Genomic DNA, 143,153 nt, shown 5'->3' with positions numbered 1-143,153 from the left:
AGGAAGGATGGCGCTGGCTGCCTTGTGGAGGAAAGGCCTGGGAGGCTGAGGGGAATGTGGGAGGCTCTGAGGTCCAGGCAGAGGGGACAGGGCTTGGGATGGTAGGTTTGGCAAAGATAAGAAGCAGGTGCTTACAAAAGGGAAGATGGCCCCGTGGCAGATAGGAAGCCAGCAATGATTGCTGTGGCCTCAAGGCTCAGTAAGATTCGCTCTTCTCTCATCTGGAAGTGTCTCCCTGCGAGCTTTTCCAGCACCCACCCGAGGACTCCAGTCCAACCTGTCTGAGTACCAGATGTGTGGCTTTCTTTCTTTTTTTTTTCTTTTAAAAATTAAAACGTATTTACTCCTCTATTTATGCGTGTATAATGAATGCGCACTTCAGGGCACACAGAGCTCAGAGGACGCTGCCCTCTCAGGAGCTCTTCCCTCTTCTTGCTCTGGACTGGGTTCAGGCATTTAAACTCAAGTCCTCGGGCATGCAAGGTCACCTTCCTCACCCCCTCCCCCAGCCATCTGGTAGGCCTAACTGACCGCCTTTCTGTCTTACTGATCCCCTACTTACTGACCCACCTGTAAAATGGAGGCGTTCCCAGCAAAGTGGGTTTGCAGGTAGCAAGCAGCACTGGAATTTTTCAGCACAGGCAGAGGCAGCCAGCCTTAGATTGGAGGGAGGCCCAGGGAGACAGCAGGGCCTTCATTGTTCTCTCCTCTCCCCTCCTAAAGGACAGCTTGGGGCTGTGGGGCTGTAGGATCCCCACTTGTCACAGAAGTGAGGAGCTGTCCCAAGCCTGGGGGGGGGTGGCCTATTTTCATCCATGAAGCCACGTAAGAGGAGGCAATTTTTTATTTTTTAAATTAAATTGAAAAAGGTTCTTTTTTTGGGGGGGGGAAATCTTTGAAATGTTCAGAGTGGTGGCTTTTTTTTTTTAATATAAAAGGCAGGAAAGATAAAGGAAGCTCTTGCAGTTCTTGGGTCACACTGGGACTGCGCGGTCCCAATGCCATTTGAAATGACTACCCTGAGCCTATATCCAGGGACGCGCTTTGTTGTGGGGAGAATCCCAGGCCTTGTTATAGGGGTCGCCCATGAGAGCCCTCTCTGGAGATCTCTTCCAAGGAACTCTGGGCAATTTGGATTCTCTGCTGTTTCGCTTGTCAAATCAGCGCCTTGATAAAGCTGGTCTCCGACGCCTCTCAGAGAACGCACGAGTACATTTTGATAAAGTTAAAAGCATTCTACAAACGTAAGGTTCTATTAGCAGTGGCCGCCATGCCTGGAGAGGGGAGGTGATTTTTCCCCAAGGTCACAGAAAAAGTGAATGGAGGAGCCAGAAAGAGAAGCCCAGGGCCCTTTGATCCTCAGGGTTCAGCCACTGAACCAGGGAGGGAACAGAGGCAGAAGCCAAAGATAGGGAAGCCCAATGATAAGGAGCCCTGGGGTGGGAAAGGGGCCTTCACCAGCTGAGAGTCAAGATTCTAACCCAATTAGGAATCCTTGCTGTGAAGCTGGACAACTGGAGACAACTGGCTTTTTATACAGAGATCTTTCACATAAGATTGTCAAAGTAGCTGGGTCGTAGATGGCTCAGTGGGTAAAGGCGCTTGCCGCCAAGCCTGACGACCTGAGTTCAGTTCCCAGAACATGGTGGAAAGAGGAAAGAGACTCCTGCGTGCTGACCTCTGACCTCCATAAACACACCATGGTGTCTGCTCTCTCTCTCTCTCTCTCTCTCTCTCTCTCTCTCTCTCTCTCTCTCTCACACACACACACACACACACACACACACACACACACACACACACACACACACAAACAAACACACAAATAAATGTAATCAAAGCTTTTAAGGGAGCATTGCAGGAACAACGACCTGTGCTTGGAGCCCTAGCGTGCACGGCATGGTCTCCCTCTTTCCTCTTTCAGAGGGAAGACACGATTTTTTTCTGAGTTTCTCACAACTTTCTGGCAGCTTGTTCCAGATGCCAGGAAGATGTTTCCGGAAGCGCCTCTGGAGCTGAAATCCGAGTGCATGATGGACCAGGTTAATTTTAGGGCCCGTGGCAATGTGTGGCATCTCCCTCCAGGATTGCTTGGATTAATGAGTTAATTTAGTCCAAGCTCCGAGCGTCTCATGCCTTTGGTGCTGAGGAGGGAGATGTGAACTGGAGGTGGGGAAGCTGATTCTGCACAGAACGTGTTTTGGGGTCCACAGGGACCTCAGGAGGAGGCCTGCGTGCTCAGCACTGCCATTAATTAATGATGCTAATAACGGTTCTATGGTCAATCCCAGCGCGGCGAGCTTGGGAAGCGGGGTCCACACGCCTAGAAGACCTACATTAACTGCTTCAAGGATGGGAGTGGGTGGGTGGGCGAGGCAGTCCTGGGGAGTGAGTGGGAGGGTGGGTGGGCGAGGCAGTCCTGGGGAATGGAGTGGTGCCCCTCTGAGCTGGCAAAGCAAGAGGACCAAACACAGATGGTTCAACTTGAACCTCAGCCATGGATAAGCTGTGTGACACGGGCTGGTTCCTTGGTCTGAGACTGATGCTAAATCACGATTGTCAATGTAACAGGATCTAGGATCACCATGGAAACATACCTCTGAGCACATCTGGGGGGGGGAGTTTTCTAGACTAGCTTTGCTGAGATGGAAATATCCCCTCCATACTCCCCAGGATGTGGTGAGCACCACTCCATGGTCCTGGGTTGAATAAAAAGAAAGTGAGCTGAGCTCCAGTCTTTACCCCTCTCTCTTTCTTTGCTCCTGACTGTGGATGCCATGTGGTGGCCGCCTCATGCTCCTGAAGCCTTTCCTTCCCCACCATGATGGACTGTGACTTCCAACTCTGAACCCAAAGAAACCCTTCCTCCCTTAGCTGTTTTTGTCTGGTACTCCGTAACAGTAACAGGAAAAGCAGCAGATGCATCAAGGCTTTCTCTCCTTCTCTGCAAACAATCCCAAAGCTCTCTCTCTGTCTCTCTGCCTCTGTCTCTCTCTGTGTGTTTGTTTCTCTGACTCTGTCTCTCTGTATCTGTCTCTCTCTGTCTCTGACTCTCTTGTCTCTGTTTCTCTATATCCATATCTCTCTGTCTCTGTCTTTCTGTCTTTGTCTCTGTCTTTTTCTCTCTGTGTTTCTCTGTATCTATCTCTGTCTCTCTGTATCATCTCTCGGTCTCTGTCTCTCTGTATCCATCTCTCTCTGTCTCTGTCTTACTGTGTCTGTCTCTGTCTCTATCTCTTTGTTTCTCTGTCTCTCTGTATCATCTCTGTCTCTCTCTGTATCTGTCTTTCTGTCTCTGTCTCTCTCTGAATCTCTCTCTCCCTCTCTTTAGGAGTCATGAACATGGACTGAGTGACCAGTGGTGCCTGGCCTGCTGTCCTTGCACTCTCGGGACATCTCTGACTCCTCCCTGTGCGTTGATACTGAGCGGGTGTTTCCTCACCTATGCTTTTCACTGAAGTGTAGCGCACTCACAGCAAAGTCAATTTGCCATTTTTGTTTCTAATCTTAAAATTTATTTCAATCCTCCCAGGACTGGAAACATGACAGAAAAAGAATGAAAAAATAATCTGAAAGGAATTCTAAAATGTTTTGCTTTGATTGTTTTAAAATAGTACTTCAGATGGTTTCGAAACAATTTAAGTCTCCCAGATTTCAGAAATGGAGTTCCCACCAGTCCAGCATCTCCTGTGATGCCTCCTACAAACAAAGGCAGGTCAAACTTGAAGCGGAAACTGACTGCATAGTGTGTGTGTGTGTGTGTGTGTGTGTGTGTGTGTGTGTGTGTGTGTGGTGTGTCCAAGGACAACCTTGTGGTGTGGCAAGTGGAACCGTCTCACTTTTTTTGAAACAGAATCTCTTGCTGAAACTATAGCTCGATGGTTAGGCTAGGCTGCCTGGCCAGCAAGCTCCAGGAATCTCTTTCCTCCTCCCTGGTGCTGGGGTTACACACATGTACAAGCATTTTGTTTTACATAGACTCTGGGCCCCAAACTCAGCTCCCTAAGTTTGTGTGGCAAACAGTTTACCAATTGAGTTGTCTCCCCAACTTTTGGTTCCATATTCTTAACTAGACCTCAAAACAGGTAGCTCAGTGGATCGTATCAGATGGGGACAACCCTGTAATCAGCACCCAGACTGAACAAAAAACCATCGTATGCACCCCACACTGCTCCTCCGAGTCCCCTCCCGGGTCCGTAGTAGAACTTGACCTCCAGTACCTGGGGTGACCCTGTGAACCTAAGTACTGTCTTCCCATTTCTGTTCCTCTCAGTTTCAGGTCAGCGTCATCCTGTATTGGCTGTCACTCCTCCCACCCCTTTGCTTGTAGACAGACAGCTTACACAGGATATAGGGACACAGGCCCTGTCCCATCCCCAGATGTCCTACATGGAGCTACTTCTTTTGGGCACCGTTAGGAGATTCCCTATGTTCCTCCTCCACCTCCCACGTCCATACGTGGGCACACAACCCTAAGGAGCCTGGACTGTGACTTTCAGGAAGGGGGTGGATTCAGGAGGATCAGCTGTCACCCCATCTTGGCTGTGGGACACTGGCCACAGAAAGGGATGCCAGGAAGGACCAGCGCCTCCCAGATTAATGTGGCCCCCTCAGGAGGAGAGCCTCACAGCACCGGAGAGAGACTGGAGAGTTCTAGGCCTGGCATATAAGAAGGAGAATCATTTGCTTTGGGGGTAACCAGAGTTCAGTGATTAAGTGAGCGATCTCAGACTCACCCCCGTCTGTGAGTTCAACCCCTGGGACCTCAGGGATGATCATTTGAAGACAGATTCTTTGAGAAGTCAACTTAGGTCTTTGGGGTGGCCCTGACCCAACAGATAGAACTTTAAGTAGGAATTAGAAACCGAGTGTAGTCACCTATAACCCCAGCACTGTGGGGGAAGGTGGAGAGGTCTGAGCTAGCCTGGGGTACTGTGATGCTTCATCTTGATGTTCAACTTGACTGGATTTAGAATCTCATGAGAATGAATGTGCCTCTGAGTGTTTCTGGGAAGATGTTTCCAAAAGGGTTGAACCAAAGTGGAAAGATCTTAAATGTGGATTCCCCATTCAATAGACTGGGGGTCACAGGACTGAAGAAAAAAAAAAAGGGAGGAAGAGAGGCGAGTACCCACATTCATCCCTCTGCCTCCTGACTGGATGTGTTGCCACCAGTCACCTGCCACTCCGGCTGCCATCCGTCCCCCGTAGTGATGGGCTGTGCCTCCCTCCAGCTGCTTTGGTTGGGTGCTTTGTCTCAGCCGTGGGAAAAGTGAAGCTGCCTCACAGTGAGTCCCTGCCCTCCAGGTCCAGGAATGCGTGTCTCAGTCTTTCTGTACGGCAATGCCAGATGTCCTACATCCCCGAGTTCCTTCCCTCCCGTGGAAGTGACAGGGACAGGGTGGCAGGTGCCCACTGGTGTGTTTTGTGGGATACAGAGCAAATGGTAAGGTGTGTGGGACATGAGCCCAGAGGTGCTAGGCGGGTGGCATTTGCTGAGGTCGTTGACAATCAATTGGGTTGGTGATGATTGACATGAAGGTGTGGTAAGATCAGAAGGCCCTGTCCCCTTCCTGTGCTCATTGTCACATCTTCTCACTATGTACAGATGTCCCATGATGCTTCATCAGTCAGCTGCTGCCATGTGACAAATCTCTGCAGCTCAGAAGCGTTCAAGAACGCTCCAGTCTCTGCTAGTCCGACTGGCTGTATTCACGGCTGAGGGGCTGCTTCATTTGCCCCTTGTCCTCTCTGGGTTGGAAAGTATTTACTGGACCTTGGTCTAAGTTAACCTTTTCACAAAAGAAAGACTCTCCCCACCCCAAAACACTCAGTAGTCACAGCTTGAGCCCACTGCCCTCAACAAATCTCCTTAGGACATCATCTCAAGCCAGTATCCTTCCTTAGGTTCTCAGCTGACAGCCCCACACAGGCAACCTGACTCATGTTCCCCACCTCTCATTGTCTCCCACTGCTGACAAGACCCCACCAGGACCTGAATGCATGTCTGATGTGGGGTTCCCCTCTGTATGCTATGAATGTGTTTTATTACCATTTGTTATTAAAGAAACTGTTTTGGCCAATGATTTAGCAGAGTAAACCCAGGCAGAAAATCCGAACAGAGATATAGAGAGAAAGTGGGCAGAGTCAAAGAGAGGCCACGTAGGAGAAAGATGCTAGCCGGACCCTTACCAGTAAGCCACAGCATCGTGCTAACACACAGATGAATAGAATTGGGTTAATTTAAGATGTAGGAGCTAGAAATGTGCCTAAGTTAATAGTCAAACAATATTGCAATTAGTATAGTAATATAGTTTCTGTGTTATTATTCTGGTCTGGGTGGCCCGGAAACCAAGGACCAGTCTCTGCCTACACATGTCTACTCTGCTCCTTCTTCCAACAAGTTATCCAGAGAGTATGGTTAAATGTAAGCAACAACAAAACTACTTGAGCCACGGTGCTGACCTGTGTCTTGGTGACCAAATTGCACTGAGCAACTTCTAAGCTGACCCATATCCCTGGAAGTCAGTACAGAAGGTGTTAGCGGGTACCACTATCACCTGGCTACCTCCTGAAACCCATGAAGAATATTCTGTGATGTCAGCGTTCATCCCCTGCATCAGCATCAGCTGATTCCCAGGGCTTGCAAAGCCACTCCCCATCCTATCAGAGCAGGATGCCCAGGTTGGCCACTCCCAAAGAACTTTCTGGGAGCCTTATCTACTTATTCACAGTCAGAGCCTTGAGACCATGGCCCCTTCCCGGGGTGTCTCTCAGACATGCTGGTTCAGGGGAAGGAGGAGAAAAGCTGCCCCAAGGCCCCTGGCACACACCTAGGCACAGTGCTGAGTGGGGAGAATCCACGTGCTCTGCCTGTCACAACTCCAACCCGCTGGCGCACTGCAGTGAAACCACCTTTGACTTAATATATGCTAATTAGATTTTAATGGGATTCAGATTTCCAACAGTAGTACAGCGTTAGCCATGGTAAGTTATAATCATATCTAATTGGTAATTCTAACATAACAAATTTCTTGGATAAATTATTCTTAGTTAATAGTCCCCCAGGAACCACACACACACACACACACACACACACACACACACACGCACACGCGAGCGCGCGCGCACACACGTACACATGCACATGCACGCACGTTCACACACACACACACATCTCTATTTTAGGGGAAATCAAGGGAAAAAGACAAGGTCAAATCAGGCTCACGCCACCGTTGAAGCCTGGTCTCCTTCAGGCCCATCAGTACCGTCCATGGATGCTCTAAGCTGGCAGAAGCCAGGACTGTATGCAAAAGGTGCTGGTCCTAGGGTGCACGTGACATACATTCAGACTGCTGCTTCTGAGGGAGGTGGCTGCAGCAAGGCCCATCCTTGGACCTTAGCACAAGACTAGCTCTCTGGGTTCATCCTGGTTATAGGGGTCCCCTCCCTGCAGAGCTGGAGCACCTCAGAAGAAGTCTAGATTCCAGAGAGCCCCTGCTGAGTTAGCACCTCTGTGCTGAGCTGGGCTCTATTCCCAGATGAAGGTTGGGGTGGTCCACTAGCCCCGGGCAAACCTGGGAGAACCCCTGAGAATGGCCTGAAGCCTGTCTCCCTGCAGAGAGATGGGTTGCAGTTGTACACCCACAGGTAATAGCGCTCTTTCCCCGCATGTCACTCTGTCCCACTGTGTTCTGCCATTGGCCACAGGCAAGTGTGACTCCCTGTCTGCCCCCTCTTTGCTGGCTAGCTTGGCTCCTGCAGAGGGTGGGTGGGTGGCATGGAGGTCTGTGAACATGACCTGAGGCTGAGAGCAGAAGTGGAAGGCGGTGGTGGGGCGGGAGGTGGTGTCTTCAAGCCCCTGGGATTCCTACCCAGCTCCCCACATGCTAGCTGCACTGTGCCCTGCAGGTCACCGCCTGTTCCATTTGCTAAGTGACAGAAATTGTTCCCATCTTCGGCTGCTGTGCTGTGGACAGGCAAAAACAACCTTGTAGACAATCTGGGTCTGTAAATGTAAGTTCACGGTATTTTTTTTCTTTTCCTTTTTTCTTTTGCAGTGCTGGGGGTGGACCCAGGGTCTCATCCACTGTGCAAGCAGTCTGTCATTGAGCTACATTCCTGCCCTCCCTCCCCCGTGTTCTCTTTTCTTCTCTATTCTTTCCCAATTCAAGGGCACAAAGCGACCTTAGGGGACAAGGGAGGAATCTTATCTCTGATCTGATTAGGGAATGGAGATTAACGGTGGCACCTCGGGCTTCGACAGGCATCGTTTATTAGGCCCTACTGCACTTTAGACATTTTCTTAAGTTTCAATAGTCACTCTCTTATCAGCTCCCATAGCAACCACAAGAGGAGGAGGATTGCTGTTCCCAGTACTTTGACAGACAAGCACAGAGACAGTGTAAATGGTCTGAGGTCACAGTTAGTCAGCAGCTGCATTGGGATTTGAACCTGGGGAAGCTGGATTTTAGAGCTCAGTTCTTTAGCCACTGTGTGGGGTTCTTTAGACACATCAGTTGGGGGATCGCCAGGACATGGAAGAACCCACAGCCTTGGGCCAGCACCCAGGGAGAAGGAGGAAAGGAGAGAACATTATTAGTGCTGTCCTGGGATTCTCCCCAGGGAGGCAGAATTTCCTGGAGTATCATCCCTAACCACAGATGATTCTCCACTGTCTGTGTGACTGTGGGCAGGTTGCATAACCTCTCTGAGCCTCTATTTCTATCTGTGAATGGAGAAAATGCCTTCTGTATGCAAGACTTCTCGGAAGATCAGGATGGATGGCACACATCTGTGGAGAGTTGCCCTGCACGTTCCCAAATCTGTCTCTACTTGTGTTCATGGAACTTTGTAAACCTGGAAATATTGCGGGAGGAAGAGGAGAGGAGGCACCCTCAGACTGAGGACTTCATGTCCTGACTGGTCATCTTTTGGCAGAATTGCCACGTGGAAGATTTGGGCTTTCCCAGGACTTTCCTTCCAAGAGTACCAGCTCCATTCACAAGGGGTCATGTCGCAGAAGCTCAACTCTTTCATCCCACTGCCTTGGATTTGGTGGGAATGGACATTCCAAACCCGTGACAGCCTCACTCTCTGCCCCAGGGCCAAGGGGATGCTGAGGGACACTAGCAGGTGCTATCTTGCCCCTTCAAAGCCCACAGTGGTCACCCACGGTCTATAAGCTTGTTTCTTCCTGGCAGAAACCACATGAGATTTTACTATGGTTTCAGATTCTGCTCAAGGCTCGGTGAGAGCAGCTGTGTATCCAGACTGCTGGATGGGTGGTCCAAGGATAACACTGCAGAATCTCAGAGCTGCTGGGACCAGAGTACAGGCTGTAGTACAGGCTGGGAACCCACACGGCACTTTCTGGACTCTTTCCCCATCTCCCACTGTGTTCCCTGTGTTCCATAGACCATCCAAGCCAGCTTCTTCATCCCAGGTCTGGTTTGAGGGTAGGCCAGACCAACACTCCCAGCCATGTAAGGCTTCAGTGTCTGGGCCTGCTAGAGTGGTGCAGGTAGACAGGAAGGTCCAATCCCAGAGCTGCCCCACATGTTCAGCTCTGTGTTCTTTAGCCAATGGCAAGCCTCTTTGAGCTGTCACTCACGAGTCTGAGATATGGGGCCATCGTCCATCTTCAGAGCTATAGAGATAGAGCGTGAACAGTCAGCGCTAATGAGTGCAAGTTGCTTTGAAATAAATGAGTTCCCGAGCTACAGGATGCTGCTGTGGTGTGGGGGTGTCTCTTAGCCCTGGTGATGGCTGCTCTTAATTGTCAACTTGACTACATCTGGACTTAACTAAAACCCAAGTGCCTGGGTACACCTTGAGGGAATTTTTTTCTTAATTGAATTATGTGAAGTGAGAAGACCCACTTTTAACCCAGATCTTTTGAGGTGGGAAGATTCACCTTTAATCTGAGCCGCATGTTTCGCTGGAAGCTTATATAAAGGACATGGAAGAAGGAAACTCTCTCTTCTCTCTCTCTCTCTCTCTCTCTCTCTCTCTCTCTCTCTCTCTCTCTCTCTGTGTGTGTGTGTGTGTGCCTGCTTGCTCTCACTGGCAAGTCCATTCCTTGACTGGAATTAGAGCCTGCTTCTTCTGGTATATTACTGATTCTGGTGTATACTGAAGACAACAGAGATATCCAGCCTCATGGACTGAACAATTGTTGAATTCTTGGATCTTCTGTTGGGAGACAGCCATTGTTGGACTAACTGGACCACAGCCCATAAGTCATTCTAGTAATATATATTATTCTATCAGTTCTGTTCCTCTGGAGAACCCTGACTAATAGATTTTGGTATTAGAAATGGTTCTAGAGCAACAGAAGTATAAGGATGGATATTTTAAGTGTTTGGAATAGGTTTTCCAATACACCAACACTTACAATTACTGAAGCCACTCCTAAGAGATTAGTGAAAGCTCATGGTGTAGACTATTGTACAAACCTAAGGACACAAATACATTTGATTATCCTGTAGACGGAAGTTTCTGTACTGCCTGTTCCTACAGTCATTCAGTCCCAAAAAAACACACAGAGGCTTATATTAAATATAAACTGTTTGGTAATTAGCTCAGGCTTATGATTACAATTTACATTAACCCATAAATAATTCTTGTATATGTTTAGCCATGTGACTTGGTACCTTTTCTCAGTAAGGCATTCTCATCTTGCTTCCTCTGCCGGCGACTGCGTCTCTGCCTTTCCTCTTCCCAGAATTCTCTTAGTCTGGTCGCTCCACCTATGTTTCCTGCCTGTCTATTGGCAAATCCACATTTTATTAAACCAATATGAGTGACAAATCTTTACAGTATCCAAGAGCACTCTCCCACAGCATTATCCTGATTCACCAATTATGAGAGGCAATGGGTTTGGTCATTCTGTATAGAAAAAAAATTTGACAATTTGTGGAAATAGAAGGAAAATGATGACGCTGGTTGGTCACTCCAGCACCTCTGGATAGATAAACTGACAAAGGAAAAGAAAGGGCCCCATGATAAAGTTAGCCAACTTTGAGCATCTCAGGATATGTCAAAGGACAGCAATGAACTCAGCTGACAGCTCCAGATATGCACAGTCTGAACTTTAGACTCCAGAGTTTTCTGAGTGTGCCCTGAAAGAGAATCTTCTCCCCAGCACCCACAGAGCTCAAGTTGCAGAAATGAAACCAAAGCCCTCATTATAAGGTTGGCTGAATTACAGCAAAAATTCAAGTCCCAACCTCAGAGAGTGTCAGTGAGGGCTTTAATTGAGAAAGAGTGGGGTTCTGTATCTTGGGATGGAGATGTGTGTGGGGGGGACCCTGTTGAGGCTGAGAACTCTGATTTCTCAGGTTCTCAAGGATTTAATCTCAGCTGAGGAAGTAGTCTTTCCACCCTCAGCGATGTACTCACACCCCACCTCTGGAAATACTGCCTTTGCCACCTTTGACTGGGGAAATTAATCCATCATTGTCTGCTAAACCAGCAGTGACTTTGTCTGAAGGAGATGCCAGCTGAGGTAATACTGATGTCCCCCAGGGCCCACCTGCAGTGGCCTCTAGACCTATAACCAGACACAAGGCGAAGCAGGTTCCTGGAGGGAAGATAGAAAGTGTAGTCCGTGAGGAGGAACACTACAACACTAAAGAGCTTAATGAGTTTGCTGATTCATTCAAGCAGAATTTGGGGGATTGTGCGTGGGAATGGAATTTAAGGCTATAAAATAATGATAGATGGGACATAAAACTGAACCAGGCAGAGTTTGTTGATCCGGTCCAACTGAGGAGAAATTCTAGGTTTAATATGAAATCTTGCTCGGTTACGAAAAAGGTCTCAATGGTTTGTGTGAATGGCTGGCTGAGCGTTTGTTGAGAACTGGCCTACTGAAAACGAGTTGGAGATGCCTGATAGCCCTTGGCTTAGTGTTGATGAGGGGATTTTAAGGCTCAGGGAAGTTGCAATGCTGGAGTGGGTACCCTGTGTAAAACCTAATCCTCCACCATGGGAAGGCCCAGAAGACATGCCCGTCACTAATCCTACAAGATGCAAAATGGTGAAAGGACACCGGCACATTTGAAGAGTCTTCTTGTTGCTCTTTTCCTTGTGCCAGACCGTAGGCTGGAGTTGCTGCTGCTCAGCTGGGTGAATTAAACACAATGGGTTTAATTAGGCCCTGAAATAGTAGGAGTCAGGTGGTAGCGCTTACTCTCTAAGTCAAGGTGATTGTAGTTAGCGTTAATAGGCAGCGTAGTTGAATCTTTGTCCATAATGGCCGAACCTATAATGGTCAGCCCAGGAAAAGTGAATTCTTTGGTGGCGTGACTCATGCGGACCTTTGGTACTGGCTAACGAATCATGGGGTTTCTGGGCACGAAACAGAGAAGAAGCCTACCGCATTTCTGTTTGATCTGTATCAACAGGAAAATTCTCAAGCCAATGAAAGAAAGATGGCACTGGATCATGGCAAAAGGGATCTTGGCCACAAACGTTAAGAGTTTTACTGTTGGCCTTTCTCCATTTCTTCCCCAGAGGGGCCTCCAAGGCCTTTTACAAGGGTAACTAACTGTACACTGAGGGAAAGGAAACTATCAGACTTTCAGGGGTCTGTTGGATACTGGTTCTGAATTGATGACGCTGATTCTGGGAGACCCCAAGAAACACTGTGGCCTTCCGGTTACAGTAGGGGCTTGTGGAGGCGGGCGATGGATTAATGGAGTTTTGGCTGGAGTCCGACTCACAGTAGGTCCAGTGGATCCCGGAACTCATCCCATGGCTGTTTTCCCAGTCCCAGAATGCAGAACCAAGACAGACACACTTAGAAGTTGGCAGAATTCTCAGACTGGTTCCCTGACCTGTGGAGTGGGGGCTGCTGTGGTTGGAGAGGCTAAATGAAACCCTTTAGAGTTGCCTCTGCCAGGAAACATAGTGAATCAAAAAACAGTTTCACATCCCTGGAGGAACTGCAGAAATTAGTGCCACCATCAAGAACTTGAAAGATGCAGGGGTTGCGGTTCCCCCCCCATCTCCCTTTGCTCTCCTAGATGGCCATTGCAGAAGACAGAGAGATAGCCTCATGGGGTGTTCTCTACAGTCGGTTGACTAAAGAGAAGTCTAGGGCCTGGTTTGCTGATGGTTCTGCATGTTAGGCAGGTAACACCCACAAGTGGACAGCTGTAACATTACAGCCCCTTTCTGGGACAACCCTGAAAGAAACCAGTTAAGGGAAATCCCAGTGGGCAGAACTTCAGGCAGTACAAAATGCTCATACATTTTGTCTGGAATGAGAAACGACCAGATGTCCAGCTGTTCACTGAATCATGGGTGGTAGCCAATGGTTTGGCTGGATAGTCAGGGACTTAGTAAGAGCATAATTGGAAAATTGGTGAGGAAGACATCTGAGAAAGTAGTACGTGGATAGTTCTCTCTAAGTGGTTGAAGGATGTAAAGACACTTGTGTTCCAAGTAAATATTCATCAAAAGCTGATTTCAGTTGAGGAGGAGTTCAATAACCAAGTGGATAGATTGGTCCATTCTCTGGACAGTAAGCCTCTTTCTCCAGACATCCCGGTCATTGCCCAATGGTTGCATGAACGAAGTGGCCACGGTGACAGAGATGGGGGTTATGCACGGGTTTGACACCATGGACTGCTACTCACCAAGGCTGACCTGGATACAGCTGCTGCCGAGTGTCAGATCTGCCAACAGTGGAGACCAACACTGAGCCCCAGATATGGCACCATTGCCCGGGGTGTCCAGCCAGTAACCTGGTTGCAGGTTGACTATATTTGACCGCTTCCTCTATGGAAAAGACTCTTTGTCCTTAGTAGAGTAGATCCTTATTCTGGTTATGGATTTGCCTTTCCTGTATGTAATGCTTCTGCCAAAGCCACCATCTGTGGACCTCTAGAATGCCTTATACACCATCATGGTATACTACATAGTATTGCTTCTCACCATTGAACTCACTTCACAGCAAGAGAATGCAACAATGGACCCACAATCATGGAATCCACCAGTCTTACCGTGTTCCTCACCATCCTGAAGCTCCTGGCCTGGTGGGATGCTGGAATGGTCTTTTAAAGACACAGTTACAATATTAACTAGATGGCAGCAGCTTGGAGGGCTGGGCCAGGGTTCTCCAGAAGGCGGCATATGCTCTGAATCAGAGTCCAGTATACTGTCTGGTTTCTCCCATCGCCAGGAGTCACAAGTCCAGGAATCAACTGATGGAAAGGGAATCGTTTCACTCACTATCACCCCCAGTGACCCACTAGGAACATTTTTGCTTCCTGTTTCTGAGACCTTAAGTTCTGCTGGCCTAGAAGTTTTTGTTCCAGAGAAGGGAGCACTCTTGTCAAGAACCACAGCAAACATTCCCTTGAACTTGAAGTTCAGACTTCGCCCTAGCCACTTTGGCTTCTGATGCCTTAAGCCAACAGGTTAAGAGAGGAATAAGTGTTAGAAGGGGTGATAAATCCAGATAACCATGGGGGAAATTGGATTGCTTCTCCACAATGGAGGTAAGAAGGGTGTCTGGGGTGCAGGAGATCCTTTAGGGTGTCTCTTGGTGCTACTGTGCCCTGTGATTGAAGTCAGTGGAAAACTGCAACGACCTAATCCAGGCAGGATGACAAAAGGCTCGGACCCTTCAGGAATGAAGGTTTGGGTCACTCCTCCATGAAGGAAACATGACCTGCTGAGGTGCTTGCAGAGGGGGGAGGAAATACAGAATGGGAAGTAGAGGAAGATAGTTCTAAATATCAGCTGAGGTCACGTGACCAGTTGCGGAAACAAGGATTATAGTTGACATGAGTGTGTCTGTCATATTTTATTAAGAATGTGTTTATACAGATGTTTGTGTTTTCTTTCTTTGATGTATTATGTAATTTAACAGCAGTTAAAGGAATATCAGTGGTTGGTTATATTTGAGATATTAAAAGAATATCTCCCAAGGGGCATTGCCACCTATTCTAAAATTTATAATGCATTTGCTGTTGAACAAGGGATAGTTATATATGTTAGGCATAATTATGACCTATTTAAATATATAATGGGGTTGCAATTGCATGTGTGATAGTTATATCATGTTAGGCATAATTATGACCTGGTTATTGTTTTCATTTGGGAAGGAGATAGCATAAGGAGATATGATGGTGTATCAGATCGACAGGGGTGGACTTGTGATGTCTCTTCCTGGTTGCCAACTTGGCTACATCTGGAATTAAGCAGCTCGGTGCAACACTCTGGGGAATTATTTTTTCTTAATTAAATTATCCAAAGTGGGAAGACCCACTTTTAATCCCGATATTTTGAGGTTGGAAGATCCACCTTTAATAGGGGCAACATGTTCTTCTGAAAGCCTGCTATGAAAGAAGGAAGAAGGCACATTGGAGACGGTCTCTCTCTCTCTCTCTCTCTCTCTCTCTCTCTCTCTCTCTCTGTCTTTCTCTCTCCCTGCTTGCTCTCACTGGCAAGTCCATTTCTTGACTTGCATTAGACCCAACTTCTATAGGACTCAGGAATATGCTGAAGACTGGTGGAGATATTTAGTCTCATGGACTAAACTACTGGATTCTTGAACCTTCCTTGGGTAGACAGCCATTGCTGGGTATATATATATTCATTCTCAGTTCGGTTCCTCTAGAGAAGCCTGACTAATATATCCCTCAAGACTGGCTTGTTGACTGGCTTGCTGTGTATACCTCTTCTGTCATCCTCCTTCGGTGAAGGCCAAGGTCACCCCACCCTCCATCAGTCCCCCCCCCCCCCCCCCCGCACTACCTCCTTCCTCATCCCCATAGCTGCTCAGTTCTTTGTCGTCAGCCCTTTCTCCTGTGCCCAGCTGTCTACCTGGGCAGGCGGCTTGCTTGCTCTCTCTGAGATTTCCCACCTCATCCCTCTGATGAGGTACCCATGGCTCCCTGTCGTTCAGTACAGATTACACTAGTTCATGTTTGCTGTGTCCTCACTGACTGCTGGGCACGGCAAGAAATGCTTTGGCCTCATGTCTTCTCTGAGATCTCTGAGGGCAGTGACAGGAACATGGGCACCCCACTTTCACAGAAGAGGAAACAGAGGCACAGGGAGGCGAAGAAAGGAGGTTGTGGGATGAGTAGCAGAGCTGGCGGTTACTGTGATTCACAGACAGGTGAGTCTGTGCCGTGATTGGGCTGCCTGCTCCTCTCACAGAAGGGCAAACCCTGAGGGCTTACAGGACTTTCCCTCAAGGCAGACTGGGAGAGCCCACTGGTTTCTAGAAAGACTTTCCACAAATGTCCTTTATCTGTGGTTCTGGGAACTTCAGGTCTGATGAACCAGAGGCAAGGGGTCAGGGAGCCTGGAGTGGAGATTGTGAGATCCAGGGCTGGGCCCCAGGGAGACAGCTGCAGACAGGGGCAGGGGCAGGGGAGGCTCAACCCACGATCAGGAACTCTGTGGACCCGGGGCTGGTTGACATTTAGGTTGAGCACTAAGCTTTGGCATTTGGAAAAGCCATGCGTGTATTTTACGTGTCCATTATCATCCACCCGTCACTTGGGGCTGTCATTCTGGAGAAGACGGAGAGAGCCATCCCTGAAACGACAGCCCGAGTGTTTTCTGGGACGCTCCACTCACCAGCTCACTCCTCCACTGGCCATGGGTGTCAGAACTGGGTTCCATCTTAGCTGGGCACGGGAGTGTTCTGTCCCTCCTGCCTGGGCTAGGCTCTCTCTCACTTTCTCTTCAGCATCTCCCTGTGTCTCTGCTTTTTATTTATTTATTTATTTATTTATTTATTTATTTATTTATTTATTTTTGCATTGCTGTGATAAAATACGCTGACAAAAGCAATTTAAGGGAAAGAGAGTTTATTTTAGCTCAAAATTCGGAGTTACAGACCATCACAGTGGAAGATGTCCCAGGGGCAGGAGCTCGGGGTTGCTGGTTATGCATGCTGCTCAAGTCTCTCCTTTTCATCCAGTCTGTGCTCTCCTATCTCTGGCACTCTCTGCCCCTCTATCTCTGTAGCTCTGTCCCTTGTCTCAGTTCTGTCTCCTGCTTTCTCCATTTCTCTTGGCACTTCCCTCAATGCTGATCGGTCTGTACTCTCTGTCCCCTGGAGCTCAGGTGGCACCTTTCTCCCAAACTCCTCATGCGTTCAAGAATCCAGCTCTCTCTGTAACTGACCCAGGACGGCCTGATTCACGATGCCCCAACAGCCCCTTGGTGACTGATATCCTCTCTCCATCTTTGCCTCTCCCACATCCCCACCCAGCCTGTTCCTCATTTTCCCCTCACTCTCTTGCCAGCCTTCACCCACCTCCCTTGCCCTTCAGGTTCCACCAGCAGGTCTGGGCTCAGGAAGCAGGTGTTCCCAGCACTGGCCTAAGCATCTTGCCTGAGTGGAAATGTCCAAGCCCAAGTTCGAGCTTTGTCATTTCCCACGGCATAGCCAAATCCCAAGGACCCTGGTTTTTGTTTCCTCTGTGCTATGTATACATAGACTCTTAACGAAACCCACAGATTTTTCTGGATCACGGGGTGTCCTATGTGGCTGTCTTGTGGAGTCCTTAGAGCCTTGTTCACTGCTCTGTGTCTCCCACAGACAAGGCAACTCAGAGTGGAGTTTGTAGCCAGGGTCACAGTCACCTTTAGAAGACTAGTAAAAGCCCTAGGTAGTATGAAAGAAGCCAGCGGCGCCTATGTGTAGGGGCCTTGGGGTGATGGAGCAGGTGACTCTGAATCGCAGTGGGCCTGTGGGTCCAGAGGCTGCTGTCCTGGGCTGAGGAGGGACAGCCGCCACAGGTGTGCAGCAGGCAGGCAGCCAGAAACTAAGTTCCAGGCTCCGGTCTGGAAGGGACAACAGAGGGATACAGGTCACGAATGTCCCCGAATTCTTGCTCCAGTGGGGAGGGGACCCCAGGTGCTGAGTATGGACAGCTGGCCTAGAAGCACCTCCCCCACTATGTGTGACTGTGGCAGCTGCACATACTCGTGGCACTTGTTCATGAGCCCAACTCAGAGATGAAGAGAAAAGGAAGCTTGGTTACCCTTCTCAGGTGTGACTTTAGAGATGCGTCTGCAGCCATCCCTACACCTGCTGGACACACTTGAAATCCCCCGAAGATCACGGGGGATCTGTGGTGACAGGAGCCCAGGGCAGGAGAGCAGCAGGGGCCTCAGGGAACTGTGGCTGGTGAATGGGGAAGGATGGGTTCACTGGGACCTGGTGTGGCAGCAGCTACGAGTCCAGCTGAACTCTCCGTGCTTCAAAGGGGACTCGGGCACAGAAAACAGGAATCTGAGGTTTTCCTCCCCTGCACATGTGGGTCACAGCTGAAGTATCTGGGCCAAAGTGAGGCCACGTCATGGAGGGGGAGGGCTGACTTCTGTTGCCCCTCTTATCCTTCAGGACAAAGCCACCCCCACAGGACTGCATCCCTGTAGGTGTCCCCTTCTCACTCTACTCTTCCCAGGGAGCAATGGCACAGAAGGTGGAGTGCAAATGGGGTGCAGCCTTTCTAGTGGGCCCAGCATTCTGAAGGATGGGGCTTCTTAATGGCAGAACCTACGCAACCTGGCTGGTTTCTTCTCTGGTCCAGCCCAGGCCCTGACTGGGGAGGCTTGGGGTTTGTGGGATAGATAAAGGCACCCATGGGGGACTGAACGCACAGTCTCAGCTGGAGCTGGGCCTTTTCTTCCCCTTTCCCACCCTAAACAGCAGCCTACCAGTCCTTGTACAAAGCCAAAGCGGATGGCAACCCCTGGTGCCTCGGCCCTGGAGCCTCCCAGCTAGCTCCCCCCCGCCCCCAAGTCCTCCACTGATGCTTCCCACGGTTCATCTGCTCACAACTGAGCTATTGATGCACTTCAGGGGTCAGTGGAGCCCAGCAACCCTGCTGCTAATAGGGCGAAGCAAGTCCAATTTCACGCCTACGTGGCCTTCCCTCTAAGGAGGCAAGGAGAGAGAATAAACCTACGTATTAAAATTTCTTTGGAAAACAGAAACCTCTGGAAGTAGGGGCCTTACATAGAATTGCTGGACAGTGGCAGTGGTGGTGGGGGACAGTCGGTTGGTTCATGTGAGTCGAATCAGGACTTCGAGGAAGAAGGAAGTAGGTGAAGGAGGCTGACGGTACCGTGTGGCGGTTGACTGCTCAGCTATCTTGGATGTTTGCACACAGATGGATGTCTGAGAGAATTGTCAACTTCACTACTGTTGTTGTCTGACTGGCCAGACTCGGGAAGGTAAATATCTACCACATCAATCATTGTTTCTAATGTATTTCAAACACCAATCGGTGGGCAGAAGAATTTGAGCTTAAATGAGGACAAAAAAAGGCACAAGGAAAGCCAAGACTCTGGAATGTCAAGTTCAGTGGCTGATTTGGGGGAGCTGCTAGTGCTGAGCCTCTTGCAGAGAACCCGGGTTCAGTTCCAAGCACCCACATGGCAGCTCACCAGGGTGTGTGACTCTGGCTCCAGGGCATCTGATGCTTTCTTCTGGCTTCCTTGGGCACCAGGCAGGCATGCAGAACACCCGGACACATAAAAGTAAATAAATCTAAATAAGTGAGTAAGTAAATGGCCGACTGTTGGGTTGAGGAGGTGGCTCAGTGGGTGAAAGGGCCAGCCACATAAGCATGAGGACCTGAGTTTGAAACCACTGAGCTCATGAAAAGCCGACCATGTAGTAAATGCCTGCAGTCTCTGAGATTACAGGCATAGCACACAGGAGAATCTCCCGAAGCTCTGGGCCAGCCAAGCAGGAAAACAAGAAAAAAGGTCTTGCCTTCAACAAGGTGGAAGTCAAAGACCCACATCTGACGTTCTTTCCTGACCTCTACAGGATCACTGTGGCATGGGTGAGCCTGCACACACGCATACGAGAGCACATGAACACACATGGACGCATATGTGCAAATATACATACACACGCACACACATGGAAAGTAAAATACAAAGGCAGATGGTCTTTTCTGAGATAGGGTCTCATGTAGCCGAGGCTAACCACAAATTTACTATGTAACTGAGGATAGCCTTGAACTCCTGGTCCTGCAGAGCCAGTCTCCTGAGTGCTGGGATCGTGGGCCTGCAACCACCAAGCCTAGCATAAACTTCAAGTCAGAACTAAGGGCTGCTGTAGCCTGCACAACTGCTCTTACCCCGCTCTCGACCCTATATCCATTGACTTCTCAGCTCCCATCAAAGGGGGCTCTAGTTTTATTTTGAATACAATAGAAATGTTGGTGTGTCAGTTTCCCTGGGGCCTCCCAAGACCCGTGTGCTTCAGCTCTCTTGTTCCTCCACCCTCACAGAGCTGACCCTTTTGGAGCCTGAGAGACCACCAGGCACAAAGCTGAGTCACCTTAGGCAAAGCCACTGGGGGCCAGCCCACCCCCAAAGAGCCCCCTGCTCTTAGGGTCCAAAGGCAGATCCAGCTCCGAGCCATCAGACCCAGTCCAGATCAGCAAGCCCTGCTCATGTGCTGGGGGCGGGGCATAGGCATCTTTGGGATTCATGATTCTGCTTGGGGCAGTGGCCTTGGAGCCATCTTCTTTCATCCAGGATGCTCGATAGAGCAAGGGTGTTAGTGTTCACTAGAGGTGGGAGAAGGTTACTCAACAGCCTTGGGCTGTTCATGAGCTCCGGATAGATCTTCAGGGTGTTTAGGGTGTGAGACTCAGGCTCACTGTAGCATGCCCATCCCATACCACTTCATCCCACCCTAACCCATGTCACCCTACCGCTTCTGATATGCCCCATCTTCCATCATCTTCGTGGTGCCTCTCAGGTCCTGGGGTGGGCTCAACCTCTTCTCTCCGTTGGCCATGGGATGTGCTTAGGCTCAACCAGGGTTCACAATGAGCCAGGCAGAGGCTTAGGTTTTCCTCACATTCTGATGATTCTGCCACGTTCTAATTAGGTCTGGTCCTAGGATGGCCCTATTGGGAGGTGGAGGGGCTGCCAACAAGTGGGATGTGTTCTCAGAGGGGATGTGGGACCTGGTTTCTTCCTTCTCCTCTCCGCCTGACCCCTGCATCCCAGTGGATTGCCTCTGCAGCTCCATAGCCCCTTGCCATGACGTATGATCTCATGATCTCATGAGAGACCCAAAGTCATGTGGCTACCAGGTTATAGGCTTGCATCTTCAGAACTGAGAGCCCGAAGAAACCTTTCCCCTTGATAGGTAAATTATCTCAGCTGCTTTGTTACAGTGATTGAAAGCTGACTGATACACATGGAAAGAGGATCAGATGTCAGGTAGATGCTGTGCCCTTAGCTCCAGCTCCAGGATAAACACACAAGGAATTTCATAACTCCATAGTGGAGACCAGAGGCCAGCCTGGAGTGTAGCCTGCAGCAGGGGTTATGCAGGCAGTGAGGGGAGGGTCTGCTGTCTGAAGCTAAGCTATCTAGTGAGCCTGGATGAGGACATCTGGACCACTGCTATCTATAAGTAAGTATCCATGCCAGCTGTTGTCTGTTACCAAGACGTGGGTTGACTTGTTAGGCAGCACTGTTGTGGCTACAGCTGACTGTTACATTTTCTACAGCCATTTCCCACACCTGGCTTTTTAAAAGCCTGAATAAGACAGGAGCTGCATGTCCACCCATCCTCAGAGGAGTGCAAACTTTCCATTTCCTTTGCCATTCTATCTCTATGCCTGTCCCAAGACTGGATGCCAGGGGGTACCCAGTAAGCTACTACTAGACTAAGGAAAGACAGAGCCACACACCAAGGTGGGGAAAATTGGTCCGTTTGTTTTAATTAAACCCAGTGAAGAAGCCAAGACATGGGCAAAGACTAAGAACAAGACTGGAAATAGTTTAGAAAAGAAATGAAAATCGATCGCAGAGATGCCGGGCCACTGGAGCGTCAGGAGGAGGCGGCATCTTCACGTGAGCTCCAGGACCACTGTCAGGGCAAGCACCAGGGTGAGCCGGACGCCAGCGAGGCCAGAAGCAGAACCTGTGAGAGGGCAGAGGTGGTGTCACGGCTGCAGCCTGCCTGCGTGTTACAGGGGGCCTATTGGTGTGAATATGGGGGGTTTCAACAGATGTTGAAAAATGGTTCCCAACAAAGATGCAGCATCGGGTGATCAAACCTCAGCTCTGCAGGCTGCCATGAGTCCAGTGCCCTGTTCCCCATGCAGGCCTGCTGGGCTGAGGCCATCAGGATGGCCCAGTGGGCACCAGGAAAGGGATGCTTCATTGAGAATTGTGAGATTCACTGTGTATGATTAGTGTCTGCACCCCATGGGTGGTTCTAGGTTGGGTGGCTGAAGGAACAGCCTGGGGCACCCTTCTATATTCTTAAGTGTCCCATGGAGTTGTCAGAGACCCACACCATGGTCAGCACCAAACACGGCTTCTTGGGGTCTGGGTAGCAATGAGAGGGGACACACTTGACCCCTGCTATCCCATTAGCTGTTTGGGGGTATAGTGCCTTCCTTGCTTAGGGCCTGCCTTTGCCTAACCTTGACCTGCCTGTCTGAGGTGATGGCTTCCTGAAGGAAAGGAGGGACCAGGGGAGACACGTTGGCTTTAGCAACAGATGCTTTGAAAAGCACTCTCTTTTAAGGGTGCAGTCTTGAGGGTGGAGACTTACCACGGGAGTCCTCTGTTCCTCTTGGGATATTTGGGTTTTCTGTCAGAAAGAAGCAGAGAGAAGCAGAATGGGTGGCGCTGAGTTCTGAGCGTGGAGGACCTTCCCCAGGTACCCGCTATGTGGCATTGCATGCACTGGGATGGTGCTCCCACTCCCTGGGATGGTGCTCCCCCTCAGTCTCTCCAGAGCTGACCATGTTACAGATGGGGAAATGAGGCCTGCTAAGTGGCAGAGCCGAGATGCGAACCTAAAGTCTCTCTGATGCTAAAGTTGTTGCAATTAGAATCAGTGAATGGAATTATCTCACTGAGGCAAATTTAAGGGGCTTTTGAGGATGACTTTGAGCCCAGCCCTATCCTTGGGTGGTCCTGTGGGGTCCCTACCAAACACGATGAGCCGAGTATGTGTATCGGTGGAGCCCAGTGGATTCTGAGCGGTGCAGCGATACATGGAGCCATTGAGCTCAGCAGGAACTCTCTCCAGCACCAGTTCCTTCCCGTCAAACTCAGCGCTGCCATCCAGGAGGCGGCTGCCCACTCTCGTCCATGTGAACATGGGTTCTGGGAAGACCTCATTCTGTGGGTCAGAGCAGGAAACAGTGGAGTCATCAGGGGCGCACGCTGCCAACACAGGAAGGCCAGAGGCTTTCCAGGCCCCGATTCTCATCCAATAGGCTTCAGGTAGCACCTTAGAACCCCGGGAACGAGGCTGGGGGTGTAGCTGAGGTGGTAGCATGCTTGCCTCGCACACACAAAGCCCTGGGTTCCATCCCCAGCATCTGATAAACTGTCATGCTGATAATCCTAGCACAGAAGAGGGGGCGGGAGGAGGGTTAGAAGATCAAGATCATCCTCAGCTTAATAGGGAAATTGAAAACAGCCTGTCCAATAGGAGACTAGGTGGGGAGGACTCTCAGGGGTTGGGGCTAGAGTAAACGTGAAGACTGAAGATTGATGCGAACTGCATTTGCTTGTGGGTATAGGAGAGTAAGCCAGGAATGCTGGTCCCCATTGGATGTCTCTACCCACCCTCCACTCCACTCAGCTATCCATAGAGAGGCTGACCTGAAATCCGTGGACTAGAATCCTCACTGTGTCCCCAACCCGGGCTCTGCTGGGCGTCATCACAATTTTGGGTCCTTTGGGAGCAACTGTATCAAGAGAAAGAGGGGTGGTGGGTGGGTGTGCTCAGCATGGAGAGTGGAGTGGGCCAGGAAGCAGAGCAAGTTTCAGAGGTTGGTGTTCTAGACACTGGCTGCTTCTCAGGAGCTCCAAGGAGGCTCACTCATCCCCCTCCCCAAACCGTCGTGGGTGCCTCTCTCCATATTTCCTACAGCCCTCTTTTGTGCCCCACCCCAACTGGGATCTGGGGATTCAGTGACACACAGGAACACATGGGTCCCTGAGTTTGTGGGTCTCACACGTCAGTGGGGGAGAAAGATAACGACATCCATCCATCATTGTCCCCTCTGTCCAGCTGAGTTCACGGAGGCCCAGGGAGTTCACTGTGATTTGCCAAAGGTCACCCAGTGAGGAAGAAGCAGGACCTCCAAGATCCTGATCCAGAATCCTACTGCCAGGGGATTTCCCAGAATCTCTGGGTGGGGGTGCGTGGACTGTGTGAAGCTGCCACCTCACTCCCTAGCCAGCCTTTGTTCTCCCTGCCTCTGGTCCTGTCGGGCCCAGTCCAGTCTTCCTCAGCGGCTTTGTATGTGCTGAGGAGACAGGATGCCCTGGGTACCCCTCGCCTGTGGGAGGGCGACTGGCTGGGCTTCTCTTCTTTTCGGGGGGGGGGGCGGGCCCATGCATAATAAAGAGGCTTGTCCGAGGTCCCTGCAGAGTCAATTACACATGTTTCCTGACTCCCCGCCCTCATTAATTCATTTGTTCACTCATTCAATAGTAATTACTGAGCTGGCCATATGTCAGGCTTTGGAGCAGGGCTAGGGACTAGTAAAGGGGACAATGATTAAAGTCAAGTGTCTGCAACTTATCCATTAGCGGGGGAGGTATTTAATTTGCAAACAGACTCAGCCAAACTATGACCTGTGGTGTGTGCAGGGTGCCAGTGGAGGTGGTACACAGCTCGTGTGTGTGTGTGTGTGTGTGTGTTTGTGTTGGTGGGGGGTGTGGTAGTCACAGTGTCTCAGAAAAATGAGGTGAACGAGGAAGGTTCCAAGCAGAGGAAGCATGGAGGACACGGTCATCCAGAGAGCTGGCGGGGCTGGGGACAGACTCCACAGAATTTCCAGGGCTGTCCCCACTTAGCTCACAATGGAAATCAGAGCAGCAGGCAGATGTGAGCAAGCTCCAGGCTCTGCCAATCTCGCTCTCGGAGAATAAGGCCAAGGAACCACTAATTAACCACAGGGAAGACATCTGAAGGACTGCCTGGGCAGAGGGAAGGGCCCGGCCTGCTGAGAGGGAGGGCAGCCTGGTGAGGGGAGGAGAGGATGCTTCCGCTGCTGCTGCTGCATCCACCTGCCAGTTGCATGGAAGCAGCTCTGGCCGGGGACACTGGAGAAGTTCTAGTCTATTCTGGCAGATGGCAGACTTGGGGGTGGAAAGGCTCCGCCTCTGAGCCATCCCCCAAAACTTCACCTCTGAGCTATCAGCCATCCCTCTATGACTTTTGTCCGACGTCTTTCGATTCAATACTTCATGTTTGGTTTCTTTTCACCTTCCAGCCTTTAGAGATTGTCCTGCAAGCCCAGGAAGGCACAGAGGCTAAGGAACATTCTTGCCTCCTCCAGTTTCTCTTGGGTGCTGTGGAGGAGGTAGGTTTGCAGATGGGAAACCCTGGGGATGGTATGACCCGGGGTGGTCTGCGTCACTGCCCGTGTCAACCAGCAGAGGGAGTGGAAGGGCTTGGAGCAGAAGGCAGGGCTTGGAGGTCAAGTGTTTCAGGAGAGGCTCAAGAGTCCAGGGCAACTAGGCAGCAGGTCACACAGCCTTCTAGGCTGCTCTGTGCTGTTTCTAGTGGCTCCTATGTGAAGTTGACCCTGAGGAGCACATAGGGTGGCCAGGAAGGGGTCTGCTACACTCTTGTCCCTTTGAGCTCCCCTGAACAGGGATGCTTGCGCATATCTTGGAGTTCCCGCTCACCCCTGTCAGGGCTTTCTGGGCGCCCCTTGCCAGCAGCTTGCACCATCCCATCCCACCACCACCAGGAAGTCCATTTGCAGCTCCTGACAAGAAATGCCTGGTCCCCTGCCTGCTTTGAGAGCATAACCCAGAGTTCCAAGCAGAGGTGTGTCAGCAGTTTTGGGGTTCGCTTCTCTCACCCCAGCTAGAGAACAGAATGAGAGCCCAGGCCCTCTCAGGCTGTGGTGTGGAGTGCCAGCTCTGTCTGTTCACCTATTCATCACCTGCCTAAGAGAAACTCTGAAAATGACAATGGGGAGAGGGATTAGGCCACAGAGTGAAATCCTGGCTCAAAGGAATGCAGAAATTCCCATTATACCCCCACCTGTGGGATCTTGCTGTCTGTGAGGATGGCGTGTGTGGACTCAAGAAAAGGCTCCTCTCAGACTTCCATGGAATTCCAGATTCCCATTAAGACAGTCACTTGTACATCTACCTAACCATGTTCCATCTACTCAGTTCTCCCTTCTGTGTATCCAACCATCCACCATCTACCATCTACCCAACCATCCACCATCTACCCAACCATTCACAAATGACACAACTATCCACAATCTACCCAAACATCCACCATGTACCCAACCATCCATCTATCTCCCCAAACATCTACCATCTACCCAACAGTCTACCAAACCATCTACCATCTACCCAAACCATCCACCATCTACCCAACCATCCATCATCTACCCAACCATCCACTTTGTACCCAACCATGTACAATCTACCCAACCATCCATCCATCTACCCAACCATCCACCATCTACCCAAACATCCACCATGTACCCAACCATCCATCTATCTCCCCAAACATCTACCATCTATCCAACAGTCTACCAAACCATCCACCATCTACCCAATCATCCACCATCTACCCAACCACCCCCCTTGTACCCAACCATCTACAATCTACCCAACCATCCATCCATCCATCCAACCATCTACCCAACTATCCCCCATAAACTCAATCATCTACATCTATCCAACCATTCACCATGTACCCAACCATCCACAATCTACTCAACCATCTACCATCTACCCAACCATCCCCCATCTACCTAATCATCTACATCTACCCAATTATCCATCATCTACCCAACTATCATTAATTCATCCATCCATCTATGTACACTTCATTCATTTATTCATCTATCCATCATATCTACCCATCTATGCATCCATCATCTACCCACTCAACCAACTACCCACCTTTCCACTTACTCATCCATTTATGCATCCATCCAACCTCTCTGTCCATTCATCTATCCATATAGCATATCCATCCATCTATCTATCCTTCCTCTCGTTCCTTCCTTCCTCTATGCCTATTCATAAATTCAGTCCAATCAATCCATCCAACCTTACAATCCATCCATTTACCCATCCACCTTCTCAATATATCCATCCACCCATCCATCCACCTATCTTCCTAATCCATCCATCCATCTATCCATCTACTCAACCATCCCTCCATATGCAATTGTTGGGTCTTGGGAGTAAGGTGTTTATCATGTTTGAATATGATATTTGGATTTGAATATTTGGATTTTCGAAGGATCAGTACCATTTTATACTCCATGAATGATGTAGGAGTGTTCTGATGGTTCTGCAGCCTTATCAGCATTTGGTATTGGCAATTTTTAAAAGTTTACCCAAATCCAGTAACACATGCTATCTCATTGAAGCTGTAGTCTCCATTTCCCTGATGAGTCAGTGTTTTAATATGTCTATAGGGGACTTTAAAAGCCAGATGTCATGGGCTGGGGATGAGGCTTAGTCAGTGGCCGAGCACATATCCGGCGCACGTTAGGCCCTGGGTTTGATCTCCATTACTGAAAACAAATCCTGGTTCTCTCATGTATCTACTGGTGCCTTTTGGTTTTATAAGATTTTCTCTTTTTATTGTTTCTAATATTGTTTTGAGACATGTCTTGTGTAGCCCAGACTGACCTCAAGCTACTCACATAGCTAAGGATGACCCTGAACTTCTGATCCTCCTGCCCCACCTCCTAAATGCCAGGATAACAGGCTGGCACCGCCTTGCCTGGCTTAGGTTTTTGTTTTACGCATCCTGGGTACCAATGTTTCACAGAGGACTGAGAGAATTTCCCCTTGTTCTGCATTCTTTTGGGGATGTTTTCTTATGAGCCAAAGATTTGAATTTTGATTCAGTCCCATCAAACAATTTTCAATTTTTCCTCTAGTGTTTTCATTTTTTACGATTGCTTTAAGGGATGTTGGCTACCTCGGCTCCATAAAACATTTTTCTCCATTTTGTTCCAGAAGTTTCATGGCACTGGCTTTTACACTGGAGTCTATCAATCATCCTCAGGTTAACCTGTGTGCGTGCCAGGCAGGGGCCAGGCCCGCCCCTCCCTTTCTCATGTTCTCTTGTTCCAGGGCCATGTGCTAGAGAACTCATCTTTACTGTCCGAACAGCCTCGGGGGTCTCCGTCAAAATCAATCGACTTTGCCCGCAGGTCTATTTCTGGGCTCTCTTCTCTGCATCAGCCTAGAGTCTACACCGGAGGGTCTGGGCAGCTCTTACCTAGGTTTTGAGCTGATTTATTTTTTTTTTTAACTAGATCAGTAGGGATGAAGAGTAGTATAAGGCAAACAACCAAAATCGAAACAAAACAAAAGCCAGAAGCAGAGAGACAGTTTGGAGGCTATGCTGCAGTCCAGGGGTGGGTGCACAGTGCTTGGGTGGGTGGTCACGAGAAAAGGACGAACAGGGCAGGTCTGGGAAGCATTCTGAAGCCTCGTGGCCTGGCGGGTGGTGACCCGGACATGAGGAGACCGTGGGAAAGTGAGTAGCCCTGACCAATGGGAAGAAAGTATTTTCATACTGAGATGGCTTGCAAGGCTGCTCACCAGAGAGTCACAAACCCAGGGAGAGAGCCTTGAAAGAGAAGCAGCCAACTGGAGGGACCAGGGAGACCCAAGCAGGCTTCCTGGAGGCATCCCTGGAAAGGGAATGCAGGTGAGAGGAAGGCCTACTGCAGAAGACAAGCCCAACCTGCTCGTCAAAATCCCTGCTGGGTGTTGTTTGGATTCTGTGCCCCAATTACCGCTTTGTTCACTTCATAGCCTTTCTTAGAGTACTGGGGCCTTCATTCTGCCAGGCCACACTCATGACTCATTGTTCCCTTGACCACAATCCTAGGTAGGTTACACTAAGGCAGTGATTAAGGAAGTGGACTCTGGGGGTGTAATAAAAAGCCCCAACTAACTCACCAAAGTCATGGAAAACCCAGGTCCATCAGCTAAAGGATAGGAGTAAGGACAGCGCCCTCAGTGGCCATCCAGGGTACTGCAGGGATTCAAGCTGGGCTCCTAGTATGGGGTTACACGGTGGTTGCGGACCTGTTTCAGGCCAGAAAACAGAGACCGAGGGCAGTCTAGGTACAAACAAAGGCTAGCCCAGGCTCTCCCATTCACCGCGGGAGTGAGTCCTGGATATCCTTTATGTCTAAGTCTTACCTAGCGTGACCTCCGCCTGCATGGGCATGGACAGCGCTGGGTGTTTGACCTCACAGCTGAAGAGGGCCTCATTGTCGATCTGCGGGTTGAGGGTCCAGGTGAGCAGGGCCCGCACCTCCACCGTGCCATCGCTGCCTGGGGTGCGGCTGTGGCGCAGGAAGTAGACGGGTTCTGCGCTGTGTACCCAACGGGGGAACTCGCGGCTCACTACTGTCTCTGGGATGTTTTCCGTGGTGGGCTGCACGAAAAGGCTGGGGTCCTGGGTGAGAGTGCGTGAGGGGCGCTCCGTGTAGGGACGTCCAGCCCGGTATTCCGTGTCTAGGAGGGACAGTGACTTTTGCATTTTGGTGTCGTCCACATCTCGATGCAGAAGACCGCGGAAGGGCCTGCTGTCCTGGAGGGGGCCGGAGCTGGCTGCCGGCAATTCTGACAGGGGTACTGCATCGATCAGCTCCCCATCCCGTTTGAAATAAACCTATAGTTGCAGGCAGGACAAGGGAAGGGATAATGAATTGATGGTTTCCTCTCCGAATGGACTCTCAGAAGAGCCTGGGCCTCCCATTCCTGTTCTTCATTCCGGTTCTTCTCCCTCACTCCTCCCCTGGAGAGCTAAGGCATGATGGGAATACACACAGGGCTGGAGAGAGATGGCTCAGCCTAATACCATTACTGACAAGCTGGGGGGGGGGAGCCTTTTAGCCTCAGTTTCCCCATTTGTAAAGAGAAATAAGACGATTGACTCCAGGGAACAATTGGGGCCTTAAATGAAGTCACATGGGGAGGTTGGTTTTAGATGCCACTTAGCTACCACCTGGGCTCCAGCATGGTCCATGGCTGCCCCGGGGGCATGAGGATGAGGAAGGAATGAGCGATGAGACAAGGAAAACAGGAAAAGGTGTGTGTGTGTGTGTGTGTGTTCTGCCTGCTCACACACTTTGGCAACTTAGAACTGCTATGCTGCTATGCAGAAAGCAGGTACCTGTGTGGGAGAGAGCTAGGTGTGGGGCGTGAGGCGAGGAAGCCGTAGTCTCCCTTTCTCTTCTAATAGGGAATTCAAGTTTTGAGAGGAGGCATTTAATTTAATTTGCTGTCTTCTTATTTTGGTACATGCACCCAGAGGCCTTCGGGGATTGGGTGTATTTTTTTAATAAATCATTATAAATAAATCAATAGGAGACAGGGAGAGAGAACAGGAGGCGCCATGTCACGATCAGGGACTCCAGGGACTCTGTGGGTGTGAGAGGAGAAGCCTGGGGATGGGTAGGTAGGGGAGGGGCTGGGGAGTAGGTAGGGGTGCTATGCGGGTGTGGAGGACCTGTCAGAGTTTAAAACCCCACTGAAAAATCTGCACACAATGGTCCACTTTGGGGGTTTGGTTTTTTTTTTTCCTTCCCCTTTCTTTGCTTTTCTTCTCGCTGTTTTTCTGAAAAGTGCTTCAAAAGTAGGTTTGTAATTTATATCAAAGAATTGCTTTCAAGTTCTGCTGCTCCAGACAGGAATGTCAGGGAATGAGGATCTCTCATTATAGACAGAGAGGGGGAGGAAAGAGAATGAGAAGGGAGGAGAGGCCAGGAAGAACAGAGCGAAAGAGGGGGCGTTTGTTACTGTCTGAAGTGATAGCCAGGTGGAGAGATGGGAAAGGGCTGCTCTCCCATAGCTCCAGGGCCAGGAAACCCTCCCCTCTGGTCCTCCTTTTTCTAGAGGAAAGACCAGCCTTCCTGATTTGGGGGAGACTGGAATCCTTGTGGGTTCTAATGGGGAGACTTGGGGAGACTCGTGAACTGTGACCTCAGCCTTCTGTGGCTCTGAGGCCACCTTTGTCATCTGCTTGCTTGGGACTGCAGCGTGACTCAAAACCTGCCCACTGAGCTCTGGCCACGATGCCTCCATGACTCACTAGTGATCTCATGGCTATAACTCTGTGTCTCGGCACCCTTGGCCCCTGACTTCCATGTCTTAAACCCCATCCCCAGTGCCATATACCCTTACCCCAGACCCCTATGTCTCTGCACCCCTGACCTCTGACCTCCATGTCTTATATCACTGACCTCTGTGTCCTGTACCCTCACCCCAGGCCCCCATGTCTCGGTACCCCTGATCCCTGCCCCCATCTGTACTCCTGCACCCTCCCCACGGAGCCTCTCTACACATAGCCACTCCCCTATCCTGCAGCTGGCTCTGGCATCTCAGGTTCTGAGAGGGGCTAGTCAGATCCTCAGGTCCTACCACTGGCCAGCACATGAGAAATGGTCATATTGGGAAGGAGGAGGTCACTTACCTCTCCATCTGGATTCTAACTGCAGGTCCTCATTGCTCCAGCCCTATCTGTTCCCCATCCCCACCCCATTAAATCCAAGGAACATGTGAATCTCACTGGGTAGAGGATTAGAGCGTTCTAAAATGCCCAGGGTAAAATTTCCTCCAAATGTAGCTCCAAGATTCTGGGCAGGGTGCACAGAGATGCCCCAGTGACCTTTGAGGGTTTCATGTCCTCACATTAGAAGTTGGCCACATGAGGTTTCTTTAAGTAAACTCCTCGGGCTTGTATCCAAACTAAGACGGGGAGGGGGAACCCTGCTTAGGATCAGTCCTGAGGATTGACTGGTGTGCCCACAAGCATGCTCAGATGAGGAGGAGTTCATGGGTGCTCACCCTTCTGCATGACTGAGAAAACCCCACTCTGTCTTTTCTCCTGCCCCCTTCTCTCTCTCTCCATTCCCCTTTCCTCTCTTCCTTTTGGGGGGCTTTCTAAACCCCATGGAGGTTTGGGAGGAGCGGTGAGTCAAGGTGAGAACATGAACTTGGAACCCATCTCTATGGAAAATCAGGGAGATTATGAAGAAGTTCCTTCCCCCCTCTGGACCCCATTCATTGTTCCCCATCCCCCTATGACACCATTCATTGTTTCCTATCCCCCTCAAAAATCTAGGGTACTCAGAGTGTACTGGGTGGTGGGCCCTCCTGGAAGATCCTTATTGTGAAGACCCAGAATTGCAGGATGGGGCAGAGGGTATGAGAGAGGTGCTGAGCAGACCGCTTCCTGTCTGTGGACAGAAGTGGTACCCGAAGAGGTCTCAGGGAGCAGGAGTCTTGGCCAACTGAGGACTTGGGCCCCAAGCACTTACCATGGGCGCTGGCTTCCCTCCTGACACGATGCAGACCAGAGTGAAGTTCTGGGCCTGGTACCGACTGAAGGGGGCAGGTGTGTCAGCAGCCACAACTTCGATGGAGGTGGGAGGAGCTTCCAAAGGGAAGAATAGGAGACTATGACTCAGCTGGGGGGACTCAGAAAGAGTCCTGCTAGGCACCACAAAAGGAAGGGGCTGCTGCGGGGCTGACGACAGCAAGCGTGGCGACTCTCGCTGGGGACACAGAGCAGGGCCCTGCTTCCTAGAACTTTAGGCCCAATGGAAGAAATACAGAGCACTCAAGAGGTCATGAAGATTGGCGTGGTAGGACGTATCCTAGAGATGGCATCCTAGTACAGCAGGGGACCTGCCCCAGTGAAGAGGTCCGGGGAGTCACTGCCAGAGAAACCACCCTGTCCTGTGATTCAAGGAAGCAACTGTTTGCAGGAAGACAGAATAAACACATGCAAAGGCCTAGTGGTGGACTGGAGTGGAGGGCCAGGTGAGTGACAGCTTGCTCATTGCCTGGAACCAGCTCCAACCTGTGCAGACGCCTATGGTATTTTCAGGAATTTGTGAACCAGCTGTTGAACTGTTACCAACTTGAAACAGGTCCCCGTGGGTATTATTTATATTTATTTATTTATTTAGATTTTCCGAGACAGGGTTTTTCTGTGTAACAGTCTTGGCTGTCCTGGAATTCACTCTGTGGACCAGGCTGGCCTCGAACTCACAGGGATCTGCCTGCCTCTGCCTCCCAAATGTTGGGATTGAAGGCGTGCGCCACCATTGCCCACTCCCTGTGGGTGTCTTTATACCATGACATCAGCAACTGCTGTAGATCAAGGCCTCCATCCCTTCTTCCTCTGCTTCCAATGCCAGGAAGCTGTGTGACCAGCTCACCCAGTTCTTTCTTTCCTCTCTTGGCTGAGAGTAGTGGTGAGCCACTGAAAGTTTTGAAAGCAGGGACACTGTAACAACTTCATTTTGAAGAAACGGAAAGCACAGGAAGGGTTTTGGCTGAACAGGACAATGGCGTAGCCTCCATTCATGGGCTGGGAATGAGCTAAGCAAGTGATTGAGAGTCACCCCAAGCTGGGGGGCTTCTCTCTCCCTTCCTGGAACCCGGCTGAGTGTGGCTAGCAGCCTCCTTCTCACCTGCTCCCCTTCTTCCCCTTGCCCACATCCCGGTCCACCACCCTTATGTCTTGGGTACATTCCCACACTGTGAGCCTCTGACCGCCACTTTGCTACTTGGGAACAGCGCTCAGTAGATGTGGTCCTGAGTCTGAACTTGAGCTAGGGGAACAGCAAGGCTCTATGCCGGGAATTCAGCCTTAAGATAGTTCTCCCTGTGATTTCCCGACCTCCTTGGCATCTACCAGAGGCATCATCTTTGAACTCTGCTTGGGGCCGGCTTTCCATTCTTGCTTCCCTGGCCTTGGGCCTGTGCACACTGATTAGTGGGGCAGGGGGCGGCATGCAGCATACAACGAGAGAGGCTGGAGACCTTGCCTTCCTGCAGGGGCTTTTCACCCCAGTTGAGTTTAATTAAGTTCAGCAAGCATTTCCTGACACCCGCCAGGTGTGGAGCTTGGTGCCAGGGGCCCATTGCCGGCATCCAGCCAGGAGGCAGACAGAGTGCAGAGAAGCCCATTGGTGGGTGAGGGTGGCAAGCATGGGGCCGCTCGGTTTCAGGGCCCAGTGAGACGGAGCCAGGTATGAGGCATCATTTCATTCAGGCAGCCACACATGCTGGGGGCAAGAGAAGGGAAGCGAGCGGGGAGCTTGCGAGAACAATAGATGGAGAATTGTAATTAAGTTGGAAGAGGCTCCAAACAGATGGTAAGTGGGGTAGGAATTCGGGGAACGGAAGCGCACACCAGAACACTTCAATTACCCAGAAGTTGCAAACTCCGCAGTGTAACTTTTACAGAACGGCACTGAAAACCCGCTCGTACAGCAAGAATCAGCGAGAGCCAGCTTCCGTGAGCCCACTCCTCAGCCTCACCGTTGGCCTGAGGGTTGGAGGTGGCGCTATTCCCCCTTCTACAGACGGGAAACCGTGAGATGTGTGAAGAGACCCCAGCTTATGTAGTCAGTGTGAGGTAGAGCCGAGATCTGAATGGCGGCAACCTGGCCCTGCAGCTTAGACTCTCTGATTGTTTTAGACAAGGTCTTCTTATGAAGCCTTGGCTGAGTGAGAACTGTCTATGTAGACCAGGTTAGCCTTGAATGCTTAGTGATCTACCTGCCTCTGCCTCTGTGTGCTGAGACTAAAACTGAACACCATCAATGCCTGACCCGGAGTCCAGATTCTCGGGCAGCTAACCCAGCCTTCAAAGGGGCTGGCGTCTGCAGTACCCCTTTGCCCAAATGCAAACCCCAGTTGCTGAGAGTTCTCATTCCCTGACTTTGCAGCATCTCCAGAAGCCTGGTGGTCCAGTTTTCTAGGGAGTTGCTTCTAGTTCTGTTGCCCCAAAGCCAAGGATTCTCCAGTCAGAGTTCAGTCTGAAATACTGTCCCCTGAGCTCACTGTCTGTGGTTCCTGCCACCTTTAGTGTCCCTCTGACATATCCTACCCCCTCTTCTTCTTGCACCTCCATCTGTACCTCCATTAGCCACCATCTCCATCTTCGGCCCCGTTTCCATCACCACCCCTACCTCCACCGTTATCATCACCTCCCAGCTTCGTTCTCATCTTTACCTACAAGCTGTGCTGGTTAAAGTTCACCCTCCAGAATGCTGCAGCACCAGAAAGGGAAGGTGACCCTCCAAAATCACCCCTTCCCCTGTGTCCCTGGATCAGCTAATTCTCTGTTGCTGAGGTAAAACGCCATGACCAAGACAACTGATAAAAGAAGGTATTAACCGAGCTTATGGTTCTAGAGGGTTTGAGTCCATGAAGGCGGAGCAAAGGTGTGGTGGCAGGAACAGTGGAGAGCTCACATCTCAAAGCCTAAGCTGGAGGCAGGGAGCACACTGGGAATAACAGGAGGCATTTGAAACCTCACAGTCCACCCCCAGTGACACACCTCCTCCAACAAAGCCACACCTCCTAATCCTTCCTGAACAGTTCCACTAACTAGGGACCAAGGATTCAAACATGGGTCAGTGATGGCCGGTCTCATTCACACCGCCACAGCCAACTTTGCTGAGGTCACACTGAGGAGACCATGCCTGACAGAACTGCTCAAGCAGTAAATGAGACGTGACTCTAGGGCCCCTGACACGCCCACCAGTCGTGTTAATGAGTGCTGCTGGCTCCACTTCATTTTTGCCAGGCTCGTGAAGGAATCTGGAGCCCCCTGCAGGCCGGCCAAGTGCTCTACCCCAGAAATACACACGCATCCCTGCCTCATTAGAAAGAAGGGTGTTATGATGGGCTGTGGATTCCAGACCAGAGCACTCGAGGCTGTGGGCTCCAGAGCACTCAAGATTCAGAGACCAGCCATAATACCTGTCAGCTGTGTGACCTTGGGCAGGTGACCTAAACTTTCTCCCTGTGTTTGCTTGCCTGCAAAATGGAGGGAGCCTTGTGGAGATTCAATAAATAGAACATGCAAAAATACGTAGGAAGTATCCTCAATAATAGCGATAACTGCCCTTGCTGGCAGCTACCCCCCCCCCCCGCTAGTTTTCTTTGTTTTAGGCTGGCATGGTCTCTGCTTGTATGTAGTTTAGCAAGGAGACCATGAAGTGCTTGATGTGTGCACGCTTGACCACAGCAGTCACCCAAACCCTGTAGCATTCAAGCACCCCAAATGGTGCGTGTTCAAGCTCCAAGTGCTGGAAGTGTAAAGAGCAAACCAAATTTCAAAGGCCTAAGCTTTAAAAAAAAAAACATTGCAAGGTGGTTGGGGAGAGGCACACACACTCACGCACACATACAGAGGCACACACACACTCATGCACACACACAGATGCACACACACTCATGCACACACTCACACAATATACTCATGCACATGCACAGATACACACACAGCAGTGCGCACACACACACTCATGAACACATACCCACACTCATGCACACGCAGATGTACACATAATCATGCACACACAATGGCAGACACACTCATGAACTCACACACATACATATACTCATGCACATACACAGTGGCACACAAACTCATGAACACACGCATACACTTATGCACATACACAAATGCACACACACTCCTATACATACAGATACATCTTGTTCTAGAGCCCTGCATCTGATCCATGCAGAGCATGGGAGCTGTGCTCCATCCCTTTCCCCCTCCCCCACCAGCATTTCTGAGCATGTGTGAACAGATAGTCGAGCTCATAAGACCACAACGGTTGTATGGATGATGACACATAGGAGCTGCCAGCATCAGTGGACACTTGCCCACCAGCATCTCCCAGGCACCGTGCCCTGGGAGAATGTCACTCTACATTATGCCCCCTGTCGCCCCTTGGAAGGCTGAGTGCAGCCAGAAAGCTGTCTCCACTCTGTCGCTGTGTCCCTTCTCCTTCCCTTCCCTTGACTAGGCCCAGCCCTCTGTCCTAGACAGACCCCTGCTTCCTAGGCTCATTGTCAGTGTCCTTTCACCCTTGATCTCCCTCAATAAATTTCCATCCCAACCTCCATCCTCACTTCTTTTCCTGTCTCCATGCATCTTCGTCCTCACCTCCATCTTAACTCCCTCTCTGCTTCCATCTGAATTTCCATCCACCCACAGGCCCAGCCTGGCCCCACCTCTGCCTTCAGTGCTGTCTCTGTCTGATCTTTGCCTCCATCCACATCTCTCTTTCCATCTCCACTTCTGCCTCCACCTCCATCCTCCTCCCTCCCCATCCCTCCTCCATCCCCTCTTTGACCTCCACCTCCACCTCTCTCTCCATCTTCGCCTCCATATCTTTTCAAGACAGAGTCTCATGTCATTGAAGCACTCCTTGAACTTGGTATGAAGTAGAGGATGACCTGATCCTCTTGCTCCTACCTCTTGAGTGCTGGTACTGGAAGTGAGCTCATGCCAGGTTTGTATGGTGCTGAGATCAAATTCAGGACTCCATGTATGCTAGGTAAGCACTCTAGCAACTGAGCTACAGTCCTAAGTCTCCACCCCCCCCTTTTTCTGAGACAGAGTCTCATTATGTAGCTGGCTTAAAATTACTATGCAGACCGGGCTGGCCTTGAACTCATAGAAATCCCTCTGCCTCTGCCTCCTGAATTTTGGGACTAAAGGTTTGTGCCACCATGCCCAGTTCCCATCTCTAGCTTTAGCTCAATTTCCACCTCTACCACGGTTCTCACCTTCTTCCTATCCCTGCCTTCTTTATCCTCCCACCCCATTCCCAGAATCCAACCCCACCTCCAGTTTCATTTCCTTCCCCGATAGGCCTCTATCAAGGTCAAAACCAAACAGCCTTTTATGTGTCCTGGGCCTGAGATCTAGTCCCCATTCATCTAAAGACAGCCAGCCACTGGAGAGCACAGCCGTAAAGTTCATGGGACCCCCTGGGTAAGAATAACCCGGTTCAATGACAGGCTTAGAGTGAGCAGTCTATGGGGGCACCTGGCCGTGTCCAGCTGTACCCAGGCGATGACTAATGGAGAAGAATCGTCAGTGGAGAGCCTGCTTCATGCTTCTTCCCACTCCTCTGCGACCTCCACTGGACAGTGGTGTCCAAAGCCCCCAGCAGCTCTTTGGGGGACATCTGTCAGAGGCACAGCCGTGTATAAGCAAACCCTCTGCATTTATGTGCCCTGCTCGGAAACTCCCCAGATTCCATGACCACACCCCACAACCACCCAGCCAGTGCGTTTTCTGGGTTATTTCTCACTCTGTCTTAAAAGGCATTAAGATGAAGGCTCTGCTTCTGGAACTTTCCTCGGTTAATTCTGTGTGCAGCTGTCAAGGCACAGCAGCTTCCAACCAGACACCGCCACACAGTCCCGCTAGCCTCCATCACCCCGTGCCATGGCCACGGAGGGAGGCAGGAGGCGAAGTTATTTTAGACTCAGCAATTCATATAGATGGAGTATGGTGATGCTCGGTGATCCATTTTATGAAATTAATCCTGAAATATGGCCTGTCTGTATCTCGCAAGCAGAAGTTTGTTTCGGGCTCTGTAACTCACTCCCGAGCTTGGGCAGCCGCTCGCTCAGCTCTGTAAATTATCTCTCGGTCTTTGCAAGGGGACACAGCGAAGAAACACCAGCAACACAGGCAGGGAACCTTCCCAAGGTGTGTTCACCTGTCTCCCCACCCCACCAGGTAACCTTCCTGGAATAGTATATTATTTGTATTTTGATAAATAAATCTTGCTTGAAGACCAGAAGCAAAGCAAAAGCCACTAGAGGTCAGGCAATGGTGACACACACCTTTAATCCCAGGATTTGGGAGACAGAGTCAGACGGATCTCTGTGAGTTCAAGTCTACCCTGGGCTATACAAGATCGATGCAGAAACAAATCCAGGGGTGGTGGCTCACACCTTTAATCCCAGTCCTAGGGAGTCACACGCCTTTAATCCCAGCACTAGAGGGAATATAAAATGGGAGGAGAGAGAGGCTTAGTCTGCTTAGTCTACACGCCCAGCCTTGGTAAAAGTAAGACTTCTCTAGTAGCTGACTGTTTTGCTTTTCTGGTTGAACCCCAATTTCTGTCTCTGGGTTTTTATTATTCGTTCTACATCCTCCCTGTCCTGAGGTACCCACTTTAACAAAAGCAGAGCAGAGCTCCATCCCCAGACTAGGTATCAATATCCTTGGAGCTTTGGACCAATCAGCTGCCACCCCCTCTAGCGTCAGCCTTCCTGTCTGTGCAATGGGTTGGTTCTGACACATCTGCCAACATCCCAGCTCCCAGGTTTTTTGAGGGAAGCAGAAAAAAAAATGGATGTTATCTTATGAGCATGTGGGATGCTGAGCTGGCAGAAGGGTTGTTTTAGCTCTTGTCTCCTCTTCCTGCAACCCTTACTCTTGCATCTCAGGAACACTATTGTCTTCAGGGAGGGACCCTCCGGCCTGCCCTCCAGGTACCACTCTTTGAAGGTGCTGAGCCTGCTCCAGTCCTGAGAATCATTTATCACAGGGAGGGCATCAATTAGATTTGGGGGAGGGGCGGGAAGAAGGAACAGACAAGTTCAAAATTATATTATTTGCAAAAAATCCATTCTTCCTCTCAGCATGCCTGCTCTATCGACTGCCTTCCTTTTCAATCAGCGCCCAGCCATTACGCTGTATTTCAAACACCAGAAAACTAGCCTCTAATATAAGTGTCCATGAATATAAATGTCCCGTGTGGTCCACCTTCATTTCTTTCTTTGATTTCTTTATCTTGTGTCTCTGTTCCTTTTCCACTCTCTCCGGTCTCTTTTTGCTTCACGATGTCACCCAGCACAGCAGTTCCTCCAGGAAGTCCTCCCAGCTGCAGCTTCTAGAGCAGCCCAGCACAGTCTCCCTACCTCACCTGGGTCTGGATACCTTCCCCTTCTGACTCCGTCTCATCTCGCAAGGCTGGCCTCAGGTGTGGCCTCCTCAGACAGCCCTCCAGACCTGACAAGGCCTTTACTCTGGATGCCCGGAGCTGGTCACCCTCAGGCTGCTTGTCACAGAAGCTCAAATCCCATTCTTGTTGGTGTCTGTCACTTCTATGAGCACAGAGGACACCAGCCAGGCTGTGACAGGGATCCATCCCAGAAGACTCTTGAGAGTGTCCTGGGCCAGTCCGTCTTCATCTCCAGCCTTCTCCATCACGTACCCACCCTGTTGCCAGGCTCCAAACACATTGAGCTTGCCCTGACCCGTTCTTCCCTCCTCCCCTCCTTCCTTTCCCAAGCACCCAGAGAGAAGGACTCTTGGCCTCCTTGCAAGTTGTCAGCATTCAGGCAAATACCTGGCCAGCCCGGGGTCCTAAGGCTGTTATGTCACAATGTAGTCTGTGTGCATGGGCTAGGACTCCTTTTAAAAGCGAGCTCTGACCGTTCCCCATTCTCTTTCGTGGTGCAGGATCACTCCAGAAATGTTTGTAACATGGGCGAATGGAGGAGGGGTCCAGGTGCCACACCCTCCAGTCCCTGCCCCATCTAAAAGGGTGGAAATCTACCCCCTACTCTTTCCTGGTGAAGGTTCCCAGTAGAAGTGGATCCTGCCAGTGGAGAAATAGGAGAGGGAGGGAAGGGCTCAAGTCTGCAGTTTAGGGAAAAATTAAATATCGAGCTGAATAGTCACAGTTCCGTGCAGGAACAAACACAGAGCAAGTCCCCACATGGAGCCATGATCAGTGACAGGAGAGAGAGACAGAGAGAGAGAGAGAGAGAGAGAGAGAGAGAGAGAGAGAGAGAGAGAGAGAGAGAGAGAGAGAGAGAAACTGTGCCTACATGGACCACAGATGCAGAGCTGAGCCCCCCCCCCCCCTTAGCTGTGGAATCCCTGGGCTGAGGCAATGGTCAGATGAGGGGGTTTTCGTCCCAGGTCATTGCCAGACCGGACACCCGCTATCCTGGGGTTCTTCTCACTCTGAGATGGGGACCCCTCTGGGCTTATGCAGGAGCCCAACCATGTCAATTGTCATCTGCTCTCCTGAGCCTGCTCTGTGGAGAGCTTCCGGCAGTGCCCACCTGCTTGCTCCCTGCCCACCAGCTGTGATAGGTGGCAGCCAGCTGAGCTGGAAGCTTTGGGCAAGTGCTCTGGAGAGCAGGGGCTACCCTGGGGGAAATAGTGAGGGAGCAAACTTGTACTCGTGAGGCCAGCGGGGGAGGGGAAGAAACCCTGCCCACACTTCAAGGGGAGTGGGGTGCTCCTGTCTGATCTGGACTGTCACTCCAGTGCTCTTTCGGGAGGGGGGTGTGTGTGCACGTGCGCATGCATGCATGCATGCTCTTGTGCCATGGCATGCAGGAGGATGTCAGAGGATAATATGTGGGAATTGGTTCTTCCACCTGTGTGTCTTGGGGATCAAACTCAGGCCACCAGGCTTGGCAGCAAGAACTTTTATCCACCGAGCCATCTCACCAGCTCTCCAGTGCTGTTTCTAGACTATGCCTTCAACCCACTGGTTCTCCAGATGTGTTCCCTTGGACCAGCAGTGACAGCGTCCTCTGGGAGTCAGTCATCACTGTAGTCCTTGGGCCCCTTCCACAACCAGCTGTGGGACTTTCCGTTCCTCCAGGTGCCTCTAAGGCAAGTTCCAATGCCCCAGCTGCCACCTTGGCCTGGGTAAGCTCCAGCGGCTTCACCCCTCAGATGGCCTGTGGACAGAGGGCTTGGTACATAGTAGATGCTCAGTAGACAGTGGGAGAGGAAAAGCAGGCTTGAGGGGATTGGAGAATGCCAGCCTGGTCTGCCAAGCATCTACATACAGGGCTAGGATCTCCCTCACCTTTTGCACTGAGTAGATTGTGCTTCCCCAGCCCACCTCCCCTCAGGGGTGCATCTGGCTCCCACACTGCCAGCTTCCCACCTCTCCAGCTCCAGACTCTCCTGTTCCTCAGACGGCTTAGGAAGACAGAACCCCAGCCTTCTGCTCTCTTTATAACTCTGGGCCTGAGGCACAGCAGCTCCAGCATCACATATCACTGGTAATTAAGGGTCCTGTCCCAGGGAGGGGAGTTTACCTTCTGCCAGAGACACTAAATCCTGCTCCCGGTGGTGTGGGGAATAAAGCATTGCGCTGACCTAACACTTGTCAGGGCTTAACGGTGCTCCTGCAGACATGCTCGGATGGGGATGGGGATGGGGAGGCAGAGCGATGTGCCTCTGTGAACAGACAGGCACTATGGGTGGCAAGATGCAGACGGTCCAGAAGGTGTGTGTGGGGCGGGGGGGGGGGAGACTTGGATTCTGCAGCCACTCATATGGACATTTCAAAGGAGATGAGCTTTCTTTGTTTGACTCCAGAAAGCAGGACAGGCATCTCAGTGAGAGGCCATACGGAAGCTTCTGGAACGAGGCTATTGGGCTCACAAGCAAACTCTGCCACTGACTCACTGTGTGACCTTGGTCATGATATATAATCTTTCTGGGCCTCAGCTTCCACAGTGGCTGAAGTGCCGAAGGCCTGTGCCCCAAGGGTTGTGAGTTACTACATTTAAAGTGCTTGGGGCAAAGTCTGCCACTGATAACCACACTTATTTGTCTGATCTCTATTGACCCAATTGGCCCTCCGTAGGGAGACTAGGACTCATCCCTTCAATGTAGCAGGAGCACAGGAGGTCTGGTAGTAGGAATGTAATTGCCCCCCATAAGCTCATAGGGAAGTGGTACTGTGAGGAGGCGTGGCTTTGTTGGAGTAGGTGTGGCCTTGAAGGAGTGTTTTCAGGTCTTCTATCCTCAAGATATGTCCAGTATCTCAGTTCACTTCTGTTGCCTGCATATCAAGATGTAAAACTCCCAGCTCCTTCTCCAGCACTATGTCTGCCTGTGTGCCACCATGTCCCACCATGATGGTAATAGATTGCACCTCTGAACTGTAAGCCACCCCAACTAAATGTTTTCTACGAGTCGCCGTGGTTGTGGTGTCTCTTTATAGCAATAGAAGCCCTAAGACAGGGGGAGCTTGTAAATGTGGTTTGAATTAAAAGGAGAGCTTGTGAGACGAGTGGACACATGGCTCGTTCTCTTCCCCGTGGGTGCTGAGCTCCTCGGGGAATGGAGGGTGCCCTGAGCTCTGTGGTTCCAGGGGGTCTACACTCACAGAGGGGTGTGCTATTTGATCAAGCTGTCTACTCTCCCACTCACAATCATGGAGACAGTGAATGCAAACCATGCCCAGTGTGGGCTTTGACAGCCATGTCTCCATTTGCGGCTTAAGCCTCAATTCCCCGTCGAGAAAGAATGGCATCAGAGTGTGACCTAGTGCCAGCTTGGTATTCTCAACTGACTCAGTTTCCCCTGGACCCTCACCTGCTGACTCCCAGGCTGCTGGAGTACCAGCTGACAGTGTACCTGGGCATCTCATGCTGTTCATATTGAAAAGAGGCTTGGTGTCTGGTGTGGATGACTTTCCATCCGGTGGCTATCTGGCTGTCCTGCTGCCCCCCTGGCGGAATATCTGCTGTCCCACTTCCCTAGAAAGGGCCTCTGGAGGATGAGCTGGATGGCTGAGGGGATGAATGTGCTGGGTCTATGTGAGTTGCCCAGTGGGTTGCTGTCAACGGCACCCCAGCTTGGCAGAGCTGTGTTCTAAGAGGGTGGGTAGGGATTCGGGGATCCTGTGCAGGAGGCAGGCAGCAGGCTCAGACCTTGGGGGCTGAGGCTGGGAGGTGACTGTCCTTGCTAGATGACTCGGTTCACTCTGAAGTGCTCCTCTGAGCTCAGCCCCATCTGTCTGCCTATTCCACACTGCTGCTCAGCCGGTGGCTTTGGTGACTGAGAGGCCCATGGGCGGGCACGTGGGTGGAGGGGACATCAGTCCTTCTCCAGACCCCCAGCTGGTTCCAGGCCCTCAAGACAGCAGTGACGTGCTCTAGACATATTTGTATCCAGCTTGGAGGACCTTGGCCCATCCTGCTTGAGTACTCTGGCCTTCATCCCTTACTCTGGACCCTCATGGCAACCACATCAAGCAGATATCTCAGGCCCTGCACTGCCCATCTTAGAAGATCTATTTGGTCAACAGGAAGAAGGACTGGGGAGGCTCCCGGGGTCTTCAGTTTCCAATCCATATCCCTGAAGCTGAGGGCACTGATTGAGGTCTCATAACTGTCCTGGTACCTTCTCAGAGAAGCATCTCAATCCTGTGCTAGGTCTCTCTAGACATCTCCCGCCTGTCCCCTCTCTCCAGTTGGTCCCCGTACCTGAGGGCTGCTGTGCAGAATGGTCCTTCGTGCCCAGATGCTTTACTTACTGATCAATCCTGGGTCTGGCTTGCGCAATCTCAACCTTTCTATGACTGCTCTGCCCCACCACAATAGCAGTGTATGGTGTGTGAGCCGAACACTTCAAGCAGGCTGAGTGCTTCCTGTCCACTCATGGCCACCATGATGCCTGTGCCTGTAGCAGCCCCATGGGAGAGGAGACCTGGAAGAAGACCCACTCAGAGAGGAAGTAACAGGGTGTCTGGGCGGGTGCTGGCTCCATGTGCTTCCATCTCTTGGCAGCCAACACACTGGAACATCCTGGGAGGGGACAGAGTTGCCACCATCCTGCTGAGACATCTGCCCCCAGCTGTTACTATTTCTTGCAGCTGTCACCTGCCCTGCTGAAGCTGGTGCTAACAGGGGAGAGTGCTGGTCAAAGCGGCGGAAGGAGAAACCTCTTCATTGTGAGCCTGGGTCACAGTGAAAGCAGAGAGGTCACAGATCTGGCCTCACCAGGGCTCTAGGGGTTTCTGAGGCAGGAGGTAGGAGTTGGGGTTCACAGCCTGGCTTCCCAGAGCCTCTTGGTTCTGAGTTCTCTCTCCCCAGTTCTCTGCAGTTTTGGCCTGGATTCCAAACTGCCACCTCTTCCTCCACCCAGCCTTGGCTCCTTGGGTCTGTACTTTAGAAATTGCTTAGGGCTGGTTTACTGTAATTAGTGGTGTGCCCAGTGGGTGGCTCATCCCCTCAGGCTCCCAGACAGGGGCTGGAGCCCATCATTTGCCTCCCAGCAGGCATCCTGGGATGTGTGGCCCTGCTGCTTTAAGTCCTGCCTCTCAGCAGCCCCTGCCAGGAACCTCAGAGCAGTGCCCACCCAATGGTGGACTCCTAACCCCCTCTCCTGCCCCATCAGATTCACACATTTGAATGCTTGGTCCCCAGTTGGTGGAACTGTTTGGGAAGGATTAGGAGGTGCTGTTGGAGGAGGTGCCACTGGAGGCTGCCTGTGAGGTTTCAAAAGACTCAGTGCCATTCCCAGTGTCTCTTTCTCTCTGTCTCAAGGCTGCATCTCAGGAGATGAGCTTCCAGCGATTGCCTCATTTCCACGCCTGCCTGTCCCCTGCCATAGTCCCCGCCGTGATGGCCATGGACTGACTCTGAAACCTTAAGCCCAATTACCTCTTTCCTCTGTAAGTTGCCTTGGTCATGGTGTTTTACCACAGCAGCAGAGTAATAAACCAGACAAGAGGGAATTCTTCCGGCAGCACTGTGCTCTAGACACCTCTAAGTAACCCGTTTTGGGAATTCGCCTTTTTCCTCTGGGCTGATTCGACAAAAAGCCTGTGCTCCTGCCAGACCTCAGGGAGGCAGGTTGGCCTCCACCCATCCTTAGGAACTCCTGGTTTCTTTCTTCTGGAAGCCTCCATCTACCTAGGGCAAGCTTCTTTCTATGGGGAAGCTGGAGGAACTGGCCACTGGGGAGCATCCCGTGAACCCAATGCCAAAGTCACATGACTGCCGAGCCAATCGCACGCACGTGTGCATCAGGGCCAACACAGATTGTGGGACAGAATGCAGAGTTCCAGGAGCTAAGGGCTGGGTGGGGTGGAGAGGGGAATGGCTCTGTGGGCAAGAATGCTTGAATTGGGATTTCAACTTTCCCATAAAGTCAGGTCTGGGGCTGGAGAGACGGCTTAACACTTAAAAGCTTACTGCTCTTGCAAAAGACCTATCTACATTTAATTAAATCTCCAATGACCCTATCAGGTGGCTCACAATTGCCTGCAACTGCAGCTCCAGGGGGATCAGGTGTTCTTTGGACTCTGTGGATACCGGCTTGCAGGTGGTGCACATAAGCTCACGTAGCAGAAATTAATTAAGTAAGCAAACTTAAAAAAAAAATCAGGCATGTGAGAAACATTTTTTTGGTGTGTGTGTCAAATGTGGCTCGCCCACCAAGAGACAATATTTCGTAAACCTCCTATATTTTGCTCAAGTCCTGGACATTTCTGAGACTTGATTCTGACACACCCTTCCCCTTCCTTTGTCAGATGGTGAGGTACAGTTCTCACCAGTGGGGTGAAGTACAGTGACCACCAGAGTAAGAATGGAAACTAAGAGGCCTTCCTACCCTGGAGCGGGCTTGCCAGCTGGATTCAATGGGGTGGATAGGTGCTGCAGGAATTTGCTGGGAGATCTGGAGCCCCTCCCTCTCACCACCAATAAAATAACTCAGTATGCGCTGTCTGCTCAATGAAAGAGCTAAAGTCATAAAAACTGTTAGAAGAAAACTATGTGGTAACTTGTGCCTGGCATCAGTGAATGGCTCCCTAACTGAGGTGCTAACATCAAGGCAGTAAAAGAAAAGCAGATCAAACAGAATGCGGGAATCAAAGCCTTTTGTTCTGCAGAGGTCACCCTCCTGAAAGTGAAACCCACGGAAAGGGAGAGGATATGCAGATCAGAGAGCTGATAAGGGACTTGCATCTAAGGAGATCAAGGACCACAACATAGGAGCAAAGGGTGTGAACTGGAGGGTCCCAGGGGGAGGTACTGACTAAGTGGCCTAGAGCCTCCTGCCTGGGGCGCAGTTCAGACCCGCAAAGAGATGCCACCTCCCCTACCTGGATGGCTGCCTGGACTAAAAAGACCTCTGGATTTTAGTAACAAGTACTGGCAAGAACTTGGAGGCGCTGGGTCCTTCATACACTGCTGGGAAGCATAAAGCAGGCATGTTGGAGTCTCACAAAATCCCAGTGCTTGGGAGGCTGAGGCAGGAGGATTGCTGCGAGTTAAGGTAACCTGGGTTACAGAGTGAGACCTTGTCTCAAAAACACTAATGAAACAACAAAAAAGTGAAACAATAACAAAAAAATGAAACAATAGCAAAAAAAAAAAAAACCCTCCACCCTAATCCCCCCTCCCCAAACTATAGAGCATCCGTGAAAGCCTTCTACAATTCCCTTAAAAGGCTGAGTCCATTCACTGTTCGCCTCAGCAATATGCTTCCAGAGGAGAAGGCAGAAACTATGGTCATTCAAGAACTCATTCACAGGTAGTCACAGCAGCACAATTCAAGAGCGCCACAAGGTGGGAACAACCCAACGCCTTTCCAGACAAAAGATCCATGAATAAGGGAATCCATACAGTGGGCTACTGCTTAATACTAATATACAATGAAGTGTTGATGCATGGTAAGCCATGAATGAACTGTGAGAACATTCACGAAAGAAGCCGGTCACAAAAGCTCCATATATTTTATATGATTCTGGTTGTTTGACATACTCAGAGTAAGGAATGCTGGGGGGAAGTTGGATGTGCGACTTATGATCACAAGGTTTCTTTGGAGAATGATGGGAACATTCTAGAAGTGACTATGGTGGTGGCTGCGGACCCTGGATGTAAATGGGACCCCCTACATGAATGGTTATGTCGAGTCATGGCTCAATAGAACCATTGCATGAAATGGTAGGGAGGGTGGAGGTGGGGGTGAGTGCCAGCCACAATGAGAGCTGTGCAGAACACTCTGGAAGACAAACGTTCCAGGTGTGGAAAGCATTGCACTTTGACCTGGGGGTCCAAAGGGTCACTCCACCTGCCATCCTCATTGGAAAGGGGGGGGGATCCCTGAGAGGAGGATTGCTCACGCTTGTTCATGCCAGTGCCTCATGTCTCCCAGGCTGGCCTCCATCCCACTATTTTATAGTTGTAGTCTATATAACACAGACTATAACTATATAGCTATAGGTGAGTGTGGCCTTGAACTCCTCGGACTCCTGAGTGCTGGGAATATAAGAGCACTCCCACATCCAGTTTGTGTGGTGCTGGGGATGGAACCCAGTGCTTCGTCCTTGTTAGGAGAACATTCTCCCCACTCCAGTTCCCTGAGAGGAGTCCTCTTGATAACCCACCAAGGCCTGTTTGTCTGAGTTCCCACTGCTTGGTAAGCTGTGGATGGTGTGGTTGTTTGCGTAGGAATGCCCTCCATAGGCTCTAGATTTGAACACTGGTCACCAGAGTGACACTATTTGAAAAGATTAGGAGGTATAGCCTTGTTGGAGGAAGTGTGTCCCTGGGGGTGGGCTTTGAGGTTTCAATAGTCCAAGCCAGGCCCAGTGGCTCTCTCTTCCTGCTGCCTGTGGATCCAGATATAGAACTCTCAACTACTTCTCCAGCACCATGTCTGCCTGCACAGGGTCATGCTCCCCTGCCAGGATGACAATGGACTAAGCCTCTGAACTATAGCCAGCCCCAGTTAAACGCTTCGCTTTGTAAGAGTTGCTGTGGTCATGGTGTCTCTTCACTGCAATGGAACGCCGACTAAGACAGATGGTTAGTTATGGCATAGGGTAAGTCTTTGCTTCCCACCTCCACCCCCATTTTGTGGCTGGGGAACCCAGGCAAGCAACACCACCTTTCTGTTTCCCTCTGTCGGAGGGAAAATGGCAGGACTGCCTCTTTGCTTGAGTGTCCTGAGGAGAACACATGAAGAGCAGAGCTTGGTGTGTGAGGGCCCACACAATGGCGGTGACTGTGTCACTGGGAACACAGAGCGGTGGCTTCCCAGCTGCAGCTTCCTCCCTCTGTGCTCCATTACAGTCATGGCTTAAAGCTGTTTCCCCAAACATATGGTGAAGTCTTAAGCCTTAGTCCCTGAGAGTGTGACCTTCTTGGTGTAATTAGAGTGAGATGAGAATATCCTGGACCAGGGCGGGTCTTAACCGAATGACTGGTGGCCTCGGAAGGAGAAAGTGTAGGGACTGGGGATGTGGTTCCGTAAGTAGAGTGCTTGCCCAGCGTGTGCAAAGCCCTGGGTTAGATCCCCAGCATGTGGTGGCACATGCCTGTTGAGAGGAAACGGTTGTTATGGGCAGCGGAGGGGAGGTGTGAGGGAATAGGAATGGAGGCAGTGTGGATGTTTGCTCTCCATCCTCCAAACTGCTATGTTGGTAGAATAATCCTTCTGTACACTATAAATATATATTACTCTCGTTGGCTAATAAAGAACCGATTGGCCAGAAGCGAGGCAGGAAGTATGGGTGGGACAGTCAAGCAGAATGCTAGGAGGAAGAAGGCAGAGGCAGTGAAGTCACAGGAGACCCAGAGGGAGTAAGATATGCTGGAGGACAGGGAAAGCCCTGAGCCATGTGGCAATACATAGCGTGGGTTGATTTAAGTGTAAGAGCTAGTTAGTAATAAGCCTGAGCTATCTACCATGCATTTGTAATTAAGCCTCTGTGTGGTTACTTGGGACTGGCAGCTGGGAAAGAAAACTCCACCTACACCCCTACATCCTCACTTGGGTACCACAACCGTACCTGACTATAGGAGAGTCCAGTGCCAGATGCTTCAACCAGGCCTCTGTGAGTGAGGCCTCTGTCCTACACCCTACGATGATGGGTATTTGGGTTACAAACAACCTATGACAAAGGTGGGGGGTGTTCCCTTGGGAGTATGAATGGAGTTAAAGCTGCTGGGTGTGAACAATGCAGGCCAGATAGGACCTCCTAGCCCCAGGCTCTGTCACTCACAGGACAGGTCTCTTAACTCTCAGGGCCTTTGCTTTCTGCCCTGTAAAACAAGGACAGCCATGTCAATAGGAGCCCATGGAGGGTCATGTGGCAAGCTTTGGTATGTGCACTGAGCTGGGACCAGCACAGGCAAGATGCTATGACCTGAGGTGGCACCCTGGCCACCCAGGAGGAAGACTTCAGCCTCGACATGGGTGAAGAGCCCAGGCCTCATTATGTTTAATTGCTTGTAACGCGAGCCCCTTAACACGCTCACCCCTGTGACCTGCACCTCTAGGAGGTAGCTTTACCATCCTCCCATGACTCTGTGCAAGCCACATATTCCCAGAGCCCAGCATGCAGCTCTCAAATTGGCTCACGATTTGTCGGCGGCTTGGATAAAAACATTTTAATGGCTGTGTGCAGCACACACCCTGAGTGTCGCTCACGGGCCTCCTGAATGTCTTTTCCTACCACATAGCAGGATACGATAGGCGTGAAATTACAGCCACTCTTTCAGTTTTATCTCCACCCAGAGGCCTGTGTGAGAAGCTGTGGCCGACTGACAGTATGCAATGACTTTGATGGAGGTACCCTGGGCCCTGGCCACAGTCTCGGCTCCTCTCCTCACTATCCTGGGAGGCTCTCTGTACTCCTAGATCTTGGTTCCACCCCGCCTCACTGTTATCTGTCACACCCTCGTGGCACAAAGGGGACCTGGGCATTGAACTGAACGGTCTCTACTCGCTTGGAGGGTCTCTGAGACACCGAGAAAGGATCCAGGCAGGGTCACAGATAAGTCTAGATTGTGAGGGCCTGTCTGTGATTTTGGAAACTGACCTTGGCAGAGACATATTTGAAGAATGTTGTGGAGGTGGGGGAAGCATAATTAAAAACAAACAAAAAAGCAACAAACAAACAAACAAAGCCTCTCAGGGCGAGGGGGGGAGAGGGGGGTGATATGGCTAACAGGTTAAAGAGCTTCTGTTGCAAGCATGAGAACTGGAGTTCAAATCCCCCAATTCCACGTAAATGCTGGGTAGGTGTTGCAGCCCACCTGGAATTCTCCAGAACAAGCTGGAAAGATAGACTGGTAATAGCAGCAAGCTTTGGGGTTGATTGAGAGACCCTGCCTCCACGGACAGCGTAGAAGGGCAATTGAGGATGACTCTCAGTATCACATGCAAATGCGCCCACGAACATGCACTCATCACACAAGCAAACACGTACACACAAACATGGAAAAATACAATTTAAAGCTTTGAGCTGGATAGGAGTGCTCATTCTGTGACCACTCCCCTGTGGGAATGCTGGGGCTTAGCCTTGACCCAGCCTTGGTGTCTCTGTTTTTCTTATCACATAACATTTGTCAGGACAACAAAGCCTAATACTCTGGCAATCAATGAGAGCACAAAGGCAGTGGTTAAAAAAAAAAAAAAACCTGCCGCGCAAACGTGAGGACTGGAGTTCGAATCCCAGCATTCCTGTATAAGCTGGATATACTCTGAGTGTGCGCAACACAGAGGCAGAGAAAGGAGGACTGTTGGGGCTTGCTGGATGCCAGTCTAGCTGCAAATTCAAGCTTCCGGTCCATGGAAGGAGCCTGTCACTGGGCCAATAGTTATAGAAGACACCTGATGCCTTCCTCTGGGCTCTGTGTACACGCATGGGCAAGGACACCCAACACACCTATCATCATACCCTCCCCCTCCAATTTTGATTGACGGTTGCTGAGTCAGTGGGTGCAGACCCCACGGAAAGGAAGGCATGCTGTCATAGTGACCTCATGGGTGGGTGGCATGCAATGCCACTTGAAGGGAAGACTTTTGCAAGTGGCATGGACAGCGGGTGACTGCTGCCCTTCTCAAGGCTGCCACAGCTCCTGGCTCCTTCTCCAGGTGAGGTGCAGAGACAGGTGGACTCTAGATAGGAGGCCCTGGGAAGCCAGAAAGGCAAAACACTCCCACTGTCCCTGCCACTCCCAGAAGCACTCCAGGCTTCCAGAACTTTCACTCCTCCTCAGATGACTCATAAACACCGTGGTCTATGAGGGAGGCATCTACAAAATATTCCTCAAAAGTCCAGCTGTGTAGCTCAGTGGGTGAAGTGCTCGCTTTGCAATCACAGGAAACCCCTGGTTCAGGCCCAGCACTGGGAAGGCAATAGCAGGAAGCTTAGGAGTTCAAGGTCACCCTTGGCTAGGTAGAAAGCTAGAGGACAGCCTGGGCTATGTAAAATTCTGTCTTGAAAACAAAAACAAACAAACAAAATGGGGTTCATAACAGTCTTTCCTGCCTGGTTAGTTGTGAGGGTGGAGAGACATGGGTTCGTGGGTATGTGTGAGCACCTGGCTAAGTGCCCAGTGGCCGCAGAGGGACTTGGCCTCCTCTGAGTCCCTCCGTCCTAATTAACATGTCCTCTATTCCCATGTCCTCTTTGCCCATTGCCCTCCTCTACTTTCCTGCCAGCATCTGTCACGGTCACCTGCCATCGTATTGCTTCATCTGTGCCTGTGTCTGAGGCCTGGCTCACACCCTGCACTGCAAACGCACCAAGGACCGGAACGTAGGTTCTGTTCAAAGTTTGTCCCTGTGTCTGGGCCCGGAGCAGGTGCCCTGGATGCTCCATGAACATTTGATGAGTAAACAGTGGGTCCTGTCTCTCTCATTGGCCTGGGAGCCCCTAGATGATGCAGGCTGAGCTGTGTTTCTTCCCTGGGGTGGCCAGAGCAGGGTTGTACACTGAGCATGCTCTGTCAGAGGAGCCGGCCAGTCTGCCCAGCAATGCCACCTCTCCCCAAGCTACTGTGGTGGGATCAATGTTGCTCCAGAGGTCTGGCCTTTGGAGGTTTTCAATTTCCCTAGATCGAGGACTTTCCGCAGGGCCTTTGTGTTCTCATTGATTGCCAGAGTATAACAGGCTTTGTTGCCCTGACAAATATTATTTGATAAGAAAAACAGAGACACAGAGACTGGGTCAAGGCCAAGCCCCAGCATTCCCACAGGGGAGTGGCCACAGAATGGCAGTTCCTCTGGCAAAAGCAACGTGCTGGTGGGCCTTCCAGAGACCACTCACAGCAAGGCCTTGCATTTACAATGGGGAAACTAAGGCTGGGTGAGGGTTGATCCAGCCAATGTCACATCAGCTGGACACAGATACTAGTATTCTGTCCCCTCTCACAGCTGCACAAATTAAGACACAGAGCCAGGGTGAGAACCCAGGAGCCCCATACTCAGCCCAGAATGTTTTCTGACTTTCTGGTCTTTCAACACCCCAAGAAAAGCCCTGGGGAGGGGGGAGTGTGTATTATAACTGAGGTGCTGGGTTTCTTCCCTTGAGGCTCCTGGGCAGTCATCACCTGTAGAAGATGCTCACGGAACATGCTTCTCAGGGCTTCTACTGATACGGCATTGGCCTCTGCTGGGGAAAGCAGCTGCAGTGGCTGCAGGCTCAGGGCCTCCCTCCACTAGCCATGCCATGCCACAGGGCCTATAGCTGGATAGCTCGAGGGACGACATCCCTTGCCAACCTTCTATAAATGTGGCTCAGGGGCTGTGGTAGCCTGCTGTCTCCGGACAGAGTCATCCTTCCCTCAGTGACTCCTTAAGTCCAATCCACAAGCAGCCTGTCACACACCGAATACATGAGGATCAGGGACAAGGCACAGGTCCTTACAGCTTGGGGCTGGGAAGAGAATGGGTCCCTAGCAAGAGGCTGTTGGGACCAGGTTCCACTGTCACAGCCTTGCCACAGTCTGACCTTTTCCTCCTCCCAGCCAAAGGCAGTGGATGGGAGAGGGTCATAAACAAACCACAGGGATTTGACAAAGAGTCCCAGTACAGTTCCTGTGAGCCTGCAAGTGTGTGCATGCACACGCCCACGTCCACGCCCCTCCTTCCTGAGTCACTGACTCACCCATGACATTGAGGAAGATGTTGCCTGAGGCGAGGACCACCTTCTCCCTGGTGGCTCTGTCGTAGATACCCACGTGGCATTCATAGGGACCATTGTCTGAGATCCGGACCTCAGGCAGCCTGCAGGGGAGCAGATGAAAGGGTTAGGCTTGTATTACAAGGGTGAGCAGGCAGTGTTCCAGGAGGCCAACCCCTGTGCACAGTTGTCCGGGCTCCACTCATCCACTCGGTGAAGACTTTGCACACCTGTGGTCTGGGCTGGGAGGATGGGCTGCATTTATGCAGCACCCACTATATACAGGCTCTGTGTCTGTTGCTTCAAAGGGGGACAGTGAGTGCTATGTTTGCCCTGAGCTTTGCCCAAGAGCAGCTGCTGGGCTGGTCATGTGACACTCTTAGGATGCCCTGTGGGTGATGCAGGTTTCGAGGGTGGCTACCAGCATGAGGCCTGATCCCACTCATTCCTCACAACCACCATTGTTTTAGTTACTGTTCTATTGCTGTGAAGAGATCCCGTGACCAAGGTAACTTCAAGAAGGAAGCATTTAATTAGGGGCTGGCTTATTGTTTCAGAGGGTGAGTCCATGATCATCACGGTGCTGAAACAGTAGCTGATCTGAAGGGAGGGGGCACAGAGAGAGTCTGGGCCTGGCATAGACTTTTGAAACCTCAGAGCCCACTGTAGTGACACACCTCCTCCAAGGCCACGCCTCTTAATCCTTCCCAAACTGTTCCGCCAGCAATTGTTCCCATGTATCCTGTCACAGCCACAATGCAGGGGTTGATCACTACATTCCATGAACAGGTAAACTGTGGCAAGAGACAGTCATGACTACCCCATTCTGTGCAGCTGTCACCATGAGGCCTTGGAGTCCTGTCTTCATACTGCCATGGACACCATGTGCCCAGTTCCAAGGACACCAAAAGAAGCACAGTTATGTTCCTGTCTCCAAGGAATCCCTCCCCTCATAGACAGGGACTGTTGAAATAAGAGCGGCAGGGCTGCATCCCCAACACCCCGGCCGCTTGGCTAGCTCATGCCCGAAATAACAACACACAAACTGTATTCATTTAAAGACTGCTTGGCCCATGAACTCTAGCCCTTACAGGCTAATTCTCGCACCTGGACTAGCCCATTTCTAATCATCTGTGTAAGCACCCCAAGGTGTGCTTACTTGGAAGATTCTAGCCTCTTTTTATTCTGTCTTGGAGCAGAGCAGAGTCTGACCTTACTTCCTCTTCCTCCCAGCATCCTATTCTGTTTACTCCTCCCACCAATGCTTTAACCTATCAGGGCCAAGCAGTTTCTTTATTGCTCAGCCAATGAAATCAACAGATTGATGTCACTCCCACATCAAGGGACAGAGGACAACTGACCAGTGCTCCACACTCAGGCTGCAATACGTGTGCTCAGCAGAGGGTAGGTGGACTGAGGGCCATTGGCTCTGCCTCCAAGGTCTCCAGATCTATGGTGTGGGAGTCCCCCTATACTTCCTTCTTGCCTTTTCATTGGAAAGGCCCAAGAGCAAATAGCTCAGGCTTTGTTCTCCATTGAAGTTGGTCTTGGGGCTGGGGAGATAGCCCGGACCTTTTACAGAGGACCTGAGTTTGGTTCTTAGCCTCTACATTGGATGATTCATAACAATCTGTAACTCCAGCTCCAGGGGAATCTAATTTGACATCTCTGACCCCTCATGTGCACACCCACCCCAAGACACAGAAACACAAAGGCAAATTAAAACACACACAAATACACACACACATGTGTGTGCACACACACATATACACCCTTGCGTGTTGAGAGAGATGGATCAGTGGCTAGGAGCATTTGTTGCTCTTGCAGAGGACCCAGCTTCTATTCTCAGCACCCATATGGCAACCCATAACTATCTGTAACTTCAGTTCCAGGGGATCTGACTCCTTCTTCTGGCCACTACAGGTACTGCACACACACGGGGTACATACATATATGCAGGCAAAATATTAATAGACAATTAAAAAATGAATCTAAAAAACGTCTCAAAGCTGATCTCTTGTAATTTCTCACTGTTTCCTCATAGCACACAGACAGTTGAAGAGAATCTGTCAACCAATCAATGTGCCAGGATTCCAATAAAACTTTATTTGTGATTATCGAGTTTTCTGCCGCACAGAATGTTCATGTCACAGAATATACTCATACTTTTCTTTTTCTCCTCCAGCCACTTAAAAATCATTAAAATATTCACAGTTCACAGGCTGTGACTAAACAGACTGGAGTCTGATGACTCCTGTTCTAGATTTTTCTACAGGGTCAGGTCATTCCAGAATGAGTTGGTATGCCATTCCTTCTCCTGGGGTATGGTCATAATCTGGACGCCCCTTTCTGCCATCTAGGCTGCAAAGAACCGAGTTCAAACGATGCTTCCCCCTGTGTGGAATCCATGTAACTTTGGGGAAGCCATACCTTTGAGCATCTACTTTCTTATAAAAAAAAAAAAATGAAGATGACACATTCCGGAACTGAGTGAAGACAGACTTCAAGAAATACTTGCTATCGTTGCACACACCTGTCCAGAGGCCATGGGTGACCCTTACCCTGTGATGCCTCCAGAGGAGAGAATTTCTGCCAAGGAGTATCCAGGAACTTTGGCCAGCAGAAGCCTCAACCTGGTACTACACTGGGCAAATTCAGATCTCCTCACATCCCAACCTATACTGGCCTCTTTCTGAGCACTCTGCTTTGGTGTTGATGTTTGCATTTTCAGAGCAGGGAGAAAACCAGGGGAGACACCCACATTTGTTCATGGTCCTCCTCCACCTAACCAGCCTAGCCCTCCTGCGGAGGCCCGTTGGGGGGGGGGGAGGGAGTGGAGTGGAGAGACCATTATCAGATCAGCTCAAGGCTCTTCCCGGGCGACTCCTGAACTGGGAGGCCCCTTCCGAGCAATCCTTCCTCCCCCTCTGCCTGCTCCAAGCTCCTCTTTCATCTTGTGCCGAGCAGTTTAACCTCAGGTTCCAGCCTGTCTCAGCTTCTTTTGCTTATGAGTCACTTCTATGCCCCCCCCTCCACATGCCACTTCCCCCACCTGGGCTCCCAGCCTCTTCCTAGGCTGTTGTCACTTTGAGCTGAGCCAGCTCCTCTAGTGGCCCCTCCCTCGCACAGCGCTCAGCACTCATTAGCATAAACAACACCCTCATTTCCATAGACTCCACAGAGGTTGCCATCTGGTCTCCTCACTGTCAGGAGGGACCGAAGTATAGGGAGCGCCCTTTCCGTGGGCGCGCTGGGGAGGGGGGGATGCCGCCCCAGCCCCTTCCACTCCTCCTCTCAGAAGGAAGTGCCTTGACAGTGGGAACAGCAGGGAACCTGTCTCCCCTGGGAATGATTTCCTTTGTAATGAAGCTAGATTGAGAACAGCGACGTCCTCGCTGTGCCTGGGAGCTGAGTGACAACCACCTTAAGTGACATGTTTCGGCTATGCTCACAGGTGTCTGTTATGCAGCTGACCTGCTTGAGTGACTTTCGAGGGAGACAGGTGCAGGGGGTGTGTAAAGAAACGGGCTCAGGGGATGGGCTCCCGGGTGACGTCACCAGATAGTAGGGGCTTGGCGGCGGAGGCGTGCAGGTGATCACCCCGTGGGCGGCTATGCAGATGTGTTTATGGGACCCCAGCACTGGGGACGTGTTTGGGAGCCGCTCCGCTTATGACATGCTCAAGTAACGGTAACGCAAGCCATGTGTTTGGGTGATGTGTGGTTGACACCTCACAGGTGGTGTGGGAGACAGCTCAGTGGACACGTGGTGGCACGGCGCTTTTAAAGAAAAGACAGCTTCCCATCTGGGTCTGTTCCTACAGCTCCACTCAGTGCTCCTCGCTGGGCTCCAGGGTTTCTGCCTGGCCTGGCTGGACCGTTAACCAAGAGCATTTACTGGGCACAAGCGTGACAGTTCTCCCAGGCAGTGAGTGGACAGGTCCTGGGCGTCCACCTCTTCTCGAGTCCTGAGCTGCACTCTTTCCCCTTCTCCACTCTGTCCCCGCCCCGTTCTCTCCGGCATCCAGGCTCAGGATTTAAGTGGGGCTTCTCTGTACCTTTTAATGGCCCTTCCCTGCAGAATCTAGACCAAGTACTCCCCTCTAAACCGCTCTGAAAACTGCTTTCAGCCTTTGGAAGAAAATGGCCAGGAACTTCCCACAGAGCCTCCTCAGCTACCACAGCCCCACTACCTCCCCTCCCTCCAGTCACAGCTCCTCTGTTCTCATTCTTTCTTCCCGCATACACCTTGTTCCTGCTTTATAAGATAACATTTTTACTTTGGATAATCTTAAATCATGGGAAAGTAGCCAAGATAAGAGTCCCCGGACACCCCACGCTACCTTTCTCCTATCTCAGCTACCATCTGAATCCAGACGCAGCCTCATCCCCAGGCTCGGCCTGGCTCTCATCTCCGATCCTCAGCTGCCAGGTCACAGCTTTGCTCCACACCTAACCGCCTTCATCAAACCCTGAGATCTTGCTTCCACCGTTGTCCTCGGAAAGTGGATTAAGTGGCCCAGAGCCCACCCCGCCCCCAGCCCTGAGCCGCATTGATCCGAAGGTTGGGTAGAAGGTCTTCGCAGGCAGCAGGGGGCTGAGGGGGTGGGGAGGAGGCCGCTCTCATCGGAGATGGCCTGAGATCAGATCGATAAACTATTAATAACCGCGGCGTTTGTGTGCAGATAGGGGCAATGCAGTTTAGCGGCTGGAGTTTACCAACACTGACGGCATCTCTGAAAGGCGAGTAATTGTGTTTGTGAAAAGCTGGGAACAGGGGGAGCACAAGTGTTGCCTTCGCTTGCTGGTCTGAGCCTCATCCTGGGGAGGACGAGGGCTGAAGACTGTGGCTTCTGCAGTGTGGAGTGTGGCGGGGCAGGCACCGAGGGCCACATCTGCACACAGACTTAGACCTACTGTGTGACCTGCATCTAGACCTACTGTGTCTATTGTGTGCTCTGATATTTGGATTAGCTGTGTACCTCAGCATCCAGGCCTACTATGTGGCCTGGACTCTAGACCTACTGTCTGCCCTGATCTATGTCTATGGTGTCTAATCCAACTATGTGTCCTAGCATTTAGACCTACTGTGTGCCTCTCAAGGCTGAGCTTTGTGGTGGTGTGGAGATATCCACCAGATACTCTATCCGTACTCCCTCTTACCAGTGCCTGTTGGATCAATATGCGACCCCCAGCTCAATCTCAGCCGCGATCTGGACCTCCGAGAAGAGCATGTGACTTCTGTCAGGCTCAGGGTACCACCCAGGGCTGGTGCATCATGAGTGTCCAGTGCCATAGATCCTAGAGGCAGGCAGAGTTCCTGAGCCGCCTCTGCCAGGCAGGCTGCCCTGACTGCTCATCCTCTGTGTGGACAGACCCAGCTCCCTCTCCTCTGTGTCTGCCTACAGCCACCATCCACCCACCTCCCTTCCCAGCCCCTGGGGTCTTTCTAAAAGCTTCTTGCCTTCTAGCTAAGTGCTCCAAAGTGTTCGGGAGGTACACGCCAGTGAAAGCAGCTGTTTAAAAGCCAGAGTCTCTGGTGAACCTGGCCAGCTTGTGGTGTTGGCGGAGGCTGTTTCCCCCTCCTCCAAGGTTTCACTTTTCCCATCTGATGATTGGGTGTGACAGCAATGGGTGGGCTTTTAGCCCCAGAAGTGCTAGCCTGTGCACATTCACAGGGAAAGGTTCTCAGTTAGCGTTTCCCCAACTCACAGACTCCTACAGCAGGGCTATGATCTCCCACTGCACAGACGAGGCAACTGAGGCACACAGGTGAGCAGGTAGATGCCCTGGTGTGAACCCAAGCCAGAGGTGGCAGATGTGGGGGCGGGCACATGCACACGCCTCCCTGCCCCTCCTCACTCTGCCCTTGCACTTCACAGCTTCCTGAGCTGAGCTCCTCCTGAGTGATTTGGCCTCTGCTGCCTCTGTGTGTTTCTATTCTGAGCCTGCCACCTCCCCAGGTAACGAGAGCCATATGCTTCCTCTCTGCTGGAAGGAGAAGGATGGCTTTTCGTTTCCCTAAATTCTCTGTTCTAAGCTTTCAGGGAATCCGGGGTATCTCCCATGCACTTTGTCAAGTCCCGGAAGGTCTTTAGTTTCTCTGCTCGCCTTGCCAGTCTTGGCTTTGATTGGCCACAGAGAAGAGCCTCAGACTCTCAATGAATACAGGTAGTGGACTTAGGAGCCCGACCAGGCAAAGGAAGACCAAGCATGTGGCCTCCTTCTGCCTTGCTGGGGAACCAGGAGAGCCAGCGATTAATCTTTACAAAGACTCAGTGAAGGAGCACACAAATGCACACAGAACGGAGCCAGGCAAGTTCTAAGTGCTTGCCCTCCTGCTTTCTCCTATGCCATTAATTGATTAAAATTTTAAGACAAATTATTAAGCCACCGCCTCACACTGTTTTCAATTCTTAGTCTATAGCCAGGAACCAGACAGAGATGCATGCTTGAATGGAGACACTGGGAACTTGTTTTGCTGTCTTGTCTGCATGCACACCTCCTTCCTTCTCAGAAGAATTGAGCTGGACAGTAATGAACCTGCCTCAGGAACAAGGTCATCATTTTAAAAAAAGGTCAGCCCCACCTTGTGGCCTCTGGGGCTTTTGCGATGCTCTAGGTGAGTTAGCATTGCTCTGCAAATCTCCCAGAAGCCTCACCGTTCTGCCGGGCTTTTCTATGCTTTGAATTTTGCTACATTATTATTCTTTATTATTAATTACGTGCATGTGTCTGTTCACAGGGGTGCAGGTGCCCAAGGAGGCCGGAGGTGTCCGTTGCCCCTAGCTGGAGCTACAGGTGGCTGTGAGCCAGCTGTTTGAACTTGGGTCCTCTGGAAGAGGAGCCTGTGCTCTTCACCCCTGGGCCATCTCTCCGGTTCCCTATTTTACTAGCTGCATTTTTGTTTCTCTGTATGTACGCATGTGTTTTTGTGTGCTCACATGTATGTGGGTGCACATGCACATGGGTGTGCGTGTATGTAGAGACCAGAGGTCAGCAGTCAGACATCCTGTGTTTTGAGTCTGGGTCTCTCTCACTGGGACCTAGCCTTCTCCAATCAAGTGAGGCTGGGCGGCCAGCGAGTTCCAGGGATCTGCCCTTCTCTGGCCTCTCACCACTGGGATAGCAAGTGTGCACCACTGGGCCTGGCTTCTTATATGGATGCTGGGGACCAGACTCAGGTCCTCACAATTGCACAGCAAGGGTTTCACCAACCGAGCAGCCTCCTGAGCACTTGCTGGTTTTAAGTTTTGTCCTGAGCTTTACTGAAGTGCAACAGATGAACTTCAGTGTTGGTGTATTTAAACTTGACAGACGTCACAGGTTCCCAGCGTATGGAAACTATGGCTACCATCAGCATAATGACCCCCATGCATTGCTCCTGAAGCTTCTTCGCGCCTTATTGCAAGCCACTTTCCCATCCTTAGAAGACGGCAGATCCATCTGTCCCTGCGAAAGCCACTGCTCAGGATCTGCTATAAGTTCTCTTCCAGTGCCTGCTGCCTTATATTGGCTTTCTGCCTTAGCTTTCTGCTTCTGCAACAAAACACCTGAGACAATCACCATAAATGAAGGCGTGGTTTATTTTGGCTCGGGTGTTCCAGAGATTTCAGCTCATAAGGTTTGGCTTTGATACTTTGGGGCCTATGACAGAATACTGCAGGTATCCCAGAGGAGACAAAGGAGGAGGAAGCAGGTCCTACTCTCCCCTGTTAGATACTCAAATACCACCCACCAGGCCCCACTGAAGCTGCAACAGATGAACTTAAAGCTTCCGCCACTGGGCTGGGAGATATCCGTGGGTAAAAGTGCTTGTTGCCTTTGGTTCCCAGACCCACGTGAAGAGCATCTCTAATCCCAGCACTCCCTGGGTGAGATGGGAGGTGGAGATAGGAGAATCTCCCAGAAGCCTGTGGGTCCACTAGCCTGGAGTGTGCTGCCCAGCAGCAGAGGCAAGAGTGACAATCCTTCGCTGTTGTGGAAGCAGAGAGCTGACTCCTGGAAGCTGTTCTTCAGCCTGCATATGTGGGCCGAGCCACATGCACTCACACGCTCCCCCCACCTCTCTCTGTTGCTCTGTCTCTGTCTTTGTCACCCTCTGCCTCACGTACATATACTAAAAATGATTTTTTTAAACTGGGAATAGCATCAAGATGAGGGCAGAGCCTCTAACACACAACTTCCATGCCTCTATTATCTTGCCATACACTCCTGGGTGGCTCTGTCCACACCAGCTCCTTCCTGGTCATGGCTGAGTCACATCCTATACTGCGTGGCTCTGGCTATGAGCATCACCCCACCGTCGGGCATCTCTATCTCTTTGTCTACTGTTGTCTACTGTTCTAGATTCTCGCCATTAGGAACGCAGTTGCAATACATCCTCGGATACCAGCTTCCATTTCTCCTGGACCATCGTGGAAGGACAGCATGGCTGGTGTGTGGCTCCCTTTAAAAGTCACGGCCTGACTTTCCTCTAAAGGGACCAGACAAGTCCCCCTCCCCACCTCAGTGGCTTTCTGCCTTTATTTTTTATTTAAAACTTTCGTTACATTTATTTACCTATCGTATGTGCGTGGGTGTGTATGAGTAGACGTGTTGCATAGCATGGGTACATGTGTGTAGAGGTCAAAAGACAACCAGAGGGAGTCTGTTTCCTTCCACCACAAAGGGTCGTAGGAGTGGGAGGACTCCGGTTTGCAGGTCTGGCAGCAAGCACCTTTACCTGCTGAGCCAACTTCCTGATTCTCTCAGGTTTAATTTTTTTTAAAGCGTATCACTTTGCACACAATATATGAGCATACACAATATGTGTTGTGTATGGGCATGTGTGGCACTCAGGGGACAACTCTGTGCAGGCATTTCTCTTCTGCCAGGGACTGGACTCAGGCAGGCACCTTTATCTGCTGAGCCGGCCCGAGTTCTGCCTTTCTCCATATGCTACTCAAGGGCCTCTAGCAGCACCTCTACCTTTTCTGGACATCCGGTTGGCTCCCACATCTAAGGAACTGTTCTCAGGGAGCTTTCCACTCAAACTTCAAGCCCAGGTGGCAGTGGGTGTGTGGCATGGGCGGAAAGGCTCCTGGGCTGTGGGCAAACCCCAGTGTGCACTTACCATGCCCGAAGGCCCGGGTTTCTGGGGTACCAGCCAGACAAAACAAAACTTAGGAGAGTGGTAGGGAGATGCGGGTTTCTCTATGAGACTCAAGTGGGTTCCTCTGCCCTGCTCTGCTCCCTTCTTCGCACAGGTAGGGTACGTTCAGGGACAGGCTTCTTCCCTCCCTCCATCTTTTTTTTTTTTTTTAAGATTTATTTATTTATTATGTATACAACATTCCTTCCACATGTGCCTGCAGGCCAGAAGAGGGCACCAGATCTTATTATAGATGGCTGTGAGCCACCATGTGGTTGCTGGGAATTGAACTCAGGAACTCTGGAAGAGCAGCCAGTACTCTTAACCACTGAGCCATCTCTCCAGCCCCCCTCCCTCCATCTTGAGCCTCTCTTTCATGCAAAACTTCTCTTTTCTGTTCTTCCTTCCCACCAACCTCCCCCCCCCCCCCCCCCCCCCCCCCCCCCCCCCCCCCCCCCCCCCCCCCCCCCCCCCCCCCCCCCCCCCCCCCCNCCCCCCCCCCCCCCCCCCGCCCATCCAGCCTGTCCCACCAGTACCCTGCTGCCATGGTGATCTCCTGAGCACGGGGATGCAACCCATCCCTTCCCACACATGCAGCCTCCTCCAGGCTTCCTTCCACACAGAAGGATCAAGCCCAGGCTTAGCTGCAAGCTCAGATCTGGCTTGGGCCCAAAAAGGAGGATGGAAGGAACAGATGGAGGGAAGAAAATGGCTTGTGGCCTCACATTCCTTGCCAAAAACCCAGCAATCGAATGAGGAGACTCTTCAGGACCAAAGTTGTATAATGCACTCTATTTAAAAGGCATTTTGTAATTCAAACGTCTTCATTTATACACACGGCACCTCGTTGCGGGCTAGGAGTGAAGATTCAGGTAGCAATGGGTCCTCTGAGGCCGAGCTTTAATGAAGAGATGAGAGCGCCTTTTCATTTGGACAGCATTGTTTGCATGGAAACAGAGCCTCTTAGGGGAAGGGAAGAGTTCTTTCTTGCAAGTAGGTTAAACACACCCCCTGCAATCTTATGAGCCCAGAGCCTGCCAGGGCTCTGCCATCCCTCATCCCTGCTGGAAAGAGACCAAGTGTGAGGTCATGAAGTTTTTACAGCTCTTGAAATCACCAGACTGCTTCCATTGGCTGCTCTGCCCTTACCCCAGCCCCCATGTCTCCCTCAAACACCTGCTCTCTCTTTCAGTTCAGGGTCATGCCCTCTGATGCTGACGCCCGCTCTGCCCTAGCGGAGCGACTTGGTGAGGCAGAGCTAATAAAAAAAAATGGCTGTAAAGTCTCTGGCAGCTGTTGGGTATTTGCTAATAAGAGCTGCCCACTCCTTATAAGAAGAAAGGGGTGGAGTGAGGTCCTTGCCCTGCTTCTCATATTTGTACCTGTGCAATTGGGAAGAGTTGGATGGGGAGCTGAGAGTGAGTGGTTCAAGGAAGGACCAGTGGTCCAGATGTGCAACTGCTCAGCCAGCCCCTGTCCTCTGCTGTCCTCCCAGCCTCTTACCTTCCTCTCAGAGGCAACCTCAGTGTTCCTCCCAATGCCCCCGACCTGGGAGGAGACAGACTGGCTACTGGTGGGATCATTAGACCCAAGGGAGATGATATCTGGAGACAGCAGGAAAAGATGATCACAGCTCGGCTGGGAATGGAAGGCCTCAGTGGAAGACCTCAGGAGGATGCCGAATGCATGGCTTAACCTTAGGCAAGCACGGGAAAACCCCCTCCCTTGGAGTTCTGCCAGCTGAAGGTGGGGTGAAGGCTTTGCACAGGCCCTCAGCGGGAAGCAGAGGCTGCAGTTGGCCAGGAAACACACTCGGAGTCTCCTTGGCTCTCCCTGCGATCTGGGCTTATCCATCTGTTGACGTTTGCCCACAAGAGTCCAGGTGGTTCTTACCCATGGGCTTCTCCATCCCCCAGACTGGAACCTAGAGCTTAGACTGCGTGGATCCTAACAGGTACCAAGGGACAGGATTAGATGGCAGATGTCACAGCCCTGCAGGGGTCGCCTCAATCGCAGAGGCTGTCACAAAGCTAATCACATATACACTACAGTCTCCATCCTGCTCTCTGAACCCTTTCTGTTCCTATGCATCTCTGCAAGCTTCAGCTTCAGCGCCTCCTGGCTTTCATGGCTCCTGGAGGTGGTTTTGCACTCCAGCCTAGCCCAGAAGAAACAGACTCCAGACCCCAGGCCAAGGGTAGCCTGTCTTGTCTGACTTGACTAAAGCCACCTGCTGTCACCCTCCACCACGGTGTGGGTATATATCCCTGAGCTACTTGGCAACAAAGAGGGAGGTCTAATTCTCAGAAGACAGGACAGAACAGTCTAGAATTAGAAATGAGCCCCTCCCCAACATGCAATACACCTCTGTGACGCACCTTGATTTTTCTCCTTCAGAAAGCCCTTTGCAAAGAGGTCCATGGGAGAAGGGTGGGTTCATGAGGGAGACATAGGGCAGAAGACAGACGGATTAAGAGGCTGTCCCAGGAATTGGGAAAATGCTTCAGTAGGCAAAGTGCTTGCCTTGCAAGAGCCTAAATTCTACCCCAGAACTCATGTGAAAAAAAAAAAAACTTGATCAGATGGGGAACATTTGTAATCCCAGCACTAGGGAGTTAGAGACAGGAGGATTACCCAGGGTTTGATGGCCAGTCTACTCTAATGGATGAACTCTGGGCCAATGAAAGAACCTCTCAAAACACAAGGTGAATGGCACTAAGGACCAACACTGAAAAAACAACACACATGGGCTTGCACACAAAGCCTGTCCCTTGAGCAAAGGCACTTGTCATATAGGCATGGCCTATAGATAGTTTTGTCCCCTCCCTACCAGACCACCTAGTACATGCTCATCCAACCAGGGTGACCCTCTAGTCCTGGAGGTCCCAGCCTTGCCCATTTTCATCAGAAAGTCCTCAGGTCCAGCATACCAGAATAACTAGTCACCTAATGCTTGACAGGCAGAAACACTAAAGAGAGGGGCGTGGCTAGCCCGAGGCCAGACACTGGCCAGCAGTGGACAGAGAGAGGACAGGACCAGCCACAGGGCCCAGCAGATGAACACTCCCTGGAGGTGCCTGCGAATGGTGATAGGATGTTGATGTCTGATGATGGCATCAGGAAGCCCTCCTACAGGGGTGGACATATAGTGGCACCCAGGGTCCCGTGGCAGTGGTTGCTATGCGTGGAGGCCTCCACGAGACAGGTGAATCTGTGTTCTAATACAAGCTGATGAGTTTGAATCCACTTTGTCCCATAGCCCCTTCAATAGGAAAAACATAGCTTGGAGCTGTTTGTTGCTTTGGGGATGGCAGGCCCCTTTCTCTAGCTATTCCCCTGCAGGAGTGAAGGGAAGGCTCTCCTCCCAGCCACTGGAGGCTTCCTTAAACAAAGTAACAAGTAAGAAACAAAGACTTTCAGCAACTATGAAGCTAGACACAGTGGCACACACTTCTCAGCTGCTCAGGAGGCAGAGGCAGAAGCAGAAGGTTCTCGGGAACCTCGGAACCTGAAGCCTATGCCCTAAAATGAGACCCCCATCTCAGACAATCAATAAATAGATGGAGCTGGGAAATGGTTCATTTGGTAAAGTATAAGGATTTGAATTTGGTCCCCCGAAACCCACATAAACATATCTGGGTTTGGTGATGGGCAGTGCATTTGTAGTCCCGGGGCTGGAGAAATGGAGACAGATCCCTGGGACTGACTGGCCAGCCAGGCTAACTTAACCACTGGAACCCAGGTTAAGAGTCCCTGTCAGTCCCTGGCCAATATTGAGGAAGGATGCCTGAGTCTGAGCTCTGGTATCATACCATAGGCACTCCACCCTAAGGTACCTCTACACACCCCTGAACACAAAGACACACCAACAAATAGGGAACTAGAAAACAACTCGCTGGTTCTTGGGGACATCAAGAAAGGTGGCTACCCAATGACCCAAGGAGGGTCAGGCGCTGTGTGCTTTTTTCATGGGGGATAGGAGACACGGGAGGTCCTGAAGGCAGTAACTGATTTTTTTTTGTTTTCCCGAGACAGGGTTTCTCTGTGTAGTCTTGGTTGTCCTGGAACCCACTGTGTAAACCAGGCTGGTCTCGAACTCATAGAGATCCACCTGTCTCTGCCTCCCTAGTGCTGGGATTAAAGGCACGTGCCATTACCGCCTGGCTCTCAGTAACTCATTTTTAAGTAAACTGGGGGGCTTGACAGAAGCCAGTCCTTTACAGATGATGCCTTTTGTTAGTGAGTGGGCCTTGGGGACAGGGGATGACGTGTGTGGACGTCTTCCTGCTGTATGAGTTTAGTTAATATGACCTCAGGGAGCTGACAAAGGCTATTGCTCTCTGTGCTGTTGGGTCTGATTTTTGGGCACACAGGAACAATGGAGCAAAATCTGCTTCGGCAATGGCCACACCCAGGTCAGACCAGACCTACATCCAGCCATGGCATTAATGAATACTTGGATTATGCCCCAATGTGAGTCCAGACTGGGCACAGGAAAAGTCTAGACTCAGGTGTTTGTAGTAGGCTATCCTGGGGGGGCCTGAGCTGCTCCTGCTGGGTACTCAAAGCTTTATGACTGACTAGGATCAATTGGGCAAGGGCAGTCCTGGGCAAGTGTTCAGGCTTCAGACAAGCCTGCCTCCCTGGGGGCCTTGGTATCATTCCGTCACCGCCTCCTCTTTTCTCTCCTTTCCTGGCAGAGGCCGTGCAAGCGCCTTTCCCGGAGCCTTTAAAACCTACCAGTGCAATTTTCACCCTTTAGACCTGAGAAGGGTTTCTAGCTGCTCTGTGGGTACCGGCCCTGAAGGCATCTATCTAACCGCATACAGGCTGGCTGGGCAGGGGGAGGGTGATGATGGGAAGGGACAACAGGACAGGGGCGTCTAGAGAGGATGACCACTAGGCTGTCCCTTCCTTGCCCTCTCTGGGGATCTTGGGAGGACCTCAGCTGCCACAGATGGAGTAGACTAGCAGAACTGTCCTGGAGCGTTAGGCCCTTTCACTAAGAGTTTAAGGGTCTAATGGCGGCTCTCTGACCCTTACTCTGCTATATGAGAAGTACCCAGAGGGCACTCCCTGTCAGTCTCTGTCAAAAGGACTGTCCAAAGTGCACAGCAGGAAGCTGGGTGGAACTGTGCACTCTGAACCTTGGCTTTTGCCTCTTAAATGGAAGTGAGCCCTCTGTCCAGAACCCTGAGTGTGAAGCTTCCAGGGTGGGGTAAGCCTGGAGGACACCTCCTTCTCACCTGAGGGGTATTCTAGAGACATGGGCCATGATTTGCCTGTGGGCAGTCTGGCCAGCACCTGCCTCATCCTGGAAATTCCCATTTTATTTTGCTCAAGCAAAACCATAGAGAGCCAGCCTGGGGACACCAAGTCCAGGAGGGACCCTGGGAGGAGACAGACTGGAACCACTTACAGGCCTCGCTGCTCTGGTCTGTTATCTATCTTGACCCTTCCTGCTTTGTGTAGCTGATACTCCCAGCCTTGTACCCGAACCCTCCCCTTCCTCATCCACTCTCCACTCTTCTGCAGACCCCACCCTGACTCTCTGCTCACTGCCTCTCCTCCTGCCTCTCCCGTTCAGACCCACCCCACCTCGCTCCCTGCCTCCTCCTCTCCAGGCCTCTCTTCCTGGCCTCTTGCTGCTACCATGGAAACCATTTCCTCCTCCAGGTCCTGATGGATTCATTTAGCCCCTCACGGTCAGGCTGCTCATGTCTGCTGGCTCCAGGCAGCAGGTGGCAGTGGATAGGAGTACGGTGGGGGCAAGGGATCAGAAAGGCCCTGCCCTTTATTCTTCATCCTGTTGCAACTGGGCCTGGCAGGCCGTGTGGGGCACAGGCTCCACAGAAGACACTGGGTAGAGATGCAGACTAAACTAGGCAGCTGGGCAAAGAGGAATCAAACAGAGGGTGCTGGGTATCGAGGGAGCCAGAAAAGCCAACGTTGTGTGGCCTACTGGCCACTCCTTCCTGTCCCTCGTGGCTATTCTGTTTCTTTGAAGGCTCTGTCTTTGTCCTCAAATAAGCCAGTAAGAATAGGTAAAAGGAAGGTAAAACCTGTTGACTGGAGTTGGTGGTCGGCAGAAGAGAGGAAGTGTGGGGAGACCCTCATCCTCCCTTCTTCCTGTCTATACTGGTTATCATTTTGACTTTGCTCCGTGAATACAGCCACACACCTATGTGTGCGAGGCCAGAATGAGGTCACCCATCCTCAGCACTCCAGAGGAGACAGAGTGCATTGTGTCACTGAGCCCTTGCTTCATGACAAACCCTCTGTGAGGACTTTGAAAGCTGAACTCTCCGCACCCTCCCCCACAACCTCCAGCTCAGCCACAGGACAAATCATAGACTTTGGAGTTGCTCTGGAAGTTTCTGTAAGTGGGGGAACTCCCAGGTTACTGATGTGTGTCCTGGGGGGCAGGCTATCTAGTGTCCGTGACTTTCTCCCATCTCAATCTTCATGGCAGCCTCAGAAGAAAACTGAGGCACGGGAGTCCCTCTTCCTAAGGAACCTAAGTCCCTCTTCTTAATCCCCAATGTGATGGTGAAAACCAGCAGGCCTGCAGGGGGTACTGTTAGGGTAGATTCTTGCCTTCCTAACAGAGGCCCAGAGAGTTTCTCCCATTCAGACCAGAGAGAGTTGCAAGGCAGCAGAAGGAGCACAGACCATAGGATCATGAGGCAGAGGATTGGGTTTCTATGGGAGTCTCCTGGCAGCCACAGAAGCCTGGGGCCTGGTGCACACCCTGGCTCTGCCTATGGTCACTGTAGGGACCACACCTTACTTTCGTTCCCGAAAGCTAACTCTAACAAGACACCGTCACACGAACTCCTCTGATATGGGACAAAAGCACCCACAGGCCATCTACTCAACACAGGTGGACAAGGGATCTGAAGACAGGCTCAAAGGGAAGGGGCCTGACTCCTGGCCCAGCAGCAGGACGCCAGGGCGGCACACTTCAGAGCAGCCTTCTTGGGAGGGCAAGGTAAACCTGACCGGGCCCTGCTACATGGCTGTTGATCATCTCAGCTGCCTGCAGGGACACAGATTCTCACGACACAACCTCAAAGCCTGAGCAAACCCAACAGGCAGCCATGGCATCTTAGCTCACAACCGGTACCCTCCCACCCCCAGCCAGATCACAATGAGAGCGCTGGTTGAACAGATTGGGGACAGTGGCACTGAGAGACACCGTCAGAGGTCACTCGGCTAGCAGCTGGGGCAGGAGCGTGGGTCTGGGAAACTCAGAAGTTCACAGCGCCAAAGTTGGGGGTGGGGCTTTGTGGTGGACCGTGGGGGAGACAGGGTCTGTGCGGGACCAATTACTCAGATCAGTAAAGCAAACCTTCGCTCTGCCTGCCAGCCCCGCTGCAGCTGGTCCTGGAGCCCCGCAGGAGGCCTTTCCCAATGAGGTCAGCTGATGGGTGACCCCAGGCCGAACCCAATTCCTGCTGCTTCATCAAAGCCAAGCTAAAAACAGCCTGGCTTTGGCAGTGGAAAATTGAAACTCCCAGTTCCCTCTTAAGACTCTTAAACAGGTCATCCCACCAAAAACCCAATCCTTCAATCTGCGTTCTGTTAAAAAGTAGGGCAGGCCAATTACATTTCACAGTCCTGAGCTACGCGCTGCCAAAGGCAGAGAAGGGCAGGCCGGGGTGCCCAGGGCCGCAGCAGATGGGAGACAGGGGGGCCTCGCTAACCTCTCCCATCAGCCTCTTTGTCAAAACAAAATTAAAATGCCTGGACTCTAGCCGGCACCGAGATCCCATCCGCGGTAATAGGTATTTATCTTAGCGTGCTTGGCACTGGGCTCCTTGCCACTGGGAGCCGGAAGCTGAAAGGTTGCTGGCTTCTTGGTCTGTCTCTGTCAATGAGCAGGGCGCTCGGTGCTGGAGGAGGGAGGGCATCCGTCATTCATTTATTATTCCATCAGCATGCTTCTATTGATCACCTACTATGTGCCAGCCTGCCTTAGGGTTTGGAAATACAGCCGCAAATAAGGAAAATTAAAAAAAAATGAGCCCACTGTCTGTCAGATAAGGTGACTCACGTCGATAATTCCAGTGCTGGCAAGGAAGAGGCAGGAGGATTTCCCCAAGTTTGAGGACAGCCTGGTTTGAAGAGCAAATTCCAGGTTACTTAAGGTGAGACAGTGAGAGCCTGTCTCAAAAGCTAAACCCAACCCATCCCAGCCAACCACTGTCCACTGGAGCCCACGGTTTAGGCGCACATGGCAGATACATGCAAAGTCAGCTTTAAACATATAAACCGGGGGCTGGGGGAGACGAATCAGTCAGTTAAGCATTTGCCTTGTGAGCGGGAGGGCCTGAGTTCAATCCCCAGGACCCACTTAAGAATGCTGGGCGTGGCGGCCTGTGCTTGTAATCCCATTGCCAGGGAGCTAAGAGATGAGGCAAGAGACAAGGCTCGCTAATCATCCAACCTGACCCAATTGCCAATTTCAGGTAAATGAGAGACTCTCAATACAAGGCCAACGGCTCCCGAACAGCACCTGAGGTTGTCCTCGGCCTCCACGCACACATACATGTAAACAGCTTGTCAAATAGCATGATCATATTACATCCTATAGAAAATAAGGACTGGGCATGGGCAGGGTGTTCTGGGAGTAGAGGGAAAGCCTCAGTGGGTGGACCCAAGAAGAGACTCCTGATTTGAGGGGTGCTCCTGTGACATCTGGAGGCACGCGTGGACGGAAGCAGCAGTCTCTATGTTTATATTAATAGTCTCTATGTTTATAGTAAAACCCACACGCTTTGCCAACCACTCTTTGGGCCCTCCTGTCCTTGTGAGTTCTTTGGAACAACTTTCTGAGATGAACGACACTGTGTAAATTCCCGGGATTGGCAGGCGCTGAGAGGCCAGGGCAGAGCCTGGTCTCAGGCTCGTGAGTGAGTGCCCAGCCTGGGCGAGGTAGCCGCATGATTCAGCATCTCGCCTCTTCATGGCTACATGGGCAGAGCATCCCTAATAGGAAACTCTGGGATCTGAGAGGTTCGGAAGTCTGGAGGTTTCTGAGCCTCCGCGGAACACCCCTGTGGAAAATCCGACACCGTGGAAGCGTTGCTCCGTGAACAAAATTGTTCAGAAAGAGAACTACAGCAGATAGCTGCCTTGGCGCTGTGTATGTCAGGAGCCCGGGAAACGTGAATTACATGCTTAGATTTGAGGCCCATCCCCAAGATATCTCATTAATACATACGAAAATATTCCAGAATCCGAGAATTTTCCAAACCCACAGCAATCGTGGTCCCAAGGGTTTCCGAGGGTGATTCAGCCCACAGTTACTATGGATACATGCTGGCTGAAATGAAGACTACATTTCCCAGGCTTCCTTGTAGCAGGGGGACCATGTGAGTGAGGAGAGAAGTTAGGTACAACTTCCAGAACACTCCACCCCCACAGAGACCGTAGGCTTAGACTCTGTAGGGTTAGATTCCATCCTGATAGGGTGGGGTAACAGGGACTGGTAGAACCCTTAGAACTGGCAAAGAGAGAAGGGAGGGGGTGTATCCTCAGAAGGGAGACTGAGACCTTGTTCCTCCTCTTCCTGCTCTATTTTCACTTCCTGACTTTGGTGACCTGAGCAGCTTCACCACACACACCCCATGCCCCACCATAGGCACAAGGGGCAGAGGCAGGTCACCACGGACTGACAGCCCAAGAAAGCTCCTCCTCCTCTGAAGTTGTCCTTTGGTAGATTTGGTGGCAGAGAAAGCTGACTGACACATTGGAGTACAAATACAATGGCTGGAGTTAGAGCAGTCTTCGTGAACTTTGAGGAGACTTTGAAAATGAGATACCAAGAGGGAAGTGACTTGTACCCCTGACACACTGGAGCCCTGAGATACACAGGAGAGAGAAGAAACTGGTTTGGGTTAAACTTTCTTTTCTTTCTCCCTTCTCCCTCCCCCTCCCTCCTTCCTTCCCTCTCTTCCTTCTGATCTGTGTAACCTCGAACCAATTCTACAATTCAGTGCTATGGATCATGCAGATCAAGGAGGCCACTGTTTGATTTAAAGCCTCTATTTCCAGTGTTTGGGGACTATAATTTGGAAATAACCACTAAAGAAAGCCGTGTCTTTAACCTCCTAGCAGAGATCCGACACATACAGATTTTCACGTGAAATCGCTCGATTTTCCAGAGTTTGTTATTGATTCAATTAAACAGAAATAATCAATGTGAATCACGCAGAACTTGACAACCGACCTTCCAGTTCCAAGCTGGTGAGGGAGGACTCACAGGAGACTCTGAAAGGGCAAGAGAGGAAGAACCAGAGTGGTTGGGTGCTAAAGTGGGCACCCCTCCACAGAACTAGGAGCAGCCGCCTGTGCTCCCACTGTGTGCCCCCTGGGCTCACCCACCTGTGTTCCTACTGTGTGTCCCCTGGGCTCACCCACCTGTGTTCCTACTGTGTGACCCCTGGGCTCACCCACCTGTGCTCCTACTGTGTGACCCCTGGGCTCAGCCACCTATGCTCCTACTTTGCGTCCCCTGGGCTCAGCCACCTGTGCGCCTACTATGCGTCCCCTGGGCTCACCTACCTGTGCTCCTACTGTGCGTCTCACTGGGCTCACCCACCTGTGCTCCTACTGTGCGTCTCACTGGGCTCAGCCACCTGTGCTCCTACTGTGCGTCTCACTGGGCTCACCCACCTGTGCTCCTACTGTGCGTCTCACTGGGCTCACCCACCTGTGCTCTTACTGTGCGTCTCACTGGGCACACATTGTTAGAGGGAGTCACTTGGATTCTACCCAAAGCTAAGATAGAAACAGCTTTGCTTAACCAAACACACTCTCACACATGCATGTACAAACATACACATTTGCACACACATGTACACACACACACACACACGACTACCTCGTCAGCAGAGACAAGGCTTTCAGAAGTGAGCAGCGGCCAGCACTGACACACCACTCAGCCAAAGCCCCTGCCATCTGTTGTCTGTTGAGAGCCAGGATGGGAGAAGGGCTCTGTGGCAGTGTTGGGAAACTAAGAACTGGGAAGGGAGGTGAGCCTGGGAGCTGTCATCTCTCATTGTAGCGACTCTGCCATTTACAGCCTGGCTGGCCCTACAAAAATGCCAGCGCCTGGGTGTGGTGCAGCCCATCATCCTGCTAGGTGTAGAATCTATTTAACACTATCACTGCCAGCTTCAGGTGGGTGAAGCTACTGACCCTTGGGAATTGAACAGACTGGGTGAAAGTTGAGGCCCCACCATTAGGGGGTGCCATACCATTGCTGAGCCCCTACCCCTAGGAGGCGCTGCGACCATGGGCAGTTAATTCAACCTAATTTGTAATGTTCTGCTGCCAGCTGTGCAGGAGTGAGAGGGCGGTGTGAGAAAGACTAGAAGTTTCTTTTCCTTGTCATAGACCCTAGAGTCGCCCAAGTGAAGATCCTGGAGGAGATGGTGAATAATACTGGCCCCAGATTACTCAAGACTGTATGGGTTCTGAGGGCTTGATTTGTGGGATTGTTAGTCCTCACCCTGACCCTGAAGAGCAGGTACTAGGTGCAAGGGAGACCCCAGTGAGTGGTGGAAAGAGATGTCAATCAGTCCTGAACAGGGGGTGGAACCACTTGGCATTTGCCCCACACCTAGCGCTGGCATCAGTACATGATATGGTACCACACTCTCTGAGTAGGTTGAGAGGGAGGTCAGGGAGAGTCAGTAGTTGGGGAACCTGAGGTACAAGTTGCACATTCTATAGAACACCCTAAGAATGATGCCTCGCCCCGCCAACGTGAGGCAAATGAAATCGGACTCTTCCCGGCAATCCTGAGAGGGGCTGTGGATAAGAAGCAGGGGCAGTGGTGACATCAGGCACCCGACTGTAGGGCGAGGTATGGGGGCTCATATGTGATGGGGACAGCTGCCCCCACTGGTGCTGGGAGATTGAAAAGGCCGAGACACAAAAGTCCCCCTCCGAGGTTCTGAGCAAGGGCAGAGCGGGTGCAGCTTCTGGCAAGCTTAGGGAGATTGCCCTGTCAAAAGGAGACGTTCCTTCCCCAGTCTTTAGCTCTGTAGCTCATGCGCTTTGGTCATGGCACTGGCCAGGCCCATGCCAGGAAGGAGAGGCCAGGAGATAGCTCCGCTTTGACAGGGCCAAGATCCCCAGAGCCTGGCCCTGCTGGTTGGCATCTTGCCTGGCAGAACCCAGACCCAGTGACTGGCATGGCTGACAACCCCAATTGGCCTCTGTCACGCCTCAGGTTTGGGGTTGGCTTTGGGTCCTGGTTTCCCATCAAAGACTCTGCCTTCCAGAAAGGGAGCAGGAGAGGAGCCGGAACCCAGAGTTAGAGCATGTCTGCACTCTGCTTCAAACCTCACGGACAGGGAATAACTTTGCTATGTCAGTTATGGGACGAGGTTTCTGTTCTGGTTCTTAGTATATCTCCAGTGCAGCCATCCACTTCTCCATCCACCATCTATCCATCTATCCATCCGTCTGTCCATCCATCCATCCATCCATCCATCCATCCATCCATCCACCATCCATGACCCATCCAGCCACTAACCACCATCCACCCAGCCACTAACCACTATTCATCTCTCTGTCCACTATCTACCATCCATCTATCTACTATCCACCATCTATCCACCCACTAACCACCATCTGTCCACCTATTTACTATCTACCATCCATCCATCTATCATCCACGATGTTCATCTACCTACCCATCCATCCACTAATCATCATGCTCACCCAACTTCACTGCAGCCAGCGATCCCTGGACACCCTCCTCTGTCTACACCACTGCTGTGCGTTCCACCCAGAAGCTGTTTTCCTCTTTATCCAGCCTCATCCCAGTCGCTCACACCAACTATGACCTCGGGCTAGTGCACTCAGCCCTTTTCCCTCCCTCACCTCCTCCAGCCAAGTAAAGACGACCACTGTGGACTCCTGGGACCTAACGGTCATCTCTATCATACACCCGCCCCTGAGCACAGACGTAGCCTGCTTGTCCAGCCCTATGTCCTCCTCTCAAGGCTATGAATATCTCCTCTAATCTCAAAGACTGGAAGACTGGATCTCCTAGCAGCCAGGGTCCCCAGTTGTTTGCCAAGATGGACCTATCAGTCATCTATATCGACATGCAAGAGGCAAGGCATGCTAACTGTAGAGACTACAGCCTACCCAGGCCCCAACTCTACTGTACCACACTCTACATGGCCCTATGAAAGTTGCTTGATCCCTCTGATCTACTCTTCTCTCTTCCAAAGCGGGGCTCATCATAGATGGAACCTATGTCAGAACCCTAAATGAATGTCCATAGATGTCAGAGCACAGGTCCTACAAAGTTCCACCCAAAATGTGTGTCCTGTTTATCTGTGCAGATGGCCTACAGAATTCTCAGACAGAGCAACCTGGCCAGGCAGGGACAGCTGCTCTGGGCTAGGGACCAAGTCCCACACTACAGAGCTTCTTTGCTTTAGCATGGATGGGCTTCCCTCCTAAGGAAGCAAATGCATGAGAATAGGCTCCTGAGGTACCTTTCAGTTCTACTGTAGTTAAAATAAGTCAACCGAATGTTTATAGAGTGAGTTATGCCTTATTAGAGGCATGGTGAGCTGGGGAAAGTTGGCCAAGGCGAAATTTGAGAAATTGGCCCCGGCCGTGAAAGCAATTACAGTGATACTTTAGCGTGTGGTCCTGGCCAGTGATATTTTCATTTGTCTAATTTATTAGTTTATTAGCTTTGTGGTGAATGGGGAAAGTTACGCCACAACATGGGCCTAATTTGATCAAAGCCAAATTTTCACATCATCCCTAGATGGTCATTATGGGGGCGGGGGGAAGAGACCCTTGCTTAGGAACCTCATCCAAGTTTTTCAGTAAGATTCAGGGCAGAGTTCCAGGGCTCTGAGTTACCAGCTCAGAGCATCGCGGCTGAGAGTGAGGGTTTGTTATCCACGCCGGCTCCTTGCCTTTTTGGCGTGTGTCTCTAGGCAGGTTCTCAGGACCTTGGTTTTCCCCTCTATGAAATGGAAGATAGGGTAATCTCTACCCATGTGGTGAATGGGAGCCCTGGATATCTGGATTTGTCCACAGCTGTCTCCCTGAGCCCAGCATCATGCCTGGCCCACGGCCAGCTCGGGTCACTATTCCCCTGAAAGGCTTGAGGCTCATACACCGCTCACCTGGAAGTCAGTCCTAAATTAGCTTATTTCTTCATGCGCCTTGGGCCAGCCCTGGGGACAGCCTGTCTCATTTCTGCCTGTAAGCCCTCTGCAAATAGGTACCGCCACTGCCATCTCCACTTCGGGGATGGGGAAACTGAGATCCTGAGAGATAGGGACTTGCTCAGGGCTCCACAGGAGTTAGCAGCAGATTTGGGGCTCAGAGCCTGGGGCTCCAGAAAGAGTGCCATGTTATCTATTGTGATAAACATTCATTACTTATCGGTTTAATTACACAGCTGTCCCATAGGTACTGGAAGGGAGCTGTGTGAAGGGTATTGGGGTAAATCCTGTCATTGTGAGTCCTGTCTCTCTTATTTGTCCTCTCTTACCCCCCTTTTACCCCCCTCCAGCCTCATTTTTCTCCACCAGGCGAAGTCTCACACTGGCCCCCTACAACATCTTCAGGGAAGATTCAACCCCACAGATGCATGTCAAATGGACCCAGGCTGGCTAGGTGGAGCACATGGGTGGGTTATTGAGCTCCTGCCCCTGAGACATCATGGGGCTTCTGTGCCACACCAGACTCCATCAGAGGAACTAGGGTTGCAAAGGGAAGAGGGGAACACCCCCAGACCCAGTGAGGTCACCTTCCACAGAGGAGGCAAATGTGGAACTGAGAGCTGGTGCTACAATGATGCTCACAGCTATGCGGGGATGGAATAAATAGTGTCCCTTTTAGAGATGCGCGTGTCTAAATATGTCACCTCCTATGACAAGAGGACTTTGCAGATGTGATCCGGCTGGATTGCCCAGGTGACTGATGGGATCACAGAGGTCCTTGCTATGGAGAGGCAGGGGAGCAGAGTTCAGTGGGTTCAGGGAGAGCCAAGAGGCAACAAATTGGGAGTCACAGGTCATAGGCTCCAGCCTAGGAACGGACACGGCAGGTGTTTGATTTCTCAGTCATGTGGTACTAAGTCTACTCTACTCGTTTTTCTTTTCTTTCTGAGAGAGTTTCACATAGCTCAGGCTGACCTCAAATTTGATATATACCAAGGATGACCTTGAACCCCCAAACCTCCAATGTCCACTTCCCACATGCTGGGTTACAGGCATGCACCACTATGCCCAGTTTATATAGTGCTGGGTGTGGAGTGCAGGGTTTCATGCATGCCAGGTGAGCATCCTACTAACTGAACCACAAGTCCAGCCTCAAAGATGTTTCATTCCAAGCTCGCATCAGTATGGGATGGCAGGTGTGGCCAGAGTCTGGCACAGTGGACACCTACTGAGTGCCCAGCTCCAGCCTCATCAGCTTGTCATCCGTCAGCCTCCTTCAGACAGCCCTCCAGGGCCCCCAGCGGCTGCTGCCTCATATTAGCTTCACCCTGCTCACTGCAAACACGGTGTGGACAGCCCCAGGCAACCTTCCAGAAAATAAGGGTGGATCAGAGAGAGGAGAATGAAACAATCCGTTTCCAGAGAACAAGCCATTGAGGAAGCTCCTACCACACCAGATCAGTGAGTAAAGGGCTATGGGGAAACCAGGGGCAGTGCAGAGATGATTTTACACACACACAGACACAGACACACACACACACACACACACAGAGGCACACACATATATATACACACACATACACAGGCATACACACAGGCACAGGCACACACATACATACACACAAGCATACACACAGAGGTATACACATACACACAGGCACACAACACAGGGATACACACACAGGCACAGGCACACACACAGGCATATATACACAAGCATACACACACACACAGGAACACACATATACACACACAGATACACACACAGAAGCATACACACAGAAGTATATCCATACACACACAGGCACACACATATACACAGGCATACACACAGGCACACACATGCACATACATACACAGGCACACACACAGGCATATACATACAAGCACACACAGACATACACACATTCATACACAGGCATACACATACAGAGACACACATACATACACACACACAGGCACACACACACACACACACACACCCCGTGTATTTTGAGCCTGAGGTCGATGTTGGGTGTTCTCATCTTAGTCTTTGAGACAGGGTCTCTCTCTGAACTTAGAGTTCTCTGCTTAGGTTGGATGGGATGGCTAGAAAGCCTCAAGGATCTGCCTGCCTCTGCCTTCCCAGTACAGGGATAATGGACGTGCACTGCCGTGTTCAGCTTTTTATGTGGGTTCTGGGATCAAATTCAGGTCCTTAAGTGTGTACCACAAGCAATTTACCAACTAAGCCATCGCCCCAGCCCAGGATGCTGCTTTAAGACAAGGAGGCCAGGGAAGGTCTTCTGCAGAGAGGGGACATTGGACCAGAGGCCGTGGAGAAATAAGGAAGGAGCTGTTTGGATATCTGGGTCAGTGCTTACTCAGGGGGTCTGAAGGTCAAGCTGGCTATGGCTCTCATTGAGCCTTAACAGCCACATGGTACTGGGATCTGAGATGCTCTGGAGTGGCCAGTGAGCAGAGGGCACAGGGAAGGCTGCCACATTCTGCCAGGGCAGACTCCTGGGGGCCGCTGCAGTCAGAGATGGGTGACTCTGGCTTTAAAGGCCAAAGGTTTTGTGAGGCAAAGCTGGGATGGAAACCCATCAGCTGCCTTCAGCAGTGAGCCACCATATAGCCAGAAGAGAGGTGCGTGGAGGACGGAGACCGGGTCAGCTCTCACGTGGGCTAGCAGGGGAATGGACAAACAATGAACGCACACTCTGGCAGACCATGAGGCCACATTGTGGGTTGAGCCCCAGAGATACGTTGAATTTCTGATGGCTATGCTTGCAAGTATGACTTCACTTGGGAATGGGGGTCTCTGCAGGTGCAGTGATGAGGGGGCCCTGGATCAGAGTGTCCTCCTTAGGAGAAAAGTGGATAGAGACAGAGTTCCACAGAGGAGATGGCCGCATTGACGGAGACAGATTGGAGGGAGGCAGCTACGGGCTGGGAAGCAAGGCAGGCTTTCCCTGGAGTGTACAGGGAAGCACAGCCCTGTGACAACTGTAGGTCATATTTCCAGTCCAGGACTGAGGAAATAAACGGTTGTTGCCATGCCACGAAGTTTGTGGCATTTTGTGACAGCCACTTTGTAGCAGAAACTACAGGCAGCTTCTGAAGAACCTGATCGCTTGTCTGGCTGGAAAGTTTGCTTGACTTCCTCTCCAGGGACATGCTCAGGAAAGACAAATGCTGCCATCCAAGAAGTTTTGTTTGCTGTTGCTCAAAAATGGAAGCCACGATTCCAATGACCCTCTGTGAGGGCAAGGATAAGACACACTTGAACGAATCTATTCAGTGGGATCTTACACAGCAATGAAAAATGATCCCCTGTTCCATACAAACAGAGACAAAGCTGCCAGACATTATACTGAGCAAAAGAGGCCAGACCCAGAAATTATGTACCACAAAGACAGAATATAGAGGCTAAAGAGATGCCACAGTCAGAGGAGTTTGCTCATCTAGAGGGGAGGAAACCAGTGGTTTGGATGAACATGGCCTCCATAGGCTCATATGTTTGTCTCTAGTTGGTGGAACTGTTGGGGAAGGATTAGAAGGTGTGACCTGGCTGGATAAGGTATGTCACTGGTGCTGGGTTTTTGGGTTTCAAAAGATGCTGTTCATTCCCAGTGTGGTAGCTGCTTCTTACTTGCAGATCAAAGTGTGAGCACTCAGCTGTTGTTTCTGCCACACCTTTGCTCTGCCATCATGGACTCTAACCTTTCAGAACCACAAGCCCAATTAAACACTCTCTTTTATACAGTGCCTTGGTCGTAGTGTTTTGGCATAGCAGTTGGAGAGTGGTTAAAGCAGAAACCCTGTGCGGCTGATGCCTCAAGCTAGATTCTTTCTGCAGCACATCTTATTGCTTACAATTCACATTGTAAGGTAATAGGAAGATGAAGAGATGGGAACCACACAGAGAAGTGGCCTCCAAGGGATGCAGGTGCATGGCTCCACTGGCCTCTAGAGGTGGGGCTGGGAGGCCAGAGGTGGCCTGTGCATCTGGGCCTGAGCTGTTTGCAACTGTGGGCAGAACTGGAGGCATTTAGTGGCTACTTGTCCTAAACAGCAGCTGGTGGTACCATGGAGAAGCCATGGTAAGGAAGGAGCCTCTACTTGCTGGCTTGTTTGCCAGGCTCCCTTTAGTTTTCATGGGCTCTGAACCTCCCAGGGCACCCCATGGTCACTACCCTGCACCCCACCCTCCTGCCTGTGTAGAGGCAAAATGAGGGGCCATTAGCACCTATTGGAACAAAGGGAATGGACACCCAGCACGGGGAATAATTTTGCTGAAAACTCTGTCTCTGAAAGTGATACAGGTTCCAAAAGGTTTAACTTTCTGCCTGAGGCTTCGTAGCCCTGAAGAGTCAGGTGTGGTTTTCCCTGGACTGAACTCTTGAAGGGTGGACAGTATGGTACAGTGAGAAAGGGCACCATTCTGGACTCTGATTACCTGGGTTCAAATCCTGGCTCTGCCTCTTGTCTCACCCAGAACATGATATTTAACTTCTTGGGCCCTTCAGTTTGCTCATCTACAAAATGGGCTAACAGTGGTACCTTTCTTGTGCAGCCTGCCCCGGGGCAGTGGGTGCTGCTTTCATGCGTGGCCTTGGCCTCACAGGACAGTGAGACTGTAGAGGCAAAGGGGGCTCAGCCCAGGCTTGGGCTGTAAAGCCCTTTAAGGGACAAGATGGAACTCCTCAGGGATGTTCTCTTTCCTCCACATTGGCTCTGCTGGGACAGGGTGGGTAGGAGTGGGCACAAGGTGAAGGGTTTTCTTTGCCCTATGGGGTACTGAAGCACAGCCTTCAGCCGTGGCTTGTTCCTGGGCGAGGCTACCAGCCACCATCCAGATACCTCCATTTTGCCATTGCACTGGTGGGAACCTGCCAGGGTTTACCTTAGCTTGAGGCCTGATCAAACCCTGGGCCTACCCTGCAGGCTTCCTGGGTATAGACCATGCAGGGGCGGCTGGGCCATAGGCACACACCCTGCCTTCACATCACACCTGTATCTGGTCAGAGGGAAGGGGCTGTCTTGTTCTTGTCTGGGTTCTCTGAGGAGAGGGTGGGTGGGGACACTTAGGTCATAGCCAGACACAGGTCCCTATAATGGAGGAAGCACAGTTTATCAGTGTTTCCAGAGCTGGACTAGAGCCTCTGAATAGGAGGGGCAGAACCCAGAGGAGGCTCACCTGCCACCCAGCTGCATACTTGGAGAATCCCTGGCCAGTCGGGGGTGGAGCCGGTATATGGGTGCTGCACTTAAAAGGGTGGGGCCTGAGGAGGGTCCAGGACACCCCTCCACACACAAAGCCAGACGAGTCTCTTCTTCACGCCCCTTCCCCTCCCTACTTCTTCAGTGCTGAGTTCTACAGGCCAGGTGGACACAAGGTTGACCTAGACAGAAACCACAGTGTGTGTGTGTGTGTGTGTGTGTGTGTGTGTGTGTGTGTGTCAGGGCCATGAGAGGATCCTCAGTCAAGATCATGGGCGAGCGCGAGCACTGGGGGCGGCTCACTCTGCAAGCGCGTGCATCTGCCATTCAGTGGCTTCTCCCACTCTTCCTATTACATTTTATGGCACCTGATTTGTCCTACACAGAACACGGAACACGAGGTAAGGCTCAAAACACACTATAAAAAAGCAACTGCAGTCGTCATCCTCACAGGCTTGCTTGCCCAAGGCCAGGGAGAGCGTTTGCAAGATTAGAACTCATCCAGTCCCCCACAGTAGTGTGACACCCAGACCTTGCCTCTTTTTCCCAGGGAAGACGCTTCGCCTCCCATTTCCCTGCTCAGCCTCACCACAGACTGCTCCTGGCAACGCTGGATTTCACCGGCCCACCTCAGGCAAATCCCACAACCTCTCTGAGCTTCATTTTTGCCCCGTGACAGAGGTCATAGCAGGGGCTGCTTTGTTATGACGTTATGAGGATAGATGCTAATAAATGCGTGAACATGGCGTCACACGTCCCTACATCCTAACGCGTCACTACAGCTCCGCTCCTTCAGCCTGAGGAAACAGGGCCTTAAGTCTTAAGTGGGGCTGGGGAGAGGAACAACGGCTGGACTTGGTCCTGTGTTCCCTACAGAATACATAACCACATGGCAGGGAAGAAAAGCAAAGGCTTGCCATGTGTAGAAAGGAAGAAAAGACCGGATGTAAGCGTGCCCACCTCCCGACAACACCCCCAACATCTGCACAGGTCACAGGAAAGTCGTGGGCTTCGGCCTTCCACAGATCAGCCTTTGGCTCCAGCAATGGCTGCGTGCAGCTGCGAGCTATGGAGGATCTTATCTGCTGCCCACTTTCCTCAGCGATGCAGGGAAGCAAAAGTGACCTCCCATTTGTGTGAGGGGTGAGCGGAAACTGAGGCTCAGACGAGCTGTGTGGCTGGCTGAGTCTGCTCTGTCACTGGCCCAGGTCCCTTGATTCTGTTTCATAGGGGTCTGCTAGCCAGGTCCCCTGCCAGGGCTCTCTTATCCATGTATGAAGTAGCTCTCAGTCTCTGGGTGTGGAAGTGCTACCCGCTGTCACACTGGGAGTCTGGCAGAAGGGAACCAGAGTGAACAGGTCATGGTCCACAAGGTATGTGCGTTGGCAGAGTCAAAAGAAAATATTCTCTGGTAAATCAGAGAGCAGCAAACTCAGAGGAGACTGGCGACCCCCCTAGTGGGTCAACAGGACCAAGAAACAGCTGAACTGCTTGTGGGTGACCCAGGAGCTCAGGGGGCCATCCCTGCCAAGGTGGTGTCTGATCTGAGATGGGGTAAGAGAGTGCATAGTGACAGAAAGCCAGAGCAAATGTCCCGGGGTGGCTACAAACCTGACAAGAAGGCCTGGGTGACTGAAGTTTACACGAGGGATCTGGAGGAGACCAGCCAGGAGGTCAGGTAGGCAGAGCTGGTAAGATCTGAGCTCTGTGCCCAGAGAGTGTGGGGCCCTTACAGGGCCACAGCAGCAGGTGCTTGGCACGATGCCCCTTTAGGAAGCCCCTCTGCCTACTGTGGACATGGAAAGATGCTGCACAGTGAGGGCCCATGATGCCCGCCAGGAGAAAACCAGAAAGAACCAGAAAGAAACTCACAGCCCTTGTGGGCATTAGAAAGCCTGGCTCCTGGCCCAGTTCCATCATCTCTGGGCTGTATGACCTGAAGCTGTCACTCAACGTCATCTCTGGTCTTTTCTTTCCTTCTGCAAACTGAAGGGTTGCCATGTTTCTCAGCCTGTGAGGTGGTGTTTACAAATTGAGGTGGTGACACCCACTTTGTACAAAGGGCCCAGTGGCTCACCAGCCTCAGAGCCTTGTTTCTGTCAGTGGAAGTCTGATATGAGCTTTTTTTTCAACTCATCTATCCATGACCCATTCTGTGTCCAGGTATGTCCATCTGTCCATCCATCCACATGTGGATATCTGCCCAGTTTCCAACCATTAAATACCCATTATCCATCCTCCCATCTGTCCATCTACCCATTCATCCTCCCATCGATCATCTACCCATCCATCCTTCCATCTGTCCATCTACCCAACCATTCTTTCATCTACATCTATCCATCCATCTTCCATCTGTCCATCTACCCATCCATCCTCCATCTATCATCTACCCATTCATCCTTTTAACTAAAGATCTACTTGTCCGTCTATCCATGTTGCCAGTCATCCATCCAGTTACCCAAGCATCTATGCATGCATACATCTATTCACTCAACTATGTACCCATCCACTCAACCATCCATCTATCCATACATACATCCATATATACAATCATCTATCCATATACACATCCATATACACGCAAAATCATCTATCCATACATCCATCCATATATGCACACAATCATCTATCCATACACCCATATATACACAAAATCATCTATCCATCCATCCATCCATCCATCCATCCATCCATCCATATATACACACAGTCATCAATCCATACATACATCCATACATACATCCATATACCCAACCCTCCATCCACCCACTCACCAGTCCATCTTCCTATCTGTCCACCTGTTCGTCTGTGCCAGCCCCCCCCATCAGCCTCCTCAAAACTCATCACTACAAATACAATTGCTTTCCATGGCAACAGAGTTTCTCCCAGAACTGGGAAATGTTATTAGGCCTCAATAACATATTAAGAGGCAGGGTCTGAACCACCCAGAGTCCCTTCTCATTTGCTGCAACATCTGCGTGACAAAGACTTTGTTCTGAGCTGTTTACTAAATTAGGCCTTTCCTGGACAGTTTCAGCCTTCAATTTTATAATACCAGCAATAAAATGGTTATTTAATTAGTAGTAAAGCTGGCAGCCTGTTATTGGTGTTTTACTTAGAAGTAAAAAGACTGTGTGTGTATGTGTGTGTGTGTGTGTGTGTGTGTGAGGTTTTCTGACTGCAGGTAGATGAATTATTTGCTATGTCAGCAATTCTGTTCCACAGGCTGGGCCATGGTGACACTGGCCTGGAAGAGACTGGAGTTTGAGTCTTGACTCTGTTGCCGACTTGCTTGGGATCGTAGAGAAGTTGTGCTCTCTGAGCCATGGCTTCCCGTCTGGAGAATGTGAGGGCTGACCTGGGTGATACTGAAGGCTGCTGGCAGGCCTGAACGTCTGGGAGGGGATGGTGGCTCCAAGTGGCATCTGTGCTAATGACTCTAGCAGCTTCTCCCCCACCTGTGTTTTCCATGACCTCTTTGGTCTCTCCAGTACGGCCCACCAGTGTGGCACACCGTATCCAAGCAGTGCTTGTAAACCCAGCACCAAGCCCAGTCCTCACCAGTTCCCCAATCCCAGGGCTTGGGACGTGCCCCAGGAGTCACCTGACCCTCTCCTCATGTCCTCAGCTCCAGTCAGGGTTCTGTGTGTTCTCCCAGGTCCATTTCCTCTTCTGTTTCCATCACTCCCCTGGGGACCCTTTACCTTTCAGGGGTGTCACGCTGTAATGAACTGCTTCAGGGGCTCCTCCCCACTCTCAGAGTGCCGTTCAAGATCTCTCCTGCATGGTCCAGAATGTTCTAGACAGTTGTCCTCGTTCTGCCTGCTGGTTAGATTCAGCCTGGTCTAGTGTGATCCTGACACCTGGGTTCCTATCCCACTGGCTTGTTTGATGTACTGGAACTCAGAGAGTTTTGTTCGTTTGTTTTTTTTTGAGACAGAGTTTCATTCTAACTTAGATCGGCTTTGAACTCTCAACGGTTCTCCTGTCTCAGCCTCTCAGAAGAGGCTGCTTGGTCTTCGGATCAGCAGTGCTGCCTTCTTTGGGCAGTGGTCAGATACCAGAAACTTGGGCCTGGTTCAGAAGCTGCACTTCAATGGAAGAGTCCCTACTACTCCACAACACCTGGCCTCTCAGCCTCCCCAGGCTCATCACTCAGCAGGGACACTGAGTCCCCATCCTCTGGGTGTCCCTTCTCCAGCCTCTGATCCCAGCTTGCAGAAAGGGGTGTTGGTTGTATCACCATATCATGGGGACCATGGGGTCACAGAGAGACTGCACCTGAGACAACAGAGTCCAGTTGTCTCTCGCTCTCCGTTGTTACCAGTGCAAAGCTGGGAATTTCCACACCAGGGGACTGGGCCCTGACTTCACCTCCTCTCAGTGCCCGCAGTTAGCAAGGAAACTTTTCTTAAATAACTAGTTATGAGGCAGATGGCACATGGCAGGAATCAAGGCCAGGTTCCCACCACTTACTCAGAGTGCTGTCTAAATGTTGGCTCGTGGTTCCTGACAACTCTGAGGGGTTGTTGTCTCTAGGAGAGACCGGTTAGAGGTGCAACGCTTCCCAGAGGAGAGATGGGGCTGCCCGTTAGTCTCTGCCCACAAGCTTGGGGCTTGGGACAGGCTGCTGGGGAGCCAAGCCACTCTCTCCTCAGCAGAGCTGGAGCCACGTGAAGGAGGCCTGAGGGCTGTGTCACGCAGTGAATGTTGGATTTAATCAGATGGTGCAAGCCAAAGACAGGCTGATTGCTGACGAGCGGTAGCTACCAGCTCATTAGCCTAACAACCCTTCACCAAACTGCTAGCCAAGCACTGAGGTCCTAGAGACCGCAGTAGGCAGAGGGTGCCTGCCCACTCTTAGAAACCAGGCCTCTCTTTGGAGACAGGGGTGGGCAACATGTGAGCCCCTACTTGTAATACCCCAGCTCTTCACCAGAGGGCAGCAGACAGCTTTGTAGCGTGTTCTGCCCCCTGGCTCTATGGATGAATTGGGGGAAATGTAGGAAGGCAGGGGTGTTCTGTAAATGTCACGAGCCATTTCCCCCCTAAAAATCATTACAGGAACCATCACCCCGGGGAGTCTGCAGAGAACCCCACACCCATAATTATGTTCTATTGAGAACCTGCCCCACACACAATTAAGTTATCTGTTAGCGGAACCTGCCTCACATTCCAGCTATCCAGGGAACCAGGTGTGGCAACTTGTGACTTCTTGGCCTACCTGTCTGAACGTAACCTGGCCTACGTGACCTGGAACACGCAGAGTCCAGTTTCCCTACCCTTCAGGGGCTATATAAGCAGCAACCATGATCCTAATAAATGGAGGCTTTGACAAATCTGCTTGGCCTCCTAGGGGTGTTCTGTAAACCCAGTGGTCTCCCTGGGGCAGGTAGGTGGGCGAGGCTGCCTAATGGAAGCTGTGGCCTCAGCAAATACACTCCATTTTCCTGCCTCAAAATGCCCCTATTCTCCCCAGATACAGAGAAGACATGTCCTGGCCCTCCTGCCAACCATGGAAACAGTGGCAGGGGCTGTATTGCCAGCAAGATGCTGGGACCATGGAGACACTTACTCCAATCCAGAGATGAAAGGGTTGTACATGCAAGTGTGCACACGTGTGTATGCATACATGTGTGCACGCAAGTGTATGTGCATGCACATGTGAGTGAGAATGTGTGTGCCCTACATATAGACAGACATACCCAGGCAGTCCCAGGGCCCCAGGTAGAAGAGAAAGAAAGAAAAATATTTGGAAAAATCAACTAAGGCCAATGTCAGGGAAGGAATGGCAAATATCCACTTTGGGGGATGCTGGAGAGAGGGAGGGAAGGAGGAGGTGCCAAGGAGCCACCTGAACTATGGAGGAGACAGGGGCTGCTCATGACCCAGGTCAGCAAAGGGGCCAGGAAATGATAGCAATTGGCTTGGGAAGCTGAAGGAAAGACAGCGGGCTTCTTGCCTAGAAGGAAGGATAGATCCCACCTGCTGGTGAGGGGCAGAGAAGCAGGTGAACCAAATGGATATCTGAGCTGGGCCTGGAGCGCTTCTGGGTGAAAGGGCCGGGAGGGGGGGTGCTTTCTGAGGAGGGACGAACTGGGGAGGGGACAGGTCAACACCCTGGGCAGGAACAGGAACAGCAGGGACAGAGGAGGAAGGGGCCCAGGCGGGGACAGCTCCATGGGGACCTGGGCTCTTAGGTGGAAGGATTTCTCTTGCAGGTCTGTGGAATTGGCTGGATCAGCTGTGGCAGCAGGGAGCCTGGAAAAACCACATCTCTCTCCCAGCATTTGGCTTGGGTTTGGTTTGCATTCCTTGATCAGAGCATTCAGCAGCTCTCTCTCTCTCTCTCTCTCTCTCTCTCTCTCTCTCTCTCTCTCTCTCTGTGTGTGTGTGTGTGTGTTTGCATGTGAGTTTATGTGTCTGTGTGTGTGTGCACCTGAGTGAAGATACCCTTGGAGTCTAGAAGAGGACATCAGATCCCCTAGAGCTGGAGTTACAGGTGGTTGTGAGCCACCTAATAGAGGTGCTGGAAACCAAACCCTGGTCCTCTGGAAGAGCAGGCAGTGTCCTTGGCCACTGAGCCATCTCTACAGCCCCTGTCCATGGATCTCTTGCCACTTGGCTCCACACAGGAGCAGGCAGATGGTGTGTGGTGGTGGGCTCTTTAAGTCTCAATGCCAGCATCGGTTTAACACCCGGCTTCCTGGTTTCCTAGTCTAACTCCGGGCTGGAATCAAAGTCTGCCCTGGTAGTTTTCAGGAATTCACATTTTTAGGCAACTTCCAAGCAAATCACTGAGCAGGTGGTTCTTATCCTGCCTGTTGGTGGTGGCCAAGCTTGGGCTCAGGAGATGCACAAAGGCAAGTCTCTGAGAGCTCCCCTAGTGGTCAGAAGGGGAACTGCAGTTCCTTCTAAAAAAAAACCCCTTGACTTGCCATAGGGACTGACAGGACTCCCGCTACGGTTGAAGGCTGGGGGTTTCCTGTTATGATTAAAACAGATATCAACTGTCAAGACAGACATACTGGAAGGGGCCCAAAGTTGTTCTCACCACATAATTCTCACCCGTTTTTCTCGAGGATATGAGCTGGGAGAGAGGCACAGTTTCGCAATGGGCCTGTAACTGGGTGTGCAGAATCCGGGGTGTACATCTCCAGAGAGGCGGAGTTTGATTTTACCCTATTGTCTATGCCCAGCAAGCTCTACACACAGTAGGCACTCAATGTGTGCTTGAGAGTCAAGGTGGTAGTAAGTGACCGAGTGACCACCCAATGGGCAAGGAGTTCCCATTACATGCATTTTGGGGGGGTAAACAGATGCATTGCTTATGATGGCAACCAGAGGACCAAGGGGCCAAGAATTCAGGCTTCCAAATCATCGAGGCTGGCACCGCATTTTCTTTATACTCATGGCAAGACAAGCATTCAAGCAAGCCACATACTAAGATACACCCTCAGGGGAAGACGTGTAAGGTCTCGAAGGGCCACGGATGCCCGGCTCTTTGGACTGAGCTGTTAATGTGTCTATTTAAAACCCAGAAGTGTGTTTTCATTACAGCAGACTCCAGAGGGCTTCTCTGTAAAGACCATTGTCTGCCTACTTGGAGTGGCCTTGTCCCTCTCCGGGTGCCCCACCTCCTCTGAACACACTGTCCCTTCCACTTAGAAACCCTTTTGTCTTGAAGCCCCTTTTGATTTTAAATTCACTTTCAATGCCACCATCACCGCCATCTCCTTGGCCTGACCAGCTGAGTCATCTCGGCCTGTGTCTGAGCGGCTCCTCAGCTCTGGCACCCCCCATTACACAGTACCCCTCGATAAATATCAAGCAGATTCTGGGTGCTGAGGTGGGGAGGATGCACTGATTCCTGGGGGATCCTGCTGCCTGGTGGGAGCACGGGTAGGAAGGGGCAGGTTTGAAGCCCCAACCTCTTCCGTATACCGTGGCTGTGCCGCCTTGGTGACCCAAAACCAAGAGCCACTAGGGACAGTCACTTCCTTTAGTGTCTACCTGACAGTGTCCACCCGCACCCCACCCTGCTCCCTGCCATCATAACCTGGGAGGTAAAGGCTGTGTGCTCAGTTCTCCATGGAGCCCCAGGCTGTGCTCAAACAACCAGCTGTTCTCAGCCACGTGGGTGAGAGGACACGTGTCCTCACTTGTTTGTGGGAGTCGGAGATCAGGCCCCGCCTCCTCCGTGGATCACTTTGCCTTTCTGCTCGGTAGCCAGTGTGAGCTTTCAAGTATGGGTCACAGTGGGCCGCAGCCCTCAGTGACTTCCAGGAAGCTGAGGGTAAATTGCTACTTATTTTGTTGTTTCTTGTGCCCTGGCCATGCTCCATCTCAGGCAGCCCTTCTCACCTCAGGGTCTTCGTGTTTGCTGGGCCGGCAAATATGAAATGACTCCTGCTTCCTGCCCCACCCACTGACGCATGGCTGTCTATACTCAAGTTCTCTGCTCGGATGTCATCTGTGTCATGAAGCCCCCCCCCCCCCCATTCCCTGAGACCCACCCTCTCTGATCAGGAATGCCCTTATTTGCATGGCCCTTATTTGCATAACTCTTATTTGCATGACCCTTATTTACATAGCCCCAATTTGCATAGCAGAGGCTGCGCCGGAAATTGCTTGGATAGCTTAAACTAAACCTTGCCAAACTGTGACCTGGCCAAACCTGGCCTGTCCTCCTTGCCATAGTGTGTAATATATATACACATAGTGTGTAATATATATACAGGAAACTGCACATTAGGGACTCTCCCACAACATCCTAAAATACTTCTTCCGGGGGCTGGTGAGATGGCTCCAGGGATAAAGCAATTATTACATCAGTGTGAGGACTACAGTCCAGGTCCCCAGCACTTGTGGTTACAGTAGCCTGCCTGCCTGGAGCCCAGCAACCCTAGAGGCAGACATAGGGCATTCTCAGGGCTAGATTATTAGCTGGACCAGGGAAACTAAGTGAGCTTTCAGTTTAGGTGAGAGACCCTGCTTCAGTGTATAAGGTAGAGAGATTGAGGAAGTGTCACCCTGCACACACGTGCATGCACCCACACAAGTGAACTTACACACTCACACACACACTACTTTTTGTGGCCCACCATTTTACACAGTAGGTGGTCCTCTAGCACCTAGTATTAATACTCTAGTACTCTTGCCCTACACTGCAGGGTACTCTCCTCCCTGCCCAGCCCACCCCCTACTTTGGTCTGAGGAGTGATCTCCTCCGCTGCCCACCAGTCCCTTCCCCACTTCCCCAGTCCATCACACACTGAGGGACAGTAACATGGCCCAAGGTGACACTGCAGGGAGGCACACCTGCACCCACAGGAGGCACCCTCTCTCTGCCCACCAGCTGCAGACAAGCATGGGGAGTCCCTGGGGCTCCTTGAGGCTCCCCAGGAAATTGTTCTCTGCCGGTTCCTGGTAATATTCCCAGCCTCATTCTCACCCCTCTTTCCCAGCTGAAGAGGAAGCAGCTCAGACAGCTGCAGAGCTGGGACTCTGGGCCGAGATGCATTAATTTGTAAATATCTTCATTTATATGTAAATGCGGAGCCCAGAGCCCCGCCACCAGTCCTAACGGGGCCTTGCTGCCTGCCTGGCACCCGCGGCAGCTCTTTCTCCACTGGCTTGGCGTCAGGAGATGCTCCCAGCGCCGTCTCTTCCTTCACTGTCTCCTGGTATCCCCTAAGCATGGTGGCTTTGCTCCCTGGGGTACCCTCTGCTCAGGAGCCCCTGGTGTCTCGACTCAGAAAGAAGGCTGCAGAAATCCCCGCATGAACATGGGGAAAGAAAGGCGCCTGGGCCCTAAGTCCTAAGATCGGATCAAATTGCTGCTGCTGTGTGACTTTGGGTGGGTCTTGTACCCTCTCTGGGTCTTGTGTTATCAACTGTAAAACAAAGACGGCACCATGGTCTAGGTGTAGGAAGAGGTGGCTTGAGGTGTGACCAAGTTCATGTCCTTCCAGTGTGAGACCCTTGACCTTACTGAACTTTGACCCCTGCTATAAAGTAAAATGCAGAGAGGGGGTGTAGAGAGTTGCTACCTTTCCAAGTCCCAGAGGCTGTTGTTGAGGAGTGTGAGGTACAGAAGAGCAAGTGCATACACAGAGACTTTAGGGGGGTCTGGCACAAGGTGGAGCTTGCCTTGTGGTGGGGACAAAGGGTTGCTCGAGACTCAGGGGTGAACATGTGTCACGAGCCATTTCCCCCCTAAAAATCATTACAGGAACCATCACCCTGGGGAGCCTGCAGGGAACCTCACACCCATAATTATGTTCTATTGAGAGAACCTGCCCCACACCCAATTAACTTATCTGTTAGCGGAACGCGCCTCACATTCCAGCTATCCAGGGAACCAGGTGTGGCAACTTGTGACTTCTTGGCCTACCTGTCCGAATGTAACCTCTTGGCCTATGTGATGAACCTGGCCTACGTGACCGGGACCACGCAGCGAGATCCCGTGCCCTGCCCACCAAGTCCTCATGCAGGGCCTATATAAACTGTAACCCGTCCCTAATAAACGGAGGCTTTGACAAATCTGCTTAGCCTCATTCTTCTGTCCTAGCTCATTCCCTTCCAGGTAGCGCCCCTCCGAGACCCTGGAATAACTAGCTGCAGGGTGGGTTACAACCCCTAGACTGAGTAACCCACCCAAGGCGGCAACAAACATGCTCCACTCAACCATGTTTAGAGACCAGGAAACTGATCCTGGATCACCTGCAGCCAGCATCTGACTTGGTCTCATTGGGCATCAATTTCTACCAAATTCCACAATTCAGGAAGATTAATTTGGTCAGCCTGTTTTCCAAGGGGATGGGGGGGGGCTGGTTTAAGGGCACTAGGTAAGCAGTAGCTGTGCTGGGATTTGAACCCAGGTCTTTAGGCACCTGCTGGCTTCCTGAATGCCGGTGAACAGGGGCAGGGGCATGGCTGCATGAGGTGCATGCGGGAGTTGGGTTTGCTTCTGGCTAAGGGATCATGGTGTGTTTGGGATGAGGACACCCGTGACTGGGAGCAGTGGGTCTGCCAGTGCTGGGTGCTGGGTGCTGGGTTACCCACCCCTCCCATGACTGTGTTTAGGGAAACCTGGCTATAAGCCAAGAAGTCCCCTGCCGAGGGACTCTCTGTGACTCCCAGGGCAGTACCTATTTTCCTTTCTAAAATGCTTTTTATCTCTGTTCTCATCTTGATACTAACTGATTTATCCTTGCCATGAGCTGCTTTTCAGAAGGGAAAATACAGAAAGGTACCTGCCTGCCTCCCGGAAGCCCAGGGCACCCTGGCTGTCTGCCGGTGCTCCAAGAAAGAACAGTTGGGGGGAAAAAAAAAAAGAAAGAAAGAACAATTGGGACTGGGGTCCTGGATCAGTGCCTGAGATGGGGAGGGACCAGCTCCTGGAGGGGGGCGACAGAGGCCGACAGGGGCTCACAGCCACCTCCTGAACCTCACAGCCAGATCCCATGTGCAGAGCCAGTAGCACCTTTGGCAAACAAAACAACACACTCCTGTCCCATGCCCCCAACCACATAGGAGCATCTCCAGGGCTTTCTGGGCCCATTCTTTTTGCAAATCTTGTCATGCACTGATGTGCGACCAGGGCTTGGCAGAGACCTAGTGCTAAGAGCAGAGGGAAGGGTCGGTGAGAATCCCAGTTGAGGGGTGGAGCCTTGTCCAGTCAGGACTCAGAAGATTGTATGGTGTCACATACTCAATGGGTGCCCCTACTGCCCCACAAACCCAAGTGTCCTAGCCTGGGTTCTGTCAGAGCCCTGCCTTCTGAGAGCACCAGGCAAAGCGTTTACCATACAGTAGGAAAGAGTGCGCAGGTGTGTGTGTGCACATATACGCGCCTATGTGTACGTGGGTGTGCATGCCCGTGCGCGTGTGCCTGTGTGCAGGTGTGTGTGGATGTGTGTGTGTTCATACCCAACACTACTGTGAAGCTACTTTACACAGGTCATAAGATCCCCTTCCTGGAGCAGGGTGGGGACTGAGGGAGCCTCGCCATCCAGCCCAGAGCGGTCTAGTCTGCTAATTTGCTGTTGTGATGGAACAGCCTGAGTGGGGTTCTGAAGACTGAAGAGGAGTTTACCAGGTGACCAAAGGCAGGAGAGGCCCTCGTCAGAAGAGACTAACATGCATAACGGGTCAGGGGATGCTGTCCAGGGCTGGCACCATACGCCCCAGGCCCGCCCCTCCCTCTTCCTGCTCACATGCTTGCCAGCTCTGGGGGCGGGGTGGGGGGAGCTCACCTCACAGTGGACTGGTACACGAGATCCTCCCGCTTGCGGTAGTTCTCCATGTGTGAGTAGTTGGTGGAGAACATGGCGTCAAAGGTGAAGATCTTCTGCTTGATGGTGCCACCATCTGTCACCTGCCACAGAGCAGAGAAGCCACAGGTGAGTCCCCAGCGGGCCCTGGTCACCGCTTTCCTCAGGAGTTCCCTTGTCTTGTCCCAGCCCTTGCTCCTCCCTCCCTCCCTCTTTCCCTCCCTCCCTCCCTAAGCAGGGGAAGAGTCCCACACAGGTGCTGCAGAGGTGAGCTGCCCAGCCCCGTCCTGCCCCGCCCCTCCGTTATCCACGGAGGCTGCCAGGCTGATAGCCTTGGCTAGGCCTCCCTGGTCTTTGAATCCCAGCACTCCACTGACAGGCATTTGTAAAAGAGCCACAGGGCCTGTGAGATGGCTCAGCAGGTGAAGGGAGCTTGCAGCCAAAGCCTGACAAGCTGAATTTGATTCCTGGGTTCAACATGGTAGGAAAGAACCGATTCCTGGGAGTTGCCCTCTGATCTCCATGTGCACTGTGGCATGTCCATAGACACACATACACACGCACAATAAATAATTAAAAAAAGCAAATTAATTAATAAAAAAGAATGGTAGCCTCTGGCCTCGGGAGGCCACACTCACTACCTAAGCCACGCCCTAGAGAAGGAGACGGAAGATGTGTGAGCTGACCACAAAGAGCACCCCACGCAGAAATTCCCTGCCATGTTCCTCCTCCCTCTTTCAAAGTCCTGTGATATGGAGCTGGGAGGCAGCAGCCAGCCTGTGAGTAACCCTGGCTCTCTCCCACCTGTGCCAGCCACCAGAGCCTTGGCTTCTGAGCAGGGAGGGGCTGGACTTTCAATTCTGCAAATGCTGGGGGCCTTCTGAGGTCCTGCAGGCATGGTGGAACACTGATGGGGGGGCTTATGAGGTCCTGCAGGCATGGTGGAACACTGGGGGGGGGGCTTCTGAGGCTCTGCAGGCATGGTGGGCCACTGGGGGCTCCTGAGGCCCTGCAGGCATGGTGGAAGGAAGCTAGTGGCCTCTCCCTGCTGAGTCTTTCCAGGCACCGGGAGCTCCATCCACCACTAAGGCTCTGCTTTGCTGAAATGGCTAGTGCGGCCTGGGTAACTGTGGGCAGGACCAGAATGGGCTTTGTAGAGTGAGCTATGGAATCAGGGCCTGGTTCCAGAGCCTTAGTCAGTAGAGTGAAGACAGGGGAGGGGGCAGGCTAGCTAGTAAGAGGGGGAGAATGGAGGGCCAGGGGACCATTAGAAGGCAAATAACTTGTGGAAAGACAAATAAACTACATTGCAACTATTTCTTCTTTTTAGTGTTCTTACTATTATCGTATATGCGCACATGCTGTGTGGGGTGACTGAGGAGGTCAGGGGACAACTGGAGAGTCTGTTCTATCCTTCTGCCTTGTGGATTCCAGGCCTGAAGAACAGGTGCTCTTACCAGCCCAAGCCATCACAGCCATTTCTGATAAACCCTGAGAGGTTAGGTCCAGAATGGTACGGGAATCCAGAAGAGGGGGAAGGGCACTTTCTGAGGGCGGGGAGCACCCACAAGGGCATCTTGGAGGATGTGAAGTCAAAGCTGCTTCTGCAGGAGGTGCTAGAGGAGTCAGCCTGGTGGAGCAGGTGGTGGGAGCCAAGGGCAGACGCAGGAGGGATCAGCTCAGCTGCCTCTGTGAAAGTGACTGCTTCGAGTGCCCGGAGCAAGAGGGAGGGGGCCCGAGAGGATGCTGACAACAGAGTGGCACCACTGAGGACCCACCCCCCTGCAGACACCAGTCACCCAGGGTCAGATTTGGGTTCTGCTTATAACCTCCTCTGGTCTTCCAGAAGCAAGTCCAAGAGGGAGGCCACACCAGAAGCAGCGACCCGGGAACAGACAGATAGGGTCTATCAGTACAGGACGCTTGCCTTTGTTTTTCTGTAGCCACCCTTGGGACAGACCCTAGGAGGAGGCTTCAAGGTCTCCATTCCACCAGGGGACCCCGGTGCTAGGGCCCAGGTTGCTGCAGGGCCCTGCTGTTCACAGCTGCCGGAGAGCCAGGCCCATGCGTCTGGGGCTCCCCAGCCGCGGCTGCCCTGAGCACACGCCTGGTCTCCGCCGCCTCCCGCTAATGAAAGTGTTACTCCACACAGCAGCAAGGTATGTGTTGTCACTGTTTCAATTATTTATCTGTTTACTCGGCTGCAGTTTTCCGCTTGTCTCAGCAACTCTATTATAGACCGCGAGCTTGCAGCCTCTCGCCGCTCAGCTGGGCTCCACACTAACAGCCTGCGATGGGGCGGCCTCATGCCTGGGCCTGGAGAAGTAGAATTAACTCCCTGCGGCTCCTCTGGTAGAAGCAGGGGAGGGGGCTGCCAGGGAGGTGGGTCAGGGATGGGGAGATGCTGAGAGTGGCTTCCCCAGGCATCTGTCGTCGTCCCCCCCGCCCCCCCTCCCCCGCAAACAGGGAGGACTGGCCTTATCAGCACCCAGGCTGCCTTCAACTATATGTTGGTGGGTTTAGTAAGACACACAGTTTAGTGCAACCAGCCAGCTTCTACGGGGCTTCAACTGTGTCATGCACTGGCCACGTCTGTTACTGTCCCGTAGACTAGGACACCTCAGTGAGTACCAGTGGTAGGTAGAAGGATGCTAACACATTCATAGATTTGGTGGCTCTCAGTGTGATCAGCAGTAGGACTTTCCCTGACTGGTTTTCCTATCAGCCCTCACCAAGCCTGTCTGCCTCTCATCACTGTTCTGGACTTACCTAGCTCATGACTTGGTCCGTTCCCCTCTGAAATTGGCTGTTTTGTCCTCATCTGTGTAGTCTGAGGACAGAGAGATATGACTTCTTGCCTCGTGCTCTGCAGAAAGACCCGGATTCCACGGTAGGGTGGCAGCGTGGAGGAGGAGAGTTGTGGTGTGTGAGAGGAGGTGGCGTCTCACTGGCATGAGGCTCTCTGTGATGGCACTTGCCCAGGAAGGATGCAATTTGGGGATACCCACAGCCCGCTTCTGTGGCTGTTGCCTTAACCACTGCATGCCCACAGTGGACTGAACCAGACAGGTGCAGGGTCCGGGGTAAGCAGGGTTGAGTGGCTTGGCTACTTTCAAAGTCAGAACAAACTTACAGGGTGGGTCCACCGTTCTTGGCCCCTTAGAGACGGAGACAATTCTCTTATTTATTTTATTTATTTATTTCATTATTTTATGAATAGGGGTGTTTTGACTGTCAGTATGTCTGTATATCATGTGCGTGCAGTGCTTATGGAGGCCAGAAGGGGTCACTGGATCCCCTGGAACTGGAGTTACAGATGGCTGTGAGCCGCCATGTGGGTGCTGGAAACAGAATCCAGGTCTTCTGCAAGAATAGCAAGTGATCTTAATTGCTGAGCCACCTTTCCAGCCCCTGGGAGACAATTATGACCCCTTTCTCTGCCAGGGGACATATTCTAGAGATAGTCTTGGTTGTCACCTTGAAGGTCCTGGCATGTAACTCACAGGCCAGAGAGACTGCTGATGCTTTTATTGAAGAGGACCCACCTCAGACATTCCTCAGCAAACTGATGATACGCTGGGATTGGCATGGGGAGGTAGCTTAATCCCCAGCACACAGTAAAAAAGCTGGGCATGGTGGCCCATGTCTGTAATCCCAGCACAGGGGAGTTGGGTCTCTCTGGTCATTGAGTCTGTCCTAATCACTGAGAGCCAGCTTAAAAACCAAGATGGAGGGCACCTGAGGAAGGGCACAAGGTTGGCCTTTAACACATGCATGATTGCATGTGTGCACGGGTGCAAACACACACACCTAGACACATGAACATGTATACACACAAGTGTACCTATATACACGCACATGTACCTGCACACATACATAAGCATACACACATAAACATGTACATACTTGTGCCTACACATACCATGAGCATCTACATACATGTGTACATGCACACACAGGAACCTGCATCCCTGTACACGTGTTCACACATACCTGCACACACACGCACATACATGCCAAGGTGGGAAACCTTCCATCTCATCTGTCTGCCTCCCCCCATACCCTGGGAAGGCAAGCATCACGCAAGCCACTTTGCAACTGAAGGCCCAGCTGAGGCCCAGCACTCCCTGCCTGTCCTGCCAGGCTGGCAAGGCCGCTTAATTGCCCTTTGGCCTCACCTTGCATGGCAGCTGCAGCCTGAGAAGGGCAGGCAGCAGGTTCTCGGCAGCCCTCTGGCTCCAGCCTTGCCTACCTTCAGGTAGAGAGCTTCAGATATCCTTCTGAAACTCGCAGCCCTCATCGTCCCAATCTCAAATTTCACTCCATTTTTTTTATTACACAACAGAGGAAAAAAAAATCTGTCAGTAAAACTGTCTCCTCAAATTTATTCACTGGGACTGAGGGTTTTATGGCGAGGAAAATACACTCGCCCCCCACACGTCCACACACCCCCACACCCCAGACAAAGCAAGGAAGAATTACCTGAGTCATAAATCCTTGCTAGAGGCCAAGGCGCAGGAGAGCCTCAAGGACGAGTCTGCTTTTCTATGGTTTTATTTACTTTTTTTTTCTTTTCCTTTTTTTGAGACAGTGTCTAGCTGTGCTGAAACTCAGTATGGGGAGTCCAATCTGATCTCCAACTTCTGAGAGTGACTGGTGCCTCTGCCTACTGAACCCTGAGATTCCATGCATGCACCATGGGGCACTATGACGCTCTCATTGGTCAGAGGTTCTGAGCTGAGCCTGGACCATAAGCTGTGGTCAAGGGTGGTAAGTATACAAGACACGGGCACAGTTTCTGTCCTCAGGCAAGAGGGAGGCAGGAACTGTGTGCCCCATTCAGGATCTGGTGGGGACAGAGCTCAGGCCACAGCCAACTACAGGATCAGTGGACAGGGCAGGTCTGCTGTGACAGGCATATGCCAAGAGCTACCCATGATGCTCCTGGGGGTGCAGAGTTCCTTGAGAGGAAAGGTGACCCCAGAAGTCTCCTTGAAGGCATGTAGGTTCAGCTAGAGTGGACCGAGAAGCATCTGGAAGGCTTAGAGAGGCACACGTGTGGGTGTGCCTGTGAGGGTCGTTGTCAGAAGTTCCCAGAGGATTAACTAAGGGGAAGGGCCGCCCTGCATGTGGGTGGTACCAGCCAATACCTAGGTCTAGGGCTCCCTCTCCCTCCCTCCCACCTCCTCCTCTCTCCCGCCCCTTGTCGTCCCTTCCCCATTCAGGGAGGGTCTTCTCACCTCACTTAACCTCATCTAGGAATTCTCTTGCAAAAATGTCTAGAGCTGGGTTTCTATGACGCTTCTAAATCCAGTTACCCCGACAGTAAAGCTCAACCCTCACACACCGGTAGCTGAAATTGTGGAGAGTAATGTCCTGAGCAGGGGCTGAACGACCAGCACTCATTGAGTTCTTACTGTGTGGGCTCAGCATTGCTGTAAACACAGACTCACATAGATGCAAACGTGTTCAATGTGTGTTAGGGACAATCAGCTTCCAAGTGGCCACATTGTTGTGTGGCCAGGCTGGGCAGCCAGCACATAGTAGGTGCCTTTAAAAAGGTGTTTTCTTCTGGTCCTACCCTGCCAGCCTTTCTGCTATGAGTTCCCCCAAGTAATTAGCTTTCAGTTGTCTCTATGCTGTTCTCTATGCAGGCCTCAGTTTCCCTAAATGTTCCATGAGGAAAATGAGGCCTGGTGGCCTCTGGAGAGTCTTGTCTACCTGCGTGGTCCCACTGCTGTGGCTATAGAGGTGTGGCCCCAGTGCTGTTGCTCTAGAGAGCTGGCTCTAAGTGACCTCAGCTTGTCACAACCCTCCACCCCACCATCAGTGCCAGACACACCCCCTACCAGCAACCCTGGCTGTGGGCACATGGATTTACATGTGGACTCGACTCATAGACGCATGGCCAACGGATGCAGTCCAGCCAGCAGCAGGAGAGCCCACTGGTCAGCCAGCCACATTTTAATTCTGAAAAACAAATAAGTCCTCAAAGTCAGCCTTCTCACCAATGCCCCTAGATGCCACCATCTGTAAAAGGGAAGGAAAAAAAATGAAGAAAAAAATGGGGGATCACCTCTCTCCTCCCCCAGCCTTTCTCTTTGTGTTCCACAAAACCAATTACAGGTTGGAAATGGCTGTAATAAACTTGATATCCCACTTACGGGCCAATCCCGCTGCGGCCAGGAAGTGTAATAGTGGCGGAGAGTGGAAACTGCGGGTTTGTGGAGCTGTTTAAATTGCCTGCCTACATTACTCCACTCCTCTCCAGCGGGGAAGGAATTCGCTCTCCTGGAAATGGAGCAGCTGAGGTCTCCGTGTCCTGGGTGGCGCAAGGGAGTGTTTGCAAGGCAGACTTTAATGAACTGATTAGAAGTGGAGGGACGGGGATGGCCCCTGGGAGCTTACATCAGCCAGGCACAGGTTCAAGTCCCCAGCAAGGCCACTCACAGTCCCTGGCAGTGAACAAGAAAGAGTGAGGTTAGCCTCCTAGCACCGCCGAGGGTGAAAAGAGCAGCTATCAGACAATGTAAGTGACCGAATGCGGAACCAGACTATCCCATGGCACACCCCTGAACCTCAGCGGATAGAATGCCTGCTGGTCATGCATAAAAATCCAGGTTGGACACCTATAATCCCAGCACTCAGGAGGCAGAGGCGGGAAGATCAGAAGTTCAAGGTCATCCTCAACACAAGAAGTCGGAGGTAAGCCTAGCTACGTGAGACCGTGTCTTAAATGTTGTAAGAAATAGGCATACACTTGTAAAAACATGTAGGGAAGTAGATACTGCTACTGAATTTCAATTCTGATCGTTGCGGAAGACAATGAAAGGCGATTCTAGAAACTTCCACCATGTGACTGTCATCCAGCGGTCCCTTCCTCATGCCACGTGACCCTGTATGTCTTGCATGGAGACAGACGCAGACTAGGTCCTCAGTAGACATTTAGCTAAGTGTACCGCTCAGCAAAGGGAGGCATGGGCTCCTCAGGGCCCCGGTCCTTAATTACCACTTTTGATGCTTACACAAAGAGAGCTGGCCCAGAACAACATCAGTCAGGTCAACACAGCCTCATCGAAGGACCACTCAGGTAGAACTGGGCCCAGGGCTGCAGCTTGAGTCCCTCGTGTGCCTAAGATTAGCATCTGTCTTGCAAGGCTGGGCTTGCACTGAGTTAACTATAGCCAAGCAGATGTGGACAGTGGGGGGACTGGCTTCTCTCTCTGTGTTTTCTGTTTCCTCCAGCAGGGCGGCAGCATGGAGCTAGTATTGTCTTCTGCGTGTGCTGGTGGGGGTAGGGTGGGAGTGAATGAGGTGTGGCAGAGGGGAGGGGGTTATGAGTTCAAATTCTATAATAGAGTCAAGCATGTGGCAAAGACTCACTCAAATTCTAGAAGTAAAACTGCAGTCAGAGAAGGAATGTCACCTGCCCAGGCTGCCCGGCTGGCATGAGGTGAAGTGGACATTTGAGCGTGCATTGCGTCTGACTCCGAGGATTCTATAGAAAGGCCTCAGGGTGGGGGTGGGGAACCGGGCCAAGGCCAGGAGCTTGGCCAAGAAAGGGACAGGTATTTTAGGGGAGAGGAATCTGGACAAAGATGCCTGGGAAGGGAGCAGAAAGCCTGAATGTGGAGGGAAGCCAGGGGACCTTGATGGAGCCACTTAATAGTCCTTTGGGTTTGGGAGGTCACAGAGTTTCTAGTGGTCTTATTGCCATGGAGACCCTGGACCACTCTTCCTGTAAAGCTCCTGCCCACCTGCTCTCTGCTCTGGTGGGGAGCTGTCGCCACAGACGCAGGCATGAAGGAGGATGGGTGACAGCCAAGGAGGAGAAGTCAAGAGCCACCCACCTCCCTTGGTACCGACTCCACCCTCCTGTGCCAACTCCGTTCGCTCCCGCTCCTGGCAAGGCTGGGCTGGGGAGATTGGCTTCCCTGGCGTGTGTGGGAGATCCGGTGTTGACAGAGACAGCTGGTATCATAAATTGCCTTGTCTCATCTGGTTATGGTGTGATGGCAGACAGGCGCTCAGGGACAGGACTGCGGGGGGGGGGGGCTGGTGACGGTAGAGGAGGAGAGCAGAGTGACTGCCAGCTTCCTCGTGGGTTCTGGGCTTGCCATGTGGGCAGGTGAGCGGGCAGGTGTGATGGCTGTACTAACGGTAGGGGTGGGGAGATGGTAGAGGGTGGGGAGCCAGCTCAGTCAGGTGCACTGTTGTGAAAGCCTATGTTCTGGGGCATGGTGGGGATGGGTCTATGGGGCTCAGACGTACTGAGCTGCCAATGACATGTGTGTGTGTGCACATGTGTGTGCGTGTGTGTGTATGTATGTGTGTATGTGTGTGTAAATATTTGTACTTTTTATGGGGAGTGGGGTATGTGCATGTCTGTGACACATGGTGGGTGTGTACTCTGCCCCCCCACAGTGGCAACCCCAGTTGTTATGTTCCCTCCTTGATCTATGACTCAAGGAGGAGAAACTGGAGATAGTAGCCGGGGCAGGGTATGTAGATTTCTGATGATGCCAGGCTGTTTCCACAGGAGTGAAAGGGCACCAGGCTGGCTGTCCCTACACCCCCCACACCTAGCTAGATCCCCTAAGCCTTTAAACTCCACCAGCTACATGAGGGTCGCACATCACCTCCTGGGTACCCTCCTCCCTATCGCAAACAGGAAGTGGGAGACACAAAAGGTGCCTCAGGGCTGAGGCCAGGCACTGGGGATTCAGAGTCCAGCGCAATCACCAGGACCACGTGGGAGAGCTCAGGGAGTCAGCTGGAGAGCATCACGACTCCCAGGATGTGGTGGAAGAGCCTGAGCTGCAGCAGCCATGGGGAGCTGCGAGGCCCTAATCCACACTGCAGAGCCGAGTTGGGTAGCGTTTGCTCTCTGAGGTGAGAGCTCACTTCAAGATCCCACATCTCATTGCCTCACTTTCCTTAGCTGTAAGTCAGGGGTAGGAGAAGCACACCCCGAGGGCACCGGAGGATGCTCTGGGTTCTGTGTGGTGGGTAGTCAGACCTCGGGGAGAATGGGAATCCCACTGTCCGCTTTGGGATGTGGCACTGTTGGCATTGTTTATGCCACCGAATGGAGATGGGGAGCCCCCAAAAGCATTAAAGAAGCCATTACAGAGTCCAGGGATGCCAACTAGTCCCCAAACTGCTGTAAAAACAGTGGATCTCAAACTAGTGCCCAGACATGGGGTGAGGTTGTGAGAACTGAGATCGTTTTCTGGGTCCTCTTTGGGGCCATTAATTAGATCATCGGATCTTAGGAGTAGGCCGGCTATAGGGTTTAACAGAGTCCTGATTGGGTCCTAGCTAAGTCCTAGTCCCAGGATTTGGGTATTTGTGTGCAAGGCTCTGTCTTAGAGCCCTGCTACGACACCTCTACAGTTTCCCAGTACTCGGCCCCCAAAGCCTTGTGCCATCCTGTCTGAGAGCACACCTGTGTGGACACTGTCAGTGGAGGACAGCTGCCTGGCTTGAGCCAGTCAGGACAACTGGTACCATCGGGAAGCATGCCCGTCCCTGGGGAGAGCCCTTGTTGGGACAAGGTGGCTGGGCCCCCATGCCCAGTGGTGCTGCAAACAGTTGGGCCATGTCAGCAGGTCTGGCTGCCAGCAGATCCATGGCCGTGGCCATCAGCAGCCCATGCCAGCCTGTGCACCTGCTATACCAGGGCAGCTACGCTGCAGACAGTGTTGGCTGGCATCTCCCGCCCTGTGTAATTAACACGGCATCGTGGGCAGCTCAGCCAAGCGGAGCCTGTCCGCCTGTCCATCTGCTGGTTGCTTCCGGGGACAGGCCCTTTAACACAAGCTCAGCAGCCTGCTTAGGGAGAAAAGAGTTCTGAAAGGATCACTGAGAACCTGGGATCCACCTCTGTTCAGCCACCGGCAGGGCATAATGGGAAATTTACATTCTACCTCTTGGCCTCAGTTTCCTCATTTGTCCAGTGGAACTAGGATGGCTGGTTTCTTTGTCCTATCTGCCATAAGGAGGTCTGAGCAGTAGGTAGACTTCGGGTGGCAGGAATCTACAGTTAGGTTACCGTCACTTAGTTCTCATTCAGCAAGGATGCCCTGGGTTTCTACTCTGTGCCAGACACTGTTTTAGGAGCAAGGCTGTGCTGCCTCTCTTCTTCCGCAGTCTGTGTTGTAGTGGGAGGAGTTGGACAATTAATCAAATTAAAGAAGATGGAAGAAGTCTATTAGGTAGGGAGGGAGGGAGGGGTGTCCTCATTTGGCATGGATGGGTAAGCATGGCCCATCAGAGTGGATGACTGAGCTTCAAGCTCAGGAGAGGAGGCTGGGGTCCTCTAGAATCAGTCCTGGGGACAGCCCTGGATCAGGGGCGCCCTCCACACTGCCCAGATGGGGATCTGAGGTGCTGAGCCCTGGGTGAGACCCTGTGACTTTGTGTTTCCGTTGCTGTTCTTTGTGTCTCAGCATATTCAAACACCCAGTAGAGTGTGAAGGATGTAAAAGCCAGCCTCGGTTGACCTGGCGCCCGGCCTCTGTACTGAGACAGAAGCCTGTGGATGAGTCTGGTCTCTGTCTCTTCTGGTATCCACCTGCCTCACTCACTGGACCCATTGCTTGGTAAGGTGCACACATCAGTTCACTTAGCGCCTAAATCTCCTGCATAGATGCCTCAATTTAGAGTACATAGCCCATTAATGAGTCTCCTTTTCTTTTGAGATGATATTTACTTAGAATGAATTGCAAAAACCTTTAGGACCCCTTTCAAGCTTGTGTGTGTGTGTGTGTGAGTGCATGTGTATGTGAGTGTGTGTGTGGGTGTGGGTGGGTGCATGAGTGTGTGTGCATGTACGAGTGTTTGTGTGTGAGCACCTGTATATATGTAAGCACAGAGGGCAGCCTTGGGAGTCATTCCTCAGGCCAGTCTGTCTCTCTTGTTTATTGAGACAGGGTCTCTTCTAGCCTGGAGCTTTGCCTAATGGGCCAAGTTGGCCAAGCAGAGAGCATCTAGGGATCCTCTTGTCTCTGTCTCCCCTCCTGGAGTCACAGGGGTGCAACACCACACATAGATCTTTGCTTAGATTCTAACAGTTCAAACTCAGACCCTCACACCTTACCAACTGAGCCATCTTCTCAGCCCAGATGGAATCCTCTTCCAGGAGGACCTTGTGGACATCTCCCAGATACGCTAAGAAACTTGCCTCATGGCACAACACACAGCAACACATTGATTACGGAGCTGGTCTCACCCGGAATCCCTGACTCCCTGCCGGAGCCCAGAGGGTGGGTGACCCTTGTCCTATAGACCACAGTGGAGATGACTCCCAGCGTGGGCCTTTGGGGGGGTGATACACAGAATTCCCACTGTCCCTCTGCTCAACAGGTGGCATGTTCTTCTAGTGAGAGAGAATTGGAGAGTTGGGGTGAGCTCTTATTATAAGGATGCTGTTCAATAAAGATCACTCAGCATATTAAAAAAAATCTTTACCTGGCTTTGAACAAACACTTGGTATTATTACAAACAGGGAAAAAAATCCCATTTTCTTTTCATTATAGGTCTGGCGCGTTTTGTTTTCTTGTTCCGAGGGCAGCAGGACTGCATGGACAGAATGGCTGAAGAGAGGGCGCAGGGAACATGTCGGAGTAGAGGTATGCAGCCCTGGGCCCACATTCCTGATGGACTGGCCCCCTGGGGGCTGCAGAACAGGCATCTACACTGGGGGCTCCCTACACTGGGGGCTCCAGGTTCCCCACCTGTAAAATGGGGTGTGACAGCGTCCTTCCCAAGGTGAGGAAAGTCACTGCCTTGTGTGACCTCTGGCCTCGGCCTGGTGAGAGACAGCTAGGCATGCCTCCAGCCACCAGAGACCTACAGGCAAAGGGAACACTTAGTGGGCCCCGCGATAGAAAGCAAGCCGCTGAAAGAGTCAGGCACAAGTAGCTAGGAGATCGCCTAAGGATTACGTTTAGGGAACGTGGGTCTTCCGTAAAACCTGGGTGGTAAGAGGGATGGTGCGTGGTAGGGGGTCAGGAGGGAAAATAACAATCAGAGCAGCTGTCAAGGTCCGGCGAGGGACACAATTGTCAGTACTGAGCCTGTACCGAGCTTGGTGACAGAAGGAGTTGTGGTAGTATCTGGAGTCAGGTCCCATGAGGTCCCGTAAGGAAGTTGGATTATTTTCTCGCTGTCATGAAGAGACACGGGGAGGTTTAAAGCAGAGGCCTGGTGTGTTGTGGCTAGAAGATCTCTTTAGCTCTTAGTGGGGAAGTAACTGTGGGGTGCAGTGGGGGCCAGAAATCCTGACCAGGGGCTCCTCCAGCCTGGGAGCAGACAGCAGCTCCTACCAAGGCATGAGTGGGTGGTCTTGTTGCTCCATCCTGCATATCCCTGTCCTCTGAGGAACTTCAGTGACTGTCAAATGCCTGGTGTAACCTGCAGGCTCAAGTACAGCCAGTGTCTAGCTCTAGGCTAGGGGAGTATGAAGAGACCCTCCCTATGTCAGTACAGTCAGACCTTGACAAGAACTGTTGGCGTCTCTGCTCATTGAGGTTCAGTGTCCCCCAAATCACTCAACCCATGCCAGAAGGTTCAGAAGGGAGCTGGTCTGGTCACACAGGCAGAGGACAGCAGCACTGTCTTGGTATGGGCAGCAAGAGTGCCCTCTGGAGAGGGAACCAGAGGCAGGACTCTGTGCACAGCCTCATATCCACTCACTACAGCTCTCAGAAACAGGCTCCGGTTATTTGTAGGTGCATATATTAAGGCTGTGGCCATGTGGTGAGAAGGTGCCACCAGAGAGCCCCATCTTTCACAATGGCCCCATGGAACATCTTTTCCACAGCCCAGCCTCTTCTGTGGCTGTGTTTCCTTAAGGCCCAGAAGTCAAGGAAACTCACAAGTCTCAGGGAGTTCCCCAGACTTACAAGATTCCAAGACCCCACCCCAAAGTTATTTCAGCAGGATCAATTGCTACAGTAAAAAGACTTGGGAAAAAACTCAATGCCTTCAGTTCACACAGGGAGCTCCAGGGATGTGACTCTGGTGACAACCCATACAGGTGGGAGTGGGCTCTTTGGTGATGCTGGAGATATTCTCTAAGTAATGTCAATCAACTCTCACTGGACACAATTTGGATTGTTTCTTTGGTCTGTACCCTGCCTGGAATGTACAGACATCTGTTTACACCTCTCTAGGAAGTCTTAGACCCCCTCTCAAGATGCCCTCTGCCACTTCAGGCACTTGATGAACATGTCAGGGTCATTGGTGACCTGGGATATCTTACAGTGACCCGTGGATACCTGTCCAGAGCCCCAGGAGGCAGAACTATCTCCATATAACACAGGGGCCACAGGCTTCAATTAAGGCCTCATACCTGAGGTTGATGGGGCAGCCACTGTGTTTATGGACTGGTCATCTGGCCACTCTGGGTGTGCGCGGTAAACAGGGGTGGGAAAGCAGCAGTGTGGAGATCTCGGGTGTGCAAGAGCCCAGAATAGCTTGGGATGGTAGTGGTGACCAGAGTGTGGAACCTTCACATTTAAAACCTGGTAGTCAGGAGAAGGGAGATGGACCAGGCAGTAAAGCGCCTTTCATACAAACATGAAGACCTGAGTTCAAATCCCTTGCAGAAGCTGGACACAGTGGTGCATGCTAGTAGTCACAGCCCTGAGGGGAGGTTAGACTCCCTGGGGCTTGTTGACTAGCCAGTCTAGCTGATTCAGTGAGCTCCAGGTTCAGTGTGAGTCCCTGCCTCAAAATGTAAGGTTGAGGGCTAGGGAGACGGCTCAGCAAGCGAAGGTGTTTGCTACACAGATCTGACAGTCCGAGCTTGGTCCTGGATCCCAGGGAAGAAGGCGAGAACTGACTTCCAAGGGGTGTCCTTTGACTTCTGCTAGCATGCCGGGACACGAACATGCCTCCACATAGACATAGGCGCAAGCAAATAAAGTAAGGCGGAGAGCAATTGACCTCTGGCCTCTACATGCATGCTTCCATACATATACAGAGAGAGAGAGACAGAGGGAGACAGAGACAGAGAGAGACAGAGACCGAGAGAGACAGAGACAGAGTGTCATTCACCTAGGAGCCTTCTGAACTGAAACTGGGAAAAGCCTAGGCAAGCTGTCACGAATTAGCTACCTTAGTGCGACGTCCTCCGTGAGGCAGAGCGGCTGACACGGACGTGACAGGCGCCATTGTGTAAAGGCAATGCTTCTGCATAGCTGTCAGGAACTCAGAGATGGAACGATGCTTCTGCTAACAGATACTGCATGGAAGCCCAGGAAGGTTCATTCTCTATCTCCAACTGCACGAGGCAGGCAGAGGAGCCATCCTTCAGTGCCTGCGTGGACTGCAAGGACCTTGCGTTCTCACACTTCGGCATCTTTGGGGCCCGGTGTCCCAAGATGATACAGCCCTTGCTTTCTTCCAGGCCTATTCTGCCTGCAATGGAGAGCCTGGAAACCACCCTGCCTTGTCAGGTAAATATTGAAGTATCGAAGGTACAGCCTCAGCAGGAGAATGAGGTGTGATTGGCAGGAAGGCTGCTAGGGCATCAAATCCACACAGGCCAGCACAGGGAGCAGTGACTGACAGCTTTGATGGCACCAGTTGGGGCAGTTTCTTTCCCTTTTGGAATCTGATAGGCATGACATGAAGGGGCCTGGGGTCTGCATGGAAGGCGAGAGGAAAAACCACCTGTCACCAGGTCCAGCCTGTTTTCAGTGTGACTGAGTGTCATTCCCATTCCTGCTGTCAGACACTGATGTGAAGTCATTGGCGGGCTCTAAGCAACCATGAGTGGAGTTCAGCCTGGCCCTTCTTGGTGGTGGAGACACATGCCAGCATGGGGATGGGATCCTTAGGTAGGTGGGCAGAAATGGTGACTACCGTCCTGGGGCATATGGAGTCAGGGAGGACATACCAAATATAGAGAGCACTGAGGTAGCTAAGGATGCTCTCTCTTCCACCCCTTTTTCCTAGACAAGCCAGGATTTGGAAAAGGCATTAGTTTTCTGTGTATGTATGTTCATAACTGCTGGGCTACACACATATGTGTTTGTGTGTGTGTGTGTGTGTGTGTGTGTGTGTGTGTGTGTGTAGGACGGGGATGAAGAGGAGCGATATAAGTAGGTCTCTCCTCCTATCCATAAGATGTCAGTCAAGAGTTCAGAGAATCAAAAGGAATCTTCCAGGACATTAGAAAGCCCCTTGGCTTACGCATGAGGAAAGTGAGTCCCACGGACAGTGCTCGGGCAGCCTGGCTGAGCATGCCAGTGTGTGCAAGCCAGTGTGACTGGCAGAAGGCAGCTGGTACTGAGGGACAGGATGCCATTGCCCAGATGTGCTCCCAGATGGCTGGAACACTAAGTGTCCGCCTAGATCTTCCAAAGATGACCGTGCAAGTCAATAGAACAAGGCCTGGGTACAGCTCATTGTAGCTGTTGCTGCCTTTTTCCACCACTGTGAACAGTATCTGAAATAAGTGACTTAGAGGAGGAAGGGTCTGTGCTGCTCATGGTTTGAAGGTTAAGCCCACCGTGGTGGGGAAGGAATGGTGGCAGGAGACACCTGGGTCAGTGGCAGTAGGAACCGGAAGCCGCTGGCTCACAGCCTGGCAGACCAAGAGGAAGAGACGAGTGTTTGTGCTCAGCTGACTTCTCCTCTCCCCCTTCATGTTCATTTGGGGAACCAAGTCCATGGGATGGGTCTTCCCATATCCAGGATGGGTCTTCTGGTACTCCCCTAATCCTCTTTAGAAACACAGATACGCTCAATGCTATGCCATCACGAACACCCTGGCATTTCTAGATCTATCCTGGCTGATCAAAACTCAGTATGTAGTTGGACAAGGTAGCCGCCATTTTGAACTCCCAGCAGGTGGGGAAGGAGACCAGCTCACCCATCCTGCTTGTGGCCCATTGCTTCAAGCACCTATTAAGAACCAGGCACAGAGCTAGGAACTGCACCCAGCAGCTGGCACAGCGAAGAAGGAGTCAGGCCCTCCCACCCTGCAGCTCCTGTCTGCAGCCAGCCAGACAAACGTCCTCATGGGAACCAGAAGGCACCTGTCTGAAGCCCAAAGTCGCACAGCATTGCCGGCAACCATTTCAACTGCTGTTGTAGACACTAAAGTGACGGGGGCAATGGTGGCTTTCAAATAACCCCTTCCACGACATCAGGTGGGACGTCCACAAAGGTGGGGTCTATGGTTGCACTACTGAGGGACCCAGGAGGGCCCAGACTTTGCAAAGCTGAAAGAGCAGAGACCCTTTGTGATGTGGTGAATTGAGACCCTGCTTCAGCTTTTCACCCCTCCCTGTCCACACTCAGTGTCTCTCCGTAGGCAGCCATTCTCTGCTTCCTGACCGAGTTACTGGCTGGCCATGGAACTGGAAAAGACGAAAAAGTGACCAGAGGTCACCAAACCTCTCTCAGCCTTCAAGGACAGCACACAGGGCTTCTGATATACCCACAGGAACCTGCTGAGCTGTCAGCTGGAGGCCGACAGGGGACAGGGTTGAGCCACCGCTGGTGTGCCTGTAAGGCCAGCCTGGGTTAGCTAACAGTCAGCCAGCCCTAGATGTGTGAGTGAACACAGCTGCCCCAGCATCCCCCCAGACGGGTGAGCACAAAGCACCCATTGCTGTTGCTGCCTGCCTAGGAGGCTCCGCAGGCATCTGCTGCCCAGCATTACCATGGCAACAGATAATGACACATGGGTGGTCAAGAATCGGGGTTCTAGAGTCCAGCAGCCGGAGATGAGCTCCTGGTTACCCCAGAGATGGGCTGTGTGACTCTGAACAACTTACCTAAGCCTCTTTGAGCCTCCATCTCCTCAACTGTCCGATAAGAATAGCGACAGACACCTCGCAAGGCGTCGCAAGCATTGAATGATGGGGTCACATCAACTGCTTAGAATAGGACTTGGCACACAGCCAGCAGCCAGCAGCATTGGCTAGTAATACCGTGCTACTGTAGAACCTATGATGTACATTTCAGGGTTATCTCCACGAGGGCTGCATAGCCTATAAGGCCAGGACTCCCTCTGCTAATCGGGCCCCGTGAAATCCTTAATGCTCTCTCCTTCCAGCTCTTCCTCTCTAGCTCCACACAGAACACTGCTAGGGAAGTCCAGGTCTTGGGCATAGCGGATTGGCTCGGGGCCTCCGTGTCTGCTTCTCTGCAAGCTTTAGGATGAGGCAGTTTGCCGGGGAAAACTTCTGTTTTGAGCTCCCTGACTGTGAGGCTCTGGTGCCAAAAAAAAATCTGTGTAAAGAGCAGAGGATTCAGCCAGCAGTGTGTGGTGTGGGGGCGGGGCGGGGAGGCAGCAAGCGTGCGGGTGGCGGGCAGGATGGACACCTTTGCCTCCAGCTGCAGGGTGGCTGGCACCGACAGGCAAGTGGGCAGTTCCGGGCACAGCACTAACCTTGAGCCTGGAGGCTCAGTGTGTGGGGGAGGGGTTAGGACCACAGCCTGAGGGGGGAGAGAGGTAGCAGGGTGGGGAATGAAGCTGCGGGCAGGTGAGACTCTTCCCAGACATCATCAGATGTCAATTCACACCCACATCTGGAACGAACATGGGGAGCCAGGAGCATTCCAGAACTCGGGCTGTAATCCTGAGTGGGGAATACACACACAGAGACACACACACAGACACACACACACATACACACACACACATATACACACACACACAGGGGGGTGGGGGAGAGGCGGAGGGCTCACTCCATAACCGCCCACACTAATATCTCTGCAGCTGAGCATCTGGACGGCAGCATAAGTGAGATAGATAGAGACCACCAGAAACCTCCCGTCGCCAGGCTGAGCTGACGTCAAGTGCAGCAAGCTGGGCTCAGTTTTGCCACCAGATGCCCCCCTCCTACCCAACCATCTCCCTAACACTCTGACTTTCAGTTTTTAGCCTTTTGGGGGCTTCCAGGTTGCAGGAAAGGATTCAGGCTGGTAAAAATAGAGGAGTTTTGACATATGTCAATGGCAAATCACATTTACTGGCATTCAGAAGACGTCTGTCACAGGGTAGCTGCCGCTCAGAGGCTGGATGGACAGCTGCCCCCTTCCTCTGGCAGAGGAGGGCAAAGTGGGGCGGAGTGTCACTGCTGATCAGAGAGAGGTATAGAGGAGGCAGGCTGCCCTCAGAACCCTCTGGAACTCAGGGCCTCTCAAGAGATGGCTTCGGTTTATGGTTTCTCCCAACACAGAACCACCTGTTGCAGACGTAGCTTCCATCTGTCTCCAGAATAAAAGTGTCCAGGTCCACAGACCTCTGATCCTCTGCGCAGGTGTCACCTATCCTCCTGTCCTGTCAAGAGGTCCCAGGAGGACTCTGCTCATGTGCTCTCTGCCTGTTTCATAGCTGGATAAACCAAGGCATGGTCCACAGCACCCAGCAACCACATGGTACACACGCTCTGCACAGCATCATCTATAGTAATGGCAAGGGATGCTAGCTGGGCATTTTCTGTATGCTGGTGGGGTTCATGCAGGAGCAGGCTTACTACAGATGGTCCATAAATGCTTCCTTCTTGCTGGTGGGTCTCAACACAACGCTGGTGGGAGGCAGAGATGGATACCCCACTGGAGATGCTAGGAGAGAGGAAATGGACCATCCCCTTAGAAGGGAGGGAGGGACCCCCCAGTTCTCAGAATTTACAATAATGAGCAAGGAAAACAATCACTTTATTTAAATGAGCGAAGGAACGATTTGGCCTCTCCGTGTGAGAGGAAGCAGTTAAGGGGTTTATTTTATTTTGGGCCCTAATAATATTACAATCTCCTGGCCGGTTATTATCCGTCACTTTTCAGGGAAGATTGAAAAGAAAATGGTTTTATCCCCAGCAATTGTGAACCGCTCTGTCTGATGAGTTGTTGTTCCCACTTAGATAGTACATGCAGCCCTGTCAGGTGACCTGCCCGGCTGGGTGGCTTTGTTTAACTGGGGGAAGAGGAGAGGGAATAGAGAAGGATGTGCAGAGAGTCTTGGGGGGTGGGCAGGCGGTGAGAGCTGAGAGCATCCTGGGTTTTGTAGGGGGACTGGCTGAGTAGTCGGGCTGGGCAGGCCCTAAGGACATTGGAACCTAGACTTTTAAATTAATTTTTAAAAACACTTTGCGTGTGTGTGTGCATGTGCGTGTGTGTGTGTGTGTGTGTGTGTGTGTGTGTGTGTGATCTATTCAGTCACAAAACTGACTGGACCTGGGATGAAAACCCAGTAAAATTTCAACGGGGATAGATATAGATATAGATATAGATATAGATATAGATATAGATATAGATATAGATATAGATATAGATATAGATATAGATATAGATATAGATATGTGTATGTATATAAATATATATTACTGTGATTACTGTGTACCTACTATGTGCTGGGCATATCCACCAGGATTCTCTTCTGAAATCTTCCATCCTTAGAATGAATTTCCATCAGAATCATTTCGGCTTTAGGGATAAGGAAACTGAGGCTCAGAGAGGTTACAGACTTGACCCAAATCATACAGGAACAAACCAGTGATAGGATTTAAGCTGGGATCCTCTGGCCCAGACACAGGAGGGGCTGTCACCCCTACACAGGTCAGCACAAGCCCCCCACCAGAGGCAAACCTCCCAGCCATTCTCCTCAGCTTACACTGGAGTGGGGACAGACACTAACTGATAGGTCCTCCCAGGGATGAGGTCAGTATGGCTCCTGTGCCCTCACCACCTGGCAGTGTTCTTGTCTAGAATGTCCTGGGTTCTTAGGTCCGCTGAGTCAGGCTCTCTAGAGGGAAGTTCTGGAATGCTCTTCTTATTCTTTTTAAAAACATTTCATTATTTTATGTGCATTGATGTTTTGCCTGCACATATGTCTGTGTGAGAGTACCAGATCCTTTGGTACTGGAGTTACAGATGGGTGTGAGCTGCCCAGTGGGTGCTGAGAATCAAATCTGGGTCCTCTGGAGGAGCAGCCAGTGTTCTTAACCCCTGAGCCATCTCTCCAGGACCTGGAATGTTTAACAGGCCTCCTGGGGGTGATTTTTAAGTGTAGTGAAGTTGGAGCAGCTGCACTAAGATAGCTCTGGATGCTGCCCTGGGGGCTCAGCAGCCACCCTTACATAACTAGCCATCTTCACTCCCCCCAACCTCTTCCACCCCCTCCTTCATCTGGTCTATCCCCACAGCTCTCTCTGGATCACATCCAGAATAAATTACTGATGCTAGGGTCTCTGTCTCAGAGGCCAGTGGCCTCATGAGATGCCCTCCTTCAGATGGACACACCCAAGCCCTTCTTGCAGTACCTTCTGAGACTCAGGGGAGGGTCTCTGGAATGCTGCTGCTGACAGTTCTTCTTCTCCCCCCACTCTCCTCCTCTCTTCCTCTTCCTCCCCTCCCTCCTCATTTCTCCCCTTTTCATCTCTCCCTTCCTCCTCTCCCTCTCCTTCCTTCCTCCTTCTCCTCCCTCCTCATTCTTCTTCTCTCCTTCCTCCTCCTCCCTCCTTTCTCTCATTTCCCTCCTCCTTTGCCTCCCTCCTCCTCACCCTCCTCATTTCTCCTCCTCCTCTTCCTGTTCCACCTCCTGACATCTAAGAGGTGTGCCTTCCCAGCCAGCCATCATGCTGCCTCATGTGTCACCTCATGTAACCGTCCAAGGTCCCCCGAAGCACTTGTGGTCCCTATGGGCGTGGTGTGGAATAGGTGCAGGGGTGGAGTATGGATGGGTTGAGGTGAGATGGTGTAGGGGCCCCTCTCTGTGCTCTAGCTGCTGGATCAGCATCTATGACTGAGGCTGTGGCTCTAACAAAAGCCAGGCTGCTCCCATCACTACTGTAAAGGACCCCATGGAGTCCTCAGCCCCGATACCTCCCTCATACAGGAATATATGACCACTGGCCAAGGCCAGGATGGGTTTCCATGGTGACCAGGCCATAGTTTTGAGGAGGTTGGCTATCTTGCCAGCGTTCCCGGATCTCTTGGATGCTGTCTGGTCTTGGGTCTCTGGACTGGCCACCTGCCCTTTCCCGTGATGCCAATAGGAAGTCCTTTTAAGATGCCACTGAAGATTTATTCCTGAGGGTCTTTGTGTCCATCCACTTTGCCCCAGGAGGCAAAGGTTATCATGGCTATGAAAGAATGCCCGATGGACCAGACACCTTCTAGGGGCTTCTCTGAAACACCCAGCTATCGGTGTTGGTGGGTGGGGAGTGTTCTTACAGCACCAGAGAAGAAAGGAAACCTAGACTCAGGGATGGAGGGGCAATCACACAGGTCTAGCCAGTGACAGCTGGTGTTCACACACAGAGTTTGCACAGTATTCATGTGTCACCCTCCTTGGCGCTGGGGGATGCCAGGCCTGTCTGCAGAGCGCCTCCTATAGGTACCCTTCCACTATCCTTTTCCATTTATGGCATTACAAGGTCCCTGTCTCTTCATTTCGTTTCTCTACCTCCCCTCCAATCCCTCTTCACCCATTGGCTCCCTCCCTCTGCCAGGAATGGGCACACATGCCAGCATACATGTATACAAATTCATGCACACACACACACACGTATGCACACACACATGCACACACAGTGCCAGTCCCGCACAGTCCTGTCAAGAGAGAGGTCCTCAGTGAGGGGTAACAAGGTCAGCCAGAATGCACGAGGTTCTGAGGAGGGCAAAGGACACTCACATTCAAACTGTCACCGAGGGATGAGTGAGCATCATGTCCTGGCCTCTCTGTTCTTCACTGTCGTCACAGAGGATCACAATTTTGGACACCACCACTTCTGTGCCACAGTCCTGGGGCAGGGTCAAATGCCAGCTTGTATTTGACACACTGTGTGCTTGCTGTCTCTTTGAATCTGGCAGCTCTTTTCTCTAATCCTAACACCGTGAGATGGGTGTGGATGTGCTCACTTTACAGCTGAAGAGAAAGGCGCTCAAAGTGACCCCACTCCACACTTAAGGTGTCAAGCCACCTGGGCCGGCTGCCCCAAGCACAGGCTCTTTGCAGTACATGAATGTCACATCCCCGGGCCTCCAGGCAATCTGGCAGGCACCCAACCTGGGGTGATCTTTTCCCTTTTTTTTTTTTTGCTCTTTTATTTATTCACCCAGAGGCTCAGCAGCCACAGCCATTTCCCTTTCTTTTCTTTCAATATTTATTAGTGTTTTACCTGCTGTCAAAGGGACCCAGCAGAGGTAGAGGGGAGGGAGGACGGCGGAGCCGGGCCTGGCTCCTTGTGTGCTCTGCCTGCTAGGAAGTCAGAAGAGCTGCAGGGCCCTAGCTCCAGTAGATTGCTGCTGCAGGACCTGTGGCTGGGAACAAGCATGTGGTGGAGAGACCACGGTGAGCTATCGGTGTGGTGCCTACTGTAGCTTTTATCTGCACACATCCCACTCACGGACATGCGGGGAAGCTTGTTCCCTCTCATGGAATGGGGTCCAGGCCCGTGCAGGCACAAACGCAGGCTCCAGGACACAGCCCAGTGTGCGCTAACCTATACTTCACACATCTCTCACGAAAGGCTGCTCTCCTCGAAGGGTGAAACAGGCTCTCATAGGCTTCTCCTTTCCCAATCCAGTTTCTCCTATCATCCTCCCTGGGCTAGGCCCAAAGTACCAGTGACCAAGGTCAAGGTCACCGGAAGCTCCAAAGCTAGAGGCCACCTCACCTGTCAAGCTCACTGGGCCCATCCTCCTGCCTCTGTGACTACATTCCTCTGTGAGACAAGACAAACGGAACCTGGTAGCTTATACTTGTAACATCAGCCCTGAGGCAGGAGAAACACATTGAGATCAAGGCTAGCCTGGGCTATAGAATAAAACAAACAAACAAACAAAACAAAAATCAAGTGAGCAGAAGGGAAGCAATGGGGGTGTAGGGATGTTGTACAAGAGGGGAGTCTGGAGAGGGTGAGGGGCCCCCAAAGAACACACCCTTTTGGATGCTCTCCTGTTGTTACCTGTGATCCACAGTTAAGTAGCTCTAGGTGGTGTCCTGTGGGATTGGCACATAGTAGGCCCTCAGAGAAAAGGCCTGTACCACAGAGTGGGTCAATATTCAGTGTTTGCTGATAGAAACTGAGCTGTCAAGACTTCAGTGGAGTCAGAGTCGGCTGGTGACTCCAACCAGGGGTTGGCATTAGATCTAGGAACCCCCTCTTGGCTCCCTGTCTGCACCATCACCCTTTTGGATGTTCTAGTAACCCAGCCGTGTTCCAGGGCAGTGAGACAGGAGTGTGTTTTATCTATGGGTAAAATGAAAAGCATTGTCATTCCAAGGCGTCTTCCTTCCTTCCTTCCTTCCTTCCTTCCTTCCTTTCTTTCTTTCTTTCTTTCTTTCTTTCTTTCTTTCTTTCTTTCTTTCTTTCTCTCTTTCTGTTTCCTCATGGGGTAAGTCCTTTCTTAGCTCTGACTTTCATCTCTCTCCTGCTGTGGTTGGTGAAGGGGTTACATTCCAGGAGGCACAGGCAAAGGCATCCTGCATGACAATATCACTACTGGTCACAAGGAGGGTGAAGATTAAAAATAATACGTATGACTTTCTTTTTTTTTTTTTAAAAAAAAAAAAAAGCCTCCTTGCACTTTCAACAGCTGCTCAGAATCAACAGTATAATTTGCTTGACTGCCCTGGCCCATCGGCTTATCACCGAGGGCCTCGCAACTCCAAGAGGGGAGGATTATGCAAATAGAAAATCAGCTTGCAAGAAAGTGGGCTAATCCAATATTACCAAGAGCAAAGAGAAGCCACTGAGACGGTGGGCTGCGGAGACAGCTAGCAAGTCCTTTCCTGGCAGGAACCGGAGCACGGGAGCCAAGGGAGGGGGTGGCTCTGCTGGCACCCATGCTGGGTTCGGGAAAGGGGATCTGGCCTCCATCTCACGCCTATTCGGAGAGGTTGGGGGAGCAGGGATTTCACGGGCTTTGTTCGAAGTCTTTAGGAAGTAATGTTTTGCTGGGTTGGCCTCTCCTTCCCAGAGGCCTGGTACACAGAATGGGAGAAAAGGGCGAGCAGCCAGCGCGAAGACTCTCGGTGAGCTTCCACAATGGACAGACCTGACACGCTCCAGCAGGGTGGACAGACCTTAGAAGGTCACAGCAAGGCACTCAATCCTGGAAGGAGCCCAGGGCACTGGCTGGCAGTGTCTGCATAAGGCTGCTCCTCTGTGACCACGGAGAGTAGGAAGCACCATGGACAGCCCTTGAGCTACTCTGCCGGGATGGCAGGCAGTATCCATACCCAGCTTTTTGGCCAGGAATCTAAACGCAGCTCCTCATGGTTGCATAATGAGCACTCGACCAGCTGAGCCATCGTCCCAGCCTTCTATCCACGTCTCCGCTGAAAGAAGGACTGGGGAATAGAAGTACAGACCTGGGCAAGACCTGTCCTGTCACTTTCTCTAGGGTCACTGCAGGGCACTGATGAAGTTTCAGGGCCAATGAATGAAGTGAGTTAACTCTCCAGTGTTTAGAAAGTTCCATCTACAGTGCTAAGAGAACAGGGGAAGGAGCCATGCTCAAACAGAGGTACTAGACAGGGGCATAGATGCATGTGTGGGGTTAGAGGGATGAGGGGGAGGATGGGAAGATGCATGTATGTGTGAGTGGGCAGATGGATGGATAGATGGTGAACAGATGGATGTTATAAAAGGATGGGTAGATGGATGGGTGGTTATGTAGAAAGACAGATGAATGGGTGAGTAGATGGATGGATATATGGAAGATGGATGGGTGTTTTGGGTGAGTGGGTGGATGGATGCATGGATGGATGGATGGATGGATGAATAGGTTGATGGATAGACAGGTGGATGGATGAAATAATATGTGGAAAGATAGATGGGTGGATGGATAGGTGAATAAATAAATAATTGGATAGGTGGATAAATGGATATGTAGAATGATGGATAGGCAGGGGGACGGTTGGCTGAGTGGGAAGACACATATCTGAGTGACCACTGTGCTCTTGTGGACCCTAGTCACAGACAGAATCTCTTCAGAAGATTCTTGAATGAGGTGGGACCATGAGAGACATCTTGCTGGACCATCTATGCTCGAACATGGTGTGGGCAGCAGCCTATCTGATGGTCTGTGAGGAATTCTCAGATCATTAACGAAACTGGAGAGATCATCCAATAGAGAGTCCTTTGGAAGGGATTTCGTATTAATGGCATCTATGAAAACAAGAATGGAGACAGCCAATAAGAGACAGGTCCTGGCCAGGGCAGTCTAGGTGGGAGGCCTAGCTCTGGATCCCTGAGTGGACAGAGAGAGATGTTCTCAGGGGAAGTCAGAAGGTAGGAATGGAGATCAGTGGGCTTTGAACGCAGACAGTTTGCCTCACAAATGTGCTATTCTAAGATCCTCCTTACTCCTCTCGCCACTTTTCAGCCTTGGAGTTGACAGCAGAAACCCTGAATCCACCTGCCTACCTCCAGCAGTAGCCAGAAGAATCGCTGGTCGAACTGACCTGGGCCTCAGTTTTCCCACCTGCAGAATGGTGACAACAGAGCCAGGGGTGGTCTGACAGATCACAGGTCATATATAAAGAACTTAGCACAGCGTCCAGGGCATAGAATAGCCTGGTTGTCATTCTAGATTGTTCCTGCCTCTGCTTGCAGGGGCTCTGACCCAGGTGTCTGACATCCCCAACCCTCCAGTGTTTGGCTGAAAACTTCCATTCAGAGAGTTTCTCCGAGTTCCTAGTTCCATGATACCTTTCTCTCTGTGGCAGGGACACTCCCAGGGGAGAGTGTACTCTGCTCTCTCTGGAGACCAGAAGGAGGCATAGAGCCCCTGCTGGAGGAAGCACATGGGGGGAGGGGTGGGGGTGGTGGTATAGTGGACTTGCCCAAGTCTCCCCTCCAGACCAAATGTGGGTGATAAAGTCATGTTGAACTGCCTGGCTCTTTAATTGGTACTTTGGCAAAGGATAGATTCCCTGTGAAGCATTAAAAGGCTTTAAAAGTCTCTTTATTGAGCTGCCTCTGAGTGCCCATGGATAACAACAGGGCAGTGGGGTCCAGCCTACAGCTCCCTGAGCAGGGTCACAGAGGGCTCATGAACTATTGCCAGAATTCTGAAACCTGGTTCTCTCTCCAAGGACAGCTTTCTCTCTCCCACACCCACTCAGTTTGACTCAGGACAAACGTCAGAAGCCTCTGCCCTTTTCGAGACAGGATCTCGATGTGTAGCCCAGGCTAGCTTTGAGTTTAAGATCCTCCTTCCTCAGCTTCCAGAGTGCTGGGATTGTGGGTGTGCACCACCACACTCGCCAATGCCACCAGGAGAATGGGCTGGTCAGATGACTCTGGGAAGCGAGGCTTTCCTGTGGCTCCTGGGGTCTCTGGCTATGGGTCTGAGGGTGTTTAGTTATACCCAGGCCTTATGGCTGCGCCATGGAGCGGGGGGTGTGGGAGAGAAGTCCTCTTGATGAAGGGTCACACTTATTGTGTTCATCCTGTTTCATGAAGGATTTGACTAGGTAACAGAGTAGAAGCCTGGAGACCACGTGCCTGGCTCCAGCGGCACCAGGCAAGGTAGAAAGACGTGGGCAATGACAACAGCAGCAGTGGGGCAGAGGGTGGTTTGCAAGCTTGAAGGTGACATGTGAGACACTAAGGCTAAGCTGGTCCGTCTTAGTATGTAGGGTGTGAGGGGCTGGGTTGCTGCGGGGCTCAGCATCCCCTGTCCTTCTCCTGGGTCCATCCTTGAGGATTTCCCAGGATCCACTCTGAGCTTGAACATGCCCTTTTCACAGCCACATGAGGCTGGCATCCCCCCTCCCTCCAAAGAGAAGTCTGGGGTTCAGGGAGAGAGAGAATGAGAGGGTAAGTAGGCAAGATGAGGAGGTCCCATTATGGCCGCAGGGCCAAACACCCTCTTTCCCTTCCTTCAGGTCTCAGAGAAGATGCTTTACCCTCAGGAGTTTTTCCAGCTGTTTGTGCCCTTGGCCTTTCTGAAAAGGGAGAAATTTGAAACTTACTCCTTTGCATGGGAGACACATGAGACAACCAGACTCGGGTTCTGTTTAGACACTGGCCACCTCTGCAGCAGGCGCGAGCTCACAGTCACCTTTGGGGCACTCCTTCCCCTGACAAAGGCAGAGAGAAGACAAGAACATCTCTAAATGCCACTTAGGTGCTACACTCCAGGGTTTATGACTGTTACATTTGGCAACCTTTCTGGGAGAATATCTCTGCCTATTGACCTCACAGAAGTAGAGAGAAGCCATTTGGGGAATTTGACCTCATCCTACAAAACAAGAGGACAATGGCCCCATTGTGAGGAATTACTATAAGAGTTCTGCAGAGTGGAGCTTCCCAGTTAAGCATAGCAGCAGGTGTCCAATGATACTGAACATCTGTCTGCCTCCCCATGGCCACCAGTCACATGCAGTCACCACCAGCCCCGGCTCTGGAAGTCTATCAGATCCTCTCAGCCCTCCTTCCCACATCCACCTCTGACCTCATCACAGATGGAGCTCTGAGCTCACCAAATACCACTGTACCAGCTTCTACCTGAGCAACTAGGAAAAAACATATTTTCCAGACTCCCTTGCAGCTACTGCTGAATTCCAGTCAGTGGAATATGAGCAACAATAACCTAAGCTGTTTCTGGAACCTCAAAGCAAAATGTGGCTTTCTTGTATTTGTGTAAAACTGTTTTCAGATGGTCTCTGTGCACACTGAAAGGGAAGGTACATTAGTTGGTGTCTTTGTTTCTATTATGCGATGAAACACCATGGCCGTAAATAAGTTAGGAAGAAAGGGTTTATTTTAGTTTATGATTACCAGGTCACGCTCTGTCACTGAGGGAAGTCAGGGCAGGCACATAAGGCAGAAACCCAGAGGTGGGGGCTGAAGCAGAGGTCATGGCCAGCCTCACTCCTGATGACTCGCTCAGCCTGCTTTCTTACAGCTTCCGGGGCTACCAGGCCAGGGGTAGCACCACCCACAGGAAGCTGGGCCCTCCCATGTCAATCATTAATCAAAAAAAAATGCCCCACAGGTCAACCTGGGGGGGAGCATTTTCTCAATTGAGATTTCCTCTTCCAGAATGACTCTAACTGGTGTCAAGATGAAATAAAACTAGACAGTACAGATGGAATGGATCTCAGAGCCACCTCACCACGGACAGCTGCACCTCTGACCTTGTCAATGAGAAGTACATGTATACCCTGCCACTGAGGTTGGGGGCTGTTTTGTTAACATAGCACCGCCTTTACCATCCTGACACACAATCCCTCGTTGTCCAGGCTCTGCCCCACCGCCAGAGAATTCCTTTAAAAATGTAAGTCAGAGCCTATAAAATTCTTCCACACAGGGGCTGGGGCGATGGCTCAGTCCATGAAGCGCTTGCTGAACAACCATGGGAGCCTGTGTTCAGATCCCCAGCTCCCACATAAAAGCTGAACAGTGGCCCCTGTCTGCAACCTAGCACTGGGGATAAGGCAGGGACAGGAAGATCGGGGTTCACTGGCAGCCAGTCTAGCTCAGTCGGTGAGTTCTGGTTTCAGGGAGAGATCCTGCCTCAAAAAGTAAGTGGAGATTCATAGAGGAAGACACGTGACCTTTAGTCTATGCACACACACACACACACACACACACACACACACGCATACGCGTGAACACATGCACACACCTTACAAACCTCTCCAGGAAGTCCCCAGTCCCACCGTGTTAAGGATGGGCTCTACCCAGGCCTGCTGTAGGACAGCCAGGATTCTCTGACTTAAACTCTTTCTCCTTCGCCCCTCCATGTTCCAGGCCCAGGGCTTGAAGTCAACGGTACCACCAAGCTCATTCCTTGGTTAGGTAGCCCCTCTGCCCGGCATGCTCTCTGCCATTGTCAGTGCCAGCTGTCAATTCGGCAACCTCTAGAGTGATTTGGGAGATGGACCCCTAAGCGGGCCTGTGTGGATTATCTTCATCATAGGTTAACTGAGGTGGGAAGGCCCACCCACTGTGGGTGGCGCCATTCCCTATCTGGGATCCTGGACTGTGTACTTGGGGGAAAAAGAGCAGAACAGCAACAGCAACATCATCCAACCCCCTGTGTCCCTGGGTGTGGATGTGATGTGACCACCGTCTCACACTCCTGCTGCTGTGGCTTCCCTGCCACCGCTGCCGTGAGGGACCCTGGCCGTTGAACTGTGAGTGGGCCTAAAGCCCTTTCTCCCTTAAGTCGCTTTTCTCGGGGTGTTTTATTGCAACCACAGGTCCTCGGTCTGCGCACGGCTCCCTCCTTCTTACCATCCCGTCCAGTAGGTGTCTATGTCACTTTCTCCACTGCCTCCTTCCTGGCCTTGCCATCTAAAGAACGCTATAGCTATTCCCCATCACACCATCCTCAATTATCTGTGCTTCGCTTATCACCGCCTGCTATTTTCTTGCTAATTACTTAATTAATGGTCTGTCTCCTTACCCCACTAGAGGAGGGATTCTGTTTGTCTTATCACAATTATATTCCGGTCCTAGTGTAGTTCCTGGCATGTGGACACATTAGGCAGGCTGTAGACAAGGAGCATTAACTTCTCTCCCTCTGTGCAGCGCCTCCCTGTACCAGAACCAGAGGACACGGAGCCCCCACAGAATCCCAAAGCAGCAGCGGCAGAGCTCAGATTTCAGCCGGCTGTGACTGGCTTTGCAGCCATCTTTCCGCTTTGTAAGTTTTGAGCCTCTTTATAAAGGAATTAAAAAAAAAATCTTGGTGTGTGTGTTTTAGGGTTGTGTGTGCTTGTGTGTGTCAGGGTTGCACTGTGTGCGTGTCAGGGTTGTGTGTGCATGCATGTATGTGTGTGTGCCAAGAGTTGCATGTAGCCGGGCAGTGGTGGCGCACGCCTTTAATCCTAGCACTCGGGAGGCAGAGGCAGGCGGATCTCTGTGAGTTGGAGGCCAGCCTGGTCTACAAAGCTAGTTCCAGGACAGAAACCAAAAGCTACAGAGAAACCCTGTCTTGAAAATCCAAAAGAAAAAAAAAAGAGTTGCGTGTATGTGTGTCAGGGTTACATTGCACGTGTGTGTCAAACTTGCATGTATCTGTGGGTCAGAGTTGTATATATCTGTGTGTCAGAATTAAGTGTGTGTCAGAGTTGCATGTGTATGTATCAGGATTGCACGTGCATGTGTGTCAGAATTGCACGTGCATGTGTGTGTGTCAGCGGTGCATTGCATGTGTGTGAGGATTTTATGTGTGTGTGTGAGGGTTGTGGGTGCTTGTGTGTGTGTGTTGGGGTTTTATGTGTGTGTGAGAGAGAGGGTTTTATTTGTGTTTAAGGGTTGTGTGTGCTTGTGTGTGTGTGTGTGTGTGTGTCAGGATTGCATGCACATGTGTGTACATTGCAATCAGAGGACAACTTTGAGTGTGGATTTCGGGAACTGTCCTCCTCTGAGACAGTCTCATTGGTGAGCCTGAAGCTCACTAATTAGGTTAGACTGGTAGACTGCTGAACCCCAAGAATCCTCCTGTCTCTTCCTCCCCATGCTGAGATTTTTACGTGGGTTTTAGGAATCTAACTCAGGTCTGTTTGCTTGTCAGGCAAGCACTTAACAGACTGAGCCATCCGTGGTGGTTAATACTGTCAACTTGACAGAATCTAGAATCACTGAAAAGACAAGCCTCTGGGCACATTTGTGGGGAAGCTTCTAGACTAAGGTCTAGACTGAGGTGGGAAGACCTATCCTGAATGTGGGTGGCACCATCACATGTGCCAGGGTCCTGGACTGATTAAAATGGAGAAAGTGAGCTGGGTACCAGTCTCTGCCTCTCTCTGCTTCCTGACTGTGGATGCTGCATAACCTCAAGCTCCGCTGCTGTGCCTTCCCTGTCATGAGGAACCGCATCCTTGAACTGTGAGCCACAACAAACCCTCCAACACGCTGTTTTTGCAACAAGTGTCTGATGTACCATCATCTCCCACCTCATTGTCCTTGAAGGGAAGGTAACTGGGGCTTTCGGTACAAAAGGGTTCTGTGTTTAGCAATTTCTCCTACTTCATGCAGCTCCTGCCTTTAGGGGTTCCCAGACTGAGGGAGGAGGCATGAGCCTCTTCTCCTGAAGGCATACCCTCACAGACAACTAGGGCAGAACTTTAGCACTGGGAGCCACGGGAGTTGTTCCGAGCCACTTAGACACAGCGTACAGAATGGATGGATGGATGGATGGATGGATGGATGGATGGATGGATGGATGGATCAGGGCACAGAGGATGGAGAGGGGAGAAATGAGAAAGAAGGATGAAGGGACAAAGGAAAACGGACTGAAGGACAGATGGACGGGCAAAGAGGAGCAGGGAATGAGCATTAGGTTCTGTCTTTCCCTAGGCAGCAGGAGGAGAGCACACTCCCGGAAGAGTCAGGAAAGAACTCTGAATCCTCCAAGACCTAACTGGCAACAGTAAGTGAGGCTGAGGCCACAGGAAGTGCCTGTGGTCAGGAGTGAGTGTGGCAGGGATATAGGCTTAGATCAGCACCAACTCACCTTGCACAGGCCTGCTGCATCCTCAACCCCAGGACAGGCAGGAGGGGAACAGACTGAGCAGAAAGGCCCGCGAAAGAGGCGTCTGGCTGCTTTGTCGGTATTTTTCTCAGCCCTGCCCTCTGACCTTCTAAAAAGCCACAGCAGCGAGCTTCCCGGTTCTAATGGAAAATCCCAGCACCACTTTCTACAGAGGCCACTATCAATCAGGCCACCAACCTCCACCAGTGCTGAGAGAAGCCAGCCTCTGAGAGCTGCCTGAGCCCCAGAGCTGCGTGAGTGCCGGAGACCTGAGGGGGGCTTCACTCCGGCAGCTTTGCTGGAATCTCCCCAATTGGCCAGCTCCGCCAGGTCCTGGGGTGTGCACAGATTCAGCCACCCCCAGGGGAGCAGAAGAGAGGCTGGCACATTTCAGCCTCGGAAGCTTTTAATCCCAACAAACTGGCTGGGTTTCTTCTTCAGGCTCTGTGGGCAGTTGTGCCCCCTCACCAGTGTCCTGGGTCTCAGAGACAACCCTGGGCTTTTTGGTTTTATTTCTGTCTGCTACTGTATGTAGGTGTATAGGAGAGAAATTAGGGGGTAGGGACAGGTCTGGCTGTTCCCTTAACTGTCCTGGGTTTTAAGTTCATGGTGAACTCAGTCTGAAGACAAACTGAAGACACATTAAGCTACAATAGCTGTGTCTACGTTGAGCATATATTCTTCCTGTTTTTCCTTTCTAAAGATTTTATTTATTTATTGTGTGTGTGTGTGCATGCTTGCATGTGGGACTGCATCGGATCTGCTGGAGCAGGAGTTACAGATGCTTGTGAGCTGCCCTATGTGCATGCCGGGAACAGACCGCAGGTCCCGTGCAAGAACAGCAAGTACTCTTAACTGCTGAGCCATCTCTCCAGCCCCTTGCTGTTTCTTAAATAAAGTATAATAACACAAACTAGAAACACAGTGGTTAATTATATTGTCAGCAGAAGCAATCGAGGGGTGACTCAAGCATCCGGGGAACTGTGCTGGTTAAACACAGATGGCGTGGCGTTGTACATGTGTGCTCATGATTGTGTGTGACTGGGTGTCACACACACTGCACAGTGCACACATGGAGGGCACAGGATGGCCAGTGTCTGTCTCCACCTTCTGTTTTGCTGGGAGACAGGGTCTCTCTGGGGTTCACTGCTGTTTCCATGGGCTTCTGGGAATTTTCTCGCTTCTGCCTTCCACCTCCCTGTGGGAATGCTGGGAGGTTGAACCTAGGCTGGCTTTGCGTGGATTCTGGAGCTAGGAGCTCAGCTGCTCACACTGGCACGACAAGTGCTTTATGCACGGAGTCACTTTCCAGCCCTGTTGTAGACGAGATGGGAAAAGTCGGGTCACAGAACACATCCTAGAATGTGTCCTCTGTGAGAGCCAGGAGCGAACGTGAAGGCTAAATGAGAGTGTGCAGGCAGACACCAAGCCACCACAGGCAGAGCCACGTCAGCTCACAGTTATTTCAGCTTGACCCGAGCCTTGGTATCCCACTGATGAATGGAGACAGTGACATCACAGAACCGTCCAGTGGGGTGATGCTTCAATGACCAGATGTAGGTCAAGTCTTAGAGAGTTCCTATAACCCCTGCTAAAAGGGGAAACTGTAGGAGGCTCTCCCAGAAGGATCTCCTGATTCCCACAGTACCACACATGGGGCTTTCTTCATTTCCTGAGAAAGGGCCTTCAGGGACATCTGAGGGATCTCACCTGTGGCTCCAGATGCTCACACCCCACTATGGCAAGGACTCTGGGAGCTCGCTATCAGGGGGTAATTGATGCTTTCAGTCCAGGTAGGCCCCCCTCAGATGTTCACACACCATCCTGGTGAGGACTCCTTGAGCTCGTGATCAAGAGATGATCAATTTTCTCAGCCCAGGTCACAACCCAGACAAGCAAAGTGTTCGCTGGGTGGGGCTTTGTGTTGAGTCTCCCAGGCAGGGCTTTGGTAGCACTGTGGAGGAGGGGGTTGTGTCTGCGGTACCTGTCCCAGGGTAGGCCAGTCACTCAGATGTGCCCTGCCAACCTGGCAGAGCTAGCCCCATCTGACCATTGTGAGGGAATGAGAAGATGGCTAGAGGGTCTGGGGTCAGAAGGGCCTGGGTTCAAATTCCAGCCAGGTGACTTCTGAGAAATCACATCTTATCCCTGAATCTCAGTATCCCCAATATCTTATGGTGGGCAGGGTTAGGTGAAGCCCAGGTAGTTCTTGGGGCTCAGGCTCTCCTCCTTGAGCAGGAAGCAGCTTCCTACCTTGGCTAGAATGAATTTGCTATGATGTCCCAAGAGTCTGGGACAGAGGGCTTCACCCAGGAAGCCCCTGAGCCCGAGGACTCAGATAGCAGCTCTCTGCTGCCTATCAGATACACCAGACATGCTGCCTCAAGCCCACATCGAACCTGGACTTGAATGAATGTGAGCTGTGCTGAGCACAGAGCCCAGCTATTGTAGCATGCATGGCAGCAGCCACCTTGGCCTGCCTGGTGGGCTTAACTCAAGAAGCTGGCGGTAAGATGTCAACTACAATCTTTGGAGGAGACAAAAGAAATCCAAAGGGCGTCAGCCAGGAGTGGGTGTGAGATTCAGCCAGAGACCAGAGGTAAGGGTTCCGAGAATAATTAGGGAAACTGGGACTAGGCAAGGAGGATAACAGGACCCAGGCTGGCAGGCACGGACTCTGGGGAGAGGAAGAAGCTGGTCAAGAGTGGCGGGATGGTGAAGAACCAAAATCTCACTGCAGCAGGAAGTCCGGGACTGAGGCAGGAAGAGGCAGATGGGCAGAAGGAATCCCAGTGAACATTGAGATGCCACCAGTCGCAGAGGTAGGAGAGAAACACCAGAGAAACCCAGGACGAGGCCAGGCTACAGTTCTCAGAGACCATTATGAAGTTTTAAGATGAGGACATATGCCCCCAAGTTGTTGCCAGTTCTGGCCACTGTGATTCCAGCCTCAGTTTTCCCTCTGGGTCAAGGTTAAGTTACTCATGTCTCTCAAAGGGGGCCTGACCAGAGGGCTAAAATGTTCAAGTCCCGACCAGCCTCTCGGTGACTTTGGGGACCGCTCTTTGAACCCTTGCCCTCAGTACAGCAGCTGAAGAGATGCTTTTGTTGCCGCTCTGCCCTGACAAGGGGTGGTGGGAGCCTGGGTCGGCGAGCCTGGCCCAGAGCCTGGCACACAGAGGACGCTCCTCACACTCATGTTCCCAGAAAGCCACAGGAGCGAAGGAGAAGGCATTAGCTTGGGGAGACAGGATGCTCGGACTAGTCAAGGGGACAGACGGAAAGCCAGAAAGTCAAGCGCGTCTCATTTGTAGACGAGATAAAAACCACACACAGAAAATCAATAGACTCGCATTTTTCCATCCCAGAGACGCACAGAAAAGCCAATGAAACAGGCTCCATTTATAATACTAATAAATAAGTACCGGAGAGTTCCTTTAATTTGGGGCACTAGATGTTTGTTTAGTGAAATTATAAAAAACCCAACAGAGGCTCCATATTAGGGAAGCCATCAACATAATCCATCCCATTAGTAAATTAAAGGAGAAAAACCATATGATTACTTCAATAGGTTCTTAAGGAACATTTAATTAACTTTTCTTATTAAAAATCTTTAGGAAAATTGAAATAGAAGTTACCTTCCTACGCATGACCAAAAAAAAGTATTTATCAGAAATTGGCAGTAAATATATGTAAGTTAAATAATGAAATCCAGGAAAAGGTTTTTTTTTTTTTTGACAATGGAGTAAGTCAAGAAATGACTAAAGAAATTCAAGCAGATCTAACAGTCCTGCCTACCTAACGTGTCAGTTACGTTTCTCCTGGTGTGACACCATGAAGAAAGAATTTAACTGGATTTATGGTTGGGGGGGGGGTTAGAGGTCATGCTGACAGAACAAAGCCATCCTGGCAGACTAGCTGAGGGCTGACCTTCTTAATCCACAGGGAGGAGGCAAAGAGACTGAGAATGATGTGGGCACCTGAAACCTCAAAGGCCACCCCCAGTGAGGTGCCTCCCCTCACAAGGCCACACCTCCTAACCCTCACAAACAGTTTCGGCAGCTGGGGACCAAGTATTCAAATGTGGAGCCTATGGGGGCCCGTCCTTGTCCTAGCCACCATAAATAGTAAGATTGGTTTCTGAGTATGTATGTATGTATGTATGTATGTATGTATGTATGTATGCATGCATGTGTGTGTATGTGTGTGTGCCCTGTGAGTGCTGGTCTCCTTGGAGGCCAGAAGAGGATGTTATGACCTTTGGTGCTGGAGTTCTAGGTGACTGGACTAGCTAATGTGAGCCCTGGGGAACGAGCTCAGGTCACCTGGAAAAGCAGCGAGCACTCTTGACCTCTGGGTCATCTCTCCAGTGTGCCATGCAGAAACTAGGGCACAGAGAGGTTAAGACGCTCGCTAGAGTCACAGAGAATCTAACAAGAGTCGCAATTGGAACCTGAGTGCCCTGGTGGCAGGACATGAGCTTTTATAACTTGGGAGACGATGCTTTCTGTGTTGGGAAGAGAGCGAGGCCACTGCTGTTTTCAGATGATGGAATTACAAAACGATTAGGAAAGCTGAAAGGGAGTCCACTAATAAGTGTTCTTGTAACATCTGTCGAAATGATTGACCTGTACACACGGGCAGTTTCCTTCCTTCCCCTGGGACTCCATTGTGCTGTGAGGGACACAGTGGATTTCTGCAGCTATTTGGTAGGGGATTGGGACAGGCCAGTAGGGCTGCAGTGCAGTCTGGGGAGAGCTGGGGGGTTGTTCAGTGACACTGTGGACCCCTCTGAGGCTGTCTTCCCAGATCAGCCTGCTCCAGCCACAGGGCTCCCTCTGTGTAGCCGGAAGCCCCACCCTAAACCCTCCAACCACCTACCTTCCACCACCTTCCCCCCCCCCCGTGCTTCAGTGTAATGTGAGGAGCCCCACCGAGGCCTCGTGGTTTTATTCTGCAATACCAAGCAGTTCCAGGAGTTGGCGCTGTCCTGATTCAGATGCTAAAAGACTCCATGGTTGCTCATGGACATGAATTTGGGGACAAGGAGAATAAGCGTGGAAGTAAGGGTGTAGTTAGGGGGTGCAGTTAGGGGGTAACCCACTCTGAGAGGTGACCAAGGCTTCTATGAGAGATGGATTCATAGCAGGTGTTTAGAGCGGACCAGATGGAGGATATATGGGTGGGACAGTGACAAGGGAACCCAGAGGACAGAAAATACCCTAGATTTGGCTTAGGAAATCTGTGGGTGATGATGTCATTTGCTATGATGAGGGAAAAGGGGAGGAGTGGGCTGAGGGGGGATGCAGAGCTTGACGGTAGCCGTGCCAAATGGGAGATACTTGTCAAATATCTCTGTGCAAGGACAGCAACTTTATAAAATTGGATGGTGGCACTCCTCCTGCTCTTAGCCGTCTTGGATCACCCCTCATGGATTCTGTCCAAGTCCCACAACATAGATGCTGAATACCGTGCATTCTGCTCATCCCTTCCCTCCCCAGCTGAGCACCCAACGGAGTTGAGACGGACCACCCTCAGGCCCTTTGCACCTCCCTTCCCTCAGTGTGACACATCTGTCCCAGCTCTATACCAGGCTCTCCTTCCTATCTTTGGGACTCCATTATCTGTCCCAGCAGAATACATGCGGGGACAATACCTCTGTGTGAAAACCCAAGCTCTCTACTGATGCTTCTTCTCCACCGGGAAGGGTGAGGGGTGAAGCAAGGAGCTGGGGGACCACCCTGGTTTCCAGCTCACAGATGTGCCGGGCTTCCCTCCTCTGTCTTTCCAGGTTGCACCTTGAGTGGTCTGCTGTTCAAGGAATAAGCAGGGTTAAAGGGGACTGTGTGAACCACTTAAGGAAATAAACAACTTCCCAACATCCGCAATTATTTTGGAAGCACCTGCTCTCGTATAATTAATGTGCCAATTAAAATGATTATTATAGCCGTTAAAGTATATCCCCCAAGAACCCCGGCTTCGCGATACTTGTTTACACTCATTGGAGTCATTCCACCACCTTGCAGGAGAATAATAGCAACAACAACAGCAGCAATGCAGCTTCAGCTGCTGAATTGTCTCCTGAGCGGGCTTTCTGTTGACCCAGGCTCCCGCCTCCTTCCCGCTGGGGGTGGCTGAGGTCTCTGTGTGTATTGTGCCTCCACGAGGAGTCAGCTCCAGGCAGTCATGCCCAGCGTTTTCTAAAGGAGCATCCAGCTTGAAGGAATCTGAGGACAGGAGGGGAGGGGGGCGTGGCTACTGCCTCTCCACCCTGTGCTCATCTCGGGCTAGGTGAACCATGCCGCCTGTGTCTTCCTACGGGAGGGAAGCCATGTCTCCCCCACATCCTTGCTTGAAGTTGACAGCTTCTTCATGGGTCTGTGCCTCTGCAGACAGGTGGCTCTAGCCAAGCAATGATGACAACAGCCTGAGGCCTCTGGCCAGGTCTGTACCCCCCCCCCCCCCCCGCCTGTGTCCTCTTCCTAGCTGTAGGGTGAAAGTGAATGGCCCAGAAGCCTTGGGGACCTGTCTGTGCACAATGACGACCAGACAGGCCAGTGTTCAGATCTCCCTGGATCTTGCTGGATGTGAGACCTGGGGCCAGTTAGTTTGATTCTCCAAGTCTCATTGTCCCCAGCTCTTGAATATTCATTCACAGGTGGCTAGCAAAACACCCAGCATCACCACAGGTGACCTATGCTATGGTGGTGGCATTAGTGGTGGCTACGAGGGAGTCATGGTTTGAGCCCTGCCTTGTCAACCTGCAGACTCCTCCTCCAGGAGGTTCAGCACTTCTTAGGACCCCAGCCACATGGTTGGGAGTTGGTCCTTGCTTCCCCTTGCCGTGGATTTGGCCTCTGGGGCTCCCAGACTAAGATTCTGATCAGCCATTCTCCAGTTAATGGTCTGGACAAGCTGTTTCACCCTCCCTGGCCTAAGTTTCCTCAGCCATGGTCCTTGCTCTTTCTTTGGGAACTCCGGGAGGCCTCTGACACGCCAAACTTCTGTATCCATGGAAGAAAGAGCTCATGGTGAGGAAGATGGGGATGCAGAATGGGATTGGATACCAATGGGCTATGTTCCGAGACCCGTGGATGGCACTGGATTGGCTTAGGGTGATAAGCCTAAGCCACAGACAGAGATAAACTTTGTCAGGGCCACAGGTTATGAGTCCTCGTCTGTGACAAATTCCTTCCTGGCTCCTTTCCTCTCAGCTGCTAGGTGTGGCTGGTCTTAGCCCTGCATGTCCACTCATTGGACACCCTCTCTGGATAGGTCTAGTCCAAGAATCCTGGTTCCCAGAGCATGCAGAAGTCCCTCTCCTGGGGGATTGGGAGCCATCCAGACACCTTCTTTCTACAGAACACTGTAGCCATCAGTTTAGCTGGCTAGCCTGCCACCCCTACCACCATGACACTACTAAGCGGTGGAGCCTGAAAGAGTCCAGAGCCCCAGATCAGAACTACAGGGGGCCACTCATTCAGTGTTCAGCTGGTTAGGAGCCTTTCCTGTTGCTGTGCTGGTGGATGGCCACTGTGACAGGTGCGCAGACACCTTCATGTAGGGAACCCTCCCACCCCAAGACACCCCATCTGTGGTTGGGCAGCTCAAAATGTAATAAAATTCTTCACTTGATAAATTGAAAATTAGCTTTTATGTTTCCCCCAGAACCTCCCTCCTTCCTCCCTCTCTACTTTCTTCTTTCTTCCCAGCTCTGGAGAGAGGAGGATCCCTAGAGCTCACTGGGTAGCCAGTCTAGCTGCACCACTGACTCCCTGCTCCCTGGCCAGGCTCATTGGGAGACAAAGGTTGAGGGGGTCTTAAAGAACACACCAGATACTGCTTCTTCTCACCCTCCTTAGCCAAGCCACATGCTCAGGACCACACTGGACCTCAGATGAGAAGATACAGCAGGATACAGCCCCAGTGAGTCAGAAGGCTGTGGTTTGAATGAGTCATTTCACGGGTCCAGTTCATCCCCTGAGTTCAAGCCCAATGAGGTGGCGGAAGTGCGGAGACCGGCAGGTCCCGAGCACAGGAGATGGCTCTGCTCACCTGGGGCAGGTCTTCACTTCCCTATGTGTGCAAGAGACAAAAGCCAGGATACTGGGCTGACCATCCTGCTGTGTGGCCTTGGGCCAATTGCCCCCCTCCTCTGAGCTCTCAGTCCAAATACACTTTTCCTCCTAGCAGCAGTCAGGAGGCTCTAATACCTGTGTTGAGTCATATCGCAGGCAGCTGAGGATCTACCTCGGACAAGGTCGAGGAAGAGGATGCACGGAAGAAAGAAGGATGGGAATGGGTCCCTGGGGTGACCCTGAAGCTGAGCCCTGAGGGAATGTCAGCATTTGTCAGATGGAGGGAGGGAAGGGCACCCACGGTGCCAGCAGATGCAATGCAGGGAGGTGGTGAGGAACATTGGCACAGCTGAGGGTGAACCATATGATCATCCAGCGGTGTGCCTACTGGGAACCCTGCACGCAGCAAGGCTGGGTCCAGAAAAACCTGACAATTGGGTCAGGTGACCTTGAACTTGACCCTGGTGAAAAGTGATGGAGGGCCTTTGTGGGACACGTGGGGCAGAGAGGGCAGCAGCCTACTGTCGTGTGTGTGTGTGTGTGTGTGTGTGTGTGTGTGTGTATGTTCTAGAAGAGCACCTGGCAGTGGCTGTTGGGAAGGATATATCACACACCGCCAGTGGGGCTTTGCACCCAATGAGAAAGGATGGGGCTGGGAGGAGCAGGGCCTGAGGAGGGAAGGAGCTGGATGGAGCCGGCTTTTTGAAACACTCAGGTCTGCTGTGGTGTTTTATTTCTCTGGTGTGCTGGAGTGGAAGTTTGCCTTTAATCCTTCTCTGACAAGTTAAGTCAGCCCCTTGTCATTTAAACCCAGCAGGGCGTGAGTCGGGCAGAGACACTGAAAACCACACTTAGGGCTTAATATAGCTCAGTTTTCCACCAGCTCAGAGGCCCCGCAGCAGCTCAGGCCAGGGCTCCCACCTCCAAAGGAGAGCTACGCAAACTTCGCCACGCAAATCTCACCTTGAGGGTGCCCTGGCTCTCTAGCCCTTGTCCTCCGAGACAAGAAGACAAAGCAGGGGCTGCCGGCAAGGTGGAAAGGAAGCAACAGCCTCTACTCTTTACCTGGGATTAACCTTCAGTTTTACAGGAAGGATCCTGAGGCGCAGAGAGGAAGTGGTTGGCCCAAGGCCACACAGCAGGGTACTCTGTGCCAGGTGCTGGCTCTTTTCTCGAGGATGCGATGGGTAAAAATGAGGACGCGTCCCAGACAAGCTCAGCCATCACCCTGTTGGCCTTGGAGTCTCTAGACTGCAGTCTTCTCTCACCATCCAATAAGAAAGCCTGTTGTTTGTGAAGTCCACGTGTGGGCCAATAGAACATCCTGATATTTGTGAGTCCATGCCAGCGGTTGGCTCTTCCTCTTGGCCGCTTGGGAGCCAAGAGCTCTTATCAGGCCCGAATAGGGTAGGGAAAAGTTCTCGTTGCCTGTATCGGGAACTTGATCTTAATCCCCAGGAGCAGAAGGATTTTTTTTTCTGGTCAAAAATTCCTCTCCTGGTGCCAGAAAGGCAGTGATGAACTGCCAACATCAAGCTGTCCCTTCTTTCTTTCTTATCTCCCTCCCCCGGCCTGGAGCAGCCGCCGTGTGCAAACCCCAGGCTGATGGAGCTGGGGCTCTGGCAGTGGTTCTTCCCTCCCGTGCTGATTATGGCACCCGCCCCTCTCCGTCTTGGTCCCTGGAAAACTCACGAAGAGCGGCTCTCACAGCCTTACAGATCCCACCTCGCCCATGTACATCCCGAGTTTAGACTTCACTGACCCACACTGCAGATTTCGTGTTCACTAACCTCCCACCCAGTCACATGGTACTGGGGTTCCTGGGCTTTGTGTGTGTGGCGGGGTGTAATTGGGAACCTTTGAGGATCTTCAGTCTCTTGGTCCCACAAAATTGTGCAACACATGCTAGGGAGATAGCTTAGTGAGCACACTGTTTGCTTACACACACACACACACACACACATGCACACACACGCACACATGGGGCACACCCGTGCAGGGCACAATCACACATGGGGAGCACAAAGGCATAGCTGGCATACTCTAACTCATAGCCATGAGAGGAGGTTAACAATCACAGGATTGAGTTTCTGATGGAGGCGTGCATTCTGCCACTTGCCCTCTTGGATGTAGATATGGTCTTGCTCCTGTTGCTGTATGAGGGTCCCTCCAGAGGTGACCCCATAGCCTTGGGCTTTCCAGCCTCCAAAACCATGAGTCTAATAAACAGTTTTATATCAGAAACCCAGGGCTTGGTTTCTCAATGACAAGGGTTCATCAGAATATGGTTCTAAAGACATAAAAGTGGAAGAGATGAGCCAGGCAACAAAAAAGACAAGGGACCTTATGATTGTATCACCTCTCAACATCACTGCATTAGGGGTTAGTTATCAACTACATGAATCTTGGGGCCCTCAGTTAGCACCCCTAGGCTTGCCTTGGCCCAGAACTCCTTCTGCAGTGACAACTTCATCACCATGTCTTAGAGGTACTTCAACTTAACGTGACCGGCACAATTCTTGGCAGTTATCCCTCCAACCTTCTCTCTGTCCTCCCTGTCTCAGTAGACAGCAACCATGACTCTCACACAGCTACCCAAACCCCATAGCCATGAGCCATACTGAAGCCCCCCCCCCCATTCACCATCATTGGCACAGGTCAGCAAGCTCCAACCCTACCACAAATCATAGGCAGAAGTTCAAGGTCAAATTCCTATGATGGTCACAACCTCAAGGCGACACCCTAGTGGGTCCCATGCTTCCCCTTGCCCAAAATGCATGGGATGAATTTGCTTGTCCATCACCATCGTGGTCCTCACCCAGCCCGTCACCTCTGACATCAGTGACCTCCGGGTGACCTCTCTGTTGCTTCTCTTACTGCTCCATTCTATGTTACACTAGTAGAGATTGATGAAGCAAGCCAGCTGCTGGTTGCTTTTGCTTAAAATTTTCTGTGATGGGCTGGTGAGATGGCCAAGTGGGCAAAAGCTCTTGCTGTCAAGGCTGAAGACCTGAGTCCAATTCCCAGGATCCACATGATGGAAGGAGAGGACCAACTCCCACAGGTTATCCTCTGACCTCCACAGGAGTATCACAGCATGCATGTGCCTACACACACACTCACAAGTACAAACATAAAAGAAAGTCTTTTAGCGTGTCCTTGTGGTCAGAAACCACCTGGAGACTTAGCTCTCTGGAGCACAGGCTGGACGTGAACTGTCCCTGCTTTTCTCCCCCAAGCTTGTTTCCTGTTCTCTGACAGCACAGTACAGTCCCTCGACTTGTGTGCTTCACTTCCCTGGAGTATTCTGCCTCCTTCCCTAGGCATAGGAATTTCCTCACTCCCCTGGCAATCTCAGTTTCCTGGAGGGTCTATTCTTGATCACAAATTCCTGTCCACCCCACAGATGATTTTAATCATATACGCCAGACTCTTTGATGCCTAGAATCCTTGCTGGTGTAACTTTTAAACTTGTCCCTTAGGGAGCTGCATGAGTGAGGAGCTATGGTTCCACATCATGGTGCACCCTCAGTGCCTAGAACCATCCCGACTCCAGTGCCATACCCCATGGCGAGTGAATGTCAATTACACAAGCAGATTAGATCTCCCTTCCAAAACCACCAGAATCATTTGTCAACTCAAGGGTACCACACTCAGCTGGGGAACTGGTTACAAAAATATATAGCTGTCCTGGCTCCAGCATGGAGAGTCTCAGATCCACAGGTTGGCTTCACCTTGGGCAACTGCTTCCAGGAATGAGGACCTTTGAGCTCACAGCAGCATCACAGAGGGACAAAAGGTGGTGTCGTTGTGACTGTGTGGAATGAGCCTGGAGGTGGTGGTCTTGCCTAAACCCTATCCACTCTTATTCTAAAATTACCTTATCTGGACTTCTTAGGTCACCAGGAAACATGGTGGAACAATGGCTACCATTTATAGAATAGATACCATGGTGAGTCTAGGATCAAGTATACCCATCTATGTCTAAGAGTGCATGGGGTTTCTCAAACATGCACCACCAAGTTCATGTCCCAGAACTTACTCTAGACATTCAGCTACTAGTTCTTTCTTTGTCTCTGTTGCCTTTCTGGCCTCCAAGCTCTGTGCTTTCCCTCTTGTCTGTAAGTGGAGGAGAATGCAGGGCCAGGTGATATCATTTGTACCTCAGAACAAACACACCCCAGCTGCCAGCATCTACAGCATCCACGGGTGAGAAGGTGAGATGAGAGGATGCAGAAAGGGGCCAGAGAGATGGAGACGGCTCAGCAGTTAAAAGCTCTTGCTGCTCTTGCAGGGGGATGGGTTTCATTTCTAGTACTACCTGTAAACTCCAGTTCTGAAGCATGTGATGCCCTCTGGCCTCCTTGGGCACCTGCAGATGTGTGGTTTACATAAACTCACAGAGATGAGCATACATACACATAGCAAATATATAAATAAATCCTTAAAGAAAAAAGGCTGCAGAAAGCAGAGCTTTATAGCCACGTGTCCATCTCCTTCCCCCTCCATCTCCTTCTGTGGCATTCTTTCAATGGCCTTATAACCTGTGCTCAGAGCAGATCTTGGGAATAAATAGTGCAGGAAGAAGGCAAAACAAAGATGCGATGATAAAAACCGCCATGAAAGGTTAAATTCCCATGATTCCCCGTGGTTGCTTAATGGATTTCTATGATATAAACAGACCTTTGGCTTTGCCTGCTGGGCAGGCGACCCCCAACTAAATGAGTTTAGACGGATTTCCTAATAAGAAATGTGCCTGGTGCCCACATTCCACCAAGAGTCTGCAGAGACCTGCACGTCTCCAGACAGACAGGTGCTAGTCTCTGTGGACACGCGTGCTGTGAGCTCAAGGCAGGAGACTACACGGATGGTCTGTGAATGTGTGTGTGTGTGTGTGTGTGTGTGAGAGAGAGAGAGAGAGAGAGAGAGAGAGACAGAGAGAGAGAGAGAGAGACAGAGACAAAGACACACATACAACACAGAGAGAGATACAAACTGACAGAGACAAAGACACACACATACACACACACACACAGAGAGAGAGATAGACCAACAGACAGAGACAAAGACACACACACACACACACAGAGAGAGAGAGAGAGAGAGAGAGAGAGAGAGAGCATGCACACATACATGTGCACATTCATGTGCAGAAATGTGGGCACGTGCCTATAGAGTCAAGCTCAAGTGTTGACCTTGGCCTTTTATCTTGTTTGAGATGGAGTCTTTTGTAGCTTTCTTCTGCCTCTCCTGGGCTAACTGGCCCTCAAGCATCTGGAGATCCGCTTGTTTCTGTCTACCATCTCCCCACAGGAGCTCTGGAATTACAGACGCTCATGCTACCACACCTGGCTTAACTGGGTTCTGGGATTTGACATCTTCACACTTGCATTGCAAACTCTTTTGCCCACAGATCACCTCCCCAAAGTCCAGCCTCTATTAATTTAACCAGCATTACCAAGGTGACTTTGCAGTAGCTGCCAGAATCACAGGAACAAGATACAGCTTTTACGCCCGAGGTGCTCAGACGAGGGTGTGTCTAGAATTTTCTGGAGAAGTCAGGGGATGCAATAGGACCCAAAACCCAATATTTTGAATATCCCTGGTTTCCTCACTTGAAAAACAGAACTCACAGTCTTTTTGCCTCATGGTGAGAACATGAAATTGAAGTGTAAAGCCCTTGACCCTGTGCCCAGCTCCCAGGAGTGGCTCAATGTCATCCACTCAGGTTAGCACCGATCCTATTTCTAAACACAACCCCTGGGACAGGAAGGACAAAATGAACTTCATTGCATAATTCTCATCTAGAACAAGTTCTTTCTTGGGCCCTCAGGTAAAAGGGCTCTTAGATGGCCAGCTCCTACTGGCCGTGTATGGAATTGCACCTTTACACGGTTAGCTGCTGTAGGTTGCTGAGAAAATACGAAGAACCATGTGCTAGGGCTTGCAGATGATACTGGGGAACTCCAGTCTAGGAGATGAATCCATACAATAGTGGAAAAGTCCCAGGGAGATGAGAAGGATGCAAGTTTTCCTTAGGTCACAGGACAGACACCGCACTACCGGAGACCTCTGGGGCCTGACCATTTCCTTGACCTCTCTATGTTTTCAAATGTATTTGAAGAGGGACAACTAGTTCCTTCCTCCCACCGTCCCTCACCACAAACACACATGCTATAATGATGATAGGTCACAAGATCAATACAACTCACTTTGCTGGAACTCACTGTGGCGTGAGTTTGCCAGGAAGTGACTGCGTGAAGAGCCAGCGCCATGCCTTTGACAGGCAAGCACAGTATATTCTAGAGACTCCAGTGGGGAGGAGATCTGAATGTCAGAGGCATTCTGGGTTCCAACAGACCCGCACAGAGACAGGAATGTTCTATTTTTGTTCCGTTGCAATCTGATGCCACCGGCTCTGTGTGGCAAGTGCTGGAAATGGCTTGTCTGGGTGAACGGGGGGAAGCATTTTGCTCTTTAGTTTAAATCAGAACAGCCATGTGTGACCAGTGTCAGCCAGACGGATGATGCAGATTGGCATGGGGGAGGGATTGGGGGACATTCTGACCACTTGTACTCTCCAGACTATCTGGTAGTTTTGGCATTTTCACCAAGCTGGCCTAAGTTCCATCTCTATTAGCCAGACCTCAGGCAAGGTAGCCAAGTTCAAGCTACTTCTCCATCACTTTTCTTCCTTCTAGGCTTCCCAGATATCTAGCCAGAGGTCAGGGAGTATTACTGACTCCCCAGACTCCCCCAAAGAATCACTGTGTGTGTGTGTGTGTGTGTGTGTGTGTGTGTGTGTGTGTGCAGGCATGTTCATGCTCGTGTGCATGTGTGTGTGGTGTTAGGTATTGAACCCAGAACGTTGCACATGCTAGGCAAGTGCTCTACCACTGAGCTACTCACTCAGGCTTCTATGCCTTGGGGAAACTGATGATCTATTGCACAGACGCTTTTCTAGAGCCCAGCAGAGAGGCAAGACTTAACATACTCACTGGACTGCTCAGTGCCCATTGGGCTGAGTGAGCGGGGCAGTGATGGCTCATCACAATGCCCCTGCTTTTCCCTTCTGAACGGATTGGAGGCCTGGGCCTGGCTGGGCCTGTGGGATCTATTCATAGCTTTCTAAGCCAGGCTCTGTAAACTCATTCAGGAGTTGGGGGAGGCAGGAGGAGGGAAGTCACAGGGGCCTGGAAACAAAAGGCACTAGGCAGTTTGCTGTTTGTAGCTAGGCTTCTGGAGTGGGGGCAAGATGGAGGCAGGCTAAGGGGGCTGGTCCTGTGAGGGTGATGTTCATTGGAGGAGGCTGGGACTTTCCTTGCTGTCTCTCCCATGCACCCTGGAAACCCAGCCCAGCCCCAGTTCCTGGAGCCTCCACCTAGGTAAGTCAGTTCTTATCTCTCTCTTCAGCTGTCTCTGTGAGAAAAGAAGAAGGCCAGAACGGCAGCAGTCGAAGGGGAGAAAAAGCTGGCAACACGGAGCATCTTTCCTGGAATTTCCTTCTGCCCCAGCCTCCATCCTCCCCATCAGAGGCAGAGCATGTGGGCTCTTCTGGTCCCCAGGAGAGCAACCAGACAGCTGAGCCACCACCCTGTCCAGCTCCAGAATTAAAAGGGCCCCTGGCATTTGGCTCCAGTGGGTAATTTGCATATGATTTGCATACATCTGCATCCTTCCATGCCAGAGAAACTTCAGTCAAAGGATGTGAAATGAAATAAGATAAATTAGTACACTCTACCGTAGCCCCATACATAGGGCCTGACACCCACTGGAAATATAACCAATTCTTTAAGCAGTCAATCAGTCAATGCAGGGAGTAGGTTGGGCTGGGCAGAAGTAAGGTGGAAGCCTCCATCCAGCCTGGAGACTCAAGTTATACTGTGCCTCAAGTTTATGGAGTCTATGAGGCCCCTGGACTCTTCCAAGCCCCAACTCTACCCAACCTACCCGAGACCATTCCTATTGGTCCATAATGCCTTTATACTCTCCTCTCTGATTCTACCCCCGCGGTAAAGGCGGATGAGATGTGACCTCAGTGTCAACCAGCAGCTGGGGCTATTCTCTCTTGGGTCCTTGGTGTTTACCGTCTGGGACAGTCAAGCAACCCCCATAGCCTGTGACTCTACAGAAGACAATACAACACAAGGCTAGGCTCTTGCAGGTCTGGGCCAGTTGGTCTCCCTCTCCGAGGACTGGGGACCATGGGTTCAAGTATGCAGCTCACACTTGTAGGGCACGGATGGAAGTGCCTTGGAGCTGGTTCCAAGCAGAAGGGGCTATGATGCTGAGATGGGGACAGGCTTGGGTTCAGAATAGCGAGGGCAGAGTCAACGAAACAACACTCATACAGCAAACGATAAACCGTAGACATTCAGAAATTCAAGATGGATGGTAAGGAAGGCACCGAGCAAGACACATGAATGATGGAGGGGGGTGGTGAAGAGCAGCCTGGGTGGGGCGTTGAGGTACCCAGGACTTCGTCCTCTCACCCTTCACCGCAAGTTTCCAAGCTCTATGGGTGAATGCCAGGCAGAATAGCCAAAGATGCTCCTGAACGTCTGGTCCTCCTGCCTCCCCGTCACAGTGCTGGGACTACAGGTATGCATTGCACCAGGTTTTACACAGCGTTGCGGTTCTAAGCCAAGGCTCCCTAGGTGCCAGGCAAGCACTTACCCACTGAGCTACACTCCCACCCTTTGCAGAGTGGTTTCTATCAGGCATCTTTAACTGAGGCGGGAGTCCACTTCACCCACACTCTATTTCCATGTGGCCCACGAACAAAGCATGGCTTTTTTACTTTTTTTTAACTGTTTGATAAAAGGGAAGAAGGGATTTTTGGGACACAGGGAAAAATCATACAAAATTCAACTTGCTGGCTTCCATGCACAGCAGGTTTGGGGATGTGGTGTGGCCTCTCACACATTGTCCCCAAACAGTGTAGCGGAGCTGTGACTCACACTCTATGGTTGGCAGAAAGGAACACGTTTACAGTCTTGGCCATAACCGGGAAATGATGCCCAGGCTTAGATCCCAGGAGAGGAATAGTTGGGGCATCCCTGGTTTGGTCTCACAGACCAGCCTCCAAGCCTGCCGCCCTTCTCAGAAGCCCAGCTCCCGCTCCTTTAGGAGATACCAGGCGGGGATACCCCATTCAGACCCACAGAGATTCATTCCACCAAGACCCAAAGCTGTTCTTCTCACTGTCACCATTGGCACCTGGGTGTGGTGAGA

The 143,153-nt window shown here is 51.5% G+C and overlaps 1 protein-coding gene and 1 long non-coding RNA gene across 2 annotated transcripts; one reads left to right on the top strand and one right to left on the bottom strand.

The window, feature by feature from the left end:
- Positions 1 to 21,715: 21,715 nt before the first annotated feature.
- On the bottom strand, positions 21,716 to 96,682 carry Igsf21 (immunoglobin superfamily member 21). The gene is made up of 9 exons (XM_050152431.1): positions 96,572 to 96,682; positions 94,357 to 94,604; positions 53,529 to 53,647; positions 32,331 to 32,446; positions 29,206 to 29,680; positions 23,647 to 23,732; positions 22,966 to 23,158; positions 22,583 to 22,621; positions 21,716 to 21,943 (listed from the first exon to the last, which is right to left on the bottom strand). Exons 1-9 carry the CDS (start codon positions 96,680 to 96,682, stop codon positions 21,870 to 21,872), a joined length of 1,461 nt encoding a protein of 486 aa, XP_050008388.1. The 3' UTR covers positions 21,716 to 21,869.
- A 472-nt stretch (positions 96,683 to 97,154) lies between these two features.
- Positions 97,155 to 107,469, top strand: LOC126509853 (uncharacterized). Its single transcript, XR_007594265.1, has 3 exons — positions 97,155 to 97,264; positions 98,966 to 101,079; positions 105,915 to 107,469. It is a non-coding gene; the product is annotated as an uncharacterized lncRNA (long non-coding RNA).
- Positions 107,470 to 143,153: the final 35,684 nt, after the last annotated feature.

Source organism: Alexandromys fortis, unplaced genomic scaffold, assembly GCF_014885135.2.
Source record: "Alexandromys fortis isolate MF-2015 unplaced genomic scaffold, M_Fortis_MF-2015_v1.1 scaffold_26, whole genome shotgun sequence".
Classification (NCBI taxonomy): domain Eukaryota; kingdom Metazoa; phylum Chordata; class Mammalia; order Rodentia; family Cricetidae; genus Alexandromys; species Alexandromys fortis.
The sequence above is the reverse complement of the archived record's forward strand: the minus strand, read 5'-3'. Positions and strand labels throughout refer to the sequence as shown.

Bases quoted from the DNA above. Each gene is read 5' to 3' on its own strand.
- Igsf21 (XM_050152431.1), bottom strand. From the start codon at position 96,682: ATGAGGCCGCCCCATCGCAGGCTGTTAGTGTGGAGCCCAGCTGAGCGG. The intron at 94,605-96,571 runs GTAAACAGATAA...TCCCCTGCTTAG, and splicing joins AAGCGGAAAACTGCAGCCGA to GGAGGGAGGGAGGGAAAGAG. The intron at 32,447-53,528 runs GTGAGTCAGTGA...TCCCTTTGGAAG, and splicing joins CATCTTCCTCAATGTCATGG to CTCCTCCCACCTCCATCGAA.